Source organism: Aegilops tauschii, chromosome 2, assembly GCF_002575655.3.
Source record: "Aegilops tauschii subsp. strangulata cultivar AL8/78 chromosome 2, Aet v6.0, whole genome shotgun sequence".
NCBI classification, from domain to species: domain Eukaryota; kingdom Viridiplantae; phylum Streptophyta; class Magnoliopsida; order Poales; family Poaceae; genus Aegilops; species Aegilops tauschii.
In genome coordinates, this window is record NC_053036.3 from 574,893,498 (window position 1) to 575,037,676 (window position 144,179).

Below are 144,179 nucleotides of genomic sequence, written 5' to 3' on the forward strand. Positions count from 1 at the left end.
ACGTTGGAGACGTATCACACACAAAGGAAGACAATCAACAAATACTTCATGCTCCGACTTCGCTACATAACGGTTCACCATACGTGCATGCTACGGGAATCACAAACTCCAACACATGTATCTTTCAATTCCACAATTACTCAACTAGCACAACTATGATATTACCACCTTTATATCTCAAAACAATTATCAAGCATCAAATTTCTCATGATTTTATGATTAAAGAAAATTGCCATGCTATTTTAAGACTCACAAAATAATATAAGTGAAGCATGAGAGATCAATAGTTTCTATAAAACAAATCCACCACCGTGCTCTAAAAGATATAAGTGAAGCACTAGAGCAAAACTATATAGCTCAAAAAATATAAGTGAAGCACATAGAGTATTCTAATAAATTCCGAATCAAGTGTGACTCTCTCAAAAGGTGTGTACAGCAATGATGATTGTGGTAAACTAACAAATAAAGACTCAAATAATACAAGACGCTCCAAGCAAAACACATATCATGTGGTGAATAAAAATATAGCTCCAAGTAAAGTTACCGATGGAAGTAGACGAAAGAGGGGATGCCTTCCGGGGCATCCCCAAGCTTTGGCTTTTAGGTGTCCTTAGATTATCTTGGGGTGCCATGGGCATCCCCAAGCTTAGGCTCTTGCCACTCCTTGTTCCATGATCCATCAAATCTTTCACCCAAAACTTGAAAACTTCACAACACAAAACTCAGCAGAAAATCTCGTGAGCTCCGTTAGCGAAAGAAAACAAAAGACCACTTCAAGGTACTTTAATGAACTCATTATTTATTTATATTGGTGTTAAACTTACTATATTCCAACTTCTCTATGGTTTATAAACTATTTTACAAGCCATAGATTCATCAAAATAAGCAAACAACACACGAAAAACAGAATCTGTCAAAAACAGAACAGTCTGTAGTAATCTGTAACTAACGCAAACTTCTGGAACTCCAAAAATTCAGCCAAAATAGGACGACCTATAAAATTTGTTTATTGATCAGCAGAAATTGTAATCAATATTTTATCACGTTCTGGTGATTTTTAACAATTATTTTCGTGGATAGAAAGTTTCGGGAATTTACAGCAAGATCAAATAACTATCATCCAAGAAGATCCTATAGGTTAAACTTGGCACAAACACTAATTAAAACATAAAAAGACATCTAACCAGAGGCTATATCAATATTTATTGCTAAACAGAAGCAAAAAGCACAAAACTAAAAATAAAATTGGGTTGCCTCCCAACAAGCGCTATCGTTTAACGCCCCTAGCTAGGCATAGATAATTTTAATGATGCTCGCATGAGAGACAAGAATTGAAGCACAAAGAGAGAATCAAATAGCATGTGAAAAACACATCTAAGTCTAACATACTTCCGATGCATAGGCATTTTATAAGCAAACAAATTATTAAGGCAAGCAAAAACTAGCATATGGAAGGAAGAAGAAAGAGACGATAGCAATCTCAACATGACGAGAGGTAGTTTAGTAACATGAAAATTTCTACAACCATATTTTACTCTCTCATAATAATTACATGTAGGATCATAAGCAAATTCAATAATATAGCTATCATATAAAATATTTTCAACACGATCCACATGCATGCAAAGTTGACACTCTTCTGAAATAGTGGGATTATCATTAACTAAAGTCATGACCTCTCCAAACCCACTTTAAAAATTCATAAGATTGAATATTCTCCAAATATGTGGGATCTAAAGTTGACACTCTTCCAAACCCACTTTAAATATTATTGCAAACAATATTATCAATCTCATATTCATCATGGGGATTAAATAAATTTTCAAGATCATACGAAAAATCACCCCAATCATGATCAATGCAACAAATAGTGGACATAGCAAAACTAGTATCCCCAAGCTTAGGGTTTTGCATATTATTAGCACAATTGACATCAAGAGAATTTATAGTAAAATCATTGCAATCATGCTTTTCATCGAAGGAACTATCAAGCATGGGTGCAATAGCAACGATCTCATTTTTAACATAAGGAACTATAGCAAATTCGTCTTCATAAATATTGGCATCATGGCCACAATAATAGCAAGCATCATGTTCATCAAGGGATATTTCAACCAAATCATAGGAATCATCATTATCTATAGATTCATGCATATCATTATTTTCTTCCAAAGCAACGGTAATTCTTTCAGTAAATTCTTGGACATAGACATTATGAGCAAAGTTTTCATTGCAATATTTAAGTATGACGAAATTTTCAGATTTGTTGAGAGTAAAATCATACTTTTCAATCAAAGAAGCAACTTCATGAGCACCCTTGAAAAGGACAAATTCTTCAATTTGTTCGATATCATAGTAACTATAAACACCCTTTGCATAAGAAGATAAGATTTCATTATCATTGAACTCACATAGGTAGGGAAGGTGTTTTTTAGGGTTCTTAGAGCAACAAGTAAAATCACACATTTAACAAAGATTCCAAGCATAACATAGCAAACTATTTATATGATACCATAAGAGCTTCCCTTTTTCAGACAAACGATGACACACAAAATGAGCATGCTCATCTAGAGATTTCCCATCAACTAGGCTAGTTGGGATTTCAGCACAAGCGCATAAGGATCGAAGATGATCCAAGTAGAACACTTTAAGTGGATCCATAGCAATAGATTTTTAGCAAGCAAAGATGCAAGCAAATAGAAGGCACGTGGAAACACAAACAAAAAGGCATACGGGAAGAAGGCGAATAAAACGGCAAGGGTGAAGTGGGGGAATGTAATGCGGGAGATAAGAGTTTGTGATGGGTACTTGGTATGTTGACTTTTGCGTAGACTCCCCGGCAACGGCGCCAAAAATCCTTCTTGCTACCTCTTGAGCACTGCGTTGGTTTTCCCTTGAAGAGGAAAGGGTGATGCAGCAAAGTAGCGTAAGTATTTCCCTCAGTTTTTGAGAACCAATGTATCAATCCAGTAGGAGGCCACGCACAAGTACCTCGCACCTACACAAACAAATAAATCCTCACAACCAACGCAATAAAGGGGTTGTCAATCCCTTCACGGTCACTTACGAGAGTGAGATCTGATAGATATGATAAGATAATATTTTTGGTATTTTTATGATAAAGATGCAAAGTAAAGAAAGTAAAATAAAAACGGCGCCTGAAATAGCTTGTTGTCGGGAGATTAATATGATGGAAAATAGACCCGGGGGCCATAGGTTTCACTAGTGGCTTCTCTCAAGAGCATAAGTATTACGGTGGGTGAACAAATTACTGTTGAGCAATTGACAGAATTGAGCATAGTTATAAGAATATCTAGGTATGATCATGTATATAGGCATCACGTCCGAGACAAGTAGACCGACTCCTGCCTGCATCTACTACTATTACTCCACACATCGACCGCTATCCAGCATGCATCTAGAATATTAAGTTCATAAGAACAGAGTAACGCTTTAAGCAAGATGACATGATGTAGAGGGATAAACTCATGCAATATGATATAAACCCCATCTTGTTATCCTCGATGGCAACAATACAATACATGCCTTGCTGCCCCTACTGTCACTGGGAAAGGACACCGCAAGATTGAACCCAAAGCTAAGCACTTCTCCCATTGCAAGAAAGATCAATATAGTAGGCCAAACCAAACTTATAATTTGAAGAGACTTGCAAAGATAACCAATCATACATAAAAGTATTCAGAGAAGAATCAAATATTGTTCATAGATAAACTTGATCATAAACCCACAATTCATCGGTCTCAACAAACACACCGCAAAAGAAGATTACATCGAATAGATCTCCACGGGAGAGGGGGAGAACATTGTATTGAGATCCAAAAAGAGAGAAGAAGCCATCTAGCTAATAACTATGGACCCGAAGGTCTGAAGTAAACTACTCACACATCATCGGAGAGGCTATGGTGTTGATGTAGAAGCCCTTCGTGATCGATGCCCCCTCTGGCGGAGCTCCGGAACAGGCCCCAAGATGGGATCTCATGGGTACAGAAGGTTGCGGCGGTGGAATTAGGTTTTTGGCTCCGTATCTGGTAGTTTGGGGGTACGTAGGTATATATAGGAGAAAGAAGTACGTCGGTGGAGCAACATGGGGCCCACGAGGGTGGAGGGCGCGCCCTGGGGGGTTGGCGCCCCCCCCCCTTTCTCGTGCCTTCCTGATTGCTTTCTTGACGTAGGGTCCAAGTCCTCTGGATCACGTCCGTTCCGAAAATCACGTTCCCGAATGTTTCATTATGTTTGGACTCCGTTTGATATTCTTTTTCTGCGAAACTCTGAAATAGGCAAAAAAACAGCAATTCTGGGCTGAGCCTCCGGTTAATAGGTTAGTCCCAAAAATAATATAAAAGTGTATAATAAAGTCCAATAATGCCCAAAACAGAATATAATATAGCATGGAACAATCAAAAATTATAGATACGTTGGAGACGTATCAGGTAACAAGCAGAGACTCACGAAAGATGTGATCCCGTCGCCCCGTCCCGAGGACTTGCGGCAAGGGCTAGGAATGCCCGGCCATGCCTCGTTATTATGTCGCGGGAACCCTCCAGGTCAACCCGTCTCCACATCACTCGCGGGTACCCCTCAGGGTCGACCCACCTTTCCAAGTAACAGTTGTAAAGTCCAAGTATCCGTGTGTCCAAACATCAAGGGGAAAACCCGAGGAATCACCCCCGGTGAATTCCACTCGATGTAATCATCAAGGTGAACGTAAGAGGTGTTGGAAATATGCCCTAGAGGCAATAATAAATGGTTATTATTATATTTCTTTGTTCATGGTAATTGTCCATTATTCATGCTATAATTGTATTGTCCGGAAATCGTAATACATGTGTGAATTCATAGACAACACCATGTCCCTAGTGAGCCTCTAGTTGACTAGCTCGTTGATCAATAGATGGTTAAGGTTTCCTGACCATGGACATTGGATGTCGTTGATAACGGGATCACATCATTAGGAGAATGATGTGATGGACAAGACCCAATCCTAAGCATAGCATAAAAGATCGTGTAGTTTCGTTTGCTAGAGCTTTTCCAATGTCAAGTATCTTTTCCTTAGACCATGAGATCGTGCAACTCCCGGATACCGTAGGAGTGCTTTGGGTGTGCCAAACGTCACAACGTAACTGGGTGACTATAAAGGTGCATTACGGGTATCTCCGAAAGTGTCTGTTGGGTTGGCACGGATCGAGACTGGGATTTGTCACTCCGTGTGACGGAGAGGTATCTCTGGGCCCACTCGGTAATGCATCATCATAATGAGCTCAATGTGACTAAAGTGTTAGTCACGGGATCATGCATTGCGGTACGAGTAAAGAGACTTGCCGGTAATGAGATTGAACAAGGTATTGGGATACCGACGATCGAATCTCGGGCAAGTAACATACCGATTGACAAAGGGAATTGCATACGGATTGATTGAATCCTCGACACCGTGGTTCATCTGATGATATCATCGTGGAACATGTGGGAGCCAACATGGGTATCCAGATCCCGCTGTTGGTTATTGACCGGAGAGGCGTCTCGGTCATGTCTGCATGTCTCCCGAACCCGTAGGGTCTACACACTTAAGGTCCGGTGACGCTAGGGTTGTAGAGATATATGTATGCGGAAACCCGAAAGTTGTTCGGAGTCCCGGATGAGATCCCGGACGTCACGAGAGGTTCCGGAATGGTCCGGAGGTAAAGATTTATATATGGGAAGTCTTATTTTGGTCGCCAGAAAAGTTTCGCGCTTTATCGGTATTGTACCGGGAGTGCCGAAAGGGGTCCGGGGGTCCACCAAGGGGGCCCACCAGCCCCGGGGGGCCACATGGGCTGTAAGGGGTGCGCCTTGGCCTATATGGGCCAAGGGCACCAGCCCCAAGAGGCCCATGCGCAAGAGATAAGAAAAAAGGGAGAGTCCTAAAGGGGGAAGGCACCTCCGAGGTGCCTTGGGGGGGAAGGACTCCCCCCTGGCCGCACCCTTCCTTGGAGGAAGGGGCAATGCTGCGCCCCCCCCTCTCCCTTGGCCCTATATATAGTGGGGGGAAGGGAGGGCAGCAAGATCACAGCCTTGGGCGCCTCCCTCCTCCCCTGCAACACCTCTCTCTCTCTGGCAGAAGCTCGGCGAAGCCCTGCCGAAGAGCCGCTACATCCACCACCACGCCGTCGTGCTGTTGGATCTCCATCAACCTCTCCTTCCCCCTTGCTGGATCAAGAAGGAGGAGACGTCGCTGCACCGTACGTGTGTTGAACGCGGAGGTGCCGTACGTTCGGCACTCGGTCATCGGTGATTTGGATCACGGCGAGTACGACTCCATCATCCACGTTCATTGGAACGCTTCCGCTCGCGATCTACAAGGGTATGTAGATGCACTCCTTTCCCCTCGTTGCTAGTAGACTCCATAGATGCACCTTGGTGAGCGTAGGAAAATTTTAAATTATGCTACGATTCCCAACAGTGGTATCAGAGCCAGGTCTATGCGTAGTTACTATGCACGAGTAGAACACAAAGCAGTTGTGGGCGTTGAGTTTGCCAATTCTTCTTGCCGCTACTAGTCGTTTCTTGTTTCGGCGGCATTGTAGGATGAAGCGGCCCGGACCAACCTTACACGTACGCTTACGTGAGACAGGTTCCACCGACTGACATGCACTAGATGCATAAGGTGGCTAGCGGGTGTCTGTCTCTCCTACTTTAGTCGGAACGGATTCGATGAAAAGGGTCCTTATGAAGGGTAAATAGAAATTGGCAAATCACGTTGTGGTCATACGTAGGTAAGAAACGTTCTTGCTAGAAACCTACAAACCACGTAAAAACTTGCAACAACAATTAGAGGACGTCTAACTTGTTTTTGCAGCAAGTGCTATGTGATGTGATATGGCCAGAAGATGTGATGAATGATATATATGATGTATGAGATTGATCATATTCTTGTAATAGGAATCACGACTTGCATGTCGATGAGTATGACAACCGGCAGGAGCCATAGGAGTTGTCTTTATTATTTTGTATGACCTGCGTGTCATTGAATAACGCCATGTAAATTACTTTACTTTGTTGCTAAACGCGTTAGCCATAGAAGTAGAAGTAATCGTTGGCGTGACGACTTCATAAAGACACAATGATGGAGATCATGATGATGGAGATCAGTGTCATGCCGGTGACAAAGATGATCATGGTGCCCCGAAGATGGAGATCAAAGGAGCATAATGATATTGGCCATATCATGTCACTATTTGATTGCATGTGATGTTTATCATGTTTTTGCATCTTATTTGCTTAGAACGACGGTAGCAAGTAGGATGATCCCTTATAATAATTTCAAGAAAGTGTTCACCCTAACTGTGCACCGTTGCGAAGGTTCGTCGTTTCGAAGCACCACGTGATGATCGGGTGTGATAGATTCTTACGTTCGAATACAACGGGTGTTGACGAGCCTAGCATGTACAGACATGGCCTCGGAACACACGCAATACACTTAGGTTGACTTGACGAGCCTAGCATGTACAGACATGGCCTCGGAACACGGAGGACCGAAAGGTCGAGCATGAGTCGTATAGAAGATACGATCAACATGGAGATGTTCACCGATCTTGACTAGTCCGTCTCACGTGATGATCGGACACGGCCTAGTTAAACTCGGATCATGTTTCACTTAGATGACTAGAGGGATGTCTATCTGAGTGGGAGTTCATAATCAGATGAACTTCATTATCATGAACATAGTCAAAAAGGTATTTGCAAATTATGTCATAGCTTGCGCTTTAGTTCTACTGGTTAAGATATGTTCCTAGAGAAAATTTAGTTGAAAACTGGTAGTAGCAATTATGCGGACTGGGTCCGTAAACTGAGGATTGTCCTCATTGCTGCACAGAAGACTTATGTCCTTAATGCACCGCTCGGTGTGCTGAACCTCAGCGTCGTCTGTAGATGTTACGAAACATCTGACATACACGTTTTGATGACTACGTGATAGTTCAGTGCGGTTTAGAATTGTGGCACCAAAGATGTTTTGAAACGTCGCAGAACATGTGAGATGTTCCGAAGACTGAAATTGGGATTTCAGACTAGTGCCCACGTCAAGAGGTATGAGACCTCTGACAAGTTTCTTAAGCCTGCAAACTAAGGGAGAAAAGCTCAATCGTTGAGCGTGTGCTCAGATAGTCTGAGTGCCACAATCGCTTGAATCGAGTGGGAGTTAATCTCCCAGATGAGATAGTGATAGTTCTCCATAGTCACTGCCACCAAGCTAGTAGAGCTTCGTGATGAACTATAACATATCAAGGATAATCATGATGATCCTTGAGCTATTCGCGATGTTTGACACCGCGAGAGTAGAAATCAAGAAGGAGCATCAATTGTTGATGGTTAGTAAAACCACTAGTTTAAGAAGGGCAAGGGCAAAAGGGATACTTCATGAAACAGCAAGTCGTTTGCTGCTCTAGTGAAGAATCCCAAGGTTGAACCCAAACCCGAGACTAAGTGCTTCTGTAATGAGAGGAACGGTCACTGAAGCAGTACTACCCTAGATACTTGGTAGATGAGAAGGCAGGCAAGGTCGACAGAAGTATATTGGATATACGTTATATGAATGTGTACTTTACTAGTACTCCTAGCAGCACCAGGGTATTAGATACTGGTTCGGTTGCTAAGTGTTAGTAACTCGAAATAAAACCTGCGGAATAAATGGAGACTAGCTAAAGGTGAGATGACGATATGTGTTGGAAGTGTTTCCAAGGTTGATGTGATCAAGCATCGCATGCTTCCTCTACCATCGAGATTTGGTGTTTGCGTTGAACATGATTGGATTATGTTTACCGCAAAACGGTTATTCATTTAAGGAGAATAATGGTTACTCTGTTTATTTGAATAATACCTTCAATGGTCTTGCACCTAAAATGAATCTCGATCGTAGTGATACACATGTTCATGCCAAAAGATATAAGATAGTAATGATAGTACCACATACTTGTGGCACTGCCATTTGAGTCATATTGGTGTAGAACGCATGAAGAAGCTCCATGTAGGTGGATCTTTGGACTCACTCATTTTTGAAAAGATTGAGACATGCGAACCATGTCTATTGGTATATATGCATGAAGAAACTCCATACAGATGGATCGTTTGGACTCACTTGATTATGAATCACTTGAGACATGCAAATCATACCACATGGGCAAGATGACTGAAAGGCCTCGTTTTCAGTAAGATGGAACAAGAGAGCAATTTATTGGAAGTAATACATTTTGATGTATGCAGTCCAATGAATGCTAAGGCATGCAGTGGATATCGTTATGTTCTTACTTCACAGATGATTTGAGTCGATACTGAGTGTATTTACTTGATGAAACACTAGTCTGAATTATTGAAAGGTTCAAGCAATTTCAGAGTGAAGTTGAAGATCGTCGTGACAAGAGGATAAAATGTCTGTGATATGATCATAGAGATGAGTATCTGAGATACGAGTTTGGCACACAATTGAGACATTGTGGAAAGTGTTTCACAATTAATACCGCCTGGAACACCATAGTGTGATGGTGTGTCCGAACATCATAACTGCACCCTATTGGATATGGTGCATACCATGATGTTTCTTATCAAATTACCACTATCGTTTATGGGTTAGGCATTAGAGGCAACCGCATTCACTTTAAAAGGGGCACCACGCAATTCCGTTGAGACGACACCATTTATAGAAACCTAAGTTGTCGTTTCTTAAAAGTTTGGGGCTGCGATGCTTATGTGAAAAAGTTTCAGGTTGATAAGCTCGAACCCAAAGCGGATAAATGCATCTTCATAGAATACCCAAAAACAGTTGGGTATACCTCCTATTTCAGATCTGGAAGCAAAAGTAATTGCTTCTAGAAACGAGTCCTTTCTCGAGGAAAAGTTTCTCTCGAAAGAATTGAGTGGGAGGATGGTGGAGACTTGATAAGGTTATCGAACCGTCGCTTCAACTAGTGTGTAGCAGGGCACAGGAAGTTGTTCCTGTGGCACCTACACCAATTGAAGTGGAAGCTTATGATAGTGATCATGAAACTTCGGATCAAGTCACTACCAAACCTCGTAGGATGACGAGGATGCGCACTACTTCAGAGTAATGCGTGATCCAGTCTTGGAAGTCATGTTGCTAGACAACAATGAACCTACGAGCTATGGAGAAGCGATGGTGGGCCCATATTCCGACGAATGGCTCGAGGCCATGAAATCCGAGATAGAATCCATGTATCAGAACAAAGCATGGACTTTGGTGAACTTGCCCGATGATCAGCAAGCCATTGAGATAAATGGATCTTTAAGAAGAAGACGGACATGGACGGTAATGTTACCGTCTATGAAGCTCGACTTGTGGCAAAGAGTATTTTCACAAGTTCAAGGAGTTGACTACGATGAGTTTTTCTCATCCGTAGCGATGCTTAGGTCCGTCGGAATCATGTTAGCATTAGCTACATTTATGAAATCTGGCAGATGGATGTCAAAACGAGTTTCCTTACCAGTTTTCGTAAGGAAAGGTTGTATGTGATACAATCAGAAAGGTTTTGTCGATCCTAAGGATGCTAAAAGGTATGCTAGCTCCAGCGATCCTTCCATGGATTAGAGCAAGCATCTCGGAGTCAGAATATACGCTTTGATGGAGTGATCAAAGTTTTTCGGTTTATACAAAGTTTGTTGGAAACTTGTATTTACAATAAAGTGAGTGGGAGCGCTACAACATTTCTGATAAGTATATGTGAATGACATATTGTTGATCCGAAATGATGTAAATTTCTGGAAAGCATAAAGGGTTGTTTGAAAGGAGTTTTTCAAAGGAAGACCTGGATAAAGCTGCTTACATATTGGGCATCAAGATCCATAGAGATAGATCAAGACGCCTGATGATACTTTCAAAAGACAGCACACCTTGACATGATTTTGAAAGAGTTCAAAATAGATCAGCAAAGAAGGAGTTCTTGGCTGTGTTACAAGGTGTGAGTATTGAGTGAGACTCAAGACCTGACCACAGCGGAAGATAGAGAAAGGACGAAGGTCGTCCCCTATGCTTTAGACATAGGCTCTATAGTATGCTATGCTGTGTACCGCACATGTAGTGTGCCTTGCCATGAGTTGGTCAAGAGGGTACAATGGTGATCCGGGAAAGGATCTCATGACAGCGGTCGAACTTATCCTTAGTACCTAGTGGATTAAGGAATTTTCTCGATTATGGAGGTGGAAAGGAGTTCGTCGTAAATGGTTACGTCGATGCGAACTTTGACACTAATCCGGATGACTCTGAGTAGCAAACCGGATTCGTATAGTAGAGCAATTATTTGAAATGGCTCCAAATAGCGCGTGGTAGCATCCACAAGATGACATAGATATTCGTAAAGCACACGGTTCTGAAAGGTTCAGACCCGTTGACTAATAACCTCTCTCACAAGCATAACATGACCAAACCAGAACACATTGAGTGATAATCACATAGTGATGTGAACTAGATTGTTGACTCTAGTAAACTCTTTAGATGTTGGTCACATGGTGATGTGACCAGTGAGTGTTAATCACATGGTGATGTGAACTAGATTATTGACTCTAGTGCAAGTGGGAGACTGTTGGAAATATGCCCTAGAGGCAATAATAAATGGTTATTATTATATTTCTTTGTTCATGGTAATTGTCCATTATTCATGCTATAATTGTATTGTCCGGAAATCGTAATACATGTGTGAATTCATAGACAACACCATGTCCCTAGTGAGCCTCTAGTTGACTAGCTCGTTGATCAATAGATGGTTAAGGTTTCCTGACCATGGACATTGGATGTCGTTGATAACGGGATCACATCATTAGGAGAATGATGTGATGGACAAGACCCAATCCTAAGCATAGCATAAAAGATCGTGTAGTTTCGTTTGCTAGAGCTTTTCCAATGTCAAGTATCTTTTCCTTAGACCATGAGATCGTGCAACTCCCGGATACCGTAGGAGTGCTTTGGGTGTGCCAAACGTCACAACGTAACTGGGTGACTATAAAGGTGCATTACGGGTATCTCCGAAAGTGTCTGTTGGGTTGGCACGGATCGAGACTGGGATTTGTCACTCCGTGTGACGGAGAGGTATCTCTGGGCCCACTCGGTAATGCATCATCATAATGAGCTCAATGTGACTAAAGCGTTAGTCACGGGATCATGCATTGCGGTACGAGTAAAGAGACTTGCCGGTAATGAGATTGAACAAGGTATTGGGATACCGACGATCGAATCTCGGGCAAGTAACATACCGATTGACAAAGGGAATTGCATACGGATTGATTGAATCCTCGACACCGTGGTTCATCTGATGATATCATCGTGGAACATGTGGGAGCCAACATGGGTATCCAGATCCCGCTGTTGGTTATTGACCGGAGAGGCGTCTCGGTCATGTCTGCATGTCTCCCGAACCCGTAGGGTCTACACACTTAAGGTCCGGTGACGCTAGGGTTGTAGAGATATATGTATGCGGAAACCCGAAAGTTGTTCGGAGTCCCGGATGAGATCCCGGACGTCACGAGAGGTTCCGGAATGGTCCGGAGGTAAAGATTTATATATGGGAAGTCTTATTTTGGTCGCCAGAAAAGTTTCGCGCTTTATCGGTATTGTACCGGGAGTGCCGAAAGGGGTCCGGGGGTCCACCAAGGGGGCCCACCAGCCCCGGGGGGCCACATGGGCTGTAAGGGGTGCGCCTTGGCCTATATGGGCCAAGGGCACCAGCCCCAAGAGGCCCATGCGCAAGAGATAAGAAAAAAGGGAGAGTCCTAAAGGGGGAAGGCACCTCCGAGGTGCCTTGGGGGGGAAGGACTCCCCCCTGGCCGCACCCTTCCTTGGAGGAAGGGGCAATGCTGCGCCCCCCCCCTCTCCCTTGGCCCTATATATAGTGGGGGGAAGGGAGGGCAGCAAGATCACAGCCTTGGGCGCCTCCCTCCTCCCCTGCAACACCTCTCTCTCTCTGGCAGAAGCTCGGCGAAGCCCTGCCGAAGAGCCGCTACATCCACCACCACGCCGTCGTGCTGTTGGATCTCCATCAACCTCTCCTTCCCCCTTGCTGGATCAAGAAGGAGGAGACGTCGCTGCACCGTACGTGTGTTGAACGCGGAGGTGCCGTACGTTCGGCACTCGGTCATCGGTGATTTGGATCACGGCGAGTACGACTCCATCATCCACGTTCATTGGAACGCTTCCGCTCACGATCTACAAGGGTATGTAGATGCACTCCTTTCCCCTCGTTGCTAGTAGACTCCATAGATGCACCTTGGTGAGCGTAGGAAAATTTTAAATTATGCTATGATTCCCAACAAGAGGATCCACCCTCGAGGTTCACACTTGAGGGGTTGCACGACAGAGTCGTATCGGAAGTGGTTAAAGAGGAAATCACCCTCGATGACCACGACCGAATAGCTACACTACAGGGTTAACATCAGAAGTGTTGATGAGGTCTCACCCTCGGCACTCGATAGTAACCCAGTAGTGTCGAGCAACTAAGGGGAAAGTGATGCGCGGCGCCGGGGCCTGGTCTTCGATCCCGTTGATCGGGTCTTCGATGATGAAGCAGGGGCAACAAGGACAAAGTGGGGGTCACTGATGGATCACTAACCAACCTATACTAAGCAGTTTAGGATAAGCAGGTAAGGTACAATGAGCAGGTTACAAAAGCAGGCTATGCATCAGAATAGGAGCAAACAATAACAGTAGCAAAATCTAATGCAAGCATGAGAGAATGGAATGGGCGATATCGGAATGATCAAAGGGGGGGGCTTGCCTGGTTGCTCTGGCAAGGAGGTGTCGTCGTCGACCTAGTCGATCACAGGGGCAACATCGGTCTCGGGGTCTATCGAAGAGAAGAGGGGGAAGAAACAATAAATATAAAGCAAACATAGCATCACAAAGCATAACATGGCAATATGCTGTGCCGGGGGTGAACTAACGCAATGCTAGACGTTGCAGACGGAGAGGGAAACATCCGGAGGGGTTTTTCTGACGTCTGGCGTTTTCCGGACAAATGAAAAGAGAGGGGAGGGTTCCATGTTCAGCATGCTAGGGGCATGTGACAGATGAACGGGTCGCGTATCCAGATTCATTGAATTTTTCTGAGCAACTTTCATGTAGAAAACATTTTCATCCGAGCTACGGTTTATTTTCTATGAATTTCTAAAGGTTTAAACATTTTCTGGAATTAAATAAATTATCAGAAAAGAATTACTACGTCAGCATGACATCACTGTGACGTCAGCAGTCAACAGGACGGCTGACCAGGTCAAACTGACTAGTGGGTCCCACCTGTCATAGACAGTGGACTAACAGAAGTTTAAATTTAACTAAACTAAGGCTAATTAGAAGCTGGGCCCCACATGTCAGTGACTGATTAGGTTTAACTAATTAAGTTTATTTTTAAAAACGTTTGACTAACCTAATTAGGGGTGTGGGCCCCATTAGTCAGTGGCTGGGGAATAGTACCCCACGTTGACCGCGGGACCCACTATTAGCGGCACTGGCGGGACCCACCGGCGCCAGGTCAGCGTGGCGGCCGGAGCAACACCGGCGACCATTTCCTGCGGCGGCGCGGCTCGGGATCCACCGGAAAATGGCCATAGGCCATCATTTTGGACGCGGATGGCCGCGTTCGAACGCGCACGAGACGGCGCATCCAGCGGTGGCACTAGCACGACTGGAGATGGACTAAAATGACGGCGCGAGCAGCGAGGCGGATGCCGGAGTTCGGTCGTCGTCGGGTTCGGAGTTACGGTGCGCTAAACGAGCAGCGTGAGGCGTCTACGGCGTCTACACCATGCAGCGAATGCAACGGGGGCACGCACGGGACCAAAAGGTCACCGCGGCCATGCCGACAACGAGCTCGCACGGCAGTGGGTTCGGCCGTTGCGGTACGGGGAGCTAGAGGGCGCGCGAGAGGGAACATACAGATGGGAGAGGAATAGGGGCTCACCTTGCGGCACGCACGGTGGCCCTCAGAGGTTTAGTAGCAGCAGAGACGGCGCCGGAGACGAAGAAGGGCGGCGGCGACTGGAGACGTGGACGAAAGGGATCCGGCGCTTTGGTGCTCCCCAACTCCAGCTGAGGCCACTGATCGATGGAGAGGACGATGGCGGAGCTCCCCGACAGGTTGGCGGAGCGAGGTGAGGCGACGACGGTGGCTAAGTGAGCGCGGCGGTGCAGCCACGGTGGCGCTCGGACGAGATCGAGCGTGAGCAGGAGAGCGAGGGAGAGGAGGGGAAGCGGGTGAGGGGGGAAAGATCTCGGTAGAAGCCAGGGTGCCGACGCTGGCGTCCTTATCTTCCCCGCGGCGCCTGTAGCTGCGTGGTCGGCGAGGTGGGTTCGACGGCGACCGTGGGCACTGTCGGAGGAACAGGGAGGGGGGAGGAGCGACCCAGGAGGGGGCGTGGGCCGGCCTAGCTGGGCCAGCTAGCTCGGGTGGGCCGAAGCCCAAGTGGGGCAGGGGCTTTCTCTCATTTACCCTTTTTCATTTTCTTCTGCTCTTTTCTTTATATAGAAAATGTTTTTGCAATATTTGAGCTGCCAAAAAGGTTTCTGTAAAACGTGGGACTTGGCCACATAATTACATTGCAATAGTTGGCACTTCCACAAAAAGATTGTGAGGCTTTTGAAAAAGTTTGCCACTTTTATAAACTGAAAAGGCATTTAATCTATTGTTTTAGCCACTGCTTTAATTGGTTTAGGCCATTTAAACACCTTGCAAAAAATGTTGTTTCACCACCAATATTTGTTATGGATTATTTGCCACAAGATGAACATTTTAGATTTCATGTCTGACAAATATGAATTTTTGACTTTAGATTGGATTTGAATTTGAATTGTGATTTGGATCAAGTGAAGATTAGCAACAATAACATGATGACATGGCACCATTAACAGGGGATTACTGTAGCATGACACTGGGGGTGTTACAAATCTCCTCCACTACAAGAAATCTCGTCCCGAGATTTAAGTGGGGAAGTAAAGAGTAACTTGGGATAACTGACCCTTATAGGGTTAATTATCTGGTGAACAATTCAGGGAATGAGGCAGAAGTATCTCTTGAGTTGAAACTTAATAAAACATCGAGAGAATTAAAGTAGGCATGAGAATTTTCAAGCCGTAGGCAGATGTTCGTTGCTTGAAACAGAGGGTGAGAGGGGCTCAGAGCAACGAAATAAATATCGCCTCTGACACCGGAATAGAATAAGTGAGGGGAGGTGGCTCGTAAAATACATACGAAGCCAAGTGTAAAGTATACTTCAGAATCAAGGTTGTACATGAGAGTCAAGTTTCGATCCTATGGAACTGTGGGTTATGGGCCCACCATGTGGGTTAAAAAGTAGGAAGGGTGCTGACATCTTGCACGGTCATGATAGCAAGGCATGTCAGAGGATATAGCCTATTAGTTATGTTGCCAACAACATTGGTACCAAGGGCGAGGGACGAAGAGAACCATTTTCCTGCTCGTTGAAACGAGGCAGACCAATAGGCCAAGTTCTCGTCCATCGATGGTTACCGGAATGTCAACAGCAATAATAACAGGGTCCTACTGCCAAATTGTGCACCGACGTGTTTACATAAGCAGGGAACTATTACTGCTTAGATCTCATGAATCATAAGAAAGGTTAAACAAAACAATGGATGGGAAAAATATGATTGTTAGTTTAATCAGAACATTGGATAGGGAAATGTGTTTAAACCCAAATATCAGGGGTATATCTTTTCCCAAGGACAAGAAGAGTATGGTATACATGACAGGATAGTAAGTATAACCATTTAGGTAAGGGGAGAGGAAATTCATGACGTTACCCATACAACAGTGTTTTGATAATTGATCAAGAAACATTTAGCATTGCGCCTCCAATGTTCTTAATGATGTTCGGAGTAACAAAGTCATGCTTTTGGATAGCATTGACATGGTCATCAGGGAAGGTCGGACCTTGTGAACACAAAGGATCCATCGGGAATTTTTAGAACATCTCATGCAATTTTATCAGGGAAAAGATGAGGATGTGGCCAATAGGTTCAGCAGCAATCCATCGACATGTCGAAAATGATGTATTTCCAAAATTGTATGAACTAGTTTGTGTTGGGGGAAGGCAAGAATGTTTTCGATGATAACATAAATCATCGAGGGGCAAGGATGGTATTTCTCATCATGAATTCGATTGATATCCTGGAATAGCTCAGAATGTTGATGATGATCACGGCACATTTGTCGAGAGATTTCATGAAGATGTAATCGATCGGCGATGACATCAAGTCAAAGGAATGATGAAGCGAAAGGTTATTGAAACCACGAGTACGTCACAAAGTTGAAATCAAACTTGTTGTTCAAGGCGAAAAGATATGATGAGGAAGATCGATGTAAGCTTAGCTCATCGTCGAAAATTGTGCTTGGGAAATAAGGACCAGGTAGCACAGTTAAAATTTAGCACAATAGGAATATAGCCGATCATGCTAGGAATGACTGGAAGGATTAATAAACTCGTAAGGAACGAAAATTTACTTAGAGTTATCGAATCGGAGTGCGGAATCGATTCACTTACCGGTGTTCTCGAGTGACCAACCACTCAGAACCCGGGGATATTGGAATTGGAGATCAGTAGTAGTTCGATGAAGAACTCATAAGAAGTTATGTAGTTCCTGCGATATTCCCGAGATACCAAGGGGTAACACTCGAGGGTAAATCAGGATAGAGGTTGGGCAGGCATATTGGTTTGCAGAAGGCAAGTGCTTTAGCTAGTCCGCGAAATGGGATCAAAGAAGAACAATCCTGGTCGGGACCACGATTGCAAAGAATCAAAGAAAAATACGAGATGGATTATAACAAGAGTTTATTATTATTATTTTTACGAGCAGCTTCCATGATAAGTTCTACATTGGGTCCATGGGCATGAACACAAAGGTTCAAGGTCGACTCCCACTTCTTCAATGCGTAACCTTTCATTCACTTCTCGCTTTCGATGGAGTTGTAGTGTTGGAATCTATCTGGCGAAACACCAGAAGAGTATGACTCGTTAAAACTCTCGGGTTCAAACGGATTATGGGAGGCATAGGTTCAACCCATAGGGGCATCTTAGGAACCTATTCCACAAACTTCAGAAGTAAACAACACAAGCTCGAAAGCAGAGCATGGTCGACAAAAGGAGAGGATACAATTACCAAAGGCATTATGTATCCGAGGAAACACTCACAAGGTTATTAATTATGAAGGACACTATCGAATAAAATCCAACAAAGGAGCTGGTGGTCCACAAGGGATCTGATGTGAGCATCGGTACCCAACCAGAAGCAGAAAGATTGCAAGGAGGTCAAATTATAGAAACAACTGACTAATTCAAAGCTCAATTGCAAAGGAATTATGATTCCCAAATCAACGAATCAGAAGCAAACGCTCTGATCAAGGATGGATAAGTTGAAAAGACTTAAGGGCACAATCGACCGCCAATTTGATTGATCGAGGACCAGCTCAGGTTCAAAGTGACGCCTCAGCCAGAAAGATAATTTATAAGGACGGACCGATGATTGCGTGCATGCACACACCTGTTGAATCAATATGATCAAAATGGGAATCACAAAGGATTTTAAAGAATATTGCTAGACATATGGAATTAACCATAATGCAAGCAGGCAAGAATTTCAGGAGAAATAGGCTACTAAGGATTTCGGAAGATCGAATAGTATTCCAAAGAATTTTATGAGACATATGAACAATTGGGGATGAACAAATCCCCGATAAGTGTGAGGAATTATTCAAAGGGTTATTCATGCGGGAAGGAACTGCAGGGCAGTAAGCATAAAGAATTCTCGAATCATCGGAGAGTATTTCAGGACATCTTGTAATAACAAGAGCAACTGGGGATGAAGGTATGAACGACAAATGTAGGATGTTACCCACAAAGATTTATCGGTGGTAGGGATCACAACGACAAAGGGAACAAGGGTCTTGGGAAAACATCACAGAGTATCTTCAGAATCTTTTGGTGCACCAAGCAACCATCTGGAGTGAGGGGCTCTCCGGAAGAAAGTATTTACTAGAACCTAGAGTTAGCAAAATTGTTTAACCCGAATAGAAGAGAGATCAGATTCCCAGAGTATAGATGAGGAATAAAAGATCCTAATACCACCCAATGGTGACGTGGGCCCGTAAGCCACACAGCCAAGTTGGTAAAACACTTTTGGACGACTAGACTCAACTTCGGCCAAGGAGTTGGAAAGGGGGCTACCTACAGGCAGTCGGCTCTGATACCAACTTGTGACGCCCTCGATTCAATCGTACACTAATCATACATGCAAATGTGTACGATCAAGATCAAGGACTCACGGGAAGGTATCACAACACAACTCTAGACACAAATTAAAATAATACAAGCTTTATATTACAAGCCAGGGGCCTCGAGGGCTCGAATACATAAGCTCGAATACTCAAGAGTCAGCGGAAGCAACAATATCTGAGTACAGACATAAGTTAGACAAGTTTGCCTTAAGAAGGCTAGCACAAAAGCAACAACGGTCGAAAAGGCAAGGCCTCCTGCCTAAGAGCCTCTTAACTACTCCTGGTCGTTGGCGGTCTCCACGTAGTAGTAGGCACCCTCGGGGTAGTAGCAGTCGTCGATGGGGTCGTCTGGATCCTGGGCTCCACCATCTGGTTGCATCAACCAGAAAGAAGAAAGAAGGGGGAAAAGGGGGAGCAAAGCAACCGTGAGTACTCATCCAAAGTACTCGCAAGCAAGGATCTACACTACATATGCAACATTATCAAAGAGGGGCTGAATATGTGGACTGGACTGCAGAAATGCCAGAATAGAGAGAAGGCCTAGTCCTATCAAAGACTAGCATCTTCTGGAAACCACCATCTTGCAGCAACAGGAGGGAGTAGAATAGCATAAAGTAAAGTAGTAGAAGTGTTATCAACCTCGGCCAGAGATCCTTTCTCGACTCCCTGCGATAAAGCAATCCCAGAGCCATACTATCCTTTTCTCATATCCATGTCTCATCTCAAGTATCCAGTTCTAGTTGTATCGATCGGGATACAACTCCAAGTATCCGTTACCGTAGGACAGGCTATCGATAGATGTTTTCTTCCCTGCAAGGGTGTGCCAACTTACCCACCATGCTCGATTAACTCCGGCCGGACACACTTTCCTGGGTCATGCCCGGCCTCGGCCAAACAATACGGCGCAACCCGACCTAGGCTTAATAGAGAGGTCAGCATGCCGGACTAAACCTATGCCCCAGGGGTCATGGGCCATCTCCCCGGGAACTCCTACACGTTGCGAGAGCGGCCGGTGAGCAGACCTAGCTACCTCCTTCAAAAAGGCAGGTGCTTACCCATCCAACCCGGCGCGCGCCGCTCAGTCGTTGACGTCTATTAAGCTTCGGCTGATGCATAGGACGCAGAATGCCCATACTATGCCCACGTGATGGTTAGTGCTATCAGGCCGGGGGCCCCTCGGATCAAATATACAAATCGTAGTGGATTAGGAACGCGCGGTAACAAGCAGAGACTCACGAAAGATGTGACCCCGCCGCCCCGTCTCGAGGACTTGCGGCAAGGGCTAGGAATGCCCGGCCACGCCTCGTAATTATCTCGCGGGCACCCTCCAGGTCAACCCGTCTCCACATCACTCGCGGGTACCCCTCAGGGTCGACCCGCCTTTCCAAGTAACAGTTGTAAAGTCCAAGTATCCGTGTGTCCAAACATCAAGGGAAAAACCCGAGGAATCACCCCCGGTGAATTCCACTCGATGTAATCATCAAGGTGAACGTAAGAGGATCCACCCTTGAGGTTCACACTTGAGGGGTTGCACGACAGAGTCATATCGGAAGTGGTTAAAGAGGAAATCACCCTCGATGACCACGACCGAATAGCTACACTACAGGGTTAACATCAGAAGTGCTGATGAGGTCTCACCCCTCGACACTCGATAGTAACCCAGTAGTGTCGAGCAACTAAGGGGAAAGTGATGTGCGGTGACGGGGCCTGGTCTTCGATCCCGTTGATCGGGTCTTCGATGATGAAGCAGGGGCGACAAGGACAAAGTGGGGGTCACTGATGGATCACTAACCAACCTATACTAAGCAGTTTAGGATAAGCAGGTAAGGTACAATGAGCAGGTTACAAAAGCAGGCTATGCATCAGAATAGGAGCAAACAATAACAGTAGAAAAATCTAATGCAAGCATGAGAGAATGGAATGGGCGATATCGGAATGATCAAAGGGGGGGGGGCTTTCCTGGTTGCTCTGGCAAGGAGGGGTCGTCGTCGACGTAGTCGATCACATGGGCAACATCGGTCTCGGGGTCTATCGAAGAGAAGAGGGGGAAGAAACAATAAATATAAAGCAAACATAGCATCACAAAGCATAACATGGCAATATGCTGTGCCGGGGGTGAACTAACGCAATGCTAGACGTTGCAGACGGAGAGGGAAACATCCGGAGGGGTTTTTCTGATGTCTGGCATTTTCCGGACAGATGAAAAGAGAGGGGACAGTTCCATGTTCAGCATTCTAGGGGCATGTGACAGATGAACGGACTGCGTATCCTGATTCGTTGGATTTTTCTGAGCAACTTTCATGTAGAAAACATTTTCATCCGAGCTACAATTTATTTTCTATGAATTTCTAAAGGTCTAAACATTTTCTCGAATTAAATAAATTATCAGAAAAGAATTACTACCTCAGCATGACATCACTATGACGTCAGCAGTCAACAGGACGCTGACCAGGTCAAACTGACCAGTGGGTCCCACCTGTCATAGACGTGGACTAACAGAAGTTTAAATTTAACTAAACTGAGGCTATTTAGAAGCTGGGCCCCACATGTCAGTGACTGATCAGGTTTAACTAATTAAGTTTATTTTTTAAAATGTTTGACTAACCTAATTAGGGGTGTTGGCCCCATTAGTCAGTGGCTGGGGAATAGTACCCCGCGTTGACCGCGGGGCCCACTGTCAGCGGCACTGGGCGGGACCCACCGGCGCCAGGTCAGCGTGGCGGCCGGAGCAACACCGGCGGCCATTTCCTGCGGCGGCGCGGCTCGGGATCCACCGGAAAATGGCCATAGGCCATCATTTTGGACGCGGATGGCCGCGTTCGAACGCGTACGGGACGGCGCATCCAGCGGTGGCACTAACACGACTGGAGATGGACTAAAATGACGCCGGCGAGCAGCGAGGCGGACGCCGGAGTTCGGTCGTCGTTGGGTTCGGAGTTACGGTGCGCTAAACGAGCAGCGTGAGGCGTCTACGGCGTCTACACCATGCAGCGAATGCAACGGGGGCACGCACGGGACCAAAAGGTCACCGCGGCCATGCCGGCAACGAGCTCGCGCGGCAGTGGGTTCGACCGTAGCGGTAGGGGGAGCTAGAGGGCGCGCGAGAGGGAACAGAGAGATGGGAGAGGAATAGGGGCTCACCTTGCGGCACGCACGGTGGCCCGCGGAGGTTTAGTAGCAGCAGAGACGGCGCCGGAGACGAAGAAGGGCGGCGACGACCGGAGACGTGAACGGAAGGGATCCGTCGCTTCGGTGCTCCCCAACACCAGCTGAGGCCACCGGTCGATGGAGAGGACGATGGCGGAGCTCCCCGACAGGTTGGCGGAGCGAGGTGAGGCGACGACGGTGGCTAAGTGAGCGCGGCGGCGCAGCCACGGTGGCGCTCGGACGAGATCGAGCGTGAGCAGGAGAGCGATGGAGTGGAGGGGAAGCGGGTGAGGGGGAAAAGATCTCGGTAGAAGCTAGGGCGCCGACGCTGGCGTCCTTATCTTCCCCGCGGCACCTGTAGCTGCGTGGTAGGCGAGGTGGGTTCGGTGGCGACCGTGGGCACGGTCGGAGGAACAGGGAGGGGGAAGGAGCGACCGAGGAGGGGGCGTGGGGCGGCCTAGCTGGGCCATCTAGCTCGGGTGGGCCGAAGCCCAAGTGGGGCAGGGGCTTTCTCTCATTTACCCTTTTTCATTTTCTTCTGCTCTTTTCTTTTTACAGAAAATGTTTTTGCAATATTTGAGCTGCCAAAAAGTTTCTGTAAAACGTGGGACTTGGCCACATAATTACATTGCAATAGTTGGCACTTCCACAAAAAGATTGTGAGGCTTTTGAAAAAGTTTGCCACTTTTATAAATTGAAAAGGCATTTAATCTATTGTTTTAGCCACTGCTTTAATTGGTTTAGGCCATTTAAACACCTTACAAAAAATGTTGGTTCACCACCAATATTTGTTATGGATTATTTGCCACAAGATGGACATTTTAGATTTCATGTCTGACAAATATGATTTTTTGACTTTAGATTTGATTTGAATTTGAATTGTGATTTGGATCAAGTGAAGATTAGCAACGGTAACATGATGACATGGCACCATTAACAGGGGATTACTGTAGCATGACACTGGGGGTGTTACACTAAGGACCCTAAATCTCAATAACGACATTATCCTAGGAAACAATGAGGTGTGTGTTCAGAAAATATGTGCTCTTTTAAAAAAAATCTCTACCCATCCAAAATAAATGGAAAATTCCACATGCAAGACTCAAAGTCGTTTTAAAAATTTGAGTACCATGAATATCACAGTTCGTTGGGTATATTATTAATTCCTGGATTTTTCACCGAAACCACAAATTGATGATTTGGCCCACACAAAAATTATAGCACGTGGCTCACTCTAATATTTACACGTCGTACGTTATTGGAAACTTACAACTTTTCGACTAGATTTAAAAAAGGAGCATGTGCCTCCAGGAGCGAGAAAATGCAAACTCTGTTATCCCATTTCAATTCTCGCTATTGACACTTATTTGATCAGTTTGATGAATGAAGTATGTTGTCAGTGCAAGAGTGTAACATAAGTCAGATAAAGTAAAGGTGTCTCGTATTCTCGAATTCCTATCAAATGAGTGGGTCAATTCGTCTTTTTTCCCTTTCGCCGCTATGTTTGAACAATAGGCTTGATACTGGATCATGGAATTCACAATATATAATTTGAGAAACAAGAAATTTATATAGCTCACATTCGTGAGATTCAAGACCACACACAATCTGTATTTTAGAATTGGAATTATCAAAGCACGAAAATAATACCTTTTTTTTTGCATATTTTTTATTCAAAACATAGCAACTCAAAAGTTAAAAAAAAAATGTTTCGGGCTTCTTTGATTGGCATGACAGGAAAAACCAGGAACATGAAAAACGTAGGAACACGATGACATGTCCACTTAGATCCTACAGGGTTCTGTTTTGCAACGAAGTATGTTTGATTGCATCATAGGAAAGAGACAAAGTGGACGCGGAGTTTCTCGGCCCGAGCTCAAATGAGATCAGGTGAACAGTAATGAAATATTAGAATGTTTTTGAGAAATAAAAGAAGATCGAAATTTTTTTGTGACAAAGATTGAAAAATGTTTCGAGTGTTTGCAATCATGGAATCACATTCCTGGAAGGCGTGGCAAAAAAATTTGGTGCTCCGAAAATACTACTTTTGAAAGCATTTTGGGGCATTGGTATTTTTTGCCACGACTTCCACAAATGTGATTTCATGATGAAATTTTGCAAGCTCTTAGAACATTTTTCAAAGTTTGCCATATAGAAATTTCATATTTTTTTGAACTTATTTTCAATGTTTCGATAACTTTAGAGACAAAGAATTCTTTACACGTGGCTGGAGTGGATGTAAATATTCGTTTTGAAATATAGTGCAATGGGTTTCTTAGAGCAACTCTAGGAGACCCCGCATCCTGCCCCGACCCGCAAAATAACTGCCAAAATGCGGCCCGGGACGAAAAAAACTGCCCGATTAGACCTCGCATCCCGCCCCGGCCCGCAAAAAAAATTTGAGGGGCGTGGCAAAATCTCGGCCCCAACCCGCGTATTCGCGGGTTTCCCCCTCGCCGTTGCGGTGCCCTGCATATAAGCGGGAAGCGGTTGGTGGGGGGACATTTCAGCCCGCGCTTTCCCCACCAACCACGTCCCTCCCCCCCCCCCCGCGCCGCCGGGCCGCCGCCCAAGATTCCGGCAGAAGCTCTCCGAAAGGCCGCCACACGCACGAGGCCTCCCCTCTTCCCCCTGCGCCGGCGGTCCACCGGATTTGCGGATCTGCGGAACTTCATCGCGGGCCGCCAGATTTGGCTTTTCCGGCCGCCGGTGGCTGCGCCAAGCGATGGAGTGGTCGGGGAGCATCTTCCGCAGCCCCGTCAAGGGCGCATCGCCGCATGCAGGTACGGGTTCGTCCTCCCACCGCCGCCGACGGTTTGCGGGCATGGATTCGTCCGGCCGTCCACCGGGCTCGGCACTTGCGCAGCGGCTCTGTGGCTCGCCGATGCCGCTCATACAGTGCGATGACTGCACGCGAACAGTGCTACGGTTAACCTCGGGTACGCCGAAGCACCCCGGATGGGTGTTCTTCAAATCCGAAAACGATGGGGTACGTGCACTTGCGGTAGCTCATTTTGATAGCTCATTCTTTGGTTCAATTGCGGTAGCTCATTTCGAACATACTCATTCTTTTGTGTAGGAAGATGGATGCTCATTTTGGTTTTGGGAAGGCCAATACATTGATTTATTGATAGAAAGAAACTTAATAGATGTTGGCGCACTCCTTAGTAGAATCGAAGGCAATGATGCGGCTGCATGTGCAACTAGAGGGAAAACAACGTCTACTTCTTTCGAACCAAAGATGAAGAAAGATGAATGCAAAATCAAGAATCCGCAGATAAACAATGAATGCATGGAGAAGATATTAGTCCAACTTGTGGGAGCAGTTATGGAAGTTGAAAATATTCTAAAATGCATATTTTTGGTTCTTGTTTTCTTTGGTCTTGCTATTCTAGCAAAGATTTGGTGATGTCTTATGTATCCAATGTTGTTGAAAAAGAAAAAAAAATGCATTATGGTAGATCAAATTAAGGTGCACATTTAGGTTTTTCGGGCCGGGAGGAGTTGTGCCAGACCAGACCCCGCAAAGCCGACCCGTAAAAAAACATATTCAACGAATATCCTTTTTTACGGATCCATTATGCAGGGTCTGCTCTGCGGCCGTCCACGCCGGCCCGTAAAAGCGTTTTTCCACGAACTGGAAACACGTTTTGCGGGCCGGACGGATGCGGGGTCTGCTAGAGTTGCTCTTAGGAATTTTTTTCCTATATGATTCAACCATATGAAACAAACAACTAGCATAGAAAAAAAATTCTAAGGATTACAATTCGCCACTATCCATATGAAGATCCTTTTAATCAAAGAGGCCCTTACATATTTAGGGCTCTTTGATTCACATGATTGTAAAAATGTGGGAATAGAAAAACATAGAATTGGAATGTCATGCTCATCTTCATCCTATAGGATTTTGGTTTGTCTGACTGCATCATATAAAAAACAAAGGATTCTTTCAAAGAGGTTTGTGTACATGCTATTAATCCTATCAAAAGTAGTACAAAAAAAGTCCTTAGGAAAAATTTCTATATGATCCGATCATATAAATCAAACAACCAACGTAGGAAAAATTCCTTAGGATCCTAATCCTCCAACATTCCTATGAAAATCCTTTGAATCAAAGAAGCTCTTAGTAGGATTCGAAGAATTATAAAAGTTTACTTCACCAAAACACAACTATTTTAACGTTGGAACCCAAACCACAAATATCAAGCACAGAAACCAACCATCCAGACTTCATCAAAACATAAAAGTCCACGACAAAACACAAGGCTCAACACCACAGGCCCCACCGTCCAGCGAGGCATCAAAGGAAAGAACGGATGAGAGCGCTCCACACGCCGGAGAACATTCGTGGCCACTTTATTCTGGTTCTAGCTGCACCCCAGCACACTAGTCAAGCGATGCGATGTGACAGACTCAGAGCCGCAATTTGCACAAGCAAGGGATGGGATAACAGCATAACAGCATACTTTGAGATTTGAGATCTCTCCAAAGCGAATTGTTCCCTTATAGTAATAGAAAAAGAAAAGAGAACGCGGGGGTCAGAAAGAGGAAAAAAGAACGAGCCGCCTGTCACGACCTTAGCCGCGTCCGTCCCCTCTCGAGTCCTCGCCCCCCCGCCGCTCCACCGCCGCTCCCCACACCTGCCCCTCCTGCCGCGCCGCCCCTCCGCCGCTCCTCCCGTGGCGCCGTCTCCCTGCCGCTCCTCCCCACCCCGCCGTCCACTGTCCTGCCCCACGCCGCGCGGCCCTCGCCCACCGACGGCATCGATTGCGGCACGGCGGCGCTCCAGCGGCGGCGGCGACGACGCGGTCGGGCGCTGCTGGTGACCACGACGTCTTCGAGACCCCGCGGTACGTTGCCCCTGCACCGTGTTCGTAGCGAATCGAACAGAGAATTAGGGGCGAGCCCCGATCTGGATCGATCGATCGAGGCGAGGGTTACACGATGGTGTGGACCAATTGCGTAGGTAGCTATGGCCAGCAACGTCAACATGTGGCGGTAGCGTTTTGTTACCGGGAGATGCCTTGTTACATTGCATTTGTGAGAGTATTGTTCCACAATATGATTTTGCAGGAATCTCGAGAAGGATACATTCCAAGTGAGGAACCACCAGATTTTTAGCAGTTGGTACCTCTGACCTTCAATGGCGCAGCCTCCAGCTAAAAAGACGCTGTCGGTGTACCTGTACATCCCTAACATCATTGGTAAACCTCTGGATGATCGGCTGTTTACATATCAGTATATCACTGTGCTGTTGACCATATCCAGTGTCCAAATGCTATGTTAGAAGAATTATCATCACTATGCCGTTTATATAACTCCACAAGTCCACATTTAACTTGCTGGATGATTCTATTATGTCATTTGCAACTCGAGACACTATCACTGTGCCACCACTGGATTATTTGCCTCTTTAATCTAAGTTATTTGTATCTACAATAGATGTATCATATTTTCCTGCACTAGCTTCACCATTTTGCACTAAGTAGCATGGCACAGAAAAAATAGCAACCAAAAGGAAGCATGGAACAGATAATAGTAAAAACTCGATTACATAAAAAAGCATGCCACGGAATATTCGGAAGAGTGCAATGTTTTCACACATACAAATTGTTGCTGGCGTGTGGATTAAATGTGTATGTTTTAACATATGAGTACTGTTATTCTGCAGGATATTTCAGGATCATCATAAACTTCATTGCATTTGCTGAGTGCTATACCAACAGAACACTCTTTGCTATCCTGTACTTCTTCAGGCAAGCGTCATAAATTTATCTAAAATCAGTTGTGTTAATGATCTTATGCAATTACTTTGTCTCTATGATTCTAACACTTATGGAAAATACCAGCTTCTTCTGTGATGGCTTGGATGGTTGGTTTGCCAGGAGGTTCAATCAAGGTAACAAGTCACATACCTTTTATGTTCAAGCGTCGTAATGTAGTCTGTCCTTCTACAGCGAAGAGGGATTTGTGGCCTTTTCTGTATGTTGAAACTTTGCATTTATATGTCAGTGAACTTTGCAAAAGTAGATGGTAATTAATGATCACAGAAAAATCTGCTTATGTCCTTTTGAAAGAGATTTTTGTTCTTATTTAATTTCCCTGTATATATAACACAATAGGCAACTTTTTGAAACTATCTGACAACTTTATCCTATTGCATGTATCAGCATCAACATTTGGAGCTGTGTTGGACATGGTAACAGATAGGTACTCTTTGAATAAATCATTTAATGATGTATACGCCAGGTGTAAATATTCTGCAGCACGAACTAGTTTCATTTCTCATATTGATCTACTTCAGGGTTAGCACTGCTTGTTTGTTGGCGCTTCTCTCACAGTTTTACAGGTATACAAAATTAGAGCTCAAAGCACTTCGATCGTTGTATATTGAATCTTGATACCTGTCTTAATTTACTTACATGCCACATTGTTCCTTGAAAGTGCTCTGTATACAATTTCTTTTCAGACCTGGCTTGGTTTTCATACTGTTACTTGGGTTGGACATCACAAGCCACTGGTTTCAAATGTACAGGTTAGTTTCTCTATCAATTTGTACAGCTCATGCCAGATTTCTCTTTTGTTCTCCTAGTAGGTACCTAATTCTGTATCTAAAGACACCAAAAGGAAGATAATAAATATAAACACCAGCTATGCTAACTGTGCAAGTATTATGTGATGGTTTTATGGTGCATAGATTTTTTGCTCATTGTTCAAGAGCTTCGTTTGCTATATTTCGTTTTTTGTCTCTAGTTCAATTATGCATCAATTGCTAACCATCTTATGATATAAATTTCTCTACTAGTTCTTTCCTATCAGGTAAGACTAGCCACAAGGATGTGAAGCACACAGGCAATGGGCTTTTGAAGTTATATTATGGATATCGGCCGTTCATGGCGTTCTGTTGTGTTGCTTCTGAGGTAAATGGTTGTTCACACTTGAAACAGCTTGAATGATGAACACAAATCAAGGAATACAACACGAGCGCATTTTGGGATGTTATTTGGTTGAGTGAGCTGAGTAACACATGGGGCGTAGCATGGATAGGTGTGGGTTTTAACAGCTTGATACAGGACATTTGTGTGACGCCACCCCAATGAACAGGCCCATTGTGCATCTGCAGTTATGCCCATGGAACTGATTTAACAAACATTATATATCCATCCGGACACCATATCTGCACATCGAACACCAATTATTCCACCATCTCACATGCAAAATTTTCAACTTACAGGTTCTGTACATTATCCTGTTTCTCTATGCTGACGCGAAGTCCACAAGCTTGCTTAATGTAAGATAACATAATCTCTATAGCTGTCTTCTCTAATGAAGCAATTAGCATGCATGTTGCTTAGCATCTGGCATTCCTGTATGCTACAGACGTGCAGAGGTATTCTGAAGGAAAGTCCCCTCGTTGTCTTCATGTTCATTTCAACTCTAATTGGGTGGGCACTCAAACAAGTGATCAATGTCATCCAGGTATTGAACAACAACTTTAGTGGAACTAACTATTATTTGCACATGATCATATATGCAGAGCTGTTTTTTTTTGGCAATTAGGCTATAACACTCATGTGCTTGTGTTCTGTACTGGTCAAGTTTTAGGCATATGTATATCACTAGAACAATGTGTTACTCCACATGATTCTGAGAGTAACAATGATATCCTTTGATGCGACATTCATGTACATTTCCCGTTTGCAGATGAAAACAGCTGCAGATGCTTGTGTGGCGTACGATTCGAAAAGAGGCAAGTGAGCAAAAAGGACCATGTTTTAGTTTTCATTTGCGCGGGCATATTCAAGAAAAACATACTGTCAGGCGGGCTTGGTTGTAAGGCACATATGGCACATATGGTAGCTCCTTGATGTATCTTTTAACATGTCTCCGGTCCGAGGGTCGACATTCTGGGGGGAAAGCAGCATGTGGAAAGAAAAGGGAGAACTGCTTTTTTAACAAAAACACAGGGACCGACAAGCTCTGTATTGTGTATGTCTTTTCTACATGATGATTCGATATTTCTTTGCGTAGCAGCCTCGTGCTGTGGTTACTAGTACTAGGCCAGAAATGATGATGGTGCCTCCCTCCCGTTGTACTAGTGTACATGCCAACATTTACTTGGTTGTTTTCTTTGTGGTTTCAAATTTGCTTCATTCGCATAAGCTGCCTGGGAATTATTTTTCTTCATTCTGCATGTAAGTTTGGTTTGGAATTTTCTTTAGAAATCGTGTGTTTCAGACATGTTTGTGGTTTCCATTTATTTACTGAAAGTATCATTTGCACCATAAGGGAAACAAAGCCCTGCCCGTTCAACAGCTCGCTGGCAATGGGCCAATGGTACTGTACACCTTCTGTGTGATGTCGTTCCGTTCAGGTGACGGACGGAACAACACAACAAATTTCACATGAATTTAGTCGATTGCACTTGGTGTCGAAGATATCAAAATGGATCGCCGTCAAATGAAAGACGCATAGAGAATTCAAATAACGTCCAAAGTGCAGCACCATGGAAATAGACATCACATTTGCAATTTATTCAGAAGTCCACGCAGGTAGAAAACGCACAGCACACAACAAATTTCACACGAATTTTGGCCGATTTCCGCCGAACAGGTCGAGAGCAGCACGGAGACCCGTTCGAATTTCCACGGTTCCCTCCACGAAAATTTACGAAACGAAGCTCTCCCGCCATTCGAGTGGCGCTCTTAACCCATCTCCCCGCCGCCAGATCTCCATCCTGCGGCCTCTCACGCTCTCATCCACCCTCCCCTGCTCTGGAACGCCAAATCCCACCTGGCCACCTCCCCTGCACTCCCTCCATTCCCCCAAATCCCGATCCCCTAACCCTAGCCAGCATCGCCCGCCGCGCCGTCGCCATGGACTTCAAGGCCCCCTCCTTCTCCCTGGGCCTCGACTTCGACGACCCGACCCCCGCCGACGCCGACGACCGAGGCGACCCGCGCGAGGAGGCGCGAGGGTACGAGGCGCCCGACGCGCCTTCCTTCTCTCTGGGCCTCGATTTCGAGTGCTACGACGACGACGACGGCGGCGACGAGCCTCGGATCCCCGCCGGAGGCCGCTCTGAGGGGGTCGCGCAACGGTACGAGGCGCCTGACGCCCCCTCGTTCTCCCTCGGCCTCGGCTTCGACGACGACGACGGGGGCGCCGGCGAGCCCCAGATCCCCGCCGGAGCCCGCCGGGAGGAGCAGCCGCGGCGTTACGAGGCGCCCGACGCGCCCTCGTTCTCGCTCGGGTTGGACGACGACGACGACGACGGGGGCGCCAGCGAACCCCACCACCTCCCCGCTGGAGGCCGCCGGGAGGAGCAGGCGCCGCGCTACGAGGCGCCTGACGCGCCCTCGTTCTCACTCGGCATCGACGACGACGACGACTTCGTTGCCGCCGGAACCCTAGACCCGGACCCCCTGCTTCTGCAGCCGGAGACGAGTCGACTGAGGAGGTTGCGGAGGGGTCCTGCGCCGGGTTACGAGGCGCCCGACGCGCCCTCGTTCTCACTAGGAATCGACGACGACGACGACTTCGTTGCCGGCGGAGCCCTTGACCCGGACCCCCTGCCTCCCCAGCCGGAGACGAACCGGCTGAAGAGGTTGCGGAGGGGTCCCCCGCCGCGGTCTATGGCGCCTCCTCCTCCTCTTCCTCCTAGGCCAGCACCGCCTGTTGCTACGGAAGCATCTCCAGATTTCAGCCGGAAGGCGGCACCACTTGGGGATATTGGGAGCTACGAGGACGAAATTGAAGATTTCAGTGACGAGGAGCCACCACGAGGTGAGGAAAACGCTTGTCTCTATTTGTGGAATTTCCGTTTAATTCTCTTACTTAAGAGGTGTTTGTTACTAGTCATGCAATTGTGATTTACTATCTCCACATGCCTGCATAAATCAATGAATGTATTGCTTAATATCTTACATAGAAATATGCAAAGCGGATTCATTATGTAATCTAGTATCTGAAAAAATTGAATGGACATTGGAAATGCTGATCTTATTTGTACAATTTTGTGGCAACTTAGTGCATTTTTGTACAGGTGCCCAGGTAGTGTAGCATCCAGATATTTAAACATGCCTTCAGAAATTATGGAATCAGTTTTGGTTATTTTTAGTACAAGTATTGAAAATTGATTCATTCTGGATCTGTATGGCGACAAAAACAGCTGAAATTTACCTAATCGTCCTTGCACACAGATTAATTTCGCAATATCATCTGCTGTTTCCCTCCTAGACCAGACATTTTTTGTGCAATGAGAAATAAACAGTTTTGTATATTATGTCTGCTTGATGAACAACGATTAAAATTCTTTCAATTGCAATTTTGATCCATGACAGCAAAGTGCCCCAACAAGCAACTGCTAGCCCAATATACATGCAAAGTTTGCTCCAGTACATAGTTATTTTCCACCATTTTTGTACGCGCGCCGGTAAACAGAATTTTGCTCAGTGCCGTTCTTTAACGCACTTCATTTGCCAGAGCAAACTGCCTCTAGTAAAAGAATCATTTCCTAGCCTAAGCAATTCAGAGAAATTGTGTAAACAGCAAAGTTTCTTGCCTATTGTGGCTTAGACCACACTTGAACTGACTGAATCGACCTGCTTCATTTCTCTGGTGATAGTATCAGCATTCTGTTATTAGGTGGATGAACCTTTAACTACTTTCTATGCGATGTAGCTGAAACTGAATCATCTGAGTATGTTGAACCTTAATAACATGCAGTGTTTTCGTTTGGTGCTCACATGCCCTGTGCCAACTTTTTTCCTGAAACGTGGCTGCAACAATTGAATTATTCATGCTGAAATGTTCTCAAATTTTTTTGTTAAAAATGTGTTTAGTTTAGCTTGTAGCATTCTGAAATGAAATTATCAACAGCTACCTGTGAGCAAATCCTGGTATGAACGAAAAAAATTAAGTGTTTTCTCTCAACTGTTAGGTTAGGAAGAGATTTTAAATTGAGGTGCTGTGTTCCAGAAAATGAATTTGTTTCGTAGTGTACTGAGCAGATATGTGTTTTTGTGGTGTCAGTAAAGGGAGTAAATAGCGGTGTGCTCAAACAAATTTTATGTAGACACGATCCTTTTCCTTTAGCTCCCTGTTTTTAATCCATGCATTGACAACATCGGCAATAAAGTTGTTATGTTTTTCCTTTGAGAACCTTTAGCACTTACATGATTAGGTCATCTTCTCTTATCTACTTGCAGGCATGACACCATCAGTTGGTAGTTGCAGGACTTCTAGCAATTCAAAATTCTCTCTTGTGAACCGCAGTGTACTGACGACTCAATCAACAAGCAAAGCAAAGACAACAAAATCTACACCAATGTCAAATTCTGTTGCTTCAAAATCTCTAGAAGAAAGCTGCACGAAGAAGCTACTTCCTAAGATAACAATAAGCCCACTGAGGAAAATTTATTTTGTTGATTCCGACACTGATTCAGATGATAACAGGAAACAAAGTAAGCCAAAGAAGCCCATGAGTCCTATCAAGAAGAGACAGGAATCCATGCACAAGTATATGCAGAAGAAGCCTATATTGCAGCAAAACAGTAAATCTGAAGGGAGCACTGTTGTCCAGAAGAGTGAAGATATACTGAAGGACAGTTGGGCGACACCTGCTCTTGATGACTTCTGCAGTGAGTATTTCAAATCTGTCCAACACTCAACACCATCCCAGCAGACAAAAACCAACAGTATTTCTGGCTCCAAGGTTTCACGACCATACAGCTCTGTTAGTGAAATTGGGGAACATTTCCAGCATGAAAGCACTTCAACCGGAGTTGTACTCGAAGAGAATCTGACGGACAACCATCCACCTGCCATGCATTATTTCTGTCACCGTGATCAGATGGTGCAGAACCTGGTCCGTGAAAGATTAAAGCACTTTGTTCCCATTGGGGCTGCCACTTCCGACGGAAATGAGTACAGTGTAGAAGAAAATCTGAACTACAGGTAAGACAGATCATAATCCATGCTTTAATTTCTTGGTAGTGTCATTTGCTAATTGCTGTTATTTTGCTTCTTTTTAGTAGGAGCCAGTTTGGCCAGAGTAGTGGTGCTAATGATCGGTGGGTGACTCCCAATAGTAGGACTTCTGTCCCAACAGATTTTGGCAAAAGAAGGGTACATGCTGGGGGAAGTCAGTCTGGCTCTGGCCATTGGTTCACTGGAGAGGATGGCAGGAAGGTAAGAGCGTTTAATTTTCAGAGTTCCAGTTAATTTTCTGTAAGATCTTGTTTGATTGCTACCCTGCGTGCTTCATGCCGGGCCTGGAGGCCCCCTGGAACCTGCCTGAGAGCTGTTAATGTCCTGAACAAGTTTTTGATAAAATGAAGGCCTTCTAGCCACTTCTGTTTCAGTGCTATGCATTCATCACTTGCTTCATTAATTTTATTATTGCTGCAGGTTTATGTCTCTAAAAATGGACAGGAGTTAATTGGCCGTGATGCCTATAAACAGTACAAAAAGGTAAAATGCTTCTCTATTCTGAAAAATAACAAAGATACATCTACTTTCTCCTGGTTTATTCTGTGCTCATATACCCGTTTCGGAAAAAATAATTCTGTGCTCATATATGAAAGTCATTTATCCGCCATTCTGCCTGATCTCGTAATAGGAGAAGATAAATCAGTTGAGCTGCACCCCAGTGTGGCTGGGATGATTGTTTGGCTCCTATGCTCTAAAACCTAAGCTGAAAATACTTTTAAAATTGAGATTAATTTCTTCGCTAAATATTTTAGTACTTTCAGTTGAAGGTATCCAGATTCACTACTTGTAAATATTGTTGGAGTAAGAAAAGTAGGGAGGAGATTACCAGTTGGATGCTTACCGTAGATATGATCTCTACATGAGATTATTTAACCCTAAACATGTTGGCAGCCAGACTACATGAGATTTTTGCTGCTCCCTTGCTAAATGAGGAGAATTGATTTGGTTCTCCTTTCCACGCAAGGATATTTGGGCAGTTATGAGCATTGAACAAACTTGCTTAGCAAAGCTTGTTTTCTTTGAAAAAGTATTGTTCTTGCTAAGCAAGGCTAGAATTTAGCTTGTTAGAGATTCAAAGAAACCACACATGTCTGTGTGATGGTGTGTGCTATTTGAGGTCCATGGAAATGTTGTAGAAAAACATCGCTCAATCAATTCTAGAATCTTTTCTGGAAGTGATAAAATCAGTGCTTTCTTAGAGTAGTGTGATGCCAATTGGCCAATTGGAACAACCTTATTCCCTTCACTGCATTGTTGGTACTGGTATCTAACTACATGTTCCCTGCAGGAAAGCGGCAAGGGATTTCGCAACTTCAAGAAGAAGAAAAGTACAGTCAAGAAGGAAGGTTCTGCCAGAGCCAAGCGGGGTTCTTCTACGGCAAAGAAAGCCAGTTCCAGTTCCACAGCAAAGCGAAGCTCAGGAGCCAAAAGGAAGCGATGAGAAAAGGAGGTCTGTTGGTGGCCCAGTTTTGTTTTCACAATAGAGAAGATTTCACTGTAATTAGTTGCTTCGCCCTGTGCATTTCATCTCTCGGAGATACAAAAGATTATGCTACGGTCGCCTGTTTTCCTCTGTCAATGTGAACACTACAACCTTCGGTCATAGCCTTTCTTTGTTAAGGTGATTTTAAGGACGGGCACCTTTGGTCCTTGTGGAGGTGATGGATATGACATGCCGAGTCTTGGTGTATGAGGTAGTGCAATGCAAATGGGCTCAGCATGGATGAAAGTATGGGAGACAAGGTGGGTAGGAGGACATGCCTAGCTGATTTACGCGCTATTTTTTTTAAATAATACATTTTTTTATTAAATTACAGAAATATTACGCTGAAAAAATAATTTTCAAAAATAATACACCGTCGGCCCGTTGCAGGCCGACTGGACCTAATTGGCCCACAGCAGGCCGATCGGCTTGCTGCTGGCCGACTGCAGGCCCGGCTGGCACGCGGCGGCCTTTGGTTGGGCGGGCCACGTCGCGAGGGGGAGGGAGTGGGCTGTCGGCGTGGGTGCGCCCCTGTCGGCCTACCGCGGGCCGATCGGCCAGCTGCTGGCCGACAGGGTGCTGCCACCTCGCGCGGCTGGCCGGCTGCTGCCTTATCCTCCCCTTCCTCCCTTCTTCTCCCCTTCCTCCCTTCTTCTTCTGTTCTTTTTTGTTCTTACCTTGTCCTCTCTCTACACAGAAATGCCATCAATTTATACACCTAAATGAGCAAGTTTTTCGCGATTTTGGCACCGTGAATGGATTCAATTCAGTTAGGGCAGCCAAAAGAGGTCTCGATCTACTGATGGGGTAGCTCGTGGTGGTCGTGGTGAGCATTTTGGTGAAGGTGGTGGTGGTGAAGTTGGGGCAGTATGGTGGTGGTGAAGTTGGGGCAGTATGGTGGTGGTGAAGTTGGGGCAGTGTTCGTCGTTCTTCGTTGGAGGCGGAGCACCGGCAGTTTGGTGGCCGCCGTTCGTCGTTCTTCGTTCGCACGCACGCTTCAAGGGTATATTTCAGCCCACATTTTATTTTTTGTAGGTGCTCCGGTAGTATTTGTTAATATGTTTCGATGTGAAATAAATTAGGTGTGCGATTATTGTTATTTGCCCCGGTAGTATACGTAAATATATTTAGATGTCAACTAATTAGTTGTGTAAAAATGTGTAGTTGCTCCGGTAATAATCCGTACTATATGTGGATGTCAAGTATTTAGGAGTGTCAGTATTTGTAGTAGTTCCAAAAAAGGTCCGTGATATAGGCAGTCCAGTCAAATATATTAATCTGTCAATATTTGTAGTTGCTACGGCAAATATTCGTAATATACTTTTAGGTGTGAGAATTGTATTAGTTGCTCCGTTAATATTCTGTAATATATAGCTAGGTAATATATAGACATGTCTAATATTTGTTAGTGGAGATATTAAGTTGTTGCTTAATACTTGTATTTCGTTGTTGAAAAAAAATAGGTGAGTCGAGATGTCCGATGTAGTGAAGATGAGATTTTACTACGGTCCTGGTACTGTCCAAACAACTGAGTTGGGAGCAGATCTGAGTGAATTTACTCACATAGAGGTGCCAATGAGCGCACCACTGGTCTATCAGTCAGTTGAAAGAATGGATTACGGCAAGTTTAGGTCTTGATACTGAAAGACACACCATCGGTGTTCATGCATTGTGGACATGGTCAAGTTCAAAAATTTATTTTTATTTGAGGCCAATAGAGGGAGACTCCGATTGGGTGCGGTGGTTACAAGGTTGTGAACGAAGGGGATGCAATCCTGTTGCTTTAGTGCTTCCCGTCGTGAAGGAGGTCACTGCACATGAAGGCGAGGGTGGCTACGAAGGACAGAGCAGTCAGGTAGAAGGAGGAAATGCTTATGGTTACGAACAAGGACAGAGCAGTCAGGTAGAAGGAGGAAATGCTTATGGTTATGAACCAGGGCAGAGTAGTCAGGTAGGAGGAAATGCCGATGGTGATTACAATGGCGAGGTGGACGCTGACGAGGTAGATGGGCACATGCAGAACCAGATGGAAGAAGAAGACACCGATGTTGAAAGGGGTCATGCCGATGATTCTGACGAGTCAGATGAAGCAGTAGCTGCACAGTTGGCAACAGGAACAGCGGCCGTGGAGGAGGAGCCTGTTGGGCTATGTGACCTGCCAGGCTTTGACCCACCTGGTACTAGGAGAAGGCTCGGGAGGTCGATTAAAACCTTCGAGCAGTGGATAGAGCATGAGCATCTGGAGAGGCGGTCTTTGCTACATGACACACATGGAGCAAGGTACAGTGTCATGACAACGAACCTCGCGGAAACATACAACTTTGTCCTCAGAGGAAACCGGGCATTGCCACTTACAGCCATCGTTGAGGGTATTTTCTATGGCACCGTCAAGTATTTCAGAGACAGACGTCAAAAAGCAGAGCAGCATATCTTGAACAACCCAAATACACGGTACTGTGAAAGAGTCACGAAGTACATGGACAACAAGATGCAAAAAGCTAGGTCACACACTGTAGTCGCCATCGGTAATCAAGAAAGAAGGTTTGAGGTCCGCTTAGCCAACAACAAATTCGGATGTGCAAATGAGTTGAGGACGCATGAGGTGAAAATTGGCAATGAAGCCTGGCCAACGTGTGAGTGCACATGCAATAAACCGAAATTGCTTCACCTACCTTGCTCACATGTACTTGCTGCTTGCGGGCAGCTTGGAATGGACGCAATATCGTTTGTGTCTCCATTTTTTCTGAAAGAGTCTGTCCTCAATACCTGGACAGGTGAGCTGATGGGTTTTCGATCAATGGGTAATTTCAACAGCGTCAACCCCGCCGAAAGGCGTTACATTCCAAACCCAGAGCATATTCGTACAAGTAGAGGCAGACGGCAGTGTCAGCGCATCCGAAATGATATGGATGAATCTGAAGCAGGAGGTCCGACTAGGCAATGCATTCTATGCAATGAATTTGGCCATAGGGACACTAATTGTCCCACTTTCGTCACTGGGCGTGGACGAGGCAACCGGGGAAGAAGAGGAGGTAGAGGCAGTAGAGGAGTAAGGGCGAGAGGAAGAAGCTAAGCTAGCAGTAGTATGTTATGAATTTATATTAAGTGTGGCACTATGTTCTGAATTTGTATTAAGTGTGGCACTATGTTATGAATTTGTATTAAGTGTGGCACTATGTTCTGAATTTGTATTAAGTGTGGCACTATGTTCTGAATTTGTATTAAGTGTGGCACTATGTTCTGAATTTGTATTAAGTGTGGCACTATGTTCTGAATTTGTATTAAGTGTGGCACTATGTTCTGAATTTGTAATAAGTATGACACTATGTTCTGAATTTTTATTAAGTGTCACACTATGTTCTGAATTTTGTATGTGCAGGAATGTCGGGATTGTGGTTGCTGAATGGGGACATTGATAGGGGTCATCGTGCTGCGATATGGTATGAGCACAAGCTTGAGCCTCTGGTCACTCGCACACCTAAGGAAAACTGGAAGATACACTCAGGATGGCTTCAGCGGTGCGTGCTTTATTAATTTGCACACTGACATGCATATTAATGGTTGAAATGGGAGACACTAACTGAAAAGTTCTCTGATGAAGGTTGAAATGGGCCGGCCTTTTACCTTTCGCGCGTCTGGTTGAGTCTATCCCGGGTGAGAAACGCCTCGCCATCGATGGGTCTTTGCTGAGCTGCTTAGTGGACCGTTGGAGGCCAGAGACCCACACGTTTCACTTCAGATGGGGAGAGATGGCTCCTACTCTGGAGGATGTGTCACTTTTGCTCGGACTACCGTTGGCAGGTCATGCCGTAGGACGGTTGGACGCACCGGCTGGTTGGGAGCGAGCTCTTACACAACGTTTTCATGGTGTTTTTCCGGATGCTCCGGATCCGATATGGGAGCATCACGGACCTAAGTATGAGTGGTTGCTAAATTTCCGGGTAATTTCCCCTACCTATTATCTTTAATTATCGTGCATACAGTTTTACAGAAAATAATTGTGGCTTACTAAAACTTTCTCTTCGCTTAATGCAGATCCAGAACTTCCGGGCGCCGTTGACTGCGGAACAGATCACTCGGAGCCTGGAGGCCTACTTACCGTGGCTTTTCGGCAAGGTGATGTTCACGGAGAACCATGTCACCACTATTAGCGCCCTCTACATCCCTATGGCACTCGAGATAGCGAGCGCTCAGACGGCGGATCAGATCAGACAGAGGAGTTGGGGTTCGGCGGTCTTAGCGGCTACATATCGAGGTATGTGCAACGGTTGCCAGCTTACGTCGAGAAAGCCAGCCCTTCTTGGATGCCCTCTATTCCTACAGCTGTGGTCGTGGGAGAGGTTCTCTATAGGGCGACCAGATGTACGTGTTCATGAGCCTATAGACGCCATGTTTGATGTTGACGGCATCGACATGCCTACTTTCGGTCTGTGTTGGACACGTCGCGAGGTATGGCGCACCGTGTTGTAGTTTAATGCAACTTTTTTCTGTACAAGAGATAGTTCGATGCTAGCGACTACTAACTTTTCTTCTCTGCAGAGACGCTTTGCTAGTGATCAGACCAGGAAGGCATACACAGCATTGAACGAGCAGTTCGATGCGTACACTGGGGTCATCTGGCAGCCCTACACGGAAGCAGCCATACAAGCGAGATACCCTGCTGGTATGTCTGTGCTATGCACAAGGGACCGAGATTACTGGATGACAAAATCTAAGATCATCTTCGATGTCTTCGTCGAGGAGATGGCACAACAGAGGGTTATGAGGCAATTTGGTCTTCTGCAGTTGGAGCTACCTCCCCCTATAGAGAACCCGGTGCCAGCACACATCCACAGGTACTAACCAGTTTTTCAATGTTGCATTATCTTTCATAGTACTCCATTCGAAGCTTTAGGTAATTGTTGAACACACACCACAATTTTAGGACGACAAGGAAGGGCATAACCAGGACTACTGCTGACTGTCTAGTTAGACTACAGCCGTATGTTATAGAATGGGAGACAGCAAACACAAATCTATGGCATGAGAATCACAATTTCGATCTCGATGAATTCAATCTCTATTTGCGGCGCTACACATGACCGGAACACGGTTATGCATTGTTGAGTACTCCCACCCAGAGGAGATACCGGATCCTACTCCGTCGGATATGTACCCGAGCTATGATACTTCGGGCTCTAGGCAGTACGCGGTAAGATATATTTTCTTTACGTAATATTGTCACATACTTTGACGTGCAAGAGACATACATTATTAATCGTCATGGAAATTTGCAGGCTACCTTGACACGCGAACTCTACGACGACGTGACCACCTTTGGACGATCACTATCGTCTAGACCTCTTCTTCAGCATCGTCCAGTGCTACAGCCCTTCTTCGAAAGAATTCAGAATAAGATACGGACTGTGTACGAGGCTATCACGTGCACCCGGAGAACCGATGTTGTTCAGCACCAGCAGGAGCAGCCGCGTCACTCCATGCACCGACATCAACCACGTCCACGTCTAGCACATCAGCCGACAACCAGGCCACCCCGTCCTGACCAACCTGGCAGTTCTACGTGGCACCCGCAGCACTATGGTCCCACGTCGAGCTTCGTGTTTTCTCCACAGCCACAGCAACACGGTCCCTCGTCGAGCTTCGTGTTATCTCCACAGCCACAGCAGCACGGTCCCTCGTCCAGTTTCGTGTTTGAGCCAGAGCAGACGTCACAGCCAGCAGGTATGTGTCTTCATATTTATTGTTTTCAATATTAATTGACGCGACCTCATTCTTCATGATGAAACGTTCCATCGCGTAGGAGCCTATGGATATCAGGCGTCTATGTCGGCATCACATGATACGTGGGGGAGTGATCAACATCCCGAGGAGAACATACAGGCTCAGATGTCGCAGCACACCCAGTGGATGAACATGTTTTCGACTCCTCCACCAGGCCCCACACAGGATACACAGCATGACCAGGGAGAGTCTGAGATTCCTCCTTGTCACATTAGGGCACCCGACAGGTTGGGATGGTCGCCGCTTCCAGATCCGCCTCCCCGCCAGGCCAGACGTCGTCACTGACGCTTCTATCTATCAGTAGAGACATTACCATCTATTTCTGTGTGAGACTTATGTCTATTCTATGTACGAGACAAATGACTATGTACTTATGTACGGGACATATGCCTACTCTATTTTAGTACTCTGTCATCATCGTCATCCTCGATCGATGCAGAACTCTTGCCCTTCGACGATGAAGAACTCTTGCCCTTCGACGATGCAGAAACCTTCATTATGGTGTCACTACCGGTGAGTTCGTCCCATGGAACTATCCTATTATCCATCCTGAAATCGGTAGCTAGCCTCAGAAGAGTCCTGCTCATCCCAGGGTGAAAACTATGATCGAAAGAATAATGGGACATCTCAACTACACTACACTGCAATGCTTATCCACCTCCGTCTGAAGGGGGTTTTATAGGTAGAGAGAAGAAAATGGCGGGAAAGAACGACTGCGGTATGGCGGAAAAGGGTTGGCGGGAAATGGGTGGCGGGAAACGGGTGGCGGGAAACGGATGGCGGGAAATAGTTGGCGCGAACATATGGCGGGAAAGGGTTGTGCGAAATACGTCATAGTTTTACAAAAAAATACCAGGGATCATTCGGAAAATAATGGTGGCATGCACCAGTCGGCCCACAGCAGGCCAATTAGTCCTTGTCGGCCCACTGTAGGCCTATCGGCCAACTGCAGGCCGACTGGACCCTGTCGGCCAACTGCAGGGCGACTGGACTTGATCTGGTGGCCGACAGCCCAATCGGCTAGCAGCAAGCAGATGGGCCACCAGTCGGCCTGCTGTGGGCCGATTAGGTCCAGTCGGCCTGCAGCGGGCCGACGGTGTATTATTTTTGAAAATTATTTTTTCAGCGTAATATTTCTGTAATTTAATAAAAAAATATATTATTTAAAAAAATTAGCGATTTACGCTTCCAAAGTTTGGCATCCCGGTTACTAGCCACATCGGAAGATTAAAATAAACAGGGTAAACACTGTAACATATTTACAAATAGAGGGTAAAAGGTGGAAGTCACTCTAATTTAATTGTATGCTTCTCAACTCTGTGTCCAAGACTTTTGGGTAATTTTGTGATTTTTGGCTTCATGAATCGTCAATGATATTGGACATATTGTAGATGTTTTAAAACTAGTGGCCGTGATATTATGGAGATATCATAAACCGGAGATGACTTGAGGAACCATTTTAGTGTTACAGTGGATCTTTTTTATTGCATTCTTAGAAATGTTTGAGTAATGTGCCAACGACCACATAAATAAGGCACAAATAAATCTAACAAACATCAACCACCCCTAAAATTTGCACTCGTAGTAAATATTATATTGTTATATAGACCGTTGATGGAAGTTCCCCCCAAAGAGTCTCCTCCACATAGAGAAACACTGAAGCCGTCATCAGCAAAAATAACCTCCACCATTTCTCCAACATCCTCCGCCAATATTTTGAACAACTGCAAACTGTCACAACATATTTCCCATTGCACTGAATAATAATATCCTTCTGTTGTAATCCCGCTGTTTTGATAGCCTGAGATGCCCGCTTGATGAAAAACCCATCCATGACTTCATAAAACGACTTGGGAACTTGCCCCCAAGCCAGACACCAGGGAAGCTACAAATTTACACTAGAAACCGTGATGGTCGGCCTACAATACTTGCCGGTTCTCTTGAAGTGATCAACACTTTAGAAGACGTTAGACGGCAGGAAAGGAGCATAATCCAAACCGTGCAAAAGCATCTAGATGACCGGAATTCAGCGATTTCCGTTCATTTCGGTCAAAGGACTGGAATTTCCTTTTTAATTTGATTGAGATTTAAATAATACTCCTTCCGTCCCATAATATAAAGGCGGTTACTTTGTTTTATAAACTAACTTGAGTTTTTGTGTACTACCACAATTGCTGAATATTTTGGCCGATAGATAATTTTATCAGTGTGTACCAAATTAAAACCATGATCCCGACTGAAGACTCTAAGTCCTAATACACTATTAGTACGGACTATATTTGCCATGGAATCTTACATTCACCCCTAATCTACTACGTACATTGTAAGTTGTAGTAAGAGGTGTACTGAAAGAAACCTCTAAAATAAATGCTAGAGAGTGGTTTTTCTACACCCCAACTTGGTGCACCCACGCAAGAAAACATAGCAAAACATTTAAAAAAAATTCCGAAACTTTGTGGGAATGATCATCAACAAATGTTACGGGCACTTGCAAAAGTTTGGTGGTCAAAAAACATTCGAGGAGCTCTGTACAAAAAAGACAAAATCACTGAAAATAAGTCAAAATGTAAGTGCACTGTTTGAGCATATTTTGTAATTTTGTATTTTTTGTCCAGAGCTCCTTGAATGTTATTTGAGCATCGAACTTTGCAAGCACCCGTAACATTTGTTGATGGTCATTTCCACAAAGTTTTAGAATTTTTTTGAAATGTTTTGCTATGTTTTTTTGCATAGGTGCATCGAAGGTGGGTGCATCCACTACTTTCCCTACTAGAAGAGAAGGGAGGAGGCGTTGTGCTTCTTCTACCTCCGTTAGAGAGAGAGAGAGAGAGATCACGAGTCTAGGGCTCTGCTCCAACAGTTCGTCGGCCAGGGTAGGCAGCAGGATGCGGACGAGGAGACCAAGGCGCGACATATGTGGCATGGCGAAGTTGAAGAGCCCATCATGGTTGTCGAGGAACGAATCAATCGTGAGGCAAGCACCGCCGGCCTGGGGACTGAAGAACCACGTACTCAGAAGTTGAAGCGCGTCGCCGGGGGGAGGGATACCATTCTTGGTAGAAAACCCCAACGAGGACGAAGGGGCGGCGCGCCGTCTCGGGCCAGATGCCGAGGGGCCGGAGGAAGACCGGGTCCGTGAGGAGCTGGTGCCACCGCTTGCACGTCGCTGCGGAGCGGAGGAGGTCCTGGAATCACGGCAGACGCTCGAAAACGTCGCGGAGGATATGGTCCGCGAGTCCATCGCCGGCGGCGGCGCGTGCCTTTGGCCATCTTGGCTAGTCGGGCTTTTTTAAGGGTAACTAGGGATTTTATTGAAAGTTCACGGCATCCAAAATACAAGCAATCTCTGGCAAAACCGCTAGCCACACATGGCGGCGCACCGCGAGAGACGCAACTCCCTTAGCTAGCGAGTGGGCCTTAAAATTATTGACTCTACTCTCGAAACGGAAATCAACAGAAGAAAAATTATTGCTACTAGTTTGAATTTCTCTAATGATAGGAGCATAAGATGGAGAACCTGCAGATTTGATGTTTGAAATCACTTCTGCACAATCTGAGGCAACGACTAGATCCTACAGATTCAAATCCCAGGCTAGGGCTAGTGCTTCGCTGCATGCTTGTGCCTCCAGACTTGCCGGATCGGTGAGGCCATCAAAAACCATCGCCGAAGCACCCAAAAGTTTGCCAAATTTATCACGGCATACAACTCTTGCCGCACCTTTGTCTTCTAACGTTGACAGGCCCACATCACAGTTAAATTTTGCAGCCTCGCCCGGAGGCGGTAACCACACTTTTGCTGTCGGCTGGATCGCTCGTGCCTCATTTGCCCTGGCTAGTCGGGCTATGTTGGCTAAATCTGATCGGCCAGTTACAAGTCACACGACCCCCGGCCCCTTGCAATTCTTGATCCCTGATGGGCTGGGCCAAATATGTGATGCAAATAAAGGTGCAACAAAAAAAATGTATTTCCTCCATCCGGATTATTTATTTCTCGGACAAGTATTTTCAAACGGACATGGAAGTAACGTGCGACGGTGTGAGCGTCCACCCTGCGTGCGGTACGAAGGTGACTTGCGTCGACGAAAAGGAAAGCACCGGCACATATACATGGAGACAAGGAAGAGGTGAAGAATAAAGCTAATTTTTTTAAATAATACATTTTTAATTAATTTTCATAAATATTACGTTGGGTAAATTTTTTTCAAAAATAATACACCGTCGGCCCGCTGCAGGCCGACTGGGCCTAGTCGGCCCATAGCAGGCCGATTGGACTCCAGTCGGCCTACAGCTGGCCGACTGGCCCCTGTCGGCCCACTGTGGGCTGATTGGGTCCTGTCGGCCAACTGTGGGCTGACTGGAGCTAATTAGCTCGCTGTGGGCTAATTGTTTTTGCAAAAAAAGTAGGCATAAAAAATATATGTTTTAAAAAATGTTAATTATGTAATTAAAAAATGTTAAGCATGTATAAAAAAATGTTCCTGGTGTATACAAAAAATGTACAATATATATGCAAAAAAGTTGACATAAAAATATGTTTTAAAAAGTGTTAAGCATGTATTTAAATTTGTTAAATGTGTGTATAAAAAATGTTCCTTATTTATACAAAAAATATAGAATGTGTATGAAAAAAAGTTGACACCAAAAAAATATGTTTGAAAAGTTGACATTTTTTCAAATACATGATTAAAAATTGTTAAATGTGTGTATAAAAAATGTTTTTATCTATTAAAAAAATATAGAATGTGTATGAAAAAAAGTTGACACCAAAAAAATATGTTTGAAAAAAATGTTCCAGTTCCATACAAAAAGAGCAACCAATCATACTTAGGTCCGTGATGCTCCCATACCGGATCCGGAGCTGGAACATTTTTTTATACACGTTTAACCTTTCATTCCAATACATGAAACATTTTTGTATACTCGTTGAACATTTTTTCAAATAAATGATTAACATTTTTTTTCAAACATATTTTTTTAGTGTCAACTTTTTTTCATACACATTCTATATTTTTTGTATAGATAAGGAACATTTTTTCAAATACATGATTAACATTTTTTTCAAACATATTTTTTTGGTGTCAACTTTTTTTCATACACATTCTATATTTTTTGTATAAATAAGGAACATTTTTTATACACACATTTAATAATTTTTAAATACATGCTTAACACTTTTTAAAACATATTTTTTATGTCAACTTTTTTGCATATATATTGTACATTTTTTGTATACATCAGGAACATTTTTTTATACACATTTAACATTTTTTAATTACATAATTAATATTTTTTAAACATATATTTTTTATGCCTACTTTTTTTGCAAAAACAATTAGCCCACAGCGAGCCAATTAGCTCCAATAGGCCTACAGCTGGCCGACAGGACCCAATCAGCCCACAGTGGGCCGACAGGGGCCAGTCGGCCAGCTGTAGGCCGAGTGGAGTCCAATCGGCCTGCTGTGGGCCGACTAGGCCCAGTCGGCCTGCAGCGGGCCGACGGTGTATTATTTTTAAATTTTTTTTATCCAGCGTAATATTTATGAAAATTAATAAAAAAATTGTATTATTTAAAAAAAAATAGCAAGAATAAACACACGACGTATGCTTCTCTTTTGCGTGGCAGAGGAACAGACCCTTGCCTGCGGCGCCACTCAAAGCGATCCAGCAGCTCGCCCGGCCCTATATATAACGAAACACACATGATCCATCGTAATGTATCGTTCACAGACGGGGAAACACCAAACTAAAGTGTCGCCATGGTGGACGCGCTGATCGGGCCGCTGGTGGGGAGGCTCCAGGGGCTGGCGCTGAGCCAGGCGCAGGCGCTGGTGGCGGTGAAGAATGACATCGGGAGGCTCGGTGACAAGCTCATGTTTCTGCAGGCCTTCCTCCGCGAGGCCGACGCCAAGCACCATCTCTTCTCCGACGAGATCACCAGGGTGTGGCTGAAGCAGACGCGCGACGCCGTCTTCGACGCCGAGGACGCGGTCGATCACTACTACGTCCAGGTCGACATGTCAAGGTGAATACTTCCTCCGTTTCCCACAAAGAAAAGTATACAGTGTATCAGTTATACTGCATGTACATATATGATTTTCACTGTTCGGACGTACTCCCCTCTCAAAAATGCTACACCTACGTAACCTGCTTACTTATTACGCTTCTTTCCTTCCTATAAACTAATCAGCCCCCCTAAATTTCACGAGGTGGGCCTGAGCCTTTTTCTCTTCCAACCAAATCATGCCACTTCAGCTCGTACGTAAGTTTCGTAAGGATTTTTTTACATACTAGATAGCAAAGCTCCTCCGCTCTTCATGTGTTCTGAAATATCCTTCTTTCTTGAAAAACAAGAAATACACTCGGCCTCTGCATCATTTAATGCACACATCCATTTATTAATAAATATTGAGTAGTAGCAATCTTCAACAAAAAGAAAAGGAAAACTACATGTCCAAAAGACACAACCGGACAAAAAAGATAAAAGGCCTACATATATCCTAGTATTGGGTTCTCATCCAAACCGGCTATACGTATCCCGTGCTACCGCCTCCTCTCCCAATGGTTGCACCCACAGGCCCTCACGTCCACATGACGAAGTAATGATTACGTACGGATCCATCTAGGTGTTGGAATACGTAGTAGAAAACCAAGAATAATCGTCCTACGATCAAACTAAGAACACTATGAAGATGCACTAGCGGTTTAGATCGGATCGCTGCCAACTTTGAGTTGCAGCAGAAGAAGAGTTGGTGTAGATCGTCGATGAAGTCCCTCGAACCGTTCAGGTACGATCCCTTGAACTGAAGACCGCAAGAACGGCCTCTCTACAGATTGCAAGTGTACATGCTTCACGATCCGGCAGCACTTCGCCATCCGGAACTAACCGACGCCGGAGAATTAGAGGGAGAAGGAGAGGACCGCACAGGGCTTCTCTGTTATGAGGATTAGAGAGATCTAGGTCTAACTCGAATTAGATCAACTCCTTTTTTTTGAAAAACTCAAGTTTTATTCATTAGTACTAAGTAGTACATCCTTTGTGAGGATCATTACAATTTCATTTAAAGGCTCCTCAAACCAATTGGAAGTCAAAGAAAATCTAGCTAATCTAGCAAGCTCATGAGCTACTTTATTTGCTTCCCTATTATAGTGCTCAAATCTAGCAGTAACAAAATCACAAGCATAATGATAACAATCATCGAAGATTGCTGCCGTCGCACCCGTCGACTATCCTTCGTCATTCATAGTTTCAATCACCTCCATATTATCCGAATTTATAACAAGGTGATTGCATCCCGCCCTTTGCGCCAGCGTTAGACCGAATTTGAGAGCTAAAGCTTCCGACATCAACACATCCGTGCAAAAATCTATTTTCTCATTCCCTCCAACAATAAACCTGCCTTTGTCGTCTCGAAGGATCGCTCCCATGGAACCCCTAAGAAGATCGTGATCAAAAGAAGCATCAACGTTAAGTTTAACGAAACCTCTTGGAGGACAAGACCAGACCACCTTCTTCATCGACGCCTTGGGGGAAGATGCATTAACAATTTTTTTTGTTCAGAGCAAGAATCCCCATTGAGATCTGAGTTACATTTTGAGTTTTCTCATTGTGTACCAACTTCCGCCTTTGCCACCATAGATACCATGCTGAAATAGCAATCATCTCACATACATTGTGGTAACCCAATATCCGCAAATCTTGATCTGGTAGGAGTGGTAAATACTCCATCACCGCCTCTCCCGCACGATCAAATTCACAAGCTTTATCAATAATATCATCCATCCACAGCCTTTCCAGACCTCCTTTGCTTTACTACAGCGGAAGAGCATATGTTTTGTATCTTCTAAACCCTCCGAACAAGTCCGGCAGATGGGTGAAACCTTCATATGTCTGTTAGCTAGTGTAACCTGACATGGGATTGTACCATGTAGCATATGCCATAAGAATTTTTTTACTTTTGCCGAACAGACCAACTTCCATATCTTACTCCAAATGGGGTTAACTGTGGTTCGCCCCATCCCATTAGAGTGTTTTAATTTGCTTCCATACCGGTGGTACCACTCCATCGAATAGGCTGATCGAACCGAGAAAATACCATTTTTGTATAGTTTCAGGCAATGAAATCTTGTATATCATGTTGCGGTAGGGGAACTGAAAGAATCCTTTGTACATCAATTGGCCACATAGTTTGTCTAATCAGGTCTTCATCCCAAGTATTAGAAGCAAGATCAATGAGATCACCTACCTTAGTTAACATGTTACCTCCCTTAGGCGTTACAATTTTTCTAGTTGCATAGCTTGGAATCCAGGCATCTTCCCAAATATTAATGTTGTGTCCATTTCCCACTCGCCAAATATAGCTACGTTTCAGTGTATTTGTTGTGCCTACCATAATACTTTGCCATGCAAAGGAGGAGTCTTTCTTTAACTTCGCATTTAACAGATCACCATCGGGGTAATATTTTGCCGTAGGATAGAAGCTCACAAGGAATCATGATTATCCAACAGACGCCATGCCTGTTGGGCGAGCAAAGCCAAGTTAAAACAGTGGATATCACGAAATCCTATTCCTCCTTGATTTTTAGGGACACACAATTTCCACCAGGACATCCAATGCATCCTCTTCCGACTCTCCTCGTCTCCCCACCAGAAATGTGCTATCGCGTCGATGATTCCTTTATAATTTTTTTTAGGAATTTTAAAGATCTACATTGCATAGGTGGGTATGGCTTGGATCACAGCCTTGAGCAGGATCTCCTTTCCCCCGGTAGACAATATTTTTTCCTTCCAGCCATTGATTCTCTTGACAACATGCTCAATTAGAAATTGGAAACAGTCTGTTTTATCTATCCCCACATTTGCTGGCAGACCCAGATATTTATCGCTGAGGGCCTCCGTCATTATATTCAGTGTAGTACAAAGTTGTGCTCTAATCTCCACCTTCGTGTTGGGACTAAAGAAAATACTGGATTTTTCAACGCTAGCTAGTTGTCCCGATGCCTCGCAATATAGATCGAGCGCAACTTTCAGAGGTTCTTCACTTTGTTTGTTGGCTTTCATAAGAATTAATGAATCATCCGCAAAAATAAGGTTTGTTATCGGTGGGGCATCTCTACATACTCTTACACCTGATAGTTTTCCATTTTCCTACGCATGTGTCAGTAGGGCATCCAAGCCTTCAGTACACAACAAGAAAAAGTATGGTGACAACGGGTCTCCCTGTCTCAAGCCTCTTGTAGGCTTGAAACTCTCACTTTCCTCCGTATTGATCCTAACTCTGTATTCAACTATTGAGACGCATTGCATAATAAAGTACACCCATTCTTGACAGAAGCCCAATCTCAACATAATTTCTTTCAGGAAAGGCCACTCTACTCTATCATAAGCTTTGTGCATATCAAGTTTTATAACACACAAACCTTCTCTCTTATTCTTGATTGTGTGAAAACATTCATAAGCTACTAGAATATTATCCGTAATCAGTCTGCCAGGCACAAAGGCACTTTGAGTGGGACTGATCACCTCTGGCAGAAGGACCTTTAAACGAGAAGCCACCATCTTTGCAATTATTTTATATACCACATTACATAAGCTTATTGGCCTAAATTGGGCTACCTTTTCCAGTGAATTAACCTTTGGAATCATCACAATTGCAGTATCGTTCCAACTGGCCGGGATGGTACATGTATTCATTGCTTGCAGGACCTCCTCTATCAGGTTATCACCTAGCATGGGCCAGAATCTTTTATAGAAGATAGCATGTAGACCATCTGGACCTGGGGCCTTTAGATCCCCAATATCGAATAACGCCCTGCGAACATCTTCGGCAGTGTAAGGGGCTAAAAGAGCATTGTTCATCTGAGTGTAAACTCTCCTACGAACAAGGGACAAAACCTTTTGGTTTGGTTGTTGAACTTCCTACGTGAAGAGTTTTGAAAAATAATCAGTTATATGATCCTTCAACTCCTTATCTTCCTTCCACACTCTCGAGCCATCTAGTAATATTTAAATATTATTCCTTTTCTTTCTGGCCATGGCTGCGTTATGGAAAAACAAGTGTTACGATCCTTGTGCATCAACCAATTCGCACGGCCTCTCTAAAGCCAGAAGATTTCCTCTTGGTCCAAGAGGTTCTCAATTACCACAATAATTTCCTTCTGAAGGCAGTGGGATTCAGTATTCATTGGACCACGCCTCAGTATATCTAACTCCTTTTTTAGTTTATTAATTCTCCGCTTCAGACTCTTAAGAATTTTGCGGTCCCACCTGTGTAAATCGGCATGCACGGCTCTCGTTCGGTTTGCAAGGGAAGGGCCAATGCCTGCTAGCTTTGCTTTTTCCCAAGATGCCTTAATGATTTCATTAACCGTCTCTTCCTTTAGCCATTTAGCTTCAAATTGTTTTACACACCTAGTTGGTCGTCTAAAAATGTTATCATCCAAATAGTCCATGTCCAGGACCAACGGACGATGGTTAGAGTGAACATGTTCTTCGTTGATCACTGCCGCACGAGGGAATTTATGAGCCCACCCTACATTGCACACTATGCGGTCAAGACGCTCTCGAATATCACCTCTACATTGCATGAGGGAATTAGATCAACTCCTAGTTAGAACTAGAACTACAGAACTACAGGAGGCTTCAAAACTTGTCTGTGTCCCAAGGGCCAAAAACCTCTAGTATATATAGGTTGAAGGGAGGGGAGGGGCGCCACAAGGGGGAGGAGACTCCTCCCCTTGCGCCGGTCCTATGGGAGGAGGAATCTTCCCCCACTCCAATTCGGCCCCCTCTAGCTTGTCCAACAAGCTAGGAGGTGCCCCCTTATGTTATTGGGCCCTAGGGCCCAATAACTCTCCAACACTTGGCTTTTTTAAAATTATTTGTTTGGCTCGTTGATATTTAATTGATGATAAAAACCTCCTAATCAATATTAAAATATTTTATTATTAATTTAACATCTCTAGAAACATTTTCCACCTATATATCAATTCCCGGTACTATCCGGTAAACTCTGAAACTCTTCCGGTAACCCCAAAACGCTTCTGGTTTCTCTTGAAACTATTTATAATATTCCCCAAAATATTTCGTGAATATATTCTCATAACTCTTGCTCCCCTAACACTCAACCGATCATGATTCCCTTAAACTTGTGACCCTGTAGGTTCGGTAAAACATAGACATGAACATAACCCCTTTCGTTGAATGACCCATAGCGGAACCATGGACATCCCTATTGATCCCTATGAATACACTAATGACATTTGAGTGAACCTTTGGTTATCATGTGCTATTCTCTTTGCTTCGCGATACTGTATCCTCTTGAGTCATTCTCATGCTCACTATACCGGTCTCCTCGTTACCGCTTTACTCTTCTTCCTCATTGAAATGTTCCGGCATCCCTGTGTCATAGGCACCTGTGTATGGCAAGACGATGATGGATGCTGTCACACCGAGAGGGCCCTAAGAATATCTCTCCATCGTAGGAGGAGGAAATGCCACCCTTGAGCTATCTAGCCCTTTGTTAAACTCTTCGATGAACCTATATGTTGTCGTCATGATCGTCGTGTTATGGATGACGTTTGAGCAACTCTAAAGTTCATCGTACGGTAATAAATGACTACGATATTCTCATGGTTTAAGAAACTAAAGCATACATTAACTCTCTATATTATGTCAATTGACTTGTTACGATAGTATCTCAAAGTACGTCAAACAAGTTAGGTCAATTCAATATGATTGTTCTTCCAACGTCATATTCTCAAAGTTGTTTTGGGACTATCGTTACTCTTAACGATATCCCAAGATCCAGAAAACTTGATCACAAACCACACTTGAGCTATTCCTAGAGGCAAGACTAGGAATCATGTTTTACTGTTTATCATTCCACACGTGCATGTGAGTTGCACACCGAATCGCATATCCCAGGATCATAACAGTTATAGCATAGAATATAAACTTCTTAATTATAAACATGTGAATAAATAATATAATATATTGCCTCTAGGGCATATTTCCAACACCAGACGCTTTGTAGATAACCTGCATTTTTTTGGAATCTTTGTCAAGTCAAACACAAAATCATTCCAGCTGTTTCAAATAGCCCAAAGTAATGCACAATTTTTCACACGAATTTGCTCCACAGTATTGGACTCTACCCCACCTAGCCAGTTACCAAAACAAATTTGATATGCTAGCCGGTAGAGAAACATTAAAAGACACATGAATAGTACGCCACACGAGCTTGGCGAGCGGGCATGCTAGAAACAGATGATGAATTGTTTCCTCTTGGTTACGGAAACAACATTGTTTACTACCTTGCCATCTACACTTAGCCAAACTATCCTTGATGAGAATCACATCATTAGGCACAAACCACATGAAATTATAAATCTTTAAGGTGAATTTGATTTTCCCTATGTGTGGGGATCGGATAACAGGTCCAACATTAATCAATTCCGTGTACATTGATTTAACAGAGAACACACTAGAAGAAGTTAATCTCCATCGAAAATAACCATGCTCGTTAGATAAGGTGACCTCCATCAACCTTTGAATTAAACTGAGCCACGCAACCCATCTTTCCCCAACCAAAGAGCTCGTCTGAACTGGGTGTTCAAGGGAACCGACCCCAATATTGTGCGCACATAAGAGTCCTTACATTGTACAATATTATGAGGCACTTAATATTGTATGGCTAGAGGTGTATCCCGAAACCAAGTATCCTCGCAAAATCTAGTGGTGCGCCCATCTCCAATAATAAACTTACCCTATTAAAGAAAGTAGCCTTAGTCCTCATTAAGCCCTTCCAAAAGGGCGAAACATTTGGCTGAGTCGAGACTTGAGGAAAAGTCTTGGAGTGTAGATATTAGTTACGCAACAATTATATCCACACTTCATCTTCCTTAGAGGAAAAACGATATAGTCATTTAGCAAGTAGACATTTGTTTCTCATTTCCAGATTCTCTATGCGCAATCCTCCTTGGTATTTCAGCCTAAACAAAATATCCCACAATCCTAACCTATACTTTGTCTTACGCTCATCACTCTGAAAAAGGATGATCTATAAAAATCCAATCTTTTGCGGACCCCTAGGGGTACTTCGAAGAAAGAAAGCATGAACATAGGTAGACTCATAAGCAACTGAGTTCACAAGTACCAGCCTGCCTCCATAGGACATAAGTTTGCCTTTCCAACAACTCGGCTTCATTTCAAACCTATCGTCAGTGCATTTCCACTCTTTGTTCATTAATTTATGGTGATGGATCAGTATGCCTAGATAACTAAATCTCACACCTGAACAACTATCTATAATTATTCCCTTCCTCCTTGGCATGTCCAAATAAGAAAAACTCACTTTTTTGGAAATTAATTTCGAGTCATGATAGTTCCTCAAATAGACACAAGACCAACTTCATATTTATCACCTTGTCCATATCATGTTCCATATATAAAAATAATAGTATCACTAGCATATTGTAGGATCGAGACTCCCCAATCCACGAAGATGTAGGATTGACCCTCCTACCTATTCATTCTCTTTGGCTCTACCAATTAGAACTGCTAGCATATCTGCCACAATATTAAGCGGAACCGAGGATAGCAAATAACCCTGACGCAATCCCTTCTGGAAGAAGTGACCCATGTCATCACTGACCTTAACCCCAATGCTACCTCCTCGTACAAAGGAGTGAGCACTTAACCATATCACAGGCCTTCTCAAAATTAACTTTGAAAATAACTCCGTCAAGTTTCTTCGTGTGAATTTTATGTAATGTTTCATGTAGAACCACAACACCCTCTAGTATGTGGCGTCCATGCATGAAAGCAGCATGAGTCGGCTAAACCACAATATGCGCAACCACCATTGGACGATTCATACTCGCTTTGGTAAAAATCTAAAGCTAACTTGGGAATACAAATGGGTATGAAACTCTGAAGTTGACATGGAGTATCTAATCTCAAACACAAATGCACCCCTATGAACAGTAAATTCTAAACAAAAAAGTAGAAAAAAAAGAATCTGGAAATTTTAGTGTATGAACATCAACAAAAGTTCTAACATCCTGCAAAAAATTTACTTTCAAAAGACATATGTGGGTCCTGTACAAAAATTCAAAATTTGGGACTCAAAAAGACATATTTTGGAGCACTCATTTTTTGGCATACACCTCTATGGATGTATTTTTTCGTGGTGGAATTTTGCAGGATGTTAGAAAACTTGTTGATTTCCATAAAAAACAGACTTTTATTTATTTTTTTTACTATTTTTTCAAATTTACTATTCATGCTGGTGCATTTCGATATTAGAATTACACTTTCGGTTTGAATTATGCAATTCTAATGGCCTCTTCTTTCTTAGGCAACATAGTAGTTGTCCCATGGTTAAGATTGAACAACTGTAGCTCGCCCTTAAATAAGTCATGAAACATAGGCCTCAAGTCCCTTAATAGTGCCCCAACACCGCCAATAGAATTCCGCGTGGAAACCATTTGGCCCAGGTGCCCTATTATTCTTCATCTGCAAAATGGCCTCGTGTACCTCCTTTTCGGTAAAAGGGGCACTAAGCACCTTATTCTCCTTCAAACTTAACTGTGGTCCACCAAGTTCTCATACAGAGAAACAAAATTGTCCACTGGAGCACAAAAATGTTTCATATAATAACTGGAGATGTACGATTTAAGGTTCTCTTGGCCTACATTTGTACCATTATCATGTTCAAGTTTGAAAATCCTAGTTTTCCTACGTTTTATTTTCGCAATAAGATGGGAAACCGAGTGTTCTTGTCACCTTCTGTAACTCATTTAAGCCTTGCCTGTAGTGCTCATTTAATCTTCTCCTCTCTAAGAAGCTTAGCTAGACTCTCTAGCTTCTCGCTTGGCCGCCTTCATCTTAGCTTTAGTATCAAGTTCATCAATCAGGAGAATTCTTTCTTTTCCCACCTTATAAATCCCACTAGCATTCTTAGCCCAACCGTGCAAAAATTGTCTAAGATGCCTAATTTTAAATTGCCATATTTCCACATTAGTCTCCCCTCTAGTTTCTTTACCCAATTCCCTGGCCACCGTGTCCAGGAAATCATCTCTTTCAACCATGATAACTCGAAAGAGACGGCAGTCTTGTTACCCACATGAACCGCCTCATTGGAATCAACAGGAAATGGTGTATGATCCGACAATACTCTTTGGAACGCTCGCACCATCACAAGTGGAAATTTTAGTTCCCAAGCCGCACTGGTTAGACCTTGGTCTAACTTCTCATAAGTTGGAATCTCAAGGCTATTAGGCCAAATATGTTGGTGACCCATGAGATATATATCCCTTAAGTCAAGACTTTCAATTATAGAATTAAACATATAGGATCGACGACCATGGAAATTATCAATGTTTTTCTCTTCCTTTATAGGAATGATTTTGAAGTCCCGTACTACCACTATGGGCAACCTCTCATTCCCAAGATACGTTCCAAATTTTCAAGGAAGTTGGGTCTGTGCTCAGGCTGCGCCGCCCCATAAATCGCAACCAATGTCAATTGAAAACCATCAATTTTTGAACGCACATGAAACTTGTCGACAAACTCGCCCACCACCATCTTTTGACCATCAAGAGAACCCTTATTGACCCCAAGTAAGATCCCGCCAGATGTTCCTCGACGAGGGAGGTAGTACCAAATATAATCCAGGCCTCCCGAATAGTGCTCAAGAACCGAGAAGTAAAGTTAGATCTATCGGTCTCAAACAGAGCGATAAAATCTAATTTTTACTCTCTAAAAGTATCCGCTAAGAACCTACGATTAGCCAAGTCGAGAAGACCTCTGATATTCCAAAAGATTCCTCTCATTTTTCATGAGGGAATTTCTATTTGAACTTAATCATGTTATCACGCCGCACCACGGAAAGATCATTAACCTTGCGCATTCGTGCGTGCACATGCTTCTACTGAGATGCACGAAACAAAACTCCGTATGACTGTCGTTATCACGAGTGTCCCCATGAGTGTGGGAAAGATTCACATGATCTTCCAACTGCTGAACACTCTTAGGTACAAGATCCTCGCATAAATACTCAATAGCTTGAATACCAGCTCACTAACTTCACTCTCCTGCAAGGGCTTAGTTGTCGCTGTATTTTTTAACATGAGCATAACTTGATCATCCTTGGAATCTATCAACTCGTTAATATGCATCACATCCTCTTGACTCTTAGACCCAAGAGAAACCCCAATAGACACTCCATTATGAAAATGAAAAATCTCCTCCCATGAAAACTTTAAAACAGAAACTTGGTATGGACCAACATACCTATGGTGGTTTTGATGCCATGAAATTTGGCCGCCTACATGGCACGTGCCATCTGTAGTGCATCAGGATCATGTTGCACTTGATCCCATTGACTCACACGCCTATCTACCGAACGTGGATCTGGGATCCCACCAAAAGCCAACACATCCACCTCCTACACAATGACTAGAGAAGCACCAATCTACGACAAGATCGGTGATACCACTAGCTCTGACGCACCCACAACACCTGTTGTAGTTGCTGGTGCACCAATAAGTCGACGCGCCCTAACGTCATTACTGATCCGGTCGTCGTCCTCACAGGAGTAGCCGAACCAGCTATCGGCCTAGCAGCATCAACCATCAGTGTAGTGGTTGGCCGAGTAGCAGGCGCCGGTGAAGCAACCACAACAATTGGTGTAGCACAGGCCGGTACAACAGGAGCCAGTCTAGGAGTCTAACCTGGGGAGGATGAGAGAGAGGCCTTAGTCCTCGGCTCCTCCTACTCCCACAAGAGTTTTTGGATTTTCCTGAAGAGGAAGGGTGATGTAGCACAACAGCAGAAATTATTTCCCTCAGTTAAGAACAAATGTTTGGCGAACCAGTAGGAGTCACTAATCTAACAATTTTGGAAGTACCTGCACACAGACAAATAAATTACTTGCACCCAACAAAGGTAAGGGGATTGTGAGTCCCCTAGTTCTTGCTAGCTACAAGATTAAAAGCAAATAATGTGAGGGAAAAGCGGCAAGAAAGTAAAAAAGCAGTTGTACGAGTTTTTGTATTGATGGAAAATAGACCCACGGGCCATTGGTTCACTAGAGACATCTCTCTCGAAAGCATGTAGTGGCATGGTAGAAAAATTACTCTTGGAAAATTGACAAAATAGTGCAAATTATAACTATGATCATTCATGGCATAATCTCACATAGTATGTCCTTGATAAGTAGACCGCTAAACCAACTACATTTACTACTATTATTCCACCCCAACATGCATCTCAAAGTATTAAGTTCACAAGTAACAGAGTAATGCCATAAGCAAGATGACATAATGTAGATAGAAGAATGTGACGCCCCCGATTTGACTGTACACTAATCATATACGCAAATGTGTACGATCAAGATCAGGGACTCACGGGAAGATATCACAACACAACTCTAGACACAAATTAAAATAATACAAGCTTTATATTACAAGCCAGGAGCCTCGAGGGCTCGAATACAAGCTCGATAGACAAGAGTCAACGGAAGCAATAATATCTGAGTACAGACATAAGTTAAACAAAGATGCCTTAGGAAGGCTAGCACAAACATCAAAGATCGAAGAGGCAAGGCCTCCTGCCTAGGACCTCCTAACTACTCCTGGTCTTCGGCAGCCTCCATGTAGTAGTATCCGTCGGCGGTGGCATCTGGCTCCAAGGATCCACCATATGGTTGCAACAACCGGAAAAAAAGAAAGAAGGGGAAAAGGGGGTAGCAAAGCAACCGTGAGTACTCATCCAAAGTACTCGCAAGCATCAAATCTATACTAAGTATGCATTGGTATCAAAGGAAGGGTTGTATCTGTGGACTAAACCGCAGAATGCCAGAATAGAGGGGAAGGCCTAGTCTAGCAAAGACTAGCGTCTTCAAGCAGCTCCAAGCATCTTGCAGCATGTAGAAGAGTAACAAATAGCATATTGTAATTAGCAATCATGTTGTAACGCCCAGAGATCCTTCCTCGACTCCCTGCGAGAAGGCAATCCCGGAGCCAACATATCCATCTCATATCTCAAGTAACCAGTTCTAGTTATAATAGATCAGGATACAAGTCTGAACGTCTATTACCGTATTCGAATAGATAACTTCCCTGCAGGGGTGCACCACGTTACCCAACACGCTCAATCACTCTAGACGGACACACTTTCCTGGGTCATGCCCAGCCTCGGAAGATCAACACATCGTAACCCTACCTAGGATCAGCAGAGAGGTCCCCGCCGGTCTACATCCTAAGCACTCCGGGGTCTGGGCCCATCGCCCGTTGCACTCCGGGTCATTGCGTGCAGGGCGATACAGGCCACCTCCACTGGGGCGCCAGCCAGGCTGTGCCGCAATGCTGAACTGGACGTCTGACAAAACTTCGGCTGATACTGCGACGTCAAGGTCCATAACTATTCTCGCGTGGTGGTTAGTGCGTAAAGGCCAAAGGCCAACTCAGAACAAATACCCAAACCTGTTAGTGCATTGGGGGCTCGCGGAGACGATTAGAGACTCATGATAATGTGACCCCGTCGCCCCGTCTCATGGTCTTATGGCAAGGGCCCAGAATGCCCGGCCGTGCCACATAGAAAACTCGCGGGTGCTCTACGGGCCCGCCCGACTTTCACATCAACTCGTGGGTACCCCTCAGGGCCGACCCGACTTCAACAATGGTCTCAAGCAAAGTCAAGGTAACCGTGTGTCCAAACATCAAGGGGAAAACCCGAGGAATCACCCTCGGTGGATTCCACTTGATGTAATCATCAAGGTGAACGTAAGAGGAACCACCCTCGAGGTTCACACTTGAGGGGTTGCCCGACAGAGTCGTATCGGGAGTAGTGAAGGAGGAACCACCCTCGACGACCACGACCGAATAGCTACACTACAGATATCTCATCAGGAGTGATGTGCGAGGTATCACCCTCGACACTCGATGGTAATTATGCAGAGTCGAGCAACAAAAGGGGCGTGATGTGATGTGAGGTGTCGGGTCTGGTCGTCGATCACGTTGATCGAGTCGTCGGTGATGAAGCAGGGGCAACAAGGACAAGGTGGGGGTCACTGATGGATCACTAACCAACCTATACTAAGCAGTTTAGGATAAGCAGGTAGGTAACAATAGCAGGTACAAAAGCAGGCTATGCATCAGAATAGGTGCAATCAATTACAGTAGCAAAATCTAATGCAAGCATGAGAGAATGGAATGGGCGATATCACGATGATCAAAGGGGGGGCTTGCCTGGAAGCTCCGCTGAAAGGGAAGAAGTGTCATCGCCGACGTAGTCGATCACAGGGGCATCAACATCCGTCTCGGGGTATATCGGAGAGAAGAGGGGGAAGAAACAGTAAATACAGAGCAAACAGATGCATGACAGGCAATAAGCAGCGCTAGGAGTATTCTAACGCAGTGCTACGCGATACAATGAAGGGGAAAACATCCAGGAATGTTTTCCCGAAGTTTGGCATTTTCAGACAAATGAAACGGAGGGGGACGGTTGTATGTTCGCTATGCTAGGAGTGTGTGACACACGAACAGACTGCGTAATCGGATTCGTCTCGTCGATCTGAGCAACTTTCATGTATAAAGTATTTTCATCCGAGTTACGAATTATTTTAAATGATTTTTTTTAGTTTAAATGATTTTCTAAAATTACAGGATTTAAATTAAATCGAAAATGGGTTTACTATGTCAGCGTGACATCAGCATGGCATCATCAACGCATAAGCGGTCAGCTGACCAGTCAACAGGGTCCACGCGAGGCCCACTGGCAATGACTGGGCGATGCCCAGTCAGCCATTGACTGGCTCAACAGGTTAGGGGGCACGTGGGGGCCACCAGTCAGCGACCCAGCGGGTGGTCCCGAGGCGGCCACGTCGGCGCGGCCGGCGGTGAAGCTCTAGCGATGCAGATCGCGGCGGCGGGGCTCGGGACTTCGCCGGTATCACGCCACAGGGGGCCGTTTCGAGCACGGCCGAGCTTGTTCAGAAGCGGGAGGAGCGGCACGTCCAGCGGTGGCCTCAGCTCATGCTGAGGCAGGCTGCAACGACGGTGGCGTTGAGCAGAGGTAGCGGCGGCGCTCGGGCCTCGATCGAGAGCGAGGCGGGGCGATTAAGGGGACTATACGCGGGCACGGGTCGGTGCCGCGGGCGCTCTGGCGCACGCCCAAAGCAGTCGCGGGCGCCCTGGAGTTAGCACGGCGCACAGGTGGCAGCCATGGCGGGCGGCGGAGCTCGGTAACGTGGCGGGACGGCAACGGGCGTAGAAAACGAGGGGTAGGAGGAGGGGGAGCACGTGGTGCTCACCGCCGTTGCTGGGAAGGCCCGAGGGAGAGTCGAGGTGGCCAGAGTCATTGGCGAGCTCGCGGTGGCCGGAGCGGAGGAAGAAGGGTCGGCCCGGCGATGAAGGGGCTCCCAGCTCCTGCACGTGGGCGTGGACGACGGAGCGGACGGCGGCGGTCCTCTTGGGCCCGTCAGCGTGGAGAGGGGTGGCCGGTGGCCGCGTCGACGGTGGGGCGCGGCGGCGGGCGTGCACTCGGCTGACGAGCAGAGGAGGAAGGCGAGGAGGAGCGGGCAAGCGAGCAAGGTGGAGAGGGGAAGTGGACGAGGGGAGTGGGAGGGGAGCCTGAGGAGGCGCGGGGCTGTCGCCCTTATCCCCTCCCGGCGCTGCCGGCGAGAGGGTGCGGCGGCGACCGCGGGCGCGATTGGGTGCGCCCGAGGAACAGGGGGGTCTGGTGCGGGGGAGCTGGGCTGGCTGCTGGGCCGACCTGGTGGGTCGGGTGGCCAAGCGGCCCAGGGTGAGGGGGGGGGGTTCTTTTCCCTTTTTTTGGTTTTCTTTTCTTTCAAAAACTTTACTGTTTTATTTAACTTTAGAGCATTTAATCATTTTGTAAAAAGATGATTTCTCCACTAATATTATCAAATGATTATTTGCAACAACTTGAACATTTTAATTTGCATGTTTGATAAATTTGAATCTTGACTTTAATTTGGATTTGAAATTTGAAAGATGTTTGAAAGCCACTGAGGATTAGCAATAGTAAGAGCGATGACATGGCATCATTAACACGGGATTACTGTAGCATAATTATCCGGGCGTTACAAAGAACCTAGTAATAAGATTGACACCATCATTTTATCCTTAGTGCCAACAATATAAATACGTGTCTTGTCCCTTTCTGTCACTGGGATATAGAAATTGCCGCTAGATTGAACCCACTACAAAGCACATCTCCCACTGAAGATAAATCAAACTTGGCCAAAGTAGATGGATAGATCGGAGAGAAATACAAAGCTTTAAAACTACGGAGCAAAGAAATTTCAAAAGATTCATATAAATTCAATGAACAATCTAATCATAAATCCATCACTACTAGGAAAAGGCTAATTAGTGGCGCACATGTTTTTGCCATTAATGGCGCACTATAGGTGCGCCACTATTATCACGCCATTAGTAACAAAATAGTAATGGCGCATCTTTGGTGCGCCATTACTATGCCTATCTTAATCTCGGGTCACTATGGCTTAATCTCAGGTCAATATGCTTAATCTCAAGTCAAATCGCACTTTGTGGTCAAACTTCTCAGGTCAATATGCTTAATCTCATGTCAAATCGCACTTTGTGGTCAAACTTCCCGAAAGGTCACCCATCCTCACACTACTCCAGCCCGAGCACGCTTAACTTCTCAGTTCTATCCAACCCCAGCACCAGCTCACTTCACAGGCACTTGTTGATATATCTATCATATCAATCCTATTAAACCTTGTTGATGTCTAGGACTTTGTTCATGTTCATGAGTGTGATAAAATTTTGAAAAAATATTTCAAACTTCCCGGTCATATTACATATCATATTTTGAAAAAAAATTCCAATTTTTTTAAACCAATTTTTTTCTGTTACTAGTGGCGCACCTAGCAAATGGTGCGCCACTAGTAAGTTTGATTTTTGTTTCATCCCCCCCCTAGATCTTAAAAGCCCCGTATCTTTCGTTCTGTTAGGTTTTTGGGGATTTTGAAGATGTTGAACGGGGTCCCCCTGGTTCAATTCGGATGTAACTTTTTGAGTAGATGATTTTTCATATAAAAAACTTTTTAATCCGAGTTCGTATGCAAAAGTTATGCCTATTTTACTAAATTCCAGAGAGATTTTGCAAATAAAGTCGAAATTCATATTTGTAAATTTTCCCAACAACTAGACCACATATCACATGGGAAACTTATTTTCTTTTAATTTTTTTGACATTTCCATCATTTTCTTTTTTTTAACTGAAAAGGCGGTCCACAGGGGGTGTGCATTTAGCACCAGGGTTACTAATGGCGCACCTGGTGTATGGTGCGCCATTAGTAGTTTTGAAAAAAAATTGTTAGTAGTGGCGTACCATGGGATAGTGCGCCATTACTAATAAGTTTTTTTTCAAAACTACTAATGGTGCACGGTGGGTGTGGTGCGCCATTACTATGTCAACTAGTAATGGCGCACTTTCCCATGGTGCGCCACTGCTAACATTTTTTTTTTCAAAACTACTAATGGCACAGCACTCACCAGGTGCGCTATTAGTAATATGTCAATAATGGCGCACCTGTATCTGGTGCGCCACTACTATATAGCAGTGGCGCACCACATACATGGTACGCCATTAATGTCCGTATCAGCTATAGCCCTTATCCTAGTAGTGCATAATTCATCGGATCCCAACAAACACTCCACAAGAATTAGATTGGATGGATCTCCGAAGAGATCATTGTATTGAGATCAAGAGAGAGAGAGAGAGATCTACCTACTACAATGGACCAGTAGGTCCTGAAAGAAGTACTCACGCATCATCATGGAGGCAGTAAGGCTGATGAAGATGGCCTCCCCAATGATTCCCCCCTTCGGCTAAGTGCCAGAATAGGGCTCTAGATGGGATTGCAACGGAATAGAGGCTTGCGGCGGCAATAAAATTATTTCGGGTCTCGCTCCAAGGGTTTTGGATATGTGAATTTATAGGCCAGAGATCAGGGGTAATGGAGCATCAAGGGGCCCACAAGCCACCCCATCATGCTCTACCCCGCAGGGCGTGCCCCCTGGCTTGTCTCCCCCTCGTAGGTCTTCTGGTCTCTCCCCGATGGTTCTAGGATCTCTTATGTTCCACAAGAACCGTCAAAAAGTTTTGTCATGTGTGGACCTTCGTAGGTATCAATTTTCTATAAAACTAAAACAAGCAGAAAACAACAACTCTATGCACTAGATTAATATGTTAGTCTAGAAAAATAATGTAAAATGATATAAAATGATGGACAAAGCATGTAAGAATGATAATATAATAGCATTTAATAATCAAAGAGTATAGATACGTTGGAGACGTATCAGCTCTAACCCCACCACGCCAGGTCGACCAACTACGTTCAACGCCTGGACCTCAGGAATGTGTCCCAGCCACGCCACCAGAGAGGCCGCTTGCCTTGATAATGGTGCCACCCAATCGCACCACCAAAGTAACCGATGAATCTGGAGGGAAGTGGTGGAGCCTCTTACTCAGCCAGATTCGTCGTCTCCATAGAGGGTCCATACATGGATCGCAATAAAAACTCCGTAGTCTGACCACAAACCCGATGACCATGGACAATAATATTTTTGTGGAGATACATGTGAGATAACAATAGACGCAAAACTCCAAAATAAAACCTTCAAGAAAGCATCATTACTCACACATCAACATTGTATGCTCCAGCCAAAAGGGAAACCTTAGGCAATCATGTCAAATCCGAACTTCGAGACAAAATAGTCTGGACTTACACATAGTATTTACAGAAGTAACGACACCCTCCCTCACTAATCTCTTCCTCCCTGAATTCAAGGTGGACCGGCTTCCCTTCTAATTCCCAATCAACACAACTCATGTCAGACCATCTATAATCATCCATAAAATCCACCCTTCAAGATAACACTTTGAACAAGGAAACAAATGCATACATCAAGCTGCCTCATCGTTCCAAAAAAGATAAATCATGAGTTTTCAATGGAAGACAATACAATCTAGATGTCAACAACCAATGTTACCATCCCATCTATGGTAATATGATCACACTGAAGTTGCTGACCTAAGAAGATTTTGTCAGAAGAGAATACACCATCCCATCTTTTCTGGTTGTTGCCACACAACCATCTGGTCGAGGATAGTCATGTGTGAAATAGAAGGACCTAGTAGCCTATACCACCAAATGTGCTCAGATGCCATGAATTGCTTGGCTCCAGATCTGGCTAGCAGCCGTAGGCGATTCCCACTGGACTGCATATCCGCAGCTCCACCCGTAGTCGACACCATGGCCGCACCATCACGTCACTGGTCGCCCGGAGATTAGCTCATGTCCACACTGTCGTGATGGTCAGCACCATGCCGCGCATGCCCACGCCTATCAGCATCGTGGCTAGCTCAACGCCCACATGCCTGTTAGATGCCACACCTGAATTCTTGCCTCCCCGCAGCCAAGCAATCACGTGCTACTCCGCCCCTTGAGATCAAAAAAGGCCTTGTTGTTGTCGGCAACGCGGACTTAGCCCTGCGGGGATGAGTATAGGAGGGGTGATGAGTATGGGGGCAACATGATGGGGTGGTAGAGGTCGGTGGTTAGGATTTGGCGGCGAGGATATGGGAGGTGGGATATGTGGGTACAGGGGGAAAGTTATCGCTTACTACCATACATGTGAACCTTCTATCTCATCATCTATTTTTGCATCAAAGTTCATGTGTACAAGTTTCTACTTTTTGTTTCTCCCAAATGAAAAAATATTTGAACACAAAACTTTGCAGATCAACATCACACAAGGACTACACCATGTGCCAATTTTTTTTGGATTTTTTGGCTCTGCAAAGTATTTTAAATGATGCAATTTATTCGAAATTTGTAATTTGACAATTTTATGTTTCATCAAAAAAATTATGCATAGAGTGGCACTTGTAGATAGGTTTAGATGCATAGTACCATATAAAATCTACACTGAGATGGGCACCTCTGTATAGTACTATTGTTCAATGTATACTATGAAACGGCATGCACGAGAGGGGCCGATGCCATTGGAGACCTGGAGTATGCTTGTGGGTAAGGAGTACACTGTACACGAGTATCGATTAGATAGCACATTGGCAAACTTGATCACACGGAACGTGGAACATGAGATAGTAATCTAGTGCAGGCTGCACAAGGTGTGTGTGTGCCTTCTCCTTGGCAGCTTTCCTCAATGTGTATTGTACTATTGTACTACATATTAGCAGTGAGGGTACAAATCGGTGTGTATGCTATGTGTCGCCCATCGACACCACCTCCGGAGACCACAGAGAGCATCAAGAAAATGGGAGAGATAGCTAAGGGAGCAAGAGTGACCGAGAGAGAAATGGAAGCGTGGTGGGGGTGCGGGCCTAATATACTATGGATTGTCACTTGCATCTTATTTCTAGGGTTTAATAGCACACTGCTAATCTCCATTATTGCATAATGAAACAGGAGAACACTTGCATGAATCATGACCGGTGGCTATGGGTTGCTACTGTAGATGCGTGAAGCTTTAGATTTGCGCTTTTAGTTTAGTTTCACCATGTAGATTTTTACAATGTTAGGATTACAATTAATATTTTGGTAGTGCTTATACAGTCTCGAGGCTGTAAACGTAAAGTAATCATCTAATTTGCACATATTATCTAATCCAATATTTTGGCTGCAAATTGTTTGTGTAAAGGTTTCCATGGTGGGCTCGTCCAAGTATGAGATATGTTGCAACCTTTACAACACAAGTAAGCATGCGACACAAGCTGTCTACAAAAGTAAAGGATATCAACTCAAGGCTCGAGGACATCATTGAAAACAAAGACAGATACAAAATGGAGCTCAATAACACGAAGTCAGAATTAACATGGAAAGCTTCTACATCAATATCTTATGCCCATAGAAATATGTAAGTGCAATAATTTAGTTATACTTGCTACGGCTAGTTTGCTAGTGGTTAGTGTGGTGATTATAACATCTGCCCATTAGGTTTGAAAATTTAGTATCGATTATCATTTATCATGTACTACCTTCGTACCAAAATACAAGACGTTTTTGTAGGCATCTTATATTTTGATACAGAGGTAATATATCTCATCATTATGGTATTCTCTCAATGGTTGTGTGTGTGTGTATGTGTGCGTGCGTTAAATTAGATGCTTAAAAGTAAACCTTCCATTTTGTAATGTATTGTGTATCAGTTTTCTCAAAATTTAATCTTCTTGACAATTTTTATAGAGAAAATTAACTATATCTACAATACCGAATACATTTCATATGAAAATATATGTCCTAATGAATCTAATTGTATTTGTTTGGTAATATAGAAGGTGATAAATTTTCTATAAACTTGGTAATAGTTACGAATTTTGACTTTCGAAATGGAGGGAGCATATGTTTAACTACGTATGCATATTTGTCTGTCTATATGTCTATCTTTCTGTATTATATAAGTATATGTTTGACTATGTATGCATATTTTTCTATCTATATGTCTATCTTTCTATATTATATAAGTATGAAATATTATGAAAAATTATGACACTAATAAATGAAGACAAAAATCCAAAACATTAATTTAGTAGGACCGAGTTATACAAGATCAATTAAGAAGAGTAGTCATGTTAGAGATGATAAGTAGATTTGGTTCCATGATTGTAGCTTGTTCAAAGAAAGAGCACAAGTACTTAAATCTTCACCTATCAAAGAAGAAGAAACATACGGAGGAATCAAGTAAATGACATTGGATTATGATGGCTTTAAAGGATAAAAGGATTACTAACTGAATACGAAAAAATAAAATTTGATTCCGTGTATAATTTTTCATGTAGAAAAGTCCAGTTATGTTTCGATGCAAGTGTAACAAGATTAGTGTAGATTATTTAACACCTGGTGACTATGTCACCCCTCTGGATGGCAGTGCCACCACATGTTATATCCGTTCAATGTATGCCCCGTGATCCATGCAAACACTATGCTATCATAATTCCTCCATCGGTATTCAGTTAACGAAGCATGCTGATGATCACTCTAATACGGTTCCAGTAGAATATGTGTCAGACTAGGGGTATCAAAATGTAAGGTCATGAATACTTAACCAAAAAGATTCCCTAATAATATAAAAAAGTATAACTTACTAACTTTCTATAATAGTACAAAAGAATTGGTTGGTGATTAAGACTTACATTCCTAAAAAAGTTCCACATGAACTCAAAAAAGATCCATGCGTATAGATAGTATCAACATTTAACATGTTAATACTTTGTGCTAATAACTCATCCCAGTGCAATTAGACAAATAGAAGACTAATCAATGACATGCCTAAAAGATGTTACACGGATCTTAAAGTGAGATCAGACGGAAGCAAGAGGGGTGGCAATGCGCACGGGTGGCAAAGAGACACACACACAGTATATAGGACAAATTACGACCGTGAGTTATATATATATATATATATATATATATATATATATATATATATATACCTACCATGTGATACCATCCTACCACCCGGTGGTAGTTACCCCACATATCTCATATGCTACCATGTGATACTACATATACCATTTTATTATTTCAAATATGTTCATATAATATATCTAAGATATTTCAAAGCAAGTTACATGAAAAAATTGCATATGAGTCCATAGTTTTTGTTATATTTGTGAAATACGTACATATTTGTACGTAAAAAGAGCATTCTTAAAACATGGTACATACTACCAAAAAATTAGTATATATACTACTTAATCATTGATATATACTACATACTACATGTACATACTCTCGGTTTCGACAGATACTACATACAACATACAAAACGCAAGTGATGGTAACTACCACTGCTTGTAGGAAACATGTGTCCTATATATATATATATAGTGTTACTATTCATCACCCAGGGTGCAGAATAAGTTATTCTTCACTCGAGGTAATCTTACGACCATTTCATAAATAAATTACATTTGAAATACAAATAGTTACATTCATATTGATTTACTGTATAAAATTTGGCATTAACAAAAAAATATAGGTCAAAAAATGTATTTTATATACATTTTACACTATGTTTTTACATTTGTAATTTTACGTAACATAAATTTTTTTACGACGATTATAGGTTTTCTTACGTTCTCTTTTTATCTCTAAATAAGACAAATTTACGAAACGTAAAATTATGGTGCATAGATGTTAAAATAGAGGTGGGTGAAGAATAACTATTCCTCACCCAGGGTGACGAATAGTCAATCCCTATATATCCTACCACCCGGTGGTAGTTACCCCACATATCTCATATACTACCATGTGGTACTATATATATACTATTTTTTTATTTTAAATATGTTCATATATTATATATAAGATATTTCAAAGCAAGTTACATGAAAAGATTGCATATGAGCCCATAGTTTTTGTTATATTTGTGAAATACGTACATATTTGTACGTAAAAAAGAGCATACTTAAAACATGGTACATACTACCTAAAAATTATTATATATACTACATAATCATTGTTATATATACTACATACTACATGTACATACTCTCGGTTTCGATAGATACTACATACAACATAGAAAACGCAAGTGATGATAACTACCACTGTTTGTAGGAAACATTTGTCCTATATATAACAACCATAAATTTAAAGTCAAACAAGCATAAAAATGTGTGGCTTGCAATATAACTTATTCTACACCCATGTGTGACTATTTCCTTTATATGGAGTATGAACTCTCACCACAAATTTTACTACTTAAGTATTGTAGTCATACTCTCCTATCACCCTAGACATATGACATTTATGACTATAAGATGGTCCAAAATGATTCTCTCAAAATAATCATTGCCACACACCCCTTTTTCTAGATACCCTTTTTACACGGTGTCGTTATGTGATGTATATCTACCATGTAACTACCACTATACGATGACCATATCGATATAGAATGCCTAAGGATATTTCTTGATGCCAAATAATGTCGTTGGGTTTACTAAAAAAGTCTCTGTAAGGTTGATCCAAATAGATATCTAGACTCTACAAGGATAAGGGAAGGTGTGCCTACGGCTATGGAAAGAGGAGACATGCTCTAGGGGAGTTTGTGCCTGCCGCGATCGATGACCCTTTGACCTCATATAAGGAGATCAATAAACCTGCAAAGGACAACGAGTTTTGCATCCTCTGGGGAAGATCTCACATCAAGCGACATCATCAGGCTTTAGCATCCAAGTTATCCTCTGCCCTAGCTTCGTAACCCTAGATCTAGATAAGTTGGATGGGAAATCACCTCTTGACTCCTAGCTAGTATATTCATGCCTCATCAAGAACCCCCATTTGATATGTCTAGAATATAGCTGCTCCTCATGGAGGCTCAACATGTATACATTGTGTCCTGGGTCTTCATCGACCTATTCCAAACACGATGCCTCACACACCCAGTCACACACACAAGGGTATGTGTAAGATTATGATCATTCGATCATCAATAGCACTCATTGACCATGTATAGACGATTAATGTACTGCTTACTAGTGGTCATGTAAGAGAGTAGAGGAAAGGATGGTGCCCTATGGGATCTTGATGTTAATGATGGTGACACGATGGTTTTACCAAGTCATTCCCCCGTATGGGTAACAAGCCTAAGTACTGCCTACTGAGGTTTTATGACCAGTGAGAGGACTATAATATTCTAGGTCTATTCTAGGCGCTCCCGCGAGTGCTCGGGGGGGGGGGGGGGGGAGGGAGAGGAAACCCTAGCCACCTAGCCATCTGATCATGTCTCCCACTTCTCCCCTCCTCCCCTCATCGCTGCCTTGGCACTGCCGGGCAATGCACGACCAAGATTGTCACCGGCAGGGTCTACCCTCTTCCTTCACTCAGTGTGGATTTGCGCGGGCTGAGGCCATCGGGTCACGGCATGGTGTTGAGCACGGGGCAGGGCGGCGCGGCCATAGGAGCTGGCGGCATAGTTGCAGCCTTCTCATGGCAACATGGAGGGCAGTCGGCAATGACAGTGTGCATCGTGGAAGATCGGGCGGTTGTGATACCCTCCTCCCTCGTTCTCCAGCGTCTCTCCTACTCGACCTCCATGCGGATCCAGGTGGTTGAATGCAAGATTCGTCCATCTCGATGGCCGGTGGCGCGAGTTGTGTTCGCAACAGGCTACTTCTCCATGGGAGGTTGTGGCATCTAGATCAAGTGGCATGTTGCGGTTTCGATCCCTTGCATTGTGGGGATCATATCCCTATGAGGTAGTGGAAGTGATCAGGGGAGCGGTCATCTCCTCTTCCTCGCCTAGCGGTTGGAGTGCCATCGGAATGGCCACCCTTGCTTGGGTTGCAGGGTGGAGGTAGATGGGGAAGGGTGCTACCGACTTGATCTAGTCTCCTTGGCCGATTTGTTTTCGTTGGTCGCTGCTGCATATGGTGGTGGCGCCGACGTGGTGTGTGCCTTTGTCCATGGTGTGCCGTGTCGATTCAAATGTCACCTCCGAGGTGACCCTAATGAGGACCAATATTTCGGAACCACTTGTACAACCCCCTGCCCTCATCCATATACATCCAGTCGGTTTGAAAACCATATTACACACACATTTTCTAAGATGTAGTGATTAGTGAAGTCGTTGACTTATCATCGTCTGTTATTCAAATGCTAGCATGTGATACATTTATTACAGTTGGTTTTTATAGTGAAACCATTTTTGATACATCATTTTTTGTTTTCCTATGTAACCACCCAAAGCTTGTGTAGGCTAGTGTGAAATAGAGCTTTGTCCTCATCATAGCAGAGTGCCATTATGCATTGACAAAACATAGACAACAACCCATAAGGAAACACATTATAATTCAAGCATACAACACACATACAATTATGTAATTATATTTAATTGAAGGCATGACCTTCTCATATCTATTTTTCTACTTGAAAATTCTCAAGACATATCTTTCAAGCTAGATCTTGGGCAAATCCAAACATCCACAAACCATGTGGAGAACTGATACATCTATGGTCCTTTACCTTAAGATGGAACCAATGACATCATATCTTCAACAGTTGTCCCACGAATTATATTGGATGAAGATTAATATGGTTCATCATATGTGTAGTAACACGTCCCAAATTTGGCGATTATGCTGCAAATTCACTTTGATGACTATGCTGCAATCTTGCCCCAAATTTTTCTGCAATACTATTTTGATTTCATGTGATCAAATATTGGAGATGTTGCGAACATATGATGATTTTGTTATATTGTTGATAAAGTTGAAAGAAAATATTGGCACTTTTTAACTCAATCCAAATATCGATAAATTCGTATTGATAAATTTTTTGACCTTTCCTTTGGATTATTACCATAGGTAGTGTTCGAGATCCAAGTGGCAGTATGAGGACCTTGAAAAAAATGTTGCAATCATTTAAGAAATAGTTATTTAATAGGCACATGATCGAGAGAAAATCTGAAATTTCACAAATGCTCATTATAAGTACATAAATTAAATACTTAATAATTATTCGAATCATGGTTTTTCCCTACACAACATGAATTACGAGTAGGTTATTGGAAGGGAAGTTAGCTAGATTCAACCTTCAATACTAAAAGTCCGTAGAAATGATTTATATTGCACTACAATAATATTAGATGTAAAATGATCCATTAAATTTTACTTACTAACTACTACACATTACTAACAAGTGACAATGGTTGAATTGAAGGGATGATTTACTGCCACCACATGTGCCAATACACGAAGATTGCCAAAAGAAACTCGAGAAAGTTTTTCTTACTCCCACTGAACATGAGAAACTGCAGAGTGAAGATCACCATCCGGTTGTGATCTCAGTGTTTGGAAAAAGTGGCATTGGCAAGACAACTCTCGTGAGAGAAGTATATGATAAAATAGCAAAGAAGAAAATTTTCCATGTTCATGCTATGGTGAGTTTTGTACCTTATATGACGGCTACCAATATCGTGCTGCAAATCATTCAAAAGCTGGCAAAAGATGATGAGAATTACACTAGAAGTGATGTCGACAGAAAATTTGAAGATCAAATAAGAGGGAAAAAATACTTGCTAGTGGTAGATGGTGAAGTTAGCAGCACTGACTGGAAGAAATTTCTACCTAACCTCAAAGTCGGTGCTAAAGGTAGTAGAATAGTGCATATCACACAGTATAAACCAGAAGAGCCATCTATCAGCTATCATCATGAAATCATTAAGTTGGAATGTCTTGGACAGAAGAAGGCTATAGAACTATTCCATAAGAGGCTACTCCATATTGATGTACATGATGAAAATTTGCATGAGCACCACCAAGTAATGCATAAAATCACCGAAGGGTTGCCACTTGGTATTGTTCTTTTATCAGGTCTTGTACAAACAAAGGAATCCCAAAGTGAGTGGAACAATGTATTGTTGGGGAACATAGCAGAAATTCAAAATTTTCTACGCATCACCAAGATCAATCTATGGAGTAATCTAGCAACGAGGGGAAGGGGAGTGCATCTACATACCATTGTAGATCGCGATGCAGAAGCGTTGCAAGAACGCGGATGAAGGAGTCGTACTCGTAGCGATTCAGATCGCGGTTGATTCCGATCTAAGCACCGAAGAACGGTGCCTCCGCGTTCAACACACGTGCAGCCCGGTGACGTCTCCCACGCCTTGATCCAGCAAGGAGAGAGGGAGAGGTTGGGGAAGACTCCATCCAGCAGCATCACGACGGCGTGGTGGTGATGGAGGAGCGTGGCAATCCCGTAGGGCTTCGCCAAGCACCGCGGGAGAGGAGGAGGAGGGAGAAGGGTAGGGCTGCGCCAAAAAGGAGACGTTCTCGTGTGTCTTGGGCAGCCCAAACCTCAACTATATATAGGGGGGGGAGGGGCTGCGCCCCCTCTAGGGTTTCCACCCTCAAGGGCTGGCGGCCAGCACTAGATCCCATCTAAGGGGGGCGGCCAAGAGGAGGAGAGGGGGGCGCCACTAGGGTGGGCCTCAAGGCCCATCTGGACCTAGGGTTTGCCCCCTCCCACTCTCCCATGCGCTTGGGCCTTGGTGGGGGGCGCACCAGCCCACCTGGGGCTGGTCCCCTCCCACACTTGGCCCACGCAGCCTCCTGGGGCTGGTGGCCCCACTTGTGGACCCCCGGGACCCTCCCGGTGGTCCCGGTACATTACCGATATCACCCGAAACTTTTCCGGTGACCAAAACAGGACTTCCCATATATAAATCTTTACCTCCGGACCATTCCGAAACTCCTCGTGACGTCCGGGATCTCATCCGGGACTCCGAACAACATTCGTTAACCACGTACATACTTTCCCTATAACCCTAGCGTCATCGAACCTTAAGTGTGTAGATCCTACGGGTTCGGGAACCATGCAGACATGACCGAGACGTTCTCCGGTCAATAACCAACAGCGGGATCTGGATACCCATGTTGGCTCCCACATGTTCCACGATGATCTCACCGGATGAACCATGATGTCGGGGATTCAATCAATCCCGTATGCAATTCCCTTTGTCCATCGGTATGTTACTTGCCCGAGATTCGATCGTCGGTATCCCTATACCTTGTTCAATCTCGTTACCGGCAAGTCTCTTTACTCGTTCCGTAACTCACATCATCCCGTGATCAACTCCTTGGTCACACTGTCACATTATGATGATGTCCTACCGAGTGGGCCCAGAGATACCTCTCCGTTTATACGGAGTGACAAATCCCAGTCTCGATTCGTGCCAACCCAACAGACACTTTCGGAGATACCTGTAGTGCACCTTTATAGTCACCCAGTTACGTTGTGACGTTTGGTACACCCAAAGTATTCCTATGGTATCCGGGAGTTGCACAATCTCATGGTCTAAGGAAGTGATACTTGACATTAGAAAAGCTCTGAGCAAACGAACTACACGATCTTGTGCTAGGCTTAGGTTTGGGTCTCGTCCATCACATCATTCTCCTAATGATGTGATCCCGTTATCAACGACATCCAATGTCCATGGTCAGGAAACCGTAACCATCTATTGATCAACGAGCTAGTCAACTAGAGGCTTACTAGGGACATGGTGTTGTCTATGTATCCACACATGTATCTGAGTTTCCTATCAATACAATTTTAGCATGGATAATAAACGATTATCATGAACAAGGAAATATAATAATAACTAATTTATTATTGCCTCTAGGGCATATTTCCAACAGTCTCCCACTTGCACTAGAGTCAATAATCTAGTTCACATCACCATGTGTTTAACATTCACAGGTCACATCACCATGTGACCAACATCTAAAGAGTTTACTAGAGTCAACAATCTAGTTCACATCACTATGTGATTAACACTCAATGAGTTCTGGTTTGATCATGTTATGCTTGTGAGAGAGGTTATTAGTCAACGGGTCTGAACCTTTCAGATCCGTGTGTGCTTTACGAATATCTATGTCATCTTGTGGATGCTACCACGCGCTACTTGGAGCCATTTCAAATAACTGCTCTACTATACGAATCCGGTTTACTACTCAGAGTCATCCGGATTAGTGTCAAAGTTCGCATCGACGTAACTCTTTACGAGGAACTCCTTTTCACATCTATAATCGAGAAAATTCCTTAGTCCACTAGATACTAAGGATAAGTTCGACCGCTGTCACGTGATCCATTCCCGGATCACTATTGTACCCCTTGACCAACTCATGGCAAGGCACACTTCATCTGCGGTACACAGCATAGCATACTGTAGAGCCTACGTCTAAAGCATAGGGGACGACCTTCGTCCTTTCTCTCTCTTCTGCTGTGGTCAGGTCTTGAGTCTTACTCAATACTCACACCTTGTAACACAGCCAAGAACTCCTTCTTTGCTGATCTATTTTGAACTCTTTCAAAATCATGTCAAAGTGTGTGTTCTTTGAAAGTATCATCAGGTGTCTTGATCTATCTCTATAGATCTTGATTCCCAATATGTAAGCAGCTTTATCAAGGTCTTCCTTTGAAAAACTCCTTTCAAACAACCCTTTATGCTTTCCAGAAATTTTACATCATTTCGGATCAACAATATGTCATTCACATATACTTATCAGAAATGTTGTAGCGCTCCCACTCACTTTATTGGAAATGCAAGTTTCTCATAAACTTTGTATAAACCCAAAATCTTTGATCATCTTATCAAAGCGTACATTCCAACTCCGAGATGCTTACTCCAGTCCTTAGAAGGATCGCTGGAGCTAGCATACCTTTTAGCATCCTTAGGATCGACAAAACCTTTCTGATTGTATCACATACAACCTTTCCTTACGAAAACTGGTAAGGAAACTTGTTTTGACATCCATCTGCCAGATTTCATAAATGCAGCTAATGCTAACACGATTCCGACGGACTTAAGCATTGCTACGGATGAGAAAATCTCATCATAGTCAACTCCTTGAACTTGTGGAAATACTCTTTGCCACAAGTCTAGCTTCATAGACGGTAACATTACCGTCCATGTCCGTCTTCTTATTAAAGATCCATTTATCTCGGATTTCATGGCTTGTAACCATTTGTCGCAATATGGGCCCACCATCGCTTTTCCATAGCTCATAGGTTCATCGTTGTCCAACAACATGACTTCCAAGACAGGATCACGTACTACTCTGAAGTAGCACGTATCCTTGTCGTCCTACGAGGTTTGGTAGTGACTTGATCCGAAGTTTCATGATCACCATCATAAGCTTCCACTTCAATTGGTGTAGGTGCCACAGGAACAACTTCCTGTGCCCTGCTACACACTAGTTGAAGTGACGGTTCAATAACCTTATCAAGTCTCCACCATCCTCCCACTCAATTCTTTCGAGAGAAACTTTTCCTCGAGAAAGGACCTGTTTCTAGAAGCAATTACTTTTGCTTCCAGATCTGAAATAGGAGGTATACCCAACTGTTTTGGGTTCTCTATGAAGATGTATTTATCCGCTTTGGGTTCGAGCTTATCAGCCTAAAACTTTTTCACATAAGCATCGCAGCCCCAAACTTTTAAGAAACGACAACTTAGGTTTCTCTAAACGGTGTCGTCTCAACGGAATTGCGTGGTGCCCCTTTAAAGTGAATGTGGTTGTCCCTAATGCCTAACCCATAAACGATAGTGGTAATTTGATAAGAAACATCATGGTATGCACCATATCCAATAGGGTGCAGCTATGATGTCCGGACACACCATCACACTATGGTGTTCCAAGCGGTATTAATTGTGAAACACTTTCCACAATGTCTCAATTGTGTGCCAAACTCGTAACTCAGATATTCATCTCTATGATCATATCACAGACATTTTATCCTCTTGTCATGACGATCTTCAACTTCACTCTGAAATTACTTGAACCTTTTCAATAATTCAGACTTGTGTTTCATCAAGTAAATATTCTCAGCATCTATTCAAATCATCTGTGAAGTAAGAACATAACGATATCCACTGCATACCTGGACACTCATTGGACTGCATGCATCAAAATGTAATTCTTCCAATAAGTTGCTCTCTTGTTCCATCTTACTGAAAACGAGGACTTTCAGTCATCTTGCCCATGTGGTATGATTTGCATGTCTCAAGTGATTCAAAATCAAGTGAGTCCAAACGATCCATCTGCATGGAGTTTCTTCATGCACATATACCAATAGACATGGTTCGCATGTCTCAATCCTTTCAAAAATGAGTGAGTCCAAAGATCCATCTACATGGAGCTTCTTCATGCGTTTTATCCCAATATGACTCAAATAGCAGTGCCACAAGTATGTGGTACTATCATTACTATCTTATATCTTTTGGCATGAACATGTGTATCACTACGATCGAGATTCATTTTAGGTGCAAGACCATTGAAGGTATTATTCAAATAAACAGAGTAACTGTTATTCTCCTTAAATGAATAACCGTGTTGCGATAAACATAATCCAATCATGTTTGTGCTCAACGCAAACACCAATCTCGATGGTAGAGGGAGCATGCGATGCTTGATCACATCAACCTTGGAAACACTTCCAACACATATCATCATCTCACCTTTAGCCAGTCTCCATTTATTCCGCAGCTTTTATTTCGAGTTACTAACACTTAGCAACTGAACCGGTATCTAATACCCTGGTGCTGCTAGGAGTACTAGTAAAGTACACATTCATATAATGTATATCCAATATACTTCTGTCGATCTTGCCTGCCTTCTCATCTACCAAGTATCTAGGGTAGTACTGCTTCAGTGACCGTTCCCCTCATTACAGAAGCACTTAGTCTTGGGTTTGGGTTCAACCTTGGGATTCTTCACTAGAGCAGCAAACGACTTGTTGTTTCATGAAGTATCCCTTTTTGCCCTTGCCCTTCTAGACTAGTGGTTTTACTAACCATCAACAATTGATGCTCCTTCTTGATTTCTACTCTCGCGGTGTCAAACATCGCGAATAGCTCAAGGATCATCATAACTATCCCTGATATGTTATAGTTCATCACGAAGCTCTACTAGCTTGGTGGCAGTGACTATGGAGAACTATCACCATCTCATCTGGGAGATTAACTCCCACTCGATTCAAGTGATTGTGGCACTCAGACAATCTGAGTACATGCTCAACGATTGAGCTTTTCTCCCTTAGTTTGCAGGCCTAAGAAACTTGTCAGAGGTCTCATACCTCTTGACGTGGGCACTAGTCTGAAATCCCAATTTCAGTCTTCGGAACATCTCATATGTTCTGCGACGTTTCAAAACCGTCTTTGGTGCCACAATTCTAAACCATTAGCAATACGCACTGAACTATCACGTAGTCATCAAAACGTGTATGCCAGATGCTTCGTAACATCTACAGACGACGTTGAGGTTCAGCACACCGAGCGGTGCATTAAGGACATAAGCCTTCTGTGCAGCAATGAGGACAATCCTCAGTTTACGGACCCAGTCCGCATAATTGCTACTACCAACTTTCAACTAAATTTTCTCTAGGAACGTATCTTAAACAGTAGAACTAAAGCGTATGACATAATTTGTAAAGATTTTTGACTATGTTCATGATAATGAAGTTCATCTGATTATTGAACTCCCACTCAGATAGACATCCCTCTAGTCATCTAAGTGATACATGATCCGAGTCAAACTAGGCCGTGTCCGATCATCACGTGAGACGGACTAGTCATCATCGGTGAACATCTCCATGTTGATCGTATCTACTATACGACTCATGCTCGACCTTTCGGTCTCTTGTGTTCCGAGGCCATGTCTGTACATGCTAGGCTCGTCAAGTCAACCTAAGTGTTTCGCATGTGTTCCGAGGCCATGTCTGTACATGCTAGGCTCGTCAACACCCGTTGTATTCGAACGCTAGAATCTATCACACCCGATCATCACGTGGTGCTTCGAAACAACGAACCTTCGCAATGGTGCACAGTTAGGGGGAACACTTCTCTTGAAATTTTAATGAGGGATCATCTTATTTATTACCGCCGTTCTAAGCAAATAAGATGCATAACATGATAAACATCACATGCAATCAAATAGTGACATGATATGGCCAATATCATTTTGCTCCTTTGATCTGCATCTTCGGGGCACCATGATCATCTTTGTCACCGGCATGACACCATGATCTCCATCATCATGATCTCCATCATTGTGTCTTCATGAAGTTGTCACGCCAATGATTACTTCTACTTCTATGGCTAACACGCTTAGCAATAAAGTAAAGTAATTTACATGGCGTTATTCAATGACACGCAGGTCATACAAAAAAAAGACAACTCCTATGGCTCCTGCCGGTTGTCATACTCATCGACATGCAAGTCGTGATTCCTATTACAAGAATATGATCAATCTCATACATCACATATATCATTCATCACATCTTCTGGCCATATCACATCACATAGCACATGCTGCAAAAACAAGTTAGACGTCCTCTAATTGTTGTTGCAAGTTTTTACGTGGCTTGTATAGGTTTCTAGCAAGAACGTTTCTTACCTACGTAAAACCACAACGTGATATGCCAATTTCTATTTACCCTTCATAAGGACCCTTTTCATCGAATCCGTTCGACTAAAGTGGGAGAGACAGACACCCGCTAGGCACCTTATGCAACTAGTGCATGTCAGTCGGTGGAACCTGTCTCACGTAAGCGTACGTGTAAGGTCGGTCCGGGCCGCTTCATCCCACAATGCCGCCGAAACAAGATAAGACTAGTAGCGGCAAGAAGAATTGGCAACATCTACGCCCACAACTTCTTTGTGTTCTACTCGTGCATAGAGGCTACGCATAGACCTAGCTCATGATGCCACTGTTGGGGAACGTAGCAGAAATTCAAAATTTTCTACGCATCACCAAGATCAATCTATGGAGTAATCTAGCAACGAGGGGAAGGGGAGTGCATCTACATACCATTGTAGATCGCGATGCGGAAGCGTTGCAAGAACGCGGATGAAGGAGTCGTACTCGTAGCGATTCAGATGCGACTGATTCCGATCTAAGCACCGAAGAACGGTGCCTCCGCGTTCAACACACGTGCAGCCCGGTGACGTCTCCCACGCCTTGATCCAGCAAGGAGAGAGGGAGAGGTTGGGGAAGACTCCATCCAGCAGCATCACGACGGCGTGGTGGTGATGGAGGAGCGTGGCAATCCCGTAGGGCTTCGCCAAGCACCGCGGGAGAGGAGGAGGAGGGAGAGGGGTAGGGCTGCGCCAAAAAGGAGACGTTCTCGTGTGTCTTGGGTAGCCCAAACCTCAACTATATATAGGGGGGGAGGGGCTGCGCCCCCTCTAGGGTTTCCACCCCCAAGGGCTGGCGGCCAGCCCTAGATCCCATCTAAGGGGGGCGGCCAAGAGGAGGAGAGGGGGGGGCACTAGGGTGGGCCTCAAGGCCCATCTGGACCTAGGGTTTGCCCCCACCCACTCTCCCATGCGCTTGGGCCTTGGTGGGGGGGCGCACCAGCCCACCTGGGGCTGGTCCCCTCCCACACTTGGCCCACGCAGCCTCCTGGGGCTGGTGGCCCCACTTGGTGGACCCCCGGGACCCTCCCGGTGGTCCCGGTACATTACCGATATCACCCGAAACTTTTCCGGTGACCAAAACAGGACTTCCCATATATAAATCTTTACCTCCGGACCATTCCGGAACTCCTCGTGACGTCCGGGATCTCATCCGGGACTCCGAACAACATTCGGTAACCACGTACATACTTTCCCTATAACCCTAGCGTCATCGAACCTTAAGTGTGTAGACCCTACGGGTTCGGGAACCATGCAGACATGACCGAGACGTTCTCCGGTCAATAACCGACAGCGGGATGTGGATACCCATGTTGGCTCCCACATGTTCCACGATGATCTCATCGGATGAACCACGACGTCGGGGATTCAATCAATCCCGTATGCAATTCCTTTTGTCCATCGGTATGTTACTTGCCCGAGATTCGATCGTCGGTATCCCAATACCTTGTTCAATCTCGTTACCGGCAAGTCTCTTTACTCGTTCTGTAACTCACATCATCCCGTGATCAACTCCTTGGTCACACTGTGCACATTATGATGATGTCCTACCGAGTGGGCCCAGAGATACCTCTCCGTTTATACGGAGTGACAAATCCCAGTCTCGATTCATGCCAACCCAACAGACACTTTCGGAGATACCTGTAGTGCACCTTTATAGTCACCCAGTTACGTTGTGACGTTTGGTACACCCAAAGTATTCCTACGGTATCCGGGAGTTGCACAATCTCATGGTCTAAGGAAGTGATACTTGACATTAGAAAAGCTCTGAGCAAACGAACTACACGATCTTGTGCTAGGCTTAGGTTTGGGTCTCGTCCATCACATCATTCTCCTAATGATGATCCCGTTATCAACGACATCCAATGTCCATGGTCAGGAAACCGTAACCATCTATTGATCAACGAGCTAGTCAACTAGAGGCTTACTAGGGACATGGTGTTGTCTATGTATCCACACATGTATCTGAGTTTCCTATCAATACAATTTTAGCATGGATAATAAACGATTATCATGAACAAGGAAATATAATAATAACTACTTTATTATTGCCTCTAGGGCATATTTCCAACATGTATTTGACTATCTTAAGTCCAACCAATCAAAGCGACTACACAGGATAATATCTATGTGCTTTGATGATCTACCACCTGAGCTGAAGTGTTGCTTCCTCTACTTTGCTGCATTACCGACCAACATCAAGATTGAGTCCCATATATTGGTGTGCATGTGGATGGCAGAGGGATTCCTAAGACCAAGTGTTGGGAAGACAATGGAGAAGCTGGGATACATCTACTTGAATGAGTTGATTGCAAGAAATCTAGTTAAGCCTGTGCATATGGATGAGGAAGATACATCTAGTGCCGGGAAAATCTTCGTAACCATCCAGAACAAAGTCCATGAATTTTTGCAGTTTCAAGTACAGGAGGCAAGTTTTGTGGAAGTCCACAGCGGTGATGACATCCCCACATTAACAAGTGCTCGTCGCCTCTCTCTGCAGAATTCCGTAGATAAACATGTCTCTCTTCAGAATTCCACAGATAAATATTCTGTCCTAGCTAGTTATTTGCCGAAGCTACGATCCATATTCTCACATTTTGAACAAGATCCCAAAGATTCCAAAGAAGATAAAACTTATTTATGTTGCTCGCCTCAAATTAGGAAAATCTCTAAGTGGAAGAGGAACAAATACATCAAATCACATATACAAGGATTATTGGATAGATCTGAGTTCCTTCGTGTCATCAATCTACAAGGCATTGAGATTGGTAAGAGGTTGCCATATGAAATAGGCAATATTGTGCATTTGCAGTACCTTGGAATTACATCTTGTTCATTAGAGGAAATCTCGCGATCCATTGGAAGGCTCACTAGTCTTCAAACACTAGATGTGAGGGGAACTAAAGTTCGGGAGCTCCCATTGTCCTTTTGGATGATTAAAGCACTAAGGCATGTTTTTGGTAGTTTCCTGAAATTTCCTAAGAAAATTGGTAGGTTGAACCACCTACAGACACTTGACTCCATACAACTTGATCCATTGGAGCATCATTTGGTTGGGACATTAGGTGAGATGATCCATCTTGAGTACTTAAGGGTTGGGTATTCTCCAGAAGTGAATGTGGCGTCTCTTTCAAATGCTCTAAACAAGCTAGAGAACCTTAAGACTCTTATCATAAAAGGTGAAAAAATTCCATCAAGTGTGTTCACTAGCTACACTCATCGTCGCCTCAAGTTCATAGTACTAGAAGGAAAGCTGGATTTGCCATCTAAGTTGAATGGTGTATTTTTCCTTCCTAATCTCATTACTCTTTCACTGGTGAGAACAAGTATATCTCAAGAATTCATTGACAAGTTGGCTGAGCTACCCTTTCTTGCCATCCTTTGCTTGTATTCCAACTCTTGCAGGGATGACCATCTTGTCTTCTCTCCTGGTGGATTTTGTTGCCTGGAGAAGCTCATGATTGATGTGGAAGAACTAAAGAGAGTTGAGGCAAACCATGCGCTTCCAAAACTCAGGGAGTTGGATATTCACTCCCACTACGGTGAATATTATTGTCTCTTTACTAAGGAAAACGCCAATCACAAGAAGAATATTATGGTTGATCTGAATAAGAAAATTGTTGAAAGGAAAACTTCGATCGTTAGAAGACTATTTGGTTGATCTTCTGAAAAAGGGAAGTGTTGACATTTGATGAACAACTCAAAATGACACCCATGAGCTAAAATGGTATGCTTTTACCAAGTTATTATTTGTGTGACTAGTGGACTCGTTGTATGATTGTGTGTGTGTGTGTGTTGATATTGCAAACTATGTATTACACTAAAGGTTTCGTGTATTTACCTCACTCAAGCAGTAAGTCTGAACTAATTGTAATATTTGTTTGTGAGAACTATTGTCAGTGTTGTTATTTATATGAAGTAATGCATAATATAATGTTGCACAAAAATATGATTACCTTGTTCCTTAAACTCACAAAGATACCCTTTTAGACTTTAGTATTGATGAATTCAAGGTGAAACATGGAGAATATATGTGATTGATAATTGGTTGTGTTGTTCTTGGTTTGAATATCAACATGAGCCCTAGCAAACCTGTTTCTAAATGTCTCAAGAAATACTATGTTATGAGTGAGGACGGGGTGGCAGCGCGTGGGTATTAATTGCAGAGGCGTGGCACATGGAAAAATGGCATGAAAACTGTTGCATTATGCATGTTATGTTTCCTAGTTTTACACCATGCTTCAACTGAAATTATTTATTTATTTATCTATACATAAAGGAAAAGGTTCATATTTCTCCTGCAAAGATTGTTGTCCATATCTTACCTGTCAAGAGATAATAGGAGTAGTACTAACCATCAGATGACATGAAATGGACCATTCATATTAGTTGAGTACATTCTGGATTTTCTCTTAAACTAGTAAGCTTGCGCAAGCAAATGCACGTCTATGTTGTCATTAAATAGTTATCAAATAGTTCTATGTTGTCATTGAATAATTATCAAATAATATTATTATGTATGTATCTCAACTAATGCAAATTTAATAAAAATACATTACTAACTCATTAAATTATATCCCCCAAGGAAATATGAATGTCTTTATCAAGCTCATGTTTTTGATATCATTCCAAGACACAACATTGAGTATTGAGTGACCCTGGGCAACTTTAGTGGAAACTTGGATTCATCAAGGCATTAATACATTAAGCAAATAATAAGTCTAACACGCATGCAACATGTATCAAGATAGGCATGCGAGCGGATGGCTGCGCGTTCACATCTGTCCGCAAATACAAAATTAAAGTATGCATGAAAATTGAAGCAACAAGGATTAGTACATTTCTGGCCACCACGGACATGCGGACGCTGTCCGCTTGCATCCGTATATATCAAGATCTTGTTTAAATGTATCCATAGTGAGACCGCATCATGTCTTACATCTCCTGAATCACTTACATCCTTAAGCTAGGAAGAAGATGCAAAAATGAAATGAAATTAAAAATCTCAACATGTGGAAGCCTAACACATCCTGCAAAAAAGGAGATGTAATTCTAAAAAAAACTATTACCAAATGTAAGCATGTAAAGAAAAGGCATCATAAGTAGTAGTTTCATGGATACCACAACAAAACAGGTTTCCACAGCACCAATCATATCCAATAGAGCACCACGACAACTCATGCTTATTATAGGGAATGGATTTCGGTTCTACCACAATTTCTAGTGTTGGATATGCATATGGCCTGAATGAAGGGGCGGGCACTTTATCAACACAGTGGCACATCGACCAAAATGGAAGCCCAAGCCAAAGCAAATGAAGTAGCATCACCTACAGAGGAAAAAAGTCAGATATTAGAGCAGAGTAGACGAAGCAAATTGACACCATTATACATTTTAAAGGTAAACAAATGCATAATTAATGCGCATTTGATTGCATAAACCTATTAATTGATCGTCAAATGCATAACTGACTAGTATTTCATCAATGATACCTAAAGAGTTTACAAATAACAAAGTTCAGATGTGAAGGAAGCTGACATCATAAAAATGGAAGGAACAAAAAAGAAAGGGAGGGTGATCTGCAAGTGTGCTCTCCTATGCTTTCTTGATGCTCATTTACCTGTAAAAAAGTGGATATATTACACTAATTCAAAAAAATTATGTTCTGTGAGATAACAAGCTAAGATTTAAAGCTTAAGCAAGAAATATATGATAGTTACTCGGTATAATTGCAATAACAATTCCAAAGTGTATGGTAGTTACTTGGTATTGTTAGAGTACTATTTATATAGCCATGCAGCCTTTTGTATTTACCCCGTTGTATAAGGGGTTTTCTGCATATCCTAAATATGTATACGGCCTCATGGCAAAACAAGTTGCATATTTCCTAACATGATATTAGAGCCCTAAGGTTTTTTAGTACGCACAACTCGTGCTCTCGATCCCCAATCTCATCCATGCAGTCGCCGTCCTTCTTCCGCTCCTCACCGGTGCCTTCACCAACCAAGGTCAATCCTGCTCCGGCTCTCTGTGCCGTTGTGTCGCTACTGTTGTCTATCGGGATGATCCCTTGTAGGTCAATGTGATCTAGCCGCAGGGCAGTGTGTGTCCGTGATTGATCCAACTACAGGGCCCATCGCTGTGTCCTCTCGTCCCGTGTCAACGCAAGGAGCCAAGAGCACACTCCCGTCCCAAGTAGGAGCGCCCTCCCGTCCCAAGTTGCCATGACACTTCCCCACGGCGCACTCATCCTTTAACGAGCCGCCAGGAGCATCCCCATGAGGCGCACTCCTCCGTCTCGAGCTGCACGATCTCTCCATGTTGTGGCCTGCTCCTCTGCTACAGGTGGTGTCTAGCTCTTGATCTGCTGTAAAATGATACGTCTCCGCTGTATCTATAATTTTTTATTGTTTCATGCCAATATCCTATAACTTTCATATAATTTTAGCAACATTTTATATTATTTTTGGAACTAACATATTGATCCAGTGCCTAGTGTCAATTCCTGTTTGTTGCATGTTTTTTGTTTCACAGAATATCCATATCAAGCAAAGTCCAAAAGCGATAAAAATTTACGGAGATTTATTTCGAATATATGTGATTTTTGGGAAGAAGAATCAGTGCAAGGCGGTGCCCGACGGGGCCACGAGGCACCTGGCCGCGCCCAGGGGGTTGGGTGCACCCAGGTAGCTCGTGAGGCCCTTGTAAGTCCGTTGCTGCTTTCGCCGCAAGAAAGATAATATCCGAAAGAAAATCGTTTAAAATTTTAGCCTAATTGGAGTTGTGGATCTTCGGGGATTTAAGAAACGGTGAGGAGCCAGAAAGCATGAACGCGAAACAAAAGAGAACAGAGAGAGAGAGAGAGAGAGAGAGAGATCCAATCTCAGAGGGGCTCCTGCCCTCTGGGACCCATGGAGACTATGGACTAGAGGGGAAACCCTCATATCTAGGGCGAGCCCAAGGAAGAAGAAGAAGGATGGGGGCTCCCTCCCGCTCTCTCCCGGTGGCGCTGGAACGCCGTCAGGGCAATCATGATGATGACAATGTACACCAACAACTTTGACGCTGTCAACACCAACTCTCCCCATCCCCTCTATGCAGCGGTGTAACCTCTCTCACTACAAAAAAACACTTCCTGATGATACGTGTTTGTCATAGTAGGTCACATTTTCTGTCATGCATGTACATCCATGACGATTTTATGACAGAATCAAGATAGTCATACATGTGCTGTTGTAGAAGTGTTCCATGACAATACTCAAATTATCATCACAAAAGTGTCCATTTCCATGACGATAAATGGTGCGTCATGGAAGTGCTCTCATCAAGGGTAACCAACACGTGGCATCCACCATAACGGGCCACGTTAAGCTATCGGGTCCGGTTTTGGATCCGATAACCCGTTAACAGCTAAGACCAATGGCGATTTTCCACGTGTAAAATTCTCATTGGCTGCAACAACCACATGTCAGCTCCGCGTTGGGACAGATGTCAACTGCCCAATGTCCAGGAGGCGCCTAACTATAATACGTCGACACGTGGCGAGGCCCAACAGCGACCCATTTAGGTTAAAAGGTCGGCCCAGTCAAAATTAGTGTGCCGGCCCATTAACGGCCTGCTTGCAGACGGCCCATTCACAGTAAGGCATGTAGGAATAGTGTCAAATCGACCTGTCAACGACCCATTCTAGATTTCTCATCATTGCAGCCTCTTTGGGCCAAATTATGGCTCGGTGTGTTTCCGGCCTGTAAAAGGTCCTCTACATTTGGGCCCATTTATTGCCCAATGAAACTTTCGGCCCATAAAAGACCATGAAAGAATTGGGCCATATTCGGCCAGGTCTGACATTCGGCCTGTCAGCAACCCACTGTAGAGTTGGGCCACTTCCAGCCTGTTGTGTTTTTTGGCCTGTTAATGTCGGACAAAATCCATGGGCCATATGTGGCCCAAAGTTACATCAGGCCTATTAACGACCCACATACTAGCTGATACAAATCAAGCCTGGCTGCACTTCCAGCCTGGTAAAGGCCTGTGTAGAAGGTCGGCGCATTTATGTCCCGTCTGACTTTCGGCCTATGAACGTTTTGAATTGTAAATGGGCCACCATGAGTTAAGATACATTTCGGCCTGCTAATGACCAGTGGGTTATTTGGCACATTTCAGGCCCATTCATCTTTCGGCCTCCTAAAAGCCATGGGCATAATCTGGGTCAATTAGGGCCCAACCTAACTTTCGGCCTATTAAAGACCCTTGTTATTTATGGTCCATATTCAGCCTGCGAGATACTTCACATGTTAACGACATGCTGTTACTAAAGACCGAAATTATGTTTAGGCCTGTTAACGGCCCACTGTGGGCACATGCCTATCAAAACTAACAAAGCTTAATGATTTAGGCCCAGATATTTGAGTGGGCTACATGCCGATTATGACCCATAATCGTATTTTGCCCAATTGGAATTGTGGGCCCGAGGAATGTTGGCCCATTGGGCTCCTACGATTCTTTCGATCGAAAGGAGATCGATGATGCCGAATACATTACTAAGATAAACCTACACTATACAAAAATGGCGTCATAATTTCTATGGCCTTTGGCAGCACGATAAATGTTGTATCACAACAAAATAAATTACAACCATACAACAAAAGGCCTCTTGGTATAAAAGTTTACAGTCCTTGAAGATAAATGCACCATCAGATGTATAGAAGCACATATCATTTGACCTGTGTGCTAATGTTTCAGGCTGTAGGATCTGATGGAGCAGCATGACCTTCCCCTTTTTTCCGCCATTGCTCTTGAACAACGAAGCAAATGTCTGATAGTCTGGTTTCAAAACCATTCATATCTTGACAACATTTGTCAACCACTATTCTTGTTTTAGAAATGACCTCCATTATGGATTGGACTTGTGTCTAGAGCATAGATATATCACTCTATCCAGCTGAAAGATTTTGTTCAGTAGGCGATTTGGACGAGGTTACCTTGACAACCAACCCATAATTACACAGGAAGGGGCTTTTTGCACTGTTAGTGGATAGATACTGACGCACTGCAGCAAGAGGTGACATTGTGTTTGTGGTAGCCTCGTCACCTTCAGGTGGTTGTGAATGTTTAATCATTTGTTCCATAGCTTGCTGAAAGTTTGAATTTGTAGATTAGTATACCAAATAAGTTACTAATGAGATAAAAACAAACAAAATAGGCTTCACATTTATACATAACTTATTTTGGTGAACTACTGTAATACATTAGCATGTATTGTAGTGCTAACTATATAATAAAATCACTTTCGAAACATATGTCCATGTAGCATGCCTACTGTATTGTCTATTTCCTCACATTCATTGACATCTAAGGATAAAGAGACATGGTTTAAAGTAGGATGAAAATAGTATAACAACATTCGTATCACGGGAAAAAAGATATCAAACAAACATGTTATCATATCATTGTGTGGGCACGTGAACATCACAACTAGATTATAGATTAAGACCAAAAGAATATCCTTCATCTCTTTTAAACCGTGTAAGGTAAAATAATACGTTAAGACAACTATGTATAAAAGTGCACAGACTACCTGACATTGGCTGCAAACCAAGCAGTTAAATGAACATGTCACATTAACAAGCAATTCAAAGGCATGAGGAGTAAGGACTTACAACAGCGGCTTGAACTGGTGTGCTCATGCCCTTCATCTTGCTGGTGTGACAATCCTTGAAGATTTGCACTGCATTCGATTCAGGTTCTTTTTGGTCCACACGGACTTTCCTCTATATTTGGAACAAGTCAATATAGATACGATAATATGGCACATCAAATAGAAGGAACTACCAGCTAACTCGCAGTGTGCAATATAGCAGATCCTGTTGTCTGTTGGAATTTCACTTTAGAACGGTTGGTCTTGTTCTTCAAACAGTTAGCCTATAAGAAGATAGACTTGTAAGGCACATACGTAAATACGAGTTCAATATGTGATCTGATCACATACATATACCCTACCTGATACTTTGGATCAGACCAGTGTTAAACAAGGGTTGTCCAGTTGAGATGTCGGTACAGTTGCAGGAGGTGCTGCAGCTGGTGGATCATGGGATACTGTGTTTGTAGATTTAGCCGGTGGACTTGGACCTTTTACTGCACTATAAGTACGAGCAGAATCTCGTGGAAATATCATTTTTCGTTGCACCCGACGAGTAACACCATTCCCTACTATATTCTTTTCCTTGCTCTTTTTTGACTTTGTCATGTCAAGCCGTACCAACAACACAAAAGAATAAAATTCACTCTTCAGAACTCATTGATGCATGATACAAACAAGCAATACTTTGATATAAGACAACCGTATGAGGAGGATGGAAAATGTAAGAAAAACATGACAGCATGACATATTCATACCTATAATGTGTAAACTAAGCGGAATGATTTTCAAGAAATTAGAAGCAATGCAAGCTCACTAAGCTAAAGACATGCTTGATGCTTCTCAACATAGCAATCCCACACACAAAACGGGCAAATGATGATACTATCATTTGCTTGGCACCAAAGGCCAGAACAAAAATGATGATACTATCATTGCCACCTTCGACCAATGATGATACCATCTTCTCAAGCCTTTGCACTATGAAGTTCCTTGTTCCCATTTCATATTGATTGTTCCTTTCCCGATGTCTCCTACTTTAAGCTATAACCTAGTCCATTTTTTGGGTGTTGTTTTGCATTATTTTTCCTAATAATTGATGATGAAGGAGTCGAGACTAAGTGACCGACGAGTGGAGGCAACACTAGTAGAAAAAGGGCCATTTGTCCTGGTTCTAGAGGGCCTTTAGTCCTGGTTCTGGAACCGGGACTAAAGGGTCGGTACTAAAGCCCCCCCCCTTTAGGCCCGGTTCTTATACGAACCGGGACTAAAGGCCCTCCACGTGGCCGCTGTCTGGAGCTCCACCTTTAGTCCCGGTTGGTAAATTTTACAAAAAAAATGATTTTTTATTTTTTATTTTTTTTCAAATTTCTGAATTATTTTACAATTTAATCTCTAACACCCCTCATAACTGCTCAATTTAACCTCTAATCTCTAATCACCCCTCATCATTCCAAATCATCTAACTTCCCGGCCGGTCACCCATCCTCTCACTACTCCGGCTTGAGCTCGCTTATCTTCCGGGTTCTATTCCCCCTCGTTTCCAAGTCTGCACTTGTTGTTTCATGACAATAGTAAGATATCAATCCTATTAACCCTTAGGAGTTTAGCTTGAGCATGAAGTCACACGTTTCACTGTTTGAGTTTGAAATTATTATTCTAAAAAACAATAATTATTTAGTAACACTAATATTTCTTGAATAAGTAGTTTGACCATAGTTTGACCACAGTTTGACCAGATTTGACCAAAATTCAAAAAAATTGAAATAATTATTTAGTAACACTAATATTCTTGAATAATTATGTAGTAACACTAATACTTCTTGAATAAGTAGTTTGACCAGATTTAACCAAAATAAAAAAACTAAAATTTGAGCATATTTTTTTTCTTTTAGAATTTGAGGATTCTAAAAATTTGCAAACAGGCCTACGGCTGTCAAAATCGGATGCGGATTTTTGTGCTGAACATTTTTTATATATTATACGTTTTTCTCCGACATCGTATGCAAAAGTTATAACCGTTTTACTTTTTCATGACACTTTTTTGCAAAACATGTCCAAATTTAAGTTTTTTAATTTTCCTAACTAGTAGATGTAGTAATATAACTACATCTCGAAGGATTTTATTTTTTGAAGTTTTTATCATTTTCTTTTGTTTTTTTTCAAAACTGAAATGGCGATACACGGGAGGGGGGGTGTTAGAATTTGAGAAATCGGCCCTTTAGTCCCGGTTTGAGACACGAACCGGGACTAAAGGGTGCGATGCCCTTTTGTCCCGGTCCGTGTCTCAAACCGGGACTAAAGGGCCCATTTCAACCGGGACTAATACCTTTAGCCACTCGAACCGGGACTAATGCTTATATTAGTTCCGGTTCGTAATGCAACCGGGACTAATGTGTATATTGCGCTGTGATTAAAGCCCTATTTTCTACTAGTGCAACACACTTGATCAGTGGTCTTGACGAATTGTTTTTTCCTTGCATTTTTTCTACCGGCGGCTAGTGTAATAGAAAAGGATGGTGAAATCACTAGTTGCATTTTTTCCTTGCATTTTCACTGAAACGACTCGTGATGCATATAGTGGATGCACCCGATCACTAGTGGTATATATAACTAGTTGGTTCTGCAAGGTGCGGTTGCTGAAACCATTTATCGTTGATCAATGTCACACTCACACGCACACACAACTACTCCAAACAAGAGTGCCTTTACGTTGTGAGCCTGTGACGATTCATTCCTCACATGTGCAGGGCCGGTCCTGAAATTTTGGGGGCCCGGGGCGAATCCAAAACTTGGGGCCCCTTGAATTAAAAATATAGTAATAATAATGATATATGTACATATGAAATATTACGGATAAACACTTAAATACATCAAAACAATATAAATATGAAATAATTATATATTTTGCCTTCAGAAAAATTCTAAAATTCCTCGATGCAAGTTATGATTGGGGTCGATATCAATCTCATCAAATAATTACCTCTTGATGCATAATTTTTTCCAAACTCTTTAAACTCCGTAGGGTCATTGTTGATCTCAAATAGTCTTCAGTAATTGTACTTTTGTATAACTTCTTTCAACTGATGCGATAATTATATGCACTGTAAATAAGATGATAAGCAAAAGAGGCATTATGATTAACGTCGACTTGAATTGTTTGAAAATCACCATAGTAGACATTACACTATCTGACAAAGTGAACTTGATAATCTTTTAGTAAAAAAAAAAAAGCAAGACGGGATGATCATCACCACTAACAGCGCCAGTTACATTTTTTATGACCGATATTGATGTCAACATATTCCTCTTGTTCATATTCAGAATTCCCATCAATTTGTTCCTCTTCCTCCACAACAATCGTCAATTTACCATTTGGGATCAGTGAAGCACCGGCATTAGTTTTGAAACTTTCATCAAGAGCGTCCCTCTGATTGTATCAACTCATCTAAACACTATATTATCTTTTTTCAATGTGCTGAAAATAATATACCTTGGATGCCAGCTATGCACCATGTATGCAAAGGATAAATTACTTGATCAGTAGTACTAAACTCATAGGGCGTAGGGACTAGTAGTAATATAGTAGTACCTTGGATGGATTGGATCATCTTTGGCGGTAGGGCGTTCAGCGATGAGCCTATACTGACGATATGGACTCGCGTCTGGCTCTAGCGCTCGACGAATCGGCGATGCGTGTGTGCATGTCCATCGCCCGAAGTCGGGAGGGAATGCAGCGCCGCCTACTGAGTACTCAACGCATCTTCTGATCGGGAAGCACAGGAATAGAGAAAAGGACGGCGTACGATCTGGAGATTACTACGTACGTAATGGAATAGAATCGCAACCTTGGCATGCTTACACGCCTCGCTAACTGCCTAATTAAGCCACGGCCCATACTTTAGGCTACAGACCGGGGGAGGGGCCCCTGAATTTTGGGGGCCCGAGGCTGGAGCTCACTTGATCCAGGATGGAAAATCACACAAACATCACAGATAACTTTTTGTTGACCAAAAAGGTAATTGTATAGCCATTAATTTGACTGAATCTAAAATTGTGATGCTATTTTATTACTTCAAATTCACGTCTCCAGAGTTTCAGAACACAGATCAGTATGACTGATGAAAAAACACACTACTTAAATTCAGAGAAAGTTTCTGCTTATAACCAAATAGAAACGCAACTCTGCATCTGATCAGTATCCCCCTACTCATTTTGACCTCAGCGCGCTGCGTGGTAGAGACAGAAATTTTGGTGCCCATTCAGCAATAAACACACACAAAATTCTACGTCACTGAATTTCACAAGCAGCAAACAATGAGGCAGGCAGGTTCATTTCTGTCTTCCTGAAGTAATGCAACAACGTCTGACAGAGAATGTGAACATGTTCATCAATTGCACTACGGAGTTTCTTGTTTGCATTTGATATTGATTGTTCGTTTCCCGATGTCTCCTACTCTTAAGCTGTAACATGATCCATTTTTGTGCTGTTTTGCATTATTTTTGCTAATAATTGTTGGGCCTCAAGTGACTGAAGAATAGAGGCAGCACACTTGATAGGTGGTCGTAACGAACTGTTTTCCCTTGCATTTTTTTTCTACTGGCGGCTAGTGTACTAAATATGTCCTTTTAGAGATTACAATATGTATTACATACGAAGTAAAATGAGTGAATCTATACTCTAAACTATGTCTATATATATCCGTATGTAGTTCATATTGGAATCTCTACAAAAACTTATATTTAGGAACGGAGGGAGTAGAAAAGAATGCTGAAATGACTCGTGATGCATATAGTGGATGCACTCGACCCCTAGTGGTGTATAAATGGTTGGTTCTGCAATGTGCGGTTGCTGGAACTATTTATCTTTTATCAATTCACACTCACACACACAACTACTCCAAACACGCATTTACGCTGTGAGCCCGTGACAATTCATTCCTCACATGTGACATTCTTACGAACACAAGTTATGAAATGTTTGCATATATCAATACTAAAGGTTGAGATTGCTAACCAGACCTACCGCCCGGTTACACAAGTTATGACATGAAAGAGAAGACAACTACTAATATAACAAAGCTAGCCATATGTGTGAAAATCCGCACATGTATCAGAGTCAAGATTTTTGAGTTCAAGGCCCATTGGACACAATGAAGAACTTGTAGCGCACTTTGGGTTTGAAAGAGCCACATGTGAGGGGAGTGTTCAATTGTACCTTTCTCCAACAATTTGAGAATACATTTTAACTGGCTGGCATCATTGCATCAAACCGCATTCAGTTTTCTTTTTATATCAACACAGGCAGCCTCATAAGGAAGTGTCTATTTCATTTTGAACAAAATATGAGTAGCATGTGCTTGTCTGACCGGTTTAAGATTCAAGATTTTATTTTCAGGTGCACCATTAGAGGCTAGTTTGTGACAGTAAGAAAACAAAGCCCCATTTTGTTCCAGAAAACTGAATACCATGGCAGGAATTGGCTAGAGAACACTCAACTAGAAAATGGCGACTATTCGATTTGCTGCAAAAATAGTGAAACACTATGCATACTCCATCGGCAAGATTGTGAGTCATCTAGGTCAAATATCCATATTGTCCAACACTATATAAGGCCCAAACTGCCTCACACACACACCAACAGTCGCAGCACACTAGTTCTACTGAAAAAGAAGCCATGGTTGGAAAGACGAGATCGATAGAGGCGAAAAAGTCGAGAGCGGCCACCATGCTATTTAATTACTTCAAACTCACGTCTCCAGAGTTTCAGAACATTGATCTGAAACAAAAAACAAACAAAAAAAACACAGATCAGTATTCAGTATGACTGATGAAAACACACACTTAAATTCAGAGAACGTTCCTGCATGTAAAAAAAAACAGAAACACAACTCCGCATCAGATCAGTACCCCCCTACTCATTTTGACCTCAGCGCACTGCGTGGTAGAGACAGACATTTTGGTGCCCATTTAGCGAAACACATGGAATTATACGTCACTGAATTTCAAAGCACCAAACAATGAGACACGCAGGTTCATTCCTGTCTTCCTGAACTAATGCAACAACTTCTGACAAAAACAGTGAAGATGTTTCTGTAAGCCCAAATATCATTCACACCTGTTGCAGTTTACTGTAATGTTTGCTCAGAGATTGGTTCATGAATTTCCGATATTTACCTCAGCTAGTACATTATCTCCTAATCTTTCTTGCTGGGAAGAATTTAACAAGCGTACAGAAACATATCGAGAGATGCATCCAAGATAATTAACACCGCAAGAACGCTGATTTCATTGCATCCATATTCATGGCGTCCACTGGTACACAGACCGATGGAAACAACACACGCACAGACGCAAACCGACAGATGGAACAGGAGCTGGCAGAGACTGGAGGGAGCAGCAGCAGATCAGCCGTCGAAGCCGTAGAGGGTGCGCCCCTGTCTCTTGAGCGCGTAGACGACGTCCATGGCGGTGACGGTCTTGCGGCGGGCGTGCTCGGTGTAGGTGACGGCGTCGCGGATGACGTTCTCGAGGAAGATCTTGAGCACGCCGCGGGTCTCCTCGTAGATGAGCCCCGAGATGCGCTTCACGCCGCCCCGCCGCGCCAGCCGCCGGATCGCCGGCTTGGTGATGCCCTGGATGTTGTCCCGCAGCACCTTACGGTGGCGCTTGGCGCCGCCTTTGCCCAGACCCTTCCCGCCCTTGCCGCGGCCGGACATGATGGTCGCTTGGAGCTCCGAGGAGATGGAATTGGATGGAGACGGCGGAGCGGTGGCGGCGGCTGCTGGCCGGGAGTGAAGATCGAATGGGAATTTAACAAGGGAGGAGGGTGCGGCCTGCCGTTGGATCCGGACGAAAATGGACGGTCAGGATCTAGATCCAGGAGAGATGGCGCGGATCGCTGACGCGGTCTCGAATGTCATCGTCCAATGAGGCGGAGGCAGCTCAAAATATTGAATTTTGCCGGTTCCAAGCGCGCCATTTGCTTTCTTGCCATAAAATTTGTGTGTTCGTTCATCATATGAGAACTGACAACTAAGGAAATTATAGATTTCATGGCATTTGAAATTGCCGGCATTCTGAGGATGCTGGTCTGCCTCGTTCGTAGGGATTTATTTCCTCTCCCGCAAGGTGATTAGGGCAAAGCTTCCTTCTCTCGATCTCCGCTGGCAAACACGTGGATTCGCCCACCCTGATCTCCATCGGCAAACATGTGGATTCGCCCACCCTCTATCTGCCGTTTCAGCGGGTGGTGGCAGGGAGGGGAATCCTTGTGCCTCAGCTCCCATAAATACATACTCCCTCTGTTTTCATCTACTCCTCATATTAGCTTTGACCAAGTTTATTGAAAACAATCTAAATTTTCACAATAACAAATATATATGGTATGAAAATATATTGAGTGATGATTCTAATAATATTGATTTGCTATTGTGGATGTTAACAATGTTTTGTATAAACTTAGTCAAAGTTTATAAGTTTGACTCGAGACAAAGCTAATATGTCAAGTGAATGAAAACGGAAGGAGTAGGTTAGATTTTAGTCCTCTTAGAGGCGACACTTGTGCATATGGCGACGCTTTATCTTTGAGTCAATTTTTGAGCTCCGATCCTCCTTAAGTTCATCATTTGGGGGGATTAGACGAAGGTTTGACATAGATTCCCGTCGACTCGTCGAGGCGGCAAGGTTAGGATTTTGGTTGTGCGTACTCGATGGCGAGATTTGGCGTCGGGTTCTTTGGACTGACTCAAGGGTTCAACGGTGACGACTGTAGCTCCGGAGCGTTGGTCCCTAGTGGCATGTGCACAAGACTTCCTGGCTATTATTGACAAGGCCAGACAGGCTCCGGTATGGAAGCGTCAACAACGGCACATCAGCAACAACAATAGTCGGTCGATGATCCAGAGCCTTCAATGTAATTTTTTATTATATTTTATGATGATTTGTGCTTTGGTGAACAATTATGATAGATCTGAGTCATTTTCATAAATAAAAAATCCGCCCCACACCCCCATCCATGCAGAAGAAGAAATGCTATTTGGCATTGTTGTAATTATCCTTAGACGAACGGACATAGACTATACACGGACTCTCTGTCGCGCAATGGCGGAGGTTACGTCATGGCGACACTGCAACATCTGCTAGTCACGGCCTATAGATATGGGATAGAGACACTCAAGGTGTGATCTGCGAAGAAAAACCGTGCAAGAGCGTGGATATGAAGACCGTCACCGCAACATTGGCATTGACGTAACAACAACACTGAGGTCAGCTCAAGAATGTGTGTTTTAAATTTATTATGTCATCATAGGAAGTACTACATATCATACTAGCGGGTACAGACACAACATGGCGAGTAGCCCCTTGGTTTTGGAGGAGGTTCTTGAGCGTAAAAAAATATCGATAGAAACGAAACAAATCCGCCTTGAAACTCAAATGATTTTGTGAGGTGTTTGATGTTCTTAAAAAATATGTTTCTTCTCAAGTAGAAGTCCAATTATTGTACTAGTAGTCATGTACGTCTAAATGCACATTTTATACAATTTATTTCATCATACAGATATGTAATGATATTTGCAAACAAGGTGAGGGCGAAAGTCTTGCTTGCATTAATTGTTGACATTGGACAGAGGCTTGATGGCTTTAGGAGACAACTATGTCGACTTCCCTACCTCTAAGAAATTCTATCGACCGATTCTACGGCGAGCAACCGGACCTCTTTCTTATATGGGATCATGGCACAATGATTTTTCTTTTTGTGGAAGAAGCCATCTAGCATAGTGTTGTTTGTGAGCAAGCACCGAAAGGTAGAGATGGTGGATGATGCCTTTGGCGAATTGAGAAATGAGTTTGTCCTTTCTCTGGTGAAAACCTGTGATCTAGCTATAACGTACATGTGACGACGGTACCCTTCTTGAAGGTGTTAGCTTCAGGGGTGATAAACCACAGACAAACTTTTTTTTGGTTAGACCAATTAGCATCCCTGAATGATCACCTATTTCTTAGTGATGTTGTTGTCTTCAAGTACAATCCTCTCGGGTAATTTTTGTATTATTGTGCTAGTGCATTTTGGTCCTTGGCGTTAAGATTGTGCGAAATTATGGAGAAAATGACTGTCATGAGGCCAATTATGAAGATGATAGACTAGAATTTGGTTTCATTTTTGTAAAAATATTTCTTCCTCTTCATGCCTAACCATTTCCAAATTTCCAAGTAGTTAAATAATTATACTTCCAAGAACATAAACAACAATAACTTAGTTCCTTGTACATATGCTCACATTATAAAGAGTGGCCAGTTTTGTGTTGCATGCTTGAGTGTGATGAATAGTTCAATTGTATGGTTCTTAATTTTGCGTCAACCACTTTTGGGTGAATTGCGATTATGTTTTTGTGAGCTGTCTACGACACCAGACATATCGTAGACGGTTTTGAGAGTGATGGTACGTGCTATGAAGATATCCATGTGGTTAAAAAGTCGTCTGTGATATTACGGAGATATCACATACTATCAACCGTGGACGGCTCGAGGAACCTTTTTTTTCCTCGGGAAGATTGTATTGCTCTTACAAAACTACATGCGATGTCACATACATGATAATGCACCATTGACCATATAAATAAACGTAAAAAAAAACACCAACTATGTAATTTGCAAGACATCCTATATATGATCGGAGATTGCCTTCTAGTAGAGTTTCCTTCCACAATCTTCTCAAGAGGAAGAATGTCGACTCCGCCTTCTATCCTCATCCTTGAAAATAATGACCCCGCCATCTTGCCAACATTCTTTAGCAATATTTCAAACAATCGTAACATTCTCTATCACTACTTCTCATGGCATTGAATAATAAGATCATTTTTCCGTAATCCCGTTGTTCTCACAGCTCGACAAAAACCCATTGATTCATACCTATATGTGAGACCAACAACTTCACCAATAAACAAATACATACCTACCTATATGTGGGACTAAAAACATAAATAAACAAATATACTTTTACTCACATGTGTGACCTAACACAAATAAACAACTACAGTAATATTTTGAGTTTCTCTTCTCAACCGAGTTCTTCCAGTTCTATATGATAGAACAAGAGAGTGAAAAAATTGTAATCGGATAGAGCTTGTCCTCCTACCCGATCCATGACCTTGTCCAATCAACTTACTAATGCATATTCTCATATGTTTCAACTTATGAAATGGTGTGTCTTGTAAAGAACCTACTATGAACATTTAAAATTCTCAAATGCCTGCAACAAGATCTGGCATGGCATGTTTTGCTTTTTAAAATCATGAACCATGTGCAAAGGTTGTAGGGTATGAACATGTTTTAACGACTTCCTAAGGTAGTGACGTATCTCCTTGTATTTTATAGTTTCATAGCAATGCACAGACATCATGCTAGTAGAACATAATATGGGGGGTCTTACTATGAGGATATGCAACAAATGAGCCAAAATGATATAATGCATTTTGGACTCATTAGGGGTAGCAAGCGATTTTGTGACTTGCACAAGCGAGATGTTGAGACAACGACGAGGATGTATGGTGATTCTGGTTGTCTAAGTGCTCGATGGTCATGGTGACAACATGCCCGTCACCACACCAGATCGTACAGTCGCCTCAATGAGAACTGATGCTACTCATGAGGTCTATCAACATATATACTCGTATTTCTTATAAATATGGTTATACACACGAAACCCATGGAAGGCATATCCATGTACAAGTCCTAAACAACTATGAAACCTTCCCTTCTGACATGTGTGGCTAATGGAAACTGGAGCTGATAAGAAAGATTGCGTGGATGAGTGCAGGTTCATCAAGATTAAGGAAGTTATGCCTTATTCCTTTGTCGGTAGGAGTTTGGTCCAGGTTCCTCATCTTGGATACCACAGTAGAACACCTACATATAAGGACCCATAGGTAGAAGCAGAAGAACAAGCTAGTTTAACACCAATACAACACCATGATGTAGACTGATGCAGAGAAGCGCTCTGCATCGACATTGTGGCAAGATATGTAGATCTATTGCAGGAATCTAGATTGTATAGTTTCACTCATGTTAGCCACCATCATACTTTTGCATTAAGATCATAAGGGACGACAAAGAAAATAAGTAGAATTCTTACCCAACCCAGGTAAAATCATGCATCCCTGACTTCATCCTCATCTGCATACGCACGCGAGTTTGTTTCCGAGATCTTTGAGCATTCTATGATTTTAGCATCTCTAGATTTTAAGTGTGTTTTGACTTTGGTCGATCCCACCATAGGATGGGGCGAGTAATTTTCTATTATTTATGGGCGTGGGTGGGGATTGGGCTTGTTGTGTTGCCTCTTCGATGTTTCTTCGCTTTTTTGCAGCTTTGTTCAAAAGAGGCTTTGCATTTGTTCTCTGTGCACCGAACACCATTTAATATAAATGAAAACCAGCCATGACATGCAAACCTTTTCATGTTGAACTAATTATCATTAGTCCACATTTCCTCATTTGAAAACCTAAGTAGATAATGGAATGAACGATCGAAGTAAGTAAAAATTTATTTATATTACACACGACAGTCTAGCACCACATAATAACTTAAAAATCACAAGGGGAAATAAAATAAATCCTCACACAACACAAGGAAGTGCCAATCATATGGATCAGATGAAAGTCAACCCTCTCAAACATCACTCTTCACCGAAGAGCTATAGCCATCCTGGTCATCATAATACTTGGACCACAACATGATCCCACCATACTTCCCCGCACTCTTGATCATTGGGAGAACATCCGACTTTAGGTCATCGGCCGGGATGAACCCCCTCCCAGCAGCCTGAGGTGACGCCGGGAGACCGAGGAAGATCTGCTTTGCAGGAACTGTCAACCACTGCTTCCATGAATCAGCTAGATTGGAAGTGCTTCCTGAAGTATATTGGCAAGGAGTGTTGTTGTAGAATTGCACCCACACATAGTCAAAGAGGCCGGTGTTGAGGGCACGTCCCACCCAAGCATCAGGGAAAGGGCATTGTGGCGCAGCAGTCAAGTACACTCTCCTGCCGGAGTTGCTATACCCTTTTAGGAACCTTGCAAGATCATCCCAGTGCAGGGGTGTACCACCCTCAATATCGAAGTCGATGCCGTCGAGGACTGCATCACCGAGAGGCCGCGAAGATGACGTACCTCCTAAGAAGTTGTTCCACAGGTACGTCGCGACATTCTTGGCGTCCTAAGACGAGGAAAGGTAATAGCCGCCTGCCCCGCCACCGATGGAGAGCATGACCTTGACGTCGTTGCTCTGGCATGACTTGATGTCTGAGCTTAGACTAGCGCACCCGCCGTTGGTTGGGACGCAGTGGCCTGCCAGGTTGAGGACTGGCGGCTGGCCATTGCCGAAGGAGGAAAGGAAGGCGATGTTGACAAATTTGTAGTTGCCAGTGGCGCAGGTTGCAGCCAGCGTGCCGTCTCCACCATTCTGACCCCAGTAGATGGAAATGCCCCCGGCTTTCGTTCCTAGAAACTGAGCCGCGGCTACTGCCACGACTAGCAGTTGCAGCAGAGATGACCTAGTAGCCATCTCTGGGGCAATATTTGTTCCTATTGGACTCTTCTCTCCACTGTTGATGTTTTCAGATGTAGGAATATGCCTTTGGTTTTGCTGCGTGTGCTGAATTTGTGCTTGGATGGTTGGCTTATATACCAGGGCACTCTTCGTGTGAAATCTGGCACCCCCATATTGTTTATGCTTTTTTTCCGAGAGTACGCCAATGGCGTACCATATTTTTATGAAAGGTAGAAAGCATAATTACAAGAAGTGTGGTTCGAGTGCACACACACGGCCACACAGACACAACACCAACACCACCTAGCACGCCTAAGCTAACTCCTCACAAATCGTTGTAGGCCATCAACACCACCACCTGCTTGCCTCCACTCGGCTACCTCACCAAGGATCATAGTGGCAAGCTCCCTAGCATCCTTTTGTTGATCGACTCGGTTAAAGACCCTAGCATTACGTTGCTTCCAAAGAGCCCACATGCCCGCAATGAGCAACGTGTCAAACCCTCGCTTGTCATCCTTGTGGAATTGTTTTCTCTCTCTCAACCACCATTCAAGGGTCGTATCATTAGTTAGACGGTCTTGCACGTTGATGCGGAGCGTGTCCCAAATGAGGAACCAAACCTCACGCGCATATCCGCATGTCGACAGAATGTGATCTACGTTGTCCTCATCTTGCAAACACGTGTAGCAAGCTGATGGCTCATCCTGCAGGCCGTGTCTTGCGCGGCGGTCAGAAGTCCAGAGCCTATACTGCATCGCTAGCCAAGCAAAAAACTTGCACTTAAGCGGGGCCCAGCTCCTCCACACACACGCGCTCATAGGCGATCTTGGCAGCACCCCCATATTGTTTATGCTCATGCGTGACTTGTTGGGCAGATGGATGAACACTTTACACTTGTGAACGCGCTCTGCTGGCAGCTTCGATTTAACGGCGACGGTGTTCGTGATTTTGTACTACACCATCAACTTGTAAGAGATTTTCTTCTACTAGTTGAACAGAATGACGTGCAAGGCACCTGTATAGAATAAGAAAAGGCGTGCAACAGCTGTGTGTTGGCGACGGCAAATTAAGCGATTAAGAACAGAGTAATTCATTAGAAAAGCGATTAAGAACATAATAATAGAAGGCGTACTATATACTCCCTCCGTTTTTAAATATAAATACTTTTAAAGATTTTTATATAGACTACATACGAACTTACGAATATATATATAGACATATTTTAAAGTATTTTGCTTCATTTGTAGTCAATATTGGAATCTCTAAAAGAACTAATATTTAGAAATGGAGGGAGTAAGAGATAAATCTTGTACCATTCGCGTTCGTCATGTCATGTTTTCTTAGGGGTATATTTTCGTCTCTTCGTCTTTCTTTAATATAGTATAGACGCAGACATTCATACATACGCATATGCACTCATTCTTATAAACGCACGCACACACATCTTATCCTATGAGCATCTCCGGGAGACTGAGCCAATACATCATTTTGAGATTGACAAAGTTGCCACATACATCTTCGTAGTCGACCATAACGTCTCCTCGCACTAAACGCACATCACCGGAAGGTCTGTAATAAATCTAGAAAAATACGAACTCTGATGTCAAGTCTAGAACCTGAAATCTGATGGGCCGAGGATACCATTATCCTCCTAACCATCCAACCAGATATTAGTTTGCTACTTTCGCCTGTCTGGTGTGCTCAAAGCCTAATGAGTGGTTTCACATGAAGGGTACGGGGCACGCCTATATCTTGCTTCTAGTAAGACAAATGCTACATATATAATATTAACCATTGTTCTAACACTTCACAGATGTTTGCATGTTTAAAAAATAATATTGATGACATTTTTGAAAATGCTGACCATGCGTTTAAAAATGTTAGCTTTGTATTTAAAACATATTTACCACATATTAAAAAATTATTCAATGTGTGTTCAATACGTATTTTGCTAAATGTTCAACATGTATCTAAAAAATGTTCAACCTGTATCTAAATTTTTTTCTACTGTTATGCAAAAATGTTCAACGTGTGTTTAATAAGTAGATGCGCATGAACAATAGTTGTCACATCCGAAACCGACATTGAAATTAGATTTCGAATAGCGCATCAGGGGCAAAGTAGTCATTGTACATATTCATATGCCCCCGTGCCTTGTTCATTCAACACTCGATGTCCATTTATTGAACCCTTAAAGTTGAGAATATGCTCCTCCTCATATTCCATTTCTTTAAGTATCGCCCTCATCATCGTTGTTTTATCCTCATGTTCGTCATCATCGGGCAAAGACAAATCCATGAACCCGGCGTGGAAGTACTCCTCCTCCTTAGATCTGTGCTCAAGGCCACATCCGAAGCATGGGTGCCTCCGAGGCCCTGCCCCGAGATTGTATCTGGTGTTAGGGCGACAATGTTGGCAGTATCCTCGGACCGGTCTGACAGCCAGTCCGAGAAAGCAAGTTTTCCACGGATATCTGCGGCGTACTCCAGATTGCCGAACCTGATGATCTGGCCTAGAGGAAGGTTCTCGATTTGGCTGAGGTGGCCCGTCGAGTTGGCGTGCAACACGATGTTGTCGAAGGCAAAAAGTTGGCCATGGAAAACGATATTCCCACAATCGATGTCGTCGCTGCTCTGAAGGCGAGCCATCGAGCCTTTGTGACCACACAGCGAGACCTGCATGGGCCTCCAATGTCGGTACTAAAACCGGCGGATCTCGGTTAGGGGTCCCGAGCTGGTGATCTTGGCACGATGGTAACGAGAAGAAAGGGGACACGGTATTTACCCAGGTTCGGGCCCTCTCGAATAGGTAAAACCCTACGTCACGCTCTTGTTATATTGATTGTGGATGGGGTACAAAGTACATGATGATCTACCTCGAGACGTATACATGAGCTCTAACCTCTCAAAATCTTTCCTCTACAAACTAAACTCCTCGGCTTATATAGGCACCAGGGGTATGTAGGGTTACAAGGATGTTGGGTACAACTAGGGATAACATGTCGATCGTTTGAATATGCCTTGTAGTATACATCAAGTCTTCGAAGGATCCCATCTTGAGCACGCCGAGGGCCAGAGCATGTGTGGCCCATTCTTCAGTTGTTGTTGGGTCCTTGGCCGACCCATGAATGACAGGCCGACGTGGTGTGCACCCCTAATCCAGGACACCATCACATGGGAATTTGAAAACACACAGAAAAGATAAAACAAAACTAACAAAACCTATAAAAACTAAGAATTATGCAGTGCTCTGGTTAAAATGCATGAAAACTAGTATTTATGCAAAACAGACATAAACAAGGGTTCGGTCTTTTCCAACTATAAAGGTTGGAGTTGGCGGTCAGTTCACATGTGAGACCAACAATCTTCACCAATAAACAAATGCATCCCTACCTATATGTGGGACTAACAATCTACGAAGAGATATAAATAAATAAATAAATATACTTTTACTCACATGTGGTACCTAACACAAATAAACAACTACACTAATATTTTTAGTTTCTCTCCTCAACTGAGTTCTTCCAGTTCTATATGACATAACAAGAGATGAAAAAAATAGTAATCGAATTGACCTTGTCCTCCTACCCGATCCACGACCTTGTGCAATCAACTTACTAATGCATATTCTCATATGTTTCAACATTTGAAATATTGTGTCTTGTAAAGAACCTACTATGACCGTTTAAGATTCTCAAATGCCTGCAGAAAGATCTGGCATTGCATGTTTTCTTTTTTTAAATCATGAACCACATGCAAAGGTTGTAGGGTATGAACATACTTTAACGACTTCCTATGCTAGTGACATATGTCCTTGTATGTTATAGTTTCATAGCAATGCACAAACATCATGCTAGTAGAACATAATATGGGAGTCTAACTACGAGGATATGCAACAAACGAGCCAAAATGATGTGACGCGTTTTGGACTCATTAGCGGTAGTTCGGGATTTTGCGAGGTGCACAAGCAAGATGTCGATACAACAATGATGATGTATGGTGATTCTGGTTGTCTCAATACTTGATGGTCATGATTTCAACACGCCCGTCACCACAACGGATCGTACAATCGCCTCAACGAGAACTGATGCTACTCATGAGGTCTATCAACATTTATACTCGTATTTCTTATAAATATGTTTATGCACACGAGACATCAAGCCCATGGAAGGCATATCCATGTACAAGTCCTGAAGAGCTATGGAACCTTCCCTTCCGGCATGTGTGGCTTATGGAAACTAGAGCAGATAGGAAAGGTTGCGTGAATGAGTGCGGGTTCATCAAGATTAAGGAAGCTATGCCTTATTTTTCTGTGGTTAGGAGTTATGTCGAGGTTCCTCATCTTGCATACCACAGTAGAACACCTACACATAAGGACCCATAGGTAGAAGCAGAAGAACAAGCTAGTTTAACACCACTACAACACCACGATGCAAAGAAGCGCTCTGCATCGACCTTGTGGCAAAATATGTAGATCTATTGCAAGAATCTAGATTGTTATGGTTTAACTCATGTTTAGCCACCATCATACTTTTGCATTAAGATCATAAGGGAAGACAAAGAAAATAACTAGAATTCTTACCCACATGGGGGCCTCAACCCAGGTAAAATCGTGCATCCCTGACTTCATCCTCATCCGCCTACGCACGCGAGTTTGTTTCCGAGATCCTTGCCGCCTTATCATTGTTCATTTGAGCATTCTATGATTTTAACAGCTCTAGATTTTGAGAGTGTCTTGACTTTGGTCGATCCCACCATGGGATGCGGTGAGTAATGTTCTACTCCCTCCATCCCAAAATAAGTGACTCAACGTTGTACTAGCTAGGGAGTATTATTTATGGGCGTGGGTGGGGATTTCTCTTATTGTGCTGCCTCTTCGATGTTTCTTTGTTTTTTTGCAGCTTTGTTCGAAAAAGGCTTTAGCATTTGTTCTCTTTGCACCCAACACCATTTAATATAAATGAAAACCAGCCATGACATGCAAACCTTTTCATGTTGAACTAATTATCATTAGTCCATATTTCCTCATTTGAAAACGCTAGTAGATAACAGAATGAAAGATCCAAGTAAGTAAAAAATTATTTATATTACACACGACAGTCCAGCACCACATAATAACTTAAAAATCACAAGGGGAAATAAAATAAGTCCTCACACAACACAAGGAAGTGCCAATCATATGGATCAGATGAAAGTCAACCCTCTCAAACATCACTCTTCACCGAAGAGCTATAGCCATCCTGGTCATCATAATACTTGGACCACAACATGATCCCACCGTACTTCCCCGCACTCTTGATCAATGGGAGAACATCCGACTTTAGGTCATCAGCCGGGATGAACCCGCTCCCAGCAGCCTGAGGTGATGCCGGGAGACCGAGGAAGATCTGCTTTGCAGGAACTGTCAACCACTGCTTCCATGAATCAGCTAGATTGGAAGTGCTTCCTGAAGTATATTGGCAAGGAGCGTTGTTGTAGAACTGCACCCACACATAGTCAAAGAGGCCGGTGTCGAGGGCGCCTCCCACCCATGCATCAGGGAAAGGGCACTGTGGTGCAGCAGTCAAGTACACTCTCCTACCAGAGTTGCTATACCCTTTTAGGAACCTTGCAAGATCATCCCAGTGCAGGGGTGTACCGCCCTCAATATCGAAGTCGATGCCATCGAGGACTGCATCACCGAGAGGCCGCGAAGATGACGTACCTCCTAAGAAGTTGTTCCACAGGTACGTCGCGACGTTCTTGGCGTCCTGGGACGAGGAAAGGTAGTAGCCGCCTGCCCCGCCACCGATGGAGAGCATGACCTTGACACCGTTGCTCTGGCATGACTTGATGTCGGAGCTCAGACTGGCGCAACCACCGTTGGTTGGGACGCAGTGGCCTGCCAGGTTGAGGACTGGCGGCTGGCCATTGCCGAAGGAGGAAAGGAAGGCGATGTTGACAAATTTGTAGTTGCCAGTGGCGCAAGTTGCAGCCAACGTGCCCTCACCACCATTCTGACCCCAGTAGATGGAAATGCCGCCGGCTTCCGACCCGAGAAACTGCGCCGCGACTACTGCCACGACCAGCAGTTGTAGCAGAGATGACCTAGTAGCCATCTCTGGGGCAATATTTGTTCCTATTGGACTCTTCTCTCCACTGTTGGTGTTTTCAGATGTAGGAGTATGCCTTTTGTTGTGCTGAGTTTGTGCTTGAATGGTTGGCTTATATACGAGGGCACTCTTCGTGTGAAATCTGGCACCCCCATATTGTTTATGCTCATGCGTGACTTGTTGGGCACAAGGATGAACACTTTACACTTGTGAACGCGCTCTGCTGGCAGCTTCGATTTAACGGCGACGGTGTTCGTGATTTTGTACTACACCTTCAGCTTGTAAGACATTATCTTGTACTAGTTGAGCAGAATGACGTGCAAGGCACCTGTATAGAATAAGAAAAGGCGTACAACAGCTGTGTGTTGGCGACGGCGAACTAAGCGATTAAGAACAGAGTAATTCATCAGAAAAGCGATTAAGAAGAGAATAATAGAAGGCGTACTATATACTCCCTCCGTTCCTAAATATAAGTATTCTTTTAGAGATTTCTATATAAACTACATTAGTAGAGTATTTTGCTTCATTTGTAGTCTATATTATAATGTCTAAAATAACTTATATTTAGGGAGTAAGAGATAAATCTTGTAACGTTCGCATTCATCATGTAGTATTTTTTAGGGGTATTCACAAAAATCTTTACTGTTAATCGAACGTCGCGATGGTTCAACCTCCTATCGATAACCTCATCCCACCCACGCAGCACCCATGTCCGCTCATGCCCTTCCTCCGCGCGATTAAACGAACACGGAAAAATATATCTGAAAACAACCGCCACCCACGCACACAACGTACCACGTCCACGCCCTCTCTCAGCGTCCTCCGCCCCTCTCGCTCCCGATCCCCCCTCTCTATTTGGATCTCACAGAAAAATCGCTGCCGCCGCCGGCCGCGCTCCCCGCCAACACACGGATCTGCCACGATGGCCTATCCTTCTCCATCGCCGTTCGACGCTCATCTCGGTCGCCGTCGTGCAGCTCCTGTACACCGCCCTTGTACAACCTGCTCGCTGCCGCTTCGATGGAATACTCCCACGACGATGCAGGGGAAGCTGGCGGGAGCCTGCGGCCGCCCAGATCGCGCAGCCGATGGCCGGGTGGTATACGAGCGCAACCTTGTGGGGCAGGTGTAGCCGTGGAGGAGGACAGACGGATGAGAAGGAGGCTGCTCGCTGAGAGTGTGTCAGCCAAGGAAGAAGCCGGCTAGCTCGCCACCAGGGTATGTACGGCGTCCCCCCCATACCGCCATGCCCCTGCATCCTGGGTTGACACCATCCACCGAGACGATGCGAGGCGGTTCTCCATCTACGGGTTGCTTCGAGCGGTGAGGTAATGTCGCCTCCTGTCCATGACGACAGTGGCAGAGGAGGAGGAAGAAAGCAGCATGGGAAAGGCCAGGTCCTCGCTGTTTCCTCAATCTTCACCAGTCACCTTGGAGGACACGGACGTGCCTCTCGTTGGTGGGGGAAACAGAGAGGCGGCGGGCCGAGCAGGCAGAGGGTGGTGCCTACAGGAGAAGCAGCGGGATTTTTCACAACCACACTAGCAGCGGCGCCAGCTCCTTGGGGGTGAATGCAGCGGCGTCGGATGTTACCAAGCTCCAGGACATGTGCCAAGGAGAAGATCTTCTTCGTAAGCATTCTCCCTCTCATGATCTCTCAAATTTTGGTTATTCCTCCTGTCACTTCTTTTGGTCTTGTGAAGATTCCGTTCGTAACAGCTGCTATGCTCTGTTAGTCTGTTGGTCTGTGTGTTAGTCTCGTGGAGTAGCGGTGGAGACTCAATGACTATAGTGCACCTATGTTGTGTTGCATAGACAGCTTCGCATTTTCTGCTCACATCGAGCATTGCTTTCAGTTGTTGCAACATAAGATGCGCATACATGCTTATGCTCCTTTGTATCTCCTTGTCGTATGTCTTAGTGCATCAATTTCCCACGACGTAATATTAGCTGATCTTTGCTTTTGTTATCACAAGAAGTCTTAGATTCGGGTCTACACTGACAACAAGATAGCTACTCATGTTTTAATCAGAGATTGTTCTTGCATAGCCGGTTCAGCCAAAAAAATTGTCCAAAGTTACTTCCATGTTCTTTGCACCCAGTTCATTTTAATATAAAAGCTTTCTTTTGGAGAACCTCTTATAAATGCCTCTCCTGATATATAATCAGTGGGTTCGATGACAGTAGGTTGATTTAAACCATGGTACTATACACTGAGAATTATTGCATCTATAAATTTTCCCAGTGAATTGAGAAAGAAATCCGTATATAGTTATAAACAGTTAAAAGGCCTGATAGACAACTGCTCCTCTTTTTATTTAATTTTTCAAGTTTCTGGACAGAATATTCTGAAACATGTTCGTGGTACCTGACATGTCTATGAATTTAAGAAGAGATAGGTACATGTATGAAGAGATTCATTGTACTAACTGAAGAAGTTCTGAGCTATCATCTAACTTAACTATTGCAGATTTATTTATATAGTCCATGTTTTACTTTTTCCTTATTAACGAATGGAGTGGATTATGAGATCTCCTATTTCAATTAGTTTCTTGGTTGGTCAGCTTAAAGTAATTCGTTTTATTGTTCCAGCACGGTCAGTTTCTAGCATCAGCGGCCCTGTAGAGATCACCCAAGACTTTCGAACCTGCAAGCACTGCACTTGCCTCAGCCTCCATAGCGTCACAGAAACTTGGGATCCTCTGGCTGGTGGACAAAATGACCGTTCCATCACCGTCCCATATAACCATACCATGGCCCCAACATTATCCTGACCAGTAGCCTGTACGAAGCCTCCATCCAGATTGAGTTTTTTTAGCAAGCCCCTTTGCGGTTTCTCCCATGAGCACTTCTGTCTTGCTGGTGGTGTTGGGTGCCGGCTTGGATCCTGGAACAAGGCTTGTTTGCCTCTATCACCAGAGTCCGAGATCACAAGCTGCTCTTGGTGACAGCCCAGTAGCTCAGAAGAAAGGCAACTAGAGCCAAAATTGGCGCTATACAAATTATATTTTGTATGATTTTCAATGTCCTTTGGAGTGAAAGGCAGTAACTGCAGAATGATGTTCAAATCATATTTCATTTGTTTGTTTATTTAATCAGTTTCGCTTTCATTTGATTCTTGGTTCAGTTTCGAGTCAGCCTTCTAGATCGGAGTAACTGAAATTGAGGTATAATATTTGGTCAATGATTGTAGTGTGAAGAAAGGTGGGCTTATGCTATTTCAATCTTCAGCTGCGTGTATGAATCAGGAACAAATATAGTTCAAGTATTCTGAAGTGAGATGCGTTAGTGTTGTTTCGTTCCTTTTTCAATTGTCTGCCACATAATTTTGTTTCAGGATCGTATGGTGAAATGGTAAGAGTCAGTTTCATTTGTAGGTATCAATACCAACAGTGTCAAGTGCAGACATATCGACAATTTTGTCTCTATAATAGCCTTGTAGAAGGGACTGCAATAAAAGATATTGTGGCAAACATTACGTGGTGTGTAGATATGGAGTCAGCTATGCATTGCTACTGCACTACTATGACTGCACCAACTGAAATACCAAGGTACGGTTTCTCCAGAATTCTACTAACGCCGGGAAACTCAGCTTTTGCAATTGACTCTGCTCATCCAAGAGGCGGGCAACCATATTAGATATTCGATAGACAGAGGAGAGGACCATCACTCAACTGCCAAGCAAATACTCCCTCCGTTCCAAAATACTTGACTTCCATTTGTTCAAAAATGGATGTACCTATATACTAAAACATGTCTAGATACATCTATATTTTGACAAATGAAAGCCATATATTGTGGAACGGAGGGAGTATGAGCATGCGCATCACAAGTTTACGAGTTCTACATTTTACCTTTTAGCTAGCTACCTACCTTTGTAACATGTACTATAGCTACAACATGCAACTAAATGACTTCCTGAAGAACATGGAAAGGAAATATACTGTATTTGATATCTTTTGAACTATATGCAAGATTCACAGGTTACATGTATAACGCCTACATCTCTTTAGTCAAAACATATATGTCTGATGCGTAAGCAATTGTTGTTCCTACAATATTTGTCAATTTTACATTACCGTGAACATGTCCCAAATAATTTGATTAGCCAACAGTGGTGTAACACAAATAATTTTAGTATTACTAAATGAAGTACCATCCCTACATCAAGACTGGATACAACGCCCACATGAGGAACCTTCAACGAATGCAGCCAAGTTTAAGTATTTTGCACTAGCACACTGTAGATAGCCTTTTTTTGGATGTGCTATTCTGTCCAACAAGGAAAACAAAATGCTAGAGCGAAAGTAAATCTTCAGAATTGAAATCACATATTGTCATGCTCAATGTATATCTCTAAAATAGAATAATTGTTTTGTGTTCATATTATTTTTAATTCCGTGGCAACGCACGGACGGGGTGACCCCACCTGTAACCTCTCCTCTCTCCCCCAGCCGAATTTAGTGGTGGGGCCTGGCTGATTCCCAATTAGCTTCCTGCATGTAACCCTGTATATTGCAATCCATAAAAGCTGTCTGTAACTCTAGCAAAGCTCAAAAAGGCATACTATAAGAAAAGGAGTATATTCGCCCTGTCGTGCTTTTTTAGCGCTATATATTTTCGCCTGTCCATGAGGAGGTAGTGGGACAGCCCAGTACCGCGCTCTTCTTTCATTCCATTCGCTCCTTCGTATGTTGTTGTTTTCACTCTTATTTTTCCTTATTTTTTCTTTCGGAGGGACTAAAAATCAGTCGACTGATTTCTATCCAAGTCTCAGTCGACGCCTTCATTGAATATTTTTTTATGCTAGCTGTTTGTCAGGTTTAAATCGGCCTGTTAGGATGATGCGTCCAGCCTGTTTCTTTTTGTTTATTTGTTGGGCTGTGGTTAGAAATAGACCGTGCAAAGTGCAAAGAAGAAGCGTGTTGTCTTGTTTTTTCTCATTAATTCTACTAGACTAGCATGTCTGTCCTCCACGCTCAGTGTCTTTCCCTATATCTTTTAGGATGTCATGATCAATGCACACTCTTAATCTTTCTCCACGTTTTTTTATTTTCCTCCATGATGTATGTCAAGGTTTGCTCATATAAGATTTGGTTATATGACAAACCGTTTAATCTATGCGCCAAGATTGGTGCAAATTTGTGTTGCATTTCCTTTTTCCTGTCGCAATATTGTTTTTTTTTCAAAATGGCTTGAGCCAATTCATTTTGGATTTCAAGGATAGTTTTCCTTTTGAATTTTATTTTTGTTGCTTCTTTTGAAATTATTACTTATTCCCATTCTTCTCATTCTTTCCCTGTTCTCTTTTCTCTCATAATTCTTTCTTTGAAGTATGTTTGTGTGTTTTTTCATTTATTTTTTTATATTTTATTAATTCTTAATTGTTCACATTTAGTTTTGTCATTTTTAAAATCATACTATCAGCTACATGTACAGCCATCCACATGTGACTGCATTGATTATTTGTTTAATTTTTTCCCGTGTTCCTTGTCGTGTTGATTATTTGTCTCAGCTGTATTTTCATTTCATTTTTTACTTTTTATTTTATTAAAAAAATAAACATTTTTGTAATTTTGTTTTAAATATTTTTTTATTAAAATAGTTTTTATTTTGAAATTTGTGGTTGCTCAATTGCACCCTACTGCAGTTGCATGTCTTCAATACGACTGCAACTCAGTGGTGTTTTGTCAGGGGTGAGGGCATAGTTTCATGTTTATCACTAAACATGCAACGACAAGCCGCCTCGATTAAACTGTACGTCTTCAACCCGACTGTAACTATATGGTGTTTCATCAGGGGAGGGGGTAGTTGGTATGCAATTGCATGTCTACCACTAGGCATGCAACTATGTAATGTCTCGTCGGGGATGGGGTAGTTGCATGTCTGTCAATATCCCTATTTTTTGTTATTTTATGCGCTCAAGAGATGGCGTATGAAGTATGCTTGAACCGTTGCAACCATAAGAGTAAGTGTAACGGTTTTGGCATCTATGTATGGGAGTTTTAAAACGCAGCGCTAACTCAGCAAATCTATTTTTTAATTTTCATTTTTTATCTTTTTATCTCATTTTTAAGTTTTGTGTGTCTTCAACAAAATAGGTTGTAAAATGTAACGGAAGTGGTCGTTCCAACAACGGTAACGGGAGAGAATCTCACATTTTGAGGCCAGTTCATGATCGTACAATGCAAAGTGAGGGTCCTCAACAAAGTGCAACATATGGAACATGGTGGAGAAGATTGTTGCAGACAACAATCTGAGGGGTCACCTGGTGTTCTTCGGTGGTGGGCGGTGAGAGATGGTGAAGTTGTCTGTCTGATACTAGTCATGCAACTGCAAGTGTCGCCCATGACTGCAACTAACTTTGTTTTATCGGAGGACGGCTAGAGAGACACACAGTTGCATGTCTAACACTATGCATGCAACTGCAAGTGTCATCTTCGAGTGCAATTGCATGTCTACTCAAGTGACTGCAACTAACATTTGTTTTAGATGAGCGACGGGAGAGGGGGCAATTGCATATCTGAGACTAGGCATGCAACTGCAAGTGTCGCGCTTGACTGCAATTGCATGTCCCCCAACATGGTTGCAACTGGACCTTTGTTTTCTCGAAGGGGGCGGGACAGTTGCATGTCCGACACTAGAAATTCAACAGCAAGTGTCGCACCCGACCGCGACTGCATGTCTTGTAACCCAACCACAACTGGACTTTTTTGTTCTGTCGGAGTGGGCGCCACTAGAAGGGGCGGGCCAGTTGCAAGCCCGACAACAGCCCCGCAACTGCAAGCGCCGCACCCGACCGCAACTGCAATGTCCCCAACATGGTTGCAACTGGGCCTTTATTTTGTCGGAGGGGGCGGCGGGAGAGGGGGGCGGGCCAGTTGCATGTCCGACACTAGGCATGCAACTGCAAGTGTCGCACCGATCGCAACTGCATGTCTTCTAGCCCTACCGCCACTGAACTTTTTGTTATGTCGAAGGGGGCGCCGGTAGAGGGGGCGGGCCAGTTGCAGGCCCGACAACATCCCTGCAACTGCAAGCGCCACACCCGACCGCAACTGCATGTCCCCCAACATGGTTGCAACTTGAACTTTGTTTTGTCGAAGGCGGCGGCGGGAGAGGGGGGCGGGCTAGTTGCATGTCCGACACTAGGAATGCAACTGCAAGTGTCGCACCCAACCACAACTGCATGTCTTGTAACCCGACCACAACTGGACTTTTTTATTCTGTCGGAGGGGGCGCCGCTGGAGGGGGCGGGCCAGTGCAAGCCCGACAACAGCCCCGCAACTACAAGCGCCGCAACCGACCGCAACTGCATGTCCCCCAACATGGTTGCAACTGGACCTTTGTTTTGTCGGAGGGGCGGCGGGAGAGGGGGCGGGCCAGTTACATGTCTGACACTAGGCATGCAACTTCAAGTGTCGCACCCGAGCGCAACTACATGTCTTGTAACCCGACCGCAACTGGATTTTTTTGTTCTCTCGAGAGGGCGGGCCAGTTGCAAGCTCGACAACAGCCCCGCAACTGCAAGGGCCGCACCGGACCACAACTGCATGTCCCCCAACATTGGTTGCAACTGGACCTTTGTTTTGTCGGAGGGGCAGCGGGAGAGGGGGCGGGCCAATTGCATGTCAGACACTAGGAATGCAACTTCAAGTGTGGATCCTGGCTGCAACTGCATTCTTTCATCACAACAGCAACTTAGTGGCGTTCTGCCATTTTTTTATGAAAAAACTATTGCACGCCATATCTCAACTGTAACTACATGGTGTAACATGACCCACAACATGGGATACAAGTACCAGCATCTAGCCGCTCCTACACCTTCATTATCTTTTCAAATACACATTGAATATTTTAAAAATACATTTTTATATTTTAAAATATATGGTGAATATTTTTATAATTACACAACTATTTTATCAATACACGATGGACATTTTTGAAATGTACAAGCACTTTTTCTAAAGTATAACGACGAATGCAGAAATGTGCTTCCTTTTTTTGGTGAACATGTAATTAAAATGAAATATAATAAAAAACATTGAAGAAACAACGGGAAAATTAAATCAGAAAACCCAGGACATAGAACGGAAAGCTAGACAGCATGCAAAAAAGAGAACAAAAATGATACACATGTGCACATTAGTTGGACGCATATAGTTGCTTATCTGTCGATCACAGGCAACTAAATTGTCTTCTTCTTTTCATTTTGTTTGTTTTCCTATTTATTTTATTTGTTACATTAAAGATTTCTTTATCATCCCCGCAAAAAATATATTTCTTTATCATTTAAAAATAAAAACAATATTTTTAAAAATGATAAATAAAGGAAAAAATAACAAGATGAAAAGAAAAGAAGGAACAGAGCATTAGCAACGCTAGCGTAAAGCAATACACCTAATGGGACAATGTTCTAGCGATCCAGTAAAAAGCACAAATAAGAAAAAGGAAAAAACAATACAGCCCAACAACAGCCCACGTGGTGAGGCAACACAGGCCAACGCAGGCCAACAGGGAATGCGAACTCCAGCCAAGCGAACGGAAATTAACATGCGACTAGTTTAGAGATGACGTCAGTCGACTTAGACTTCGCGAAGTCTAAGTCGACTGAGACCTAGACAAACCCTTTTTCTTTTGTTCAAATTTTAAAATATCTTAAATTTATGAAAAATGTGCATAATATATAAAAATTGATGCCATATGAATAACATGTCTAGTACTTAATGAATGTTTGCATGTTTAAAAACAATAATATTCTTGTCATTTTTGAAAAATGTTAGCTTTCTGTTTGAAACATATATTATCTATGTAATTAAAATTTGTTGAATGTGCATTTTACAAATGTTCAACACATATTTTGGTGAAATGTTCAACATGTATTCGAAAAATGTTCAACCTGTAACTAAAAAAGGTTCAACCTTTCTGCAAAAATGTGCGACGTGTATTCAATAAGTAGATGCACATGAGCAATGGTTGAACCGACATCAAAAATAGCTTTTGAATAGTGCATCGGGGTAAAGTAGTCGTTATACAGGTTCATATGCCCCCATTCCCTGTTCCAATTCAATACTTGATGCCCCTTTATTGAACCTTTAAAGTTTTGAACATGCTTCTCCCCACGCTCCATTCCTTTAAGAATCACCTCATCATCGTTGTTTCATCCTCATTTCGTCATCATCCGACGAGGGCAAATGATGAACTCTGCGTAGAAGTACTCCTCGTCTGAATCCATTATATTTGCTTGAAAGTAAACAATGAGAACTTCAAAAAAATTGCACTAGGCACTTGTCTGACACCTGTTGGGCGGTGTCCGCCATGGACGGTGTCCGTAGGGGTGGAGGGTACCTGGGCGGCAACCAGATCCGAGGGAGTACAAGGTCGGTGCCCGACAAGGATTGGGCGACGTCGGCAGGGGTTTGGCAAGGCTTGGACGGTGCCCAGCGCTTACAACGGCGCCTAGGGTTTACGGGGGCGGCAACGGTCTCCGAGAGCCATAAGCTAGAGAGCACCAAAGAGGATTGTACCGAGTGGGATTTTTAGTGGATTTGAAGCGTCAGAGTCCGACATAGCGGATGTCCGGACTCCCCCAGAGCTCCCCTGGTTTTAGAGCCAGCTTGTGGTATTTGGTGATCTGCGTTGAATGGCTAAAACTGTACAGACGGCCTGGTCTGAACAGTTGCGGTGCTTTGAGGATCCGCGTTGGAGATGGCCCTAAACATCGGCTCTCTTCCACGAGGCATTATGAGGAAGAGGTGGGTGAAATTGATCGATGGTTCATAAGAAGATTTTAAAGAAAATATACTGCTTGGAATAAAAATACGGATTACACCGTTTATGAAAGTATGAAACTCGACCCGTCTACTTTTTCAGATTAAAAACAGTACTGGGCTAAACACACATGAACTCATCGGTACAAGTTTCATATATATATAGTATGTGAAAGCAGTTACTACAGCACCAGTCTTAATTTGGCAACATCTCCTGCACGATGGGGGTTTCGATCACGGTCAAATCACACCTGATGGTGAAGCAGTCTCCTCGCAGCTTGGACTTCTTTATAATCATGAGATTGCCCCAGCCAGAACCCTTCGTCTCGAAGGTTCGGGTAATGATCAGAGGGCTGGAATCTCTGTGTACTTTGCCATCTTGCTTCAGCAAACTTAAGGTGAACTTTGCCGTCACACCCGCCGGTGGCGCTTCCCCAAGGAGATGCAAGAAGGCTGCCACGTAGCCAGGCGCCCGGCTGTTGCCGTCAGGGCAGAGATCGATCCACCAGTCGTAGCCCCCGACTCTGAACTTGCTCGACGTGACGTACTTGTCGGCGCCCATGCCGTCCAGCAGCGAGTAGTTCTTCACCACGAACTTGTGCACCGCGGTGGTGGCCTCCGTCGTGCACACCGACGACGTCACGCTTACCGGCGGCTGCGAGTGCGTCGCCCAGCAAGAGTTGATGTTTCCCATGGCGAACTCAACTAACGCAGGCGACGAATCAAAGGCAAACGGGTGAGCCTGGCTCAATCTATCTGTTGGCTTGAGGGTAACCTGACCGTATTTGTAAGCTGAGGAAAGCGAAGGAGTATACGACGAGGATACCAGACGGAAGGAGTTTTGGCTATCCACACGGTCCTTCTATGCTGCTTGCCAGACCAAAGATGTGCTTCGCTTCTTTGGGTCTCATCTTAGTTAAGAAAGATGAAATTTTTGCAAACTAGAGGGCTCATAGATGTGATCTACACGGGGGTCACGTGTTTAACGAAATTTGTATAGGGCACTGGGGTCAGGTGTTTGACGAAATTTGTATAGGGCTCAAGATACATAATGACCATTTTGAACCACCATGAACATATTTTTAATAAGTGATGTAAATTTTTCTAAATATACATGAACATTTTTTAATACTCCCTCTGTTCCAAAATTCTTGTCTTACATTTGTCTAGATATGGATGTATCTAACACTAAAACTTAACTGGATACATCCGTATTTAGACAAATCTAAGATAAGAATTTTGGGACGGAGGGAGTACATCCTTAATATTTTTAAATACACTTCAATATTTGTGAAATACACAATTAACATTTCTTAATACAAAATACGTTTTTAATCTATATCTATACCTACTAATAAAAGAATTAGGTACTCTTAATCCGTTTTGCTATTTTATAGAAAACCCCCTAATGTTTCTAACATTAAACCCGCAGTACATATCAAATGTTTTTAAAAATACTCATATCTTCTAAATCGTAACTCCAAATTTGACATGTTATATATGAAATTTGATTAGAAAAATATGTAGAATCTGAATATGATATTATTTTACCTGTTAGCAATTTTAAAATACTATCTAGACTGCAATGTCAATCAATACCTTTTTAACAACTCTTCATGTATTTAAGAAATATGCATGTGAAAAAAAGTGTTCAAGAGTTACCCTAAGTTGGTGATTCTTAAACTGAAAACTGCCATTGATGCACACATGTCTCTGTAGTGTGCTAATGTGTCATCGTTTATTTTTGTCGTTTTTCTTTACTCGCTCGTAACAACACCCATTCCGAACATGACATAAATAAGTGCATGATCACTTGCCTGTTTCTTTGTATGGATTAAATCTACATGCAAACCGCGTTGAAATAGAACACCTGTAAAATCTTAAACTGTGTTTTTATAGTTTAAGACCATCTTTGTTTCTGCCATAGCTACAAATTCTTAGATTATAGACGATTTTTTGTAAATTAAGAGCGTGTGGTATTTTTCTCTCCCGTTGCAACGCACGGGCCTTTTTGCTAGTAGATGATAAACCATTGTTAAGTACACAATGAATGATTTTAAATATGAAATGTACATTTTTGTGTAATACATGATAAAGAAAAAGCAACGGAGAGAAAATATATATAATGAAAAGGAGGAAAATTATTTTTGGTGTATTTGTAAAACAGAAAAAATGAATAAAGAAAAAATAGAAACATGGAAAGAAAAGAAAGAGCAGAAAAAAACTGGAAAGGAGAGTAAAAGGGACACAAAACAAAAAAAACACTTAGTAAACCGAACGAATAACAAGAAAGTGAAAATTGGAAAAAACAGGCAAGGTGACCAGTCCACACCCACTAGGCAAGTGTGATATAGGTCTCACAATTCCTGAGATTTAATCCTTGAAGAAGAGCATCAAAGTCCATTTTGCCGAAAAAGGCCCCCCCTTGCTTTGTATTATAAAGCAACAACACCGATACAAACAACAATAGGTGCTGGGGCGGAAGCAACACAGGCACACCCAAAAGAAATGAAAGAGAAAATACAAAAGGAACAAATGCCGACACCGACGAATCCACAAAAACGAAGAAGTCTCGCGACCGCTGCGCCCCACCAAAGATCTCCCACCAAGCTCCTAGACTTCGAAGCATCGGTATCAATCAACACCTCCAAGAAGGGACGCGGCGAGGACGATGCTGCTGCCAAGGGTTTTCCCTGGTACGTGGCGAGGAGAAAGGAAGGGGAGCCCCCGACACCCTCTAGGAAGGTCCGGTGCCACCCTTACGCGCCATTGCGTCGGTGTCGGACAGGCTGACATGGATTTCTCCCGATCCCAACCATCACCCGGGCGCTCCGGAGAACTCCACCATACCGCCCACCACCCTGCTGGAGCACGATCTTGAAGCCATCCATGCTGTCTCACCACGACACCGTGAAGTGAGGCCTGCATAGTGAAGAAGAAGAGCTGGGACTCGTGGCAGTAGTATCGTCAGCCTGCGGGAGGGCACGACCTCCACCGTCAATGACGGTACCTGACCGGACGCGCCAGCGGGAGCAAACCAGCCAGGCCCTTGGGCCCACAGGCTCGGCCGAGGTCTAAAATGCCCGTGAAGCCCTCGCCGGTGCACTACAGAAAGCATGTCATCGGCGTCGCCGCCTCCCGTCCGAGCTTCCCCTCCACACCGCGCAGGAGGCAACGAGGATGCACCGAAGCTGGCCCGCTAGAACCCAGATGGGGTCCTACGAGCCCAAATATGGGCCGGGGACGCGCCGCCAGCCACCCCGCGACACCCGGCCGCCCCACCGCCAAGGGAAGCGCCACCACCACACTGGCCCCCGACCACCACCACCAGGATGCCGGGCCACCGTCAACCGAGCCGCACCGCCATCGCCCCCTGCCCCGAGAAGAAGAGTCGCACATGGGTAAAGGAGGTCCCGCCGCGGCCAACACCACCCGGGCCAGATCTGGGGGCGGCCACCGGCGGTGACGGGGGAGAGGGAGGAGGAGGGGGGACGGAGGGAAGGGCTGCACGCCGCCCCGGGCGCCCTCTTGGGAGGCAGCGCTCAGGCGTGGAAGGGGGAGGAGAAGTTGGAAGTGACCATCAAAGTCCATTTTCGATTCACATACTCATTGCTAACTCTGTAGGGGACCTTGAGTCCTTGCAACAAACAACACTCAGGGCACAACTAGCCAGCTTCTAAGTGATAGCCCCTCTAAGATGGTGTCCTCCTTCAGGTGTGTTGAAAGTCAATGTGGATGATGCAATTTTCACAAATAATAATTGTGACCCTATCAGTGTGGTTGATAGATATCATTTGGGAATGCTCCTCGGATCCTCGGTGATGGTGTTTCCGGGGGTAACCGAACCACCGTTTTTGGACGCTCTTCTTCTCATGAAGCTCTCACCTTGTGAGAGACATGTTACACCAACACTGGAGAGTCACCTTTGATTACAAAGAAGTTATCAGTGACATTGTTATGGGCTTCAGAGGTAAGCATGTCAACATTGTTTAAAAAAACCTTCCGCATATATTAATCAATTTAATTTTTCATACAATCATTGCTTACAACATACGTCACATAGGGCAGGACACTATTAAGCATGGTAACATTGTGAGAGAGCCCCGCATGTGATTAAATGAGTTTATGTCTCCTTCCTTTGTCCATGGAGGTGATCATCACGTAATGAGGGTAATAATCTAGCTAAACATGTTTTGTCTTTGAATGAGGAACACCATTTGTGGTTTCGTCAACCTCATGACATTTATCAGATTTCTGAAAACATTATTGTGGAGTTATAAAGCAAAGAAGGCGTTGGGGGGGGGGGGGGGGGGCTCTTTGGCGCTTAAGGTGCAAAATAGTGTGTTAAGTGTACGAGGCGCACATTTAAGCCACTACGTTGTTCCTTATGGTCGACCATTTTAGGGAACTCCGTTTCCCGTGTAGCTCCCACCGGTTTGGGAAAGCTTGCATGAGATTTTGGCTTACTTTTCTTTTTTCTTTGTATTTTTGTAGGGTTTCAGTTTTTCCTTTTTTCAAAAACAAAATCATGTTTAAACAATATGAACATCTTTCAAGTTATTTTTTAACTTTTTTGAATATATCATGCCATTTTTTATTTCTTCATTTGTTTTCAAATTTTGCAATTTTGAACTCATGAATATTTTAATTATTTCATAAATTTATATAATTTTCTGCACATTTTTAAATTAATGAACCTTTTGAAATCTACAAACATTTCTTGCATAGTCACAACGATTAATCTATAAAAATTGGAAGACGTCTTTTCCTGAACCAATAGTTCCTGCCTTTTTCTAGCGAGCGAGCGACTGGCGAGTGGGCAAGGTGCACCCCTATGTCTCCCTTCACACGAGACAGAGGGAACCCTCGCTGAAGGGTCGCGCGAGTTTTTTGCTTTCTTTTTTTCACTTTTGTTTATACTTTCAAATATTCTAAATAAGTATATTTAAAAGATCAGTGTATAGAAAAAACAAATATTGACCAAGCATTGGAAAAATGTTAAATGTATAGAGAAAATGTTTATCACGTATACAAAAAATGCATACAAACAAATGTCTATGAAACAATTTTATCATGTATTTAATAAATGTTAATCAAGCATCTGAAAAAATGCTGAACAATTGTTTGAAAAATGATAATCAAGCATTTAAAAAAATGTTGACCATGTATTAAAAAATGTTAATCTTGTATTTGACAAATATTAGTCAGGCATTTGAAAAAAATCTTGAACATGTATTTACGAAATGTTAGTCAAGTATATGAAAAATGTTAAATGTATATAGAAAAAGTGTTGAACATGTATTAAAAAAGTTAATATTGCATTTGAAAAAATTGTTAATGAAGTATTTGAAAAAGGTTAAATATGCATCAAAAAAATGTTGACCGTGTATTAAAAAATGTTAATCTTGTGAAAAATAGAAATGTAACATTTTAAAATGTTAAAAATATGTATATAAAAATGCTGACCGTGTATTAAAAAATGTTAATCTAATATTTGTAAAATGTTAATCAAGCATTTGCGAAATATTAGAAATATGTCTAAAAAAAGTTTACCATGTATTAAAAAATCTTAAACTTATATTTGTATTAAAATATGTTTTTGGCGTGTATGAAAAATGTAGAGAGAAAACCAAAGGAAAGAGAAAAGCAAATAAACAATGAAAATCGAAAAAGAAACCAAAGAAAAAGGAATACAAAAAAAGAAAACTGAGAAAACAAATGCAAAAAGAATTCAAAAACTGTGAAAACCAAGAGAGAATAAGAGAATAACAAAAATGAATATTGAAAACCAATAAAGAAAAGAGAAGACCGTGCCGTAGAAAAAAAAGAAACATGAGAAGGGAAAACCCGGATAAAACCAGGAATGAAAGAAACGAATAAAAAAAAACAAAGTATAACAACGGAAAAAAAACAAGAGAAGAAATAAGAGAACCAAACAAAAACAAAAGAAAACGAAAAAAACTTTAAAAAATGGTGAAAAAACGGGTCTTTTCAATCTAGTTAGTCGCATGTCCTATCTTAAGACGAACCTAACAGAGTGATCGGAAGCACCACGCATCATCGAGGCCACCTAGGGTCGATTCCCTGGGAGCTCTCTTTTCCACCTATTTCTTTTGTTTTACTATATGCGCTAATTGGCCGGCCCTTTACTGTGGATGCTGCAGCGAGAGCTTCTTCCGTCTCCCTTAAAGTGAGATATAGCTTTCATGGTGGGCGAGGCGGGAGAGCGAGCGAGGCACGCTATTGGGGGCTGTTTGGATGGAGACCTGAGGTTCATGCCTGATGAAAATCAATGCCTGGAGGTGGCCTGAGAATGGTGAGATTGCTGCCTGGCCAGGCACACGGCGTTTGGTTCGCGCCCTGAGCCTGCCGCTGCTTACCATACAAATTAGTACATAAAAAACTTCACAACCACCTGTACTATGCAAGAGAAATAGTAAAATAATGCCAGGCAGCTGCATCAGCATGCCCAGGCGTAAGAAATGGGTAGCCTGGCACAGGCTAATCACATGCCTGGTGGGCAGGACAGGCTAATGACTTTATCAGCTTTTCCAGGCCAGGCTAGAGGCAGACGTCCAGGACACCAACCAAACATGGAAAACGTTTAAATTAAGCCGGATGAAAACTCTCCCCCATAAGCCGCTCTCCCTGTGCACCACGTGTCGTTGTGGCCCCGCCCAACGCTTCAATCACCTCCACCTTATCTTCTCCCAGGAAGCATATCCTCCACTTGATTCTTTCTATTTCCCTTCTCTCGGTCGTTAACCTGGAGAGGAAAAGCAAGCAGCAACACCGCACCGCAGGATGCGACGCCCGTCGGCACGTCGCCTGATTCATCCTCGGCTGCAATAGAGCTCCGTTGTGGCTGCATTGAAGCGCCACCGGAGCTACATGGTACCTTCCGCCGCCGTCGTCACGCGCTGCGTCGCAACTTTCACCATCGCCGGCGCTGCAATGGAGGGTCCTCAGAGCTCCGCTGCGGCTGCAATGGAGCTTCGCCGCGGCTGCAATGGAGCACTGTCGGGTCATCGGAGCTCCGCCACGGCTGCAATGGAGCACCGCCGCGGCTTCGATGGAGCTTCACCGTGGTTGCATTGGAGCATCGTCGGGGTCGTCGGAGCTCCGCCGCGGCTTCAATGGAGCTTCACCGCAGCTACAATGGAGCACCGTCGGGGTCGTCGGAGCGCCGCCGCGGCTTCAATGGAGCTTCGTCGCGGCTGCAATGGAGCACCGTCGGGGTCGTCGGAGCTCCGTCGCGGCTTCAATGGAACTTCACCGTGGCTGCAATGGAGCACCGTCGGGGTCACTGGAGCTTCGCCCAGGATGTTGTCGGTGTTGCTTTGAAGCTTTTTTTGCAGCCCTCGGTGCTACCGTGGTGCAGCCCCCGGTGAGTCTTGGCGCTGCGATACAGTGGGTCGCCGGCGGCTCTTTTTGGAGCTATGATGCAGTATCTCCGGCGGCTCCGATGCTACGAGGTCGCCGGCACAAGTGCCATCCGTTGCTTTTGCTGCACCATCGCTGTGTTCAGAGGAGGCGTGGTGTGGATTGACGACGGATTGTTGCATCTTCACTGCAGAGGAGGACGCGGCCAGGATGGGCTGCGATCGAACATCACCAGCGCCAGATCAGATGGCTGGTTAGGTGGATGATTTCTATCCGGCTTATTCCTAGCAGCGGCCACCAAACATACCTCAGGCACATCTCATGCTAGCTTGTGGCCAGGCAATTTTGCTTCAGGTCTCCAACCAAACAGCCTCTTGATCCGTGGGGCGGGTATGCCTCACTTTTAGCGAGACAAAAGTTTGCCTCTCCTCAAGTTGAGCCAGTAGTGGGCCGGTCCAGTAGGGAGACGGTTGGTTTGTTTTGTCCTTTGTTTTTCTATTTACACATTTTTGCTTATATTTACATATTGTGTATATATATTATTTTAAAATTACTATGCTTGTAATTTTTGTTGTTTTCATATATTGCAAAATTTGGTCATGTAATTTTTAAAAATATTCGTATCAATAATATAATAATCATTTTTAGGAAATGTTCACGCATTTAAAAACATGTTCATGACATTTTAGAAAAAAATCATATAATTTTAGAGTTTTTTGGTAAGTTCGAAAAAATGTATCATATATTTAGGAAAATTGTCGTGGCATTTTATGAATGTTTGCAAAACATACATTTTTTCTGAAAATTTTAGAAAAATGTTAGTGACATTTATGGAAAATATTCAATGTGTGTTCATAAAATGTTCACCCTATATTCTGTTTAGCATCTGCAACTTTCTATCTATTCATCTTCAATCATGACAGTACAAAGAATGGTAGATGTAATAAAAATTACAATCAGGTCCGTGGACCTAGTAACGCCTACAAGTACTGGAGCTAGTTGAAGGCGCTCCGCCGTCATTGCCCCTCCCTCGATAGAGCCAGGCAAACCTTGTCGTAGTAGACAGTCGAAAAGTCGTCATGCTAAGGCCCATAGGACTAGCGCAGCAGAGCAACAACCATCGCCGATGAAGAAATACATAGATCGGAAGGATCAAACCTGTAAACACTCAAACAAAGACGAACGAAGATTGGATCCAAACAGATTCACCGAAGGCCAGTACAGACCGAATCCCGTGAGATCTGATGAAGACACACCTCCACACGCCTCCTCCACATGTCAGGGATAGAAGTCGGAGACAGTATTCCTATTGAGGGACATCGCCGCCGCCACACAACCCCAACTAAGACACTAGACCTAATAAGAACAAGAACGGGTCCCTCCCGCCGACGGGGACCCGAGGTCCTTTGCACCTCCGTGGCCCAAAGGCCATTGGAGATGGGGCGGACCGGCGGCGGCGCTGACGGGAGAAGGAAAGTGTGTTATCTTTTCTTGTGGAGGTAAGAGATGGTCACGGTCTATGTTCACCTTGTATTTACAAATATTCAACGAAAGTCAACATGTATTAGGAAAAACATGAAAAAGAAACAACTAGAGAAAACACAAAAAAAGCGAAAAAGGAAACACCTCTCAAAACCTTTCTAAACTGGCAGAAGGTTCCCAAAACGGCTGTGGGAAGGTTTAAAAAACGCATGTTATTGGGTTGGTCCACAATGGGAGTGCCACATGTACTTCCATCTTGCAGTAAGCGAGATTTTTTTTAGAGAAAAGGCATATGCCCAACTTTATAAATAAAGCCACAAGGTAGAGTCAAAGGACAACACCACCGAGAACAAACCCAAGCAACATCAAGTACACCCACACGCGGGTAAGCACGAAAGAACCCGAAAGTACGAGGGATAGATGGCACCCTGCCAGCACATGACACGCAGGCCGGAGAAAGGATAAACGACATAGCCATCAACTAGTCGACGGAGCTCCAAAACGCCTAGACACCATGATCCTGCCCAGTTAGAGATGACACCGAGGCCCGAACTTTAGATATGAGAAGATCAAGAGCGTCCCGGTCCTCCGGCTTAGTCAATGATCTCAACTGCTACAAGAAGATACAAGATTTAAATAGGCAGTCAGCAGGTTTAGCAGGAAAAACATGTTCGATCGTAAACTTGTTCCTAGTAGTCCATAACGACCAACAAATGGCACCCAAACCAACCCAGAAAACCCTCTTTGTAACGCTAGTCAAGGAATTGGCAAGACCTCTCAGATCGGTAAAGGAGGATGGATCCCAGGTGACCTGGAGCCAGGATCTAACGCGACTTCAAACAAGCTTAGCAAGCACACAATGAAAGAATATATGGTTCGTGTTTTCCAAAGCACCGCAGAGAGAGCAGAACTCCGATCCCGGGCCATTCCTCTTGCGAATTTGATCGGCAACAGGGAGGCACCCTCTGAATGCTTGCCAGAGGAAGATTTTGATCTTCGGTGGTACACGTGCCCGCCAGATATTCGAGAATCTATTTGTAGGGGAGCCACCAATAAGCTTAGAGTACAGAGACTTGACCGAGAAGCGGCCAGAGGCAGTGAGAGGCCAAACCACCGAATCCGGAACCTCCGAGAGCGTGGGGAATAAGGCAGAGAGAGTTTGCTAGTCTTCCAACTCTTCAGGAGAAAGGGAGCGACGGAAGGCCAGGTCCCAGTTATTAGCCGACAGCTCCGCGATGGAGATATTCTGATTAGAGCAATAAGAAAAAAGGGTAAGGAAGCTCATAGAGAGAGGTGAGTCTCCGCACCACCAATCAAGCCAAAAACGAACCGAGGAACCACCTCCTACAATGAATTTAACATGCTCGAGGAAAAGCGGGCGGACCAGAATAAGATCCTTCCAGAATTGTGAACCACGTAGAGCCAACCCAAACATCGGGCTAGAATGAGGGAAGTACTTGGCTTTAAGGATAGAATACCATAAAGAACTGGCCCCACTAGACATGATCTTCCACCACCATTTGACCAACATGCATTTGTTCATGACGGAAGTGTTAATGATGCCCAGCCCCCAAGGTTTTTTGGCCTACACATGAGTTGCCACTTAACAAGCCTATATTTGCGCCTATTATTTGCCGCATTCCAATAGAACGCACCCCTATGCTTATCAAAGCCCGCATGGATCCCAGCCGAGAGGAGGTAAAAGCCCATTAGGAACATAGGAAGGGGAGATAAGCAGGCATTGATCAAATCCACTTTCCCAGCATTGGAATTGTACCTGCCATGCCAGGGGAGTACCCTATTACCCACCTTAGAGACAGCAGGGGCAAACTCTTTCGAATGAAGCATATCCGGCGAGATAGGGAGGCCCAGGTATTTTAAGGGAAAGGAACCAAGCTTACAATTGAGGAGGGGCGCCACCCTCAAAGCCTCATTGTCATCAACGCCGGTGTTGATTACATCGCTCTTAGAGAAGTTAATTTTCAGCCCCGACAAGGCCTTGAAGCAGAGGAGAATGAACTTGAGGTGAGCAATGCAAGAATCGTTCAATTACACCATAATGATAGTGTCATCAGCGTATTGAAGGTGGGTAACACCGTCCGGAATCAGATGAGACACAACCGGAGATATATGACCGTGATGGGCAGCCCTAGATAAGATACGGGAGAAGGCGTCGGTGACGAAGTTAAACAGAACGGGGGACGCAGGGTCACCCTGCCGCAGGCCCCTGCCATTGGCAAAAAATTTACTGACATGACCATTAACAGAGATCGCAGTGTGGCCCCCCGAGACCAACTTCATGATTCGATGAACGTAGGCACCATCGAAGCCTTTCACCAAGAGAACCTTCCTCAAGAAAGGCCAACTGACCGAGTCGTAGGCCTTCTCAAAATCCAGTTTGAGGATAACAACTTTAGATTTACGAGATTTGAGGTCATGTGTACTATCTCGTGAAGGCACAGGATCCCGTCCAGAATAAAGCGCCCTTTAATGAAAGCAGATTGGAAAGGACTGATAGTTCTATGAGCGACAGGGGAAAGGCGAGTCACAAAGCCTTTAGCCGGGAACTTCGCAAAATTGTTAATCAATGCAATTGGCCTAAACTGGGAAATCAGCTCGACACCTTTAATTTTAGGGATCAGGGTGATCACTATAGTTGAGACGAGAGATGTCAATAGTGCCCAAACAGAAACCCTGGATGATTTGACAGACCAGGTGCCGCAGCTGCGGCCAGAATTTCTTGACGAAGGGGATAGAGAACCCATCAGGGCCGGAGGCAGCATTGGGATTGGCGGAATTTACCACGTTCCAGATTTCCTTATCTGACAGGGGGATCATTAAGGCCTCATTCTCCTCGTTCGAAACTTTCATAGCGTCCTCCCACAGGGAGGGAGAGATAGAAAAGCCACTAGCAGGCTTGGCCCCCAATAGAGAAGAGAAGAATTCCACCACATGAGAGAGGATTAGGGATTGGTCCGAAGACCGGACACCATTGATGAGAAGGCTGTTAATGTAGCAACGCCTTCTGCGACCATTGGCAATGGCAAAGAAGTAGGCAGTAGGAGAGTCCCCTTTTAAAGTCCAGTTAAGAGTGCCACGTTGGCGCCAATAAGTTTCCGCTTGCTGATGCAACTGCATCAAGGCGGCTTCGAGGTTATAACGCAAAGACCAACCTGCTTCCGAGAGGCCCAAGGTGTCAGCCGCACGCTCAAGATCCACAATATGAGACTCTAACGCATTCTTCGCCCTACGTTCCTCCGCAGCATGATTACGTGACCAACCCTTAAGGAATTTACGCAACTCGTAGGAGCATCTATGCCAGTCATCCATAAGACCAAATGAGCGAGTCTGGGAGGCTAAGAGGTTAGCGATCTTAGTAGCTAGCATATCTGCGAAGCCCTTCACAAGAAGCCAAGAAGCATCAAACTGGAAGCGGGAGGAGGGCCTAGATTGCTGCAACCCAGCATAAGAAGGAGTGGTGTATGATCGAAGCCCACATTGACTTTAGCATAAAGGGAGGCATGAGGGAATAAGGAGTCCCACCTGGAGCAGATGAACACCCGGTCCAGCACTGACCAGATCGGGATGGCCTGGTGATTAGACTAGGTGAAACGGGCCCCTACCACTAGTACAAAACAGGGCTTTCGTCACAGGGCAATATTCACATTAGTCCCGATTCAGTCACGAACCGGGACTAATGTGAGCATTGGTCCCGGTTCGTGCGGCTAAGGCATTAGTCCCGGTTCACCTGGGCCCTTTAGTCCCGGTTGGTGCCACGAACCGGGACTAAAGGGTGCGATGCCCTTTAGTCCCGGTTGGTGGCACTAACCGGGACCAAAGGAAATGTGCTGCCCGCGTCGCGGCCAAAGTTTAGTCCCACCTCGCTAATTGAGAGAGCTCGAGAGTGGTTTATAAGCGCTGCTGCGCCCACCCTCTCGAGCTCCTCTCAATTGCAGGCTTTCGGGCCTAACCGTACACTGTGTGCCTGTGGGCCTACTGGGCCACCTGCGGGCCTGAATCCTGGCCCATGGTTGGGTTTCTAGTCGTATTCAGGCCGTGGTGGCCCAGTAGCTGGCACTTTTTTTTCTTTGTTGCTTTATTTATTTTATTTTGTTTCTACTTACAACAAAATACTCACTGTTGCTATTTTTATTTATTTTATTAAATTTTATTTTTTAATTCTTTTTGCTTTTAGGTCACAAAAATTATAAACTTTCTGTTAGTGCCATTAGTTTTCAAATTTGAATTCTTTGAAATTTCTGTGATTCTTTTTCCTGCTATTTAATATTACTGTGTTTTATGATTCTATTCAAAAACAGATTTTGTTATTTTAGTTTCTAACAAAAAAATCTTTATGATAATGCTTTTTGCTATTAAAATGTCTAACAAAAACATTCTTTATGAAAATTCTTTTTGCTATTAAAGGGCCCATCAAACTCTACCCCCCTGGACCGCCTTTTCAGTTTTAGAAAAAAGAAAAGAAAATGATGAAAATGTCAATAAAATAAAATAAAATAAGTTTCCCATGTGATATGTGGTCTAGTTGTTAGGAAAATTAACAAATATGAATTTCGACTTTACTTGCAAAATCTCTCTGGAATTTCTTAAAATGGGTATAACGAACTCGGATGAAAAAGTTTTTTATATGAAAAATCATCTACTCGAAAAGTTACATCTGAATTTAACCGGGGGAACCCCGTTAAACATTTTCAAAATCCTCAAAAACCTAACAGAAAAAAAGATACGGGGCTTTTAAGATCTGGAGAGGCAAAAAATTTCAAACTGTGGTCAAACTGTGGTCAAACAATGATCAAACTAATTATTCTAGAATATTAGTGTTACTAAATAATTATTTCAGTTTTTTTGAATTTTGGTCAAATCTGGTCAAACTGTGGTCAAACAGTGGTCAAACAATGGTCAAACTAATTATTCCAGAAATATTAGTGTTACTAAATAATTATTGTTTTTTAAAACAATAGTTTCAAACTCAAACAGTGAAATGTGTCACTTCATGCTCAAGCTAAATTTCTGAGGGTTAATAGAATTGACATCTTACTATTGTCAGGAAAACAACAAGTGCAGGCTTGGAAACGAGGGAGAATAGAACCCGGAAGTTAAGCGTGCTCAGGCTGGAGTAGTGAGAGGATGAGTGACCGTCCGGGAAGTTAGATGATTTGGAATGATGAGGGGTGATTAGAGATTAGAGGATAAATTGAGTAGTGATGAGGGGCGGTGATAAGAGATTAGAGGTTAAAATAATTCAGAAATTTGAAAATAAAAAAAAAATAAAAAAAATTCGCAAAAAATATTTTTTTTAAAAATATCATAAAATTTCCTTTAGTCCCGGTTGGTGGACTAAAGGTGGAGCTCCAGGCTGCGTCCACGTGGACGGCCTTTAGTCCTGGTTCGTGTAAGAACCGGGACTAAAGGGGGGAGGCATTAGTAACGACCCTTTAGTCCCGGTTCAAAAACCGGGACTAAAGGCCCTTACCAACCGGGACAAAAGCCCCCTTTTCTACTAGTGTACCATGGGTAGCTCGCGAATTGCACAGTTGCTAATGAAATCATTGAAAGCATTTACCAAAGGCCAGGAGAAGTTTAAGTTACTCTTATCTGAGGGGGTGCGAAGAAGGTTAAAATCGCCTCCGACAACGATCGGAATAGTACAAGCCTCGATCTTAGCAAAGAGTTCGTCCAGAAAAAGGGAGATAAGCAGTGATCTGCTGGGCCATATACAACCATGAACTCCCACAAAGTGTTAAGAGATTTGTGATACACGACAGTGCTTGCCCAGAAAATCCCATGATCGAAAGCAACAAAATCAAACACATCCCGTTTAGAACCAATCAGAATCCCTCCCGAGTGACCAGAAGATGGCAGGACATGCCAATCAAACCTATCCATGCCCGCAATCGCAGAAAGTTCATTAGGGGGAGAAAGAGTCTTTGAAAGTTTTGACCAGCCCTACTATGTCAATATTATCACCACGAACAACATCTCTAATTTGGTCATGGCGCCCCCTAGCGCCAAAACCCTCTAATGTTCCAGAATAGAGCTTTCATTTGTAAGAGAGATTTTTTATGCGAAGACTCGACCTGCTAGGGGCAGCGCAGGGTTTAGATCGCTTGGATTTGCCCCTTCTAGATGTGTTAGGCTGGGGTTGGCCACTACCAACCTCCAAACCACCCGCCCTATCCCCTGGCCATAGATCAGCCGTAGCCGCAGAGGCAACGGCCTCTTTGGCCTTAGCTATGGCTGCCTGAGCCATCTCATTGGCCCTAATAGTAGAGAGGAGGAGAGAAGGTGGCCCCTGCTCGGGATCAATAAATATTCCCACATCGGTCATGATATTTAATAGGTGATCATCAGACAAGGAAGGTAAAACAAGCCGGGTCGGGCTGGATGTTGTACCTGGAGGGGGGGGGGGGGGGGGGGGGGGAGATCCTTAGTCGCTGGCATTTGCGCTTATGTCACCTGATTGATATGCGGATTATTTGCTTTGTTAAGAATTTTGTAGAGGGCCATGCTTCTGTGGGTGGATCCTAGTTTTTCATGAGATTCATCTTAAAGAAAGGGTTTTCCCACGAGATGGTCCGAGCTGGTTTTCTCATCGAAAATATTCTTCCTTTTTCCCTGTGTACGTTGTGCATGCGGCAAAAATGCTATACACACGGAATAAATCCACAGGCCTTTACTGGTGGGGGTGGGCGCCAAACCCCGTATTAGTCCGTTGATATAGCAAAGCCGGTGCATGCGGTGCATCGTCACTTCCTGTTCGCTTGATGAATCCCTTTGTCATCGATCGTGGGCCTTTCACATCCCTTCGCTAACGGACGATGCATGTGAACAGTACGGAGTTAATTCATGTTCAGTCGATTGAATTTCGTTTCTGCTCCCACTGCGACGAGTTGAAGAAACGACGGCATGCATTCCGTGTTAATGCCTGCTCACCGGGAAACTAAACGACTTCCAAGTCCCGTGCGAGCGTGCGCCCGCGCCTTCACTCCTCTGTTGTTGCCGCGCCTCCCTCGCCGGTGCCCTCCTCTCCCTGTCACTCAGCTCGCTCTCCCTCGCCGTGGCTCACTCAAGGAAGAAGAAGGAAGGAGGAGGAAGAACACGGAGTTTCTCCAGCGCACGAACGCTGCCGCCGCACGCACGGCCTTGTATTCCACGAGCACGAACTCGTCACACGGGGTCTTATACCCAGGGACGCGCCGGGCACGCACCCACGTCCCAGCCCACGTCAAGCACCCGTCCCGCCCGCTTCTACCGCGCCCTCCCCGACATGCACGCATACGCCCGGGCGCGGCGAGCCCGCGATGGACCAGCTCAACGTGCTCACCCCGCGCGCCAACGGCTACCTCTACACACACCCGTGCGGTGTTCGATCACATGGACACGCCCATGCACCGCACCCACGCACACACGCACGCCTATACACACGCTCCCCGCGGTCCCGACGCGCCCGCTACGTCTGGCGCGTGCCCATACACGCGCCCCACGCGGTGAGCTCGTCGCCGCGGCTTATTCTGCCTAACATTCGCGCCCTAAGCCGCAGCTCAGAGCAGCCCGGCGTCCTCGGCGTCCCCGTCGACCAGCAGTGCATGCTCCGGCGCCGGCGCCTTCTTCCACCGCGGGCAGTCACGTTTGAAGTGACCCTGCTCGCCGCACTTGTAGCACCGGCCCTTCCGGTTGCCGCCGAAGCCCGACGCCTCGCTGCGCGCCCCGTCGTCGTAGTCCCGAGCTCCGCCTCGCTGTCGTTCACGCGCCCGCCATTGCGCCGTGGTGAACATCAGCTGCCCGTCCGCGCTCTCGCTGCCTGCCTGCCCGCGTCGTCGGAGCCGTTCGTCAAACGCTTTCAGCCGCCCGAGCGCCTCCTCGAACGGCATCGTCGACACGTCGCAAAACTGCTCGATCCCGGCCACCGCCGCGTACAGGCGGTCCGGCATGGAGTCGAGCAGCTTCTTCACCAGCGCGGCGTCTTCCAGGGTTGAGCCGAGCACCGCGTAACGCGCCGCCATGCCACCGAGCTTGCCGGCGAACTCGTCCAGCGTGTCGCTGCTCGCCATGCGTAGGAGCTCGAACTCCCCGCGCAGTGTGCCCAGCCGCGCCGCCCGCATGCGGTCCGCGCCGACGAACCGCGCCTTCAGGCTTGCCCATACCTCCGCCGCAGTTTTCTTCGCCGCAGCAGCTCCTCCGCGAGCGCGCCGAGCAGATACGCCCTCGCCGGCTTATCCTTCTTCGCGATCACGGCGGCCGCCGCGTCCTCCGGCACGACCACCGCCTCCCACAGCCCGGCCGCATCAAGGTTTGCCTCCACCTTGATCGACCATGCCGTGTAGTTCTCTCCGGTGAGCAGCGGCACCTGCTGCGGCAATGAACCGCTAGCACCGCCGCCGTAGGGGACGATCGACATCGCCGGCGCACCCTGGACAGAACGTGGTTCTGATGCCAAATGTTGTTGCCGCGCCTCCCTCGCCGGTGCCCTCCTCTCCCTGTCACTCAGCTCGCTCTCCCTCGCCGTGGCTCACTCAAGGAAGAAGAAGGAAGGAGGAGGAAGAATACGGAGTTTCTCCAGCGCACGAATGCTGCCGCCGCACGCACGGCCTTGTATTCCACGAGCACGAACTCGTCACAGAGCAGAACCATTACACGGGGTCTTATACCCAGGGACGCGCCGGGCACACACCCACGTCCCAGCCCACGTCGAGCACCCATCCCGCCCGCTTCTACCGCGCCCTCCCCGACATGCACGCACACGCCCGGGCGCGGCGAGCCCGTGATGGACCAGCTCAACGTGCTCACCCCGCGCGCCAACGGCTACCTCTACACACACCCGTGCGGTGTTCGATCACATGGACACGCCCATGCACCGCACCCACGCACACACGCACGCCTACACACACGCTCCCCGCGGTCCCGACGCGCCCGCTACGTCTGGCGCGCGCCCATACACGCGCCCCACGCGGTGAGCTCGTCGCCGCGGCTTATTCTGCCTAACATCCTCTCGCCTAGAAAAGCCCTATAAGGAGGCGCATATGTATAGCCTATAGTGATCTAGCCTGCGAAGCCCGTCACTCTTTAGCTCTCGCCATGGCCACCAACTCCACCTCTGCAGCTAGCCATGCCAAGTGCCTGCCGAAGACCTCGTCGAGATGCATCACCCCTACCTTCACCTCAACGCGTGATTTCGAGATCACCATTTACCCACTGCTCGAAGGCATCGGCGTCGAAAAGCTCGTCAGCTCGACCGTCTTCACCGTCGGTGGCTTCAAGTGGACAATAAGCTTCTTCCCGGACGGCGTGAGACATGGCAGTTTTGGCAACGCTTCGGCGTTCTTGAACTGCCTCAGCCCGGAAAAGGATGTGAGAGGAAGGTTCACCTTGAACTTGCTGGGCAAAAGTGGAGCACAGGTTACGAAGTTTGACGAGATAGAGTATACCTTTACGGCCGAATGCATTTATCGGGGCTATCCTCGGTTCGTGGACAGATCGAGGCTGAGATCAGTGTCGCTTGAAAACAATGGGAGTGTCACTATCCGCTGCGTTCTCACCGTGATCGGAGAACCCTATACTGAGGGGAAACGTGCCATTCTGCCGCCGCCTCCGCTGCCGATTCTGTGTGACAGCAAGAAATTTGTTATCCGCAACTTGGCGGCACCCCTGAAGAAATCCAAGCATGCCAAGATTGGACTTGGAGGCGAAGTGGATGCTGTGCTCACAGATTATCTGTCCGGCTCTGCTTGAAGCCATTAGCCATGCCATATATTGCATCTGCGTGGGCTTTATTACTAATAAGTTTGCAATTCTCTCGTTTATGTTCTCTGTACTTTGTAGTTGGCTTTTAGTACTTTATGAACTACTGCGCTGTATGCAGCTTTGGTTTCGTTCTGAGTAAACATTGATAATGGGATAATTCTGTGTACTTGCGGGTTACACACACGATTTTTGTATGATGTTCCCATTGATGATGGCTGCTGCCCACAAAACATATATATGTGATGAACGGCTGTGGTTTTGTGTACTTGCTGGTCTCTGCCGAGCGATTCGGACTAGATAGGCTAAGGGGTGCTTTGTGAAAGCAAGCTCTGTGAGAGCATTCACGTCGAGACTGTTGGATTCATGACTCCATGGAATGTGCTACAGGCTGTTATGCCGACTGATGGATTCAGGCGTTTGGTTGCAAGATGTCCTCTTCTCATTAAGGAAATATTGGACAAAGTTTCCTGCAGTGACTAGTCCAGTCCATAGGACGAACGGTTGATCATCTGCATTTCAATTTCCGCGTTTATCATGATCATATAGCGGCGTCTGGCTTGTAGCAGTGCCTCTCAACATGATTACTGCTTTACTGTCACGTAACTAGATTAGTTAGTGTACTAGTATATCCGGTTGGTATGCACGCTGGGTACTACTACAATTAGTCTTGTTCATGTTGGTGTAGCAGTTTGAGTAATACTAGTAGGTTAATTTCCTACTGTGTCCGGCTTGCATGCAACAAGTAGTATTCGAGTAGGCTTAGATAACTTATTTTGAGTAATATGTCCAAATTGGAATCAAGGTTGCCCGTGTGTTCACAGTATTAGGAAAGTTTAAACAGGCTGAGTCCGAGTAGGGCTTGCCATCATGGTTAGTTCTAGAGTCATACGAGTAGGTCTTGTCGTTGTTGGAATTTCACCACGCGCAAAAAACGTTGGCCAATGGTCTTCATTTCTTCTCGATCTTCCACTTTACAAACTGACGCCATAGCGTAGGTATATATATGCACACGTTTCTTTTTTGGCCAACGTTTTTTGCGCGTGGTGAATTCCAACAACGACACCCTCACATTCCTCTTTGCAATGGCTACTTGTTCTCGAACATGACTTAGTTTAGGGCGTAAATGTTGAACTGTTGAGTGGTATTTCCTTGAAATGCCTCCATGTATCCAACACAAAACAATGATCATTCCCAAGTGAATAAGAATTTGAGCCACATTATGTGACAATGGCTCCAGTGTGGTCCGTTGGTACTGCCCAAATACAAGATCTAACAGGTCCCGCCAGCCATAGTTTATTTTGGTAGAACCTTGCCAATTGGTATGACTTTTTTTGCAGGGTACTATTATGACTAGTTGCTTCACGCTGGTCATAGTGGGAGTAACTTAGCTAGTAACATAGCGCATTTCAAGACAAGTTTGTTTATGTGGCATGTAGTTAATTAGGAGAGAGGTGTTTAGAGTAACATAAGGCTACTCATAGGGGAGTACCGTATACTAGTATCATGCATATGATACTAGTGTATGATACTACCTTCATACTGCATAGTATTATAGAGTAGTATCATAGATGATCTTTTTATTGCCATGCACGACACAAAGTACCATAACATTTAATATGATATCGTATTTACCTATGTTACTCTAACCCTCTCTCTCTTCTTCAATTCTTTGCCACAACAACGTGTTTACTATTCCCAAGCGCGTGATACTAACTAAGATACCACTACTATGGCCAGCCTAATATCTTACCGTAACATAAAGCAACCCAAAGCAAAATGAGTCTACAATCTAATAAATGCAATTATCTATGATACTACTTCTATGTTACTTTGCACTATGATACTACTTACACGTTACTTCCTTCGTCCGGGATTATTAAGCCTCTTCCAATGCATTGGTGCTAGGTGGGGTGCTAAATGCATTAAAAAGCTTAGCAACTACTCTCCCCAATGCATTGGTGCTTAACTTTTGTAGGTACGCCTCACTCATTTAATGTTTTAACACCAAAATACCTTCATGCATTGGTTGATAGTCATTTTGCATAGGACCACACACTTAGCTTCGTTTCCTCCGGGGGTCACTATATTGCTCTCTCTCCTCTTTAATTGCTCCGCCACATCATTTTTTTTGCCTATGTGGTACCCTTAGCACTGGTACACCTTGGAGCAATGGGAAGGGCCTTAGTCCTCTCGACCATATCACCAGGACCAAGGAAGAGCGGACACACATGCAAAATCATCTGTTCCCGATGTTATTAATTACTCGCATGCAGCTTTTGTGCTGCTCTCATGCATTGGTCAACTTCTCCGCATGCAACGGAGGCAGCACTAGTCACGGAGCAAACACTTGCATGCATCCTAGCTTTTCACATGCAGGAGAGGTCCGCTAAACAGCGGATCAACAATCGAAAACAAACGGCCTAGTATAAACGGACGCCGTGTTGGGGATCGTAGTAGAAATTAAAAATTTTTACGCATCACCAAGATCAATCTATGGAGTCATCTAGCAACGAGAGAGGAGTGCATCTACATATCCTTGTAGATCGCGAGCGGAAGCGTTCAAGTGAACGGGGTTGATGGAGTCGTACTCGTCGTGATCCAAATCACCGATGACCGAGCGCCGAACGGACGGCACCTCCGCGTTCAACACACGTACGGTTGGGAAGACGTCTCCTCCTTCTTGATCCAGCAAGGGGAAGGGAGAGGTTGATGGAGATCCAGCAGCACGACGGCGTGGTGGTGGAAGTAGCGGGATTCCAACAGGGCTTCGCCAAGCGCTGCGGGAGGAGGGAGATGTGTCACGGGAGGGAGAGGGAGGCGCCAGGGGCTTGGGTGCGGCTGCCCTCCCTCCCCCCCTCTTTATATAGGGGTCCAGGGGGCGCCGGCCCCCAGAGATCCCATCTCAAGGGGGGGGGGGACTTGCCCCCCAAGTCAAGTGGGGCCCCCCACCCCTAGGGTTTCCAACCCTAGGCGCAGGGGAGGCCCAAGGGGGGCGCACCAGCCCACCAGGGGCTGGTTCCCTTCCCCACTTCAGCCCATGGGGCCCTCCGGGATAGGTGGCCCCACCCGGTGGACCCCCGGGACCCTTCTGGTGGTCCCGGTACAATACCGGTGACCCCCGAAACTTTCCCGGTGGCTGAAACTGGACTTCCTATATATAATTCTTCACCTCCGGACCATTCCGGAACTCCTCGTGACATGCGGGATCTCATCCGGAACTCCGAACAACTTTCGGGTTACCGCATACTAGTATCTCTACAACCCTAGCGTCACCGAACCTTAAGTGTGTAGACCCTACGGGTTCGGGAGACATGCAGACATGACCGAGACGACTCTCCGGTCAATAACCAACAGCGGGATCTGGATACCCATGTTGGCTCCCACATGTTCCACGATGATCTCATCGGATGAACCACGATGTCGAGGATTCAATCAATCCCGTATACAATTCCCTTTGTCAATCGGTACGTTACTTGCCCGAGATTCGATCGTCGGTATCCCAATACCTTGTTCAATCTCGTTACCGGCAAGTCACTTTACTCGTACCGTAATGCATGATCCCGTGACCAAACACTTGGTCACATTGAGCTCATTATGATGATGCATTACCGAGTGGGCCCAGAGATACCTCTCCGTCATACGGAGTGACAAATCCCAGTCTCGATTCGTGCCAACCCAACAGACACTTTCGGAGATACCCGTAGTGCACCTTTATAGCCACACAGTTACGTTGTGACGTTTGGCACACCCAAAACACTCCTATGGTATCCGGGAGTTGCACAATCTCATGGTCTAAGAAAATGATACTTGACATTTGGAAAAGCTCTAGCAAACGAACTACACGATCTTGTGCTATGCTTAGGATTGGGTCTTGTCCATCACATCATTCTCCTAATGATGTGATCCCGTTATCAATGACATCCAATGTCCATAGTCAGGAAACCATGACTATCTGTTAATCAACGAGCTAGTCAACTAGAGGCTCACTAGGGACATGTTGTGGTCTATGTATTCACACATGTATTACGATTTCCGGTTAACACAATTATAGCATGAACAATAGACAATTATCATGAACAAGGAAATATAATAATAACCATTTTATTATTGCCTCTAGGGCATATTTCCAACAGTCTCCCACTTGCACTAGAGTCAATAATCTAGTTACATTGTGATGAATCGAACACCCATAGAGTTCTGGTGTTGATCATGTTTTTCTCTAGGGAGAGGTTTAGTCAACGGATCTGCTACATTCAGGTCCGTATGTACTTTACAAATATCTATGTCTCCATTTTGAACACTTTCACGAATGGAGTTGAAGCGACGCTTGATATGCCTGGTCTTCCTGTGAAACCTGGGCTCCTTGGCAAGGGCAATAGCTCCAGTGTTGTCACAGAAGAGAGTCATCGGGCCCGACGCATTGGGAATAACTCCTAGGTCGGTAATGAACTCCTTCACCCAGATTGCTTCTTGTGCTGCCTCTGAGGCCGCCATGTATTCCGCTTCACATGTAGATCCCGCCACAACGCTTTGCTTGCAACTGCACCAGCTTACTGCCCCACCATTCAAAATATACACGTATCCGGTTTGTGACTTAGAGTCATCCAGATCTGTGTCGAAGCTAGCATCGACGTAACCCTTTACGACGAGCTCTTCGTCACCTCCATAAACGAGAAACATATCCTTAGTCCTCTTCAGGTACTTCAGGATATTCTTGACCGCTGTCCAGTGTTCCATGCCGGGATTACTTTGGTACCTTCCTACCAAACTTACGGCAAGGTTTACATCAGGTCTGGTACACAGCATGGCATACATAATAGACCCTATGGCCGAGGCATAGGGGACGACACTCATCTTTTCTCTATCTTCTGCCGTGGTCGGGCATTGAGCCGTGCTCAATTGCACACCTTGCAATACAGGCAAGAACCCCTTCTTGGACTGATCCATATTGAACTTCTTCAATATCTTGTCAAGGTACGTACTTTGTGAAAGACCAATGAGGCGTCTTGATCTATCTCTATAGATCTTGATGCCTAATATATAAGCAGCTTCTCCAAGGTCCTTCACTGAAAAACACTTGTTCAAGTAGGCCTTTATGCTTCCCAAGAATTCTATATCATTTCCCATCAACAATATGTCATCCACATATAATATGAGAAATGCTACAGAGCTCCCACTCACTTTCTTGTAAACACAGGCTTCTGCATAAGTCTGTGTAAACCCAAACGCTTTGATCATCTCATCAAATCGAATGTTCCAACTCCGAGATGCTTGCACCAGCCCATAGATGGAGCGCTGGAGCTTGCGTACCTTGTTAGCGTTCTTAGGATCGACAAAACCTTCCGGCTGCATCATATACAATTCTTCCTTAAGAAAGCCGTTATGGAATGCCGTTTTGACGTCCATCTGCCATATCTCATAATCATAGTATGCGGCAATTGCTAACATGATTCGGACGGACTTCAGCTTCGCTACGGGTGAGAAAGTCTCATCGTAGTCAACCCCTTGAACTTGTCGATAACCCTTAGCGACAAGTCGAGCTTTATAGATGGTAACATTACCATCCGCGTCCGTCTTCTTCTTAAAGATCCATTTGTTTTCTATCGCTCGCCGATCATCGGGCAAGTCTGTCAAAGTCCACACTTTGTTTTCATACATGGATCCTATCTCGGATTGCATGGCTTCAAGCCATTTGTTGGAATCTGGGCCCGCCATTGCTTCTTCATAGTTCGAAGGTTCACCGTTGTCTAACAACATGATTTCCAGGACAGGGTTGCCATACCACTCTGGTGTGGAACGTGTCCTCGTGGACCTACGAAGTTTAGTAGTAACTTGATCCGAAGTACCTTGATCATCATCATTAGCTTCCTCTCTAGTCAGTGCAGGCACCACAGGAACATCTTCCTGAGCTGCGCTACTTTCCAGTTCAAGAGGTAGTACTTCATCAAGTTCCACTTTCCTCCCACTTACTTCTTTCGAGAGAAACTCTTTCTCCAGAAAGGACCCGTTCTTGGCAACAAAGGTCTTTCCTTCGGATCTGAGGTAGAAGGTATACCCAATGGTTTCCTTAGGGTATCCTATGAAGACGCATTTTTCCGACTTGGGTTCGAGCTTTTCAGGTTGAAGTTTCTTGACATAAGCATCGCATCCCCAAACTTTTAGAAACGACAGCTTAGGTTTCTTCCCAAACCATAATTCATACGGTGTCGTCTCAACGGATTCTGATGGAGCCCTATTTAAAGTGAATGTGGCAGTCTCTAAAGCATAGCCCCAAAATGAGAGCGGTAGATCGGTAAGAGACATCATAGATCGCACCATATCCAATAGAGTGCGATTACGACGTTCGGACACACCATTTCGCTGAGGTGTTCCAGGCGGCGTGAGTTGTGAAACTATTCCACATTTTCTTAAGTGTGTACCAAATTCGTGACTCAGATATTCCCCTCCACGATCTGATCGTAAGAATTTTATTTTCCTGTCACGTTGACTCTCAACCTCACTCTAAAATTCCTTGAACTTTTCAAAGGTCTCAGACTTGTGTTTCATTAGGTAGACATACCCATATCTACTCAAGTCATCAGTAAGAGTGAGAACATAACGATAGCCACCGCGAGCCTCAACACTCATTGGACCGCACACATCAGTATGTATGATTTCCAATAAGTTGGTTGCTCGCTCCATTGTTCTGGAGAACGGAGTCTTGGTCATTTTGCCCATGAGGCATGGTTCGCATGTGTCAAATGATTCATAATCGAGAGACTCTAAAAGTCCATCAGCATGGAGCTTCTTCATGCGCTTGACACCAATGTGACCAAGGCGG

The 144,179-nt window shown here is 44.2% G+C and overlaps 8 protein-coding genes, 1 long non-coding RNA gene and 1 pseudogene across 10 annotated transcripts; 5 read left to right on the forward strand and 5 right to left on the reverse strand.

Annotated features, from left to right (window-relative positions):
• The first annotated feature begins 26,896 nt into the window (after window positions 1-26,896).
• LOC109762313 (probable CDP-diacylglycerol--inositol 3-phosphatidyltransferase 2) lies at window positions 26,897-30,589 on the forward strand. The gene is made up of 11 exons (XM_020321149.4): window positions 26,897-27,277; window positions 27,501-27,631; window positions 28,099-28,183; window positions 28,277-28,326; window positions 28,598-28,637; window positions 28,732-28,776; window positions 28,897-28,962; window positions 29,233-29,347; window positions 29,662-29,718; window positions 29,808-29,906; window positions 30,132-30,589. Exons 2-11 carry the CDS (start codon window positions 27,571-27,573, stop codon window positions 30,183-30,185), a joined length of 672 nt encoding a protein of 223 aa, XP_020176738.1. The 5' UTR covers window positions 26,897-27,277; window positions 27,501-27,570; the 3' UTR covers window positions 30,186-30,589.
• Window positions 30,590-31,152: 563 nt separating this feature from the next.
• Window positions 31,153-36,111, forward strand: LOC109762305 (uncharacterized). Of its 2 annotated transcripts, none has more exons than XM_020321141.3 (5): window positions 31,153-32,213; window positions 33,638-34,385; window positions 34,463-34,619; window positions 34,839-34,901; window positions 35,710-36,111. In XM_020321141.3, exons 1-5 carry the CDS (start codon window positions 31,304-31,306, stop codon window positions 35,860-35,862), a joined length of 2,031 nt encoding a protein of 676 aa, XP_020176730.1. In that variant the 5' UTR covers window positions 31,153-31,303; the 3' UTR covers window positions 35,863-36,111. The 2 variants fall into 2 exon arrangements, with proteins under 2 accessions (XP_020176730.1, XP_040255734.1); XM_040399800.3 differs by having other exon boundaries at window positions 31,175-32,213; window positions 34,466-34,619.
• Window positions 36,112-47,429: 11,318 nt separating this feature from the next.
• Window positions 47,430-84,449, forward strand: LOC109762324 (putative disease resistance RPP13-like protein 2). Its single transcript, XM_020321160.4, has 4 exons — window positions 47,430-47,707; window positions 67,411-67,626; window positions 73,434-74,125; window positions 82,761-84,449. The coding sequence occupies exons 1-4, from the start codon at window positions 47,442-47,444 to the stop codon at window positions 84,347-84,349; spliced, it is 2,763 nt and encodes a 920-aa protein (XP_020176749.1). The 5' UTR covers window positions 47,430-47,441; the 3' UTR covers window positions 84,350-84,449.
• Window positions 84,450-96,590: 12,141 nt separating this feature from the next.
• On the reverse strand, window positions 96,591-97,115 carry LOC109762319 (histone H4-like). Its single transcript, XM_020321156.4, has one exon. The coding sequence runs from the start codon at window positions 97,042-97,044 to the stop codon at window positions 96,733-96,735; it is 312 nt and encodes a 103-aa protein (XP_020176745.1). The 5' UTR covers window positions 97,045-97,115; the 3' UTR covers window positions 96,591-96,732.
• Window positions 97,116-101,995: 4,880 nt separating this feature from the next.
• On the reverse strand, window positions 101,996-102,889 carry LOC109762322 (hevamine-A-like; annotated as a pseudogene).
• Window positions 102,890-107,456: 4,567 nt separating this feature from the next.
• LOC109762327 (acidic endochitinase-like) lies at window positions 107,457-108,971 on the reverse strand. The gene has a single exon (XM_020321162.2). The coding sequence runs from the start codon at window positions 108,969-108,971 to the stop codon at window positions 108,078-108,080; it is 894 nt and encodes a 297-aa protein (XP_020176751.1). The 3' UTR covers window positions 107,457-108,077.
• Window positions 108,972-109,776: 805 nt separating this feature from the next.
• LOC141041791 (uncharacterized) lies at window positions 109,777-112,932 on the forward strand. The gene is made up of 2 exons (XR_012203343.1): window positions 109,777-110,596; window positions 111,558-112,932. It is a non-coding gene; the product is annotated as an uncharacterized lncRNA (long non-coding RNA).
• A 5,999-nt stretch (window positions 112,933-118,931) lies between these two features.
• Window positions 118,932-119,429, reverse strand: LOC109762304 (BTB/POZ and MATH domain-containing protein 5-like). The gene has a single exon (XM_020321140.1). It carries the CDS (start codon window positions 119,427-119,429, stop codon window positions 118,932-118,934), a length of 498 nt encoding a protein of 165 aa, XP_020176729.1.
• A 15,730-nt stretch (window positions 119,430-135,159) lies between these two features.
• LOC141042094 (uncharacterized) lies at window positions 135,160-135,669 on the reverse strand. The gene has a single exon (XM_073509626.1). It carries the CDS (start codon window positions 135,667-135,669, stop codon window positions 135,160-135,162), a length of 510 nt encoding a protein of 169 aa, XP_073365727.1.
• A 1,024-nt stretch (window positions 135,670-136,693) lies between these two features.
• Window positions 136,694-137,347, forward strand: LOC109762323 (BTB/POZ and MATH domain-containing protein 2-like). The gene has a single exon (XM_020321159.1). It carries the CDS (start codon window positions 136,694-136,696, stop codon window positions 137,345-137,347), a length of 654 nt encoding a protein of 217 aa, XP_020176748.1.
• The last annotated feature ends 6,832 nt before the right edge of the window (window positions 137,348-144,179 follow it).

What these genes read in the sequence shown, in the direction of transcription:
- LOC109762313 (XM_020321149.4), top strand. Translation starts at nt 27,571, where the DNA reads ATGGCGCAGCCTCCAGCTAAAAAGACGCTGTCGGTGTACCTGTACATC. An exon ending in CACTGGTTTCAAATGTACAG is followed by an intron (nt 28,963 to 29,232) that starts GTTAGTTTCTCT and finishes TTTCTCTACTAG; the next exon opens with TTCTTTCCTATCAGGTAAGA. An exon ending in AAGTGATCAATGTCATCCAG is followed by an intron (nt 29,907 to 30,131) that starts GTATTGAACAAC and finishes TCCCGTTTGCAG; the next exon opens with ATGAAAACAGCTGCAGATGC.
- LOC109762305 (XM_020321141.3), top strand. Translation starts at nt 31,304, where the DNA reads ATGGACTTCAAGGCCCCCTCCTTCTCCCTGGGCCTCGACTTCGACGAC. An exon ending in CTGGAGAGGATGGCAGGAAG is followed by an intron (nt 34,620 to 34,838) that starts GTAAGAGCGTTT and finishes TTATTGCTGCAG; the next exon opens with GTTTATGTCTCTAAAAATGG. An exon ending in CCTATAAACAGTACAAAAAG is followed by an intron (nt 34,902 to 35,709) that starts GTAAAATGCTTC and finishes TGTTCCCTGCAG; the next exon opens with GAAAGCGGCAAGGGATTTCG.
- LOC109762324 (XM_020321160.4), top strand. Translation starts at nt 47,442, where the DNA reads ATGGTGGACGCGCTGATCGGGCCGCTGGTGGGGAGGCTCCAGGGGCTG. An exon ending in TCTTATGCCCATAGAAATAT is followed by an intron (nt 67,627 to 73,433) that starts GTAAGTGCAATA and finishes GTTGAATTGAAG; the next exon opens with GGATGATTTACTGCCACCAC. An exon ending in ATCCCAAAGTGAGTGGAACA is followed by an intron (nt 74,126 to 82,760) that starts ATGTATTGTTGG and finishes CATATTTCCAAC; the next exon opens with ATGTATTTGACTATCTTAAG.
- LOC109762319 (XM_020321156.4), bottom strand. Translation starts at nt 97,044, where the DNA reads ATGTCCGGCCGCGGCAAGGGCGGGAAGGGTCTGGGCAAAGGCGGCGCC.
- LOC109762327 (XM_020321162.2), bottom strand. Translation starts at nt 108,971, where the DNA reads ATGGCTACTAGGTCATCTCTGCTACAACTGCTGGTCGTGGCAGTAGTC.
- LOC109762304 (XM_020321140.1), bottom strand. Translation starts at nt 119,429, where the DNA reads ATGGGAAACATCAACTCTTGCTGGGCGACGCACTCGCAGCCGCCGGTA.
- LOC141042094 (XM_073509626.1), bottom strand. Translation starts at nt 135,669, where the DNA reads ATGGCGAGCAGCGACACGCTGGACGAGTTCGCCGGCAAGCTCGGTGGC.
- LOC109762323 (XM_020321159.1), top strand. Translation starts at nt 136,694, where the DNA reads ATGGCCACCAACTCCACCTCTGCAGCTAGCCATGCCAAGTGCCTGCCG.